General features: G+C 52.7%; 3 protein-coding genes across 3 annotated transcripts; 2 read left to right on the top strand and 1 right to left on the bottom strand.

Moving 5' to 3' along the window:
• Positions 1 to 18,336: 18,336 nt before the first annotated feature.
• LOC112995516 (olfactory receptor 14C36-like) lies at positions 18,337 to 19,272 on the bottom strand. The gene is made up of 2 exons (XM_064504288.1): positions 19,158 to 19,272; positions 18,337 to 18,950 (listed from the first exon to the last, which is right to left on the bottom strand). The coding sequence occupies exons 1-2, from the start codon at positions 19,270 to 19,272 to the stop codon at positions 18,337 to 18,339; spliced, it is 729 nt and encodes a 242-aa protein (XP_064360358.1).
• A 22,241-nt stretch (positions 19,273 to 41,513) lies between these two features.
• On the top strand, positions 41,514 to 93,141 carry LOC135326403 (olfactory receptor 14A16-like). Its single transcript, XM_064504289.1, has 2 exons — positions 41,514 to 42,404; positions 93,031 to 93,141. Exons 1-2 carry the CDS (start codon positions 41,514 to 41,516, stop codon positions 93,139 to 93,141), a joined length of 1,002 nt encoding a protein of 333 aa, XP_064360359.1.
• Positions 93,142 to 103,423: 10,282 nt separating this feature from the next.
• LOC135326404 (olfactory receptor 14A16-like) lies at positions 103,424 to 104,416 on the top strand (the record flags this gene model as incomplete). The annotated part of the gene is made up of 1 exon (XM_064504290.1): positions 103,424 to 104,416. A coding segment is annotated over one exon (993 nt), but the record flags the coding sequence as incomplete, so codon positions are not given.
• Positions 104,417 to 141,726: the final 37,310 nt, after the last annotated feature.

Consider the following 141,726-nt stretch of genomic DNA (forward strand, 5'->3'; position numbering starts at 1 on the left):
CCCCCTTGAAGACTTTCTGAGATGGGGTTTTCTGAGTCACTGCAAAAGGAAGGACTTGTTTCCTTCTTTGGGTTGCTTATTAAGGCACTGCCTCTGTGATGCTGTGAGCCCCAGCTCTGCACCCTGGTTCACTGCCCTTTCTCTCCCGTCTCCTGTGTGTCTGCCCAAAGTCTTCTCTACACACTGGGACATGTCTTCAAATGACAGAAGTGATGCTTTAGAGAGCTCACTTGAAGCTGTGACATGTTGTGGAGCTGAAGGTGTTAAGGAGACTAGTCTGGGACATCGCTGTGGCCCCATACTCCCTCTTGTTCCATGCCCAAGCACCCGGGAAGGTCCCAGGAAGGAGAGCAGCAGGTTTGGTACTGGTGGGACGGGTTTTTCCCTCAACATGTCCTGAGTCCTGCATGGGTGTCTCTGAGTGCCCATGAAAAGTCCCTCTTCTCTAGCGGCTTGCATAAAGTGTTTTCCGGGCTTTTGTACAGGAACACAGCCCAGTCCAGGATCTCCAAGAGCAGCACGGCCCATGGCACAGCCTGGGACCCCCAGGAGCTGTATGCCTCTCTCTTGTATTTCCACATGCCCTGATTAAATTGACAACTTCTAACGTCACCTTTACAGCCCACTAGCTGGACATTGTCGCATTGTCCCTCCTTTCACTACTCTTTCTTTATTCCCATACCAAGCTGCTGGTTAACACTTCAGGGAGTTTAAAGCTTGCTCTGTCTTTCAGTAGTCTGTCCCTTTAGCCAAGTCTTTGTGTTTCTCTCTACTGTTTCCTGTCTATCCGAAAGGTTTCTAGTAAGGCTATCCCTTGTGGAAAGTGGACCTCATTGGAGGCAGCTTGTACATGGCATATCGTCGAGGAGTGTCATTATTTTTTATGCAGCTGTATCATGCTTTATTTTTATTTGATTGCAATTAAATGAAGAACTTTCTGTGTCTATTTGCAGCTAGTTGTCTAAAGAAAGCAGGTGGGAATTGGGGCATATGAGCTGTAACATCCAGTTGCAGACTTGAGTGGAATGAGGTTAGCTGTTAACAGGAGTGATGCAAGTCCCAGGTGGCTGATGAGAGCAATGGCAGGGTTGGGGAGATGGGGAGGAAGATTGTCCATGCAGTGTCTGACCTCCGGGAGACCTTTTTTCCTACATGTCCTGACTTCCTTAGGAGACACTCTGGATCAATATCAACTAGAGAACTGGAAAGCTGAAGAATAATAATCCCAAAAAACACTTGAAAAGCAGAAATGCCTGTATATTACTGAAGTCTCCATCTTTCAGCTACACCCCTGAAACTTCTCCCACTAGCCATACAAGCCTTGAAGATAATTATAGGGAGAGATGTGGTTCATCAGGGCTTTTTGCCTTTTAATGAGTCCCATGATGTATTTGGTGCTGAGTCCATGAACTACAGCTAGTGAAAGGTGATTGAAGAAAATGTTCAAGAAGTCAAAGTCAGAAGCAGAGTCCAAAGTTCCATATAGCATTAATGGGTCCCACTGAGGACAATTAGCCACAAAGACTCCCTGGAGGCTGATTAGAGGAGAAAGTTGGAAGCACTGATTACAGTAGGCGAAGGCAATGTGCAGGTGCCTCTGATGCCAAGTCAACCCTTCATGTGTTTTATGGAGCAAAATGGCCGAGCACAGAAACCCAGCTCCTGAGAAGGGAGATCCTTTCCCTCACACATTGCCCAGTACTATTCCTGGGGGCAGTGTCGGGGTGGGGGTGTGCAATGCCGAGTGCAGGACACCATGACACCTCTTGGAGTGCCCTGGTGGGCAAGGGGACAGTGAGGCCCCAGTGTCTCCTGGCAGGCCTCAGTGACAGAGACAACAGCCATAGGACAAAGACCTCAGTTCTTTTGGGCCCTACAGTATGCCAATGCCCTTGGCTGTCTCCACCACAGACTGTCCTACACTGTCCTGTGCCTGCTGCTGGGTGCCTGCAGACTGTTGACACCCATCCTGCTTCCCCACCTTGCTCTTACCTCGAGATCTCTCTCCCTTTACTGGTGTCTCTCCATCCTCACTGGCTGTTCCTTGAAACACAGAGCCAGGGGCTGATCACAGACTCCCTCTGGTGACCTTTTGCACCACAGCACTACTCTTGAAGTGACTTTGATTCATGTTGATGTCCAATCTGAATCTCCCAAGCTGCAGCCTGTGACCGTTTCCCCTTCTTGTGCTGCTTCCCACTACCAAGAAAAGCTCCTGGGAGCTCCACCCTGGGACACACTGCTCTAGCTATGGCCGCGCCAGTGCTGAGTCAAGGGGGATAATGGCTCCCCTTGTGTGGGTGGCCACACTCCTCCTAATGCAGCCCATAGTCTTTTGGCCTTATTCGCAATGAGCATACCCCACTGGCTCATATGGCATTTCTCATGACGCCCAGACCCTTCTCCTCAGCATCACTCCTCAGCCGATAAGGTCCCAACCTGCCCTGACGCATGGAGTTATCATTCCCAGGTGCAGGACTTGCCCTTCTCCTTGTAAAACTTCCCAAGGTTTCTGTTGGCCAAATCCCCAAGTTTCTCAAGGTCCTCCAGACTGGAGCTCTCTTGTGTCAGCTGTGAATGTGTGGGTGCAGATGGCTCCCCCTGACTTGTGGTGCCTTTAAGAAGATAACAGCATGCGGAACTGCAGGACACCACAAGTAATAAAAGGAGGTTCTGGTTTAATGGAATTCTGGGCTGAAATAGGAATTGCCAAGGCAATAATCTCAGAAATACTGAGTGAGGATACAAAGCAAGCAAAACCAGGGCCCATGGGGAAAGAATAAACACAGATGAGCTGTTTGTATGGGAAGGTATTGTCTCTTGTCCTCCCGGCATGGACCATGATAAAGAGCCTTGCTTTGTCTTCTTGATGGCCTCCTCATAGGTATTGGAAGGCTGCTCTTAGGCCCCCCCAAAGCCATCTCTTCTTCAGGCTGAAGAAGCCCTGCTCGCTCACAAAGCTAGTGCTCCAGCTCTGCAACTGTGTTGGGGACCCTCTGCTGAACTCGCTCTCAGTTATCACCATCTTCCTTGTACCAGGGAGCCCCAAACGGGATGCAGTAGTGTGCATTTGGTCTAAGGAGTGGGTCGTAGAGGGAGGTCATCACTTCCATCGATCTCCTGGCTGTGGTCCTGTTCACACAGCCCAGGCTGCTGTTGGCCTTCCTTGCTGCCTGGGCACACGGCTGTCTCTTATTTTGCCTCTGCCCACCAGGACCCTCAGGTCCTTCTCAGCAGAGCTGCTCCATGGCAACCCAGTCCCCGACCTGTATCTTTGCAGCATGTTGGTCTGTCCCAGGTGCAAGAATCTGGCATTTGTCTTTGCTGAATTTCATGAGATTCCTGACAGCCCTTTCCTCCGGCCTGTCTAGGGCCCTCTCAATGGCAGCCCTCAAGCATAAGACTGGTGCTCCTTTCCCACTTTGGAGTCATCTACAAACATGATGAAAGTTACCTCCTCCAGGTCACTGGTGGTGCTCCCTTTCTCTTCTAGCCTCCAGGAAGAGAACTACCCTATACACCTCAACCCTCTGAGCCCAGACGTGTGATCGTAGAAAACTTGCTCCATGACACACTCCCACTCCAAGTGAAGCTGAACTGCCTGTAGTTCCCCAGGTTGTCCTTTTGGCCTTTTTTTGAAGCTGAATACAACATTTGCCTTTCTCCTGTCATTGGGACCTCCCCCATTCGCCACAGCCTTCCAAAGACAATGAAGAGTGACCTTGTGAGATAGCAGCCAGCGCTCAGCATCCTCGGCTGTAGCCCATGCAATCCCATACACTTGCACGGGCTGAGTTCTCCCATGTAAAACCTGACTCAACCCTCACGCCCTGCTGTTTTTTTTTTTTTTTTTTCTACTCAGGAGTCCTGATTCTAGGACAATGGCCTGAGAGACCTTGTTGGTGGGGACTGAAGCAAAGGCTTTGAGTTCCCCAGACCTATCTGTAGCTGCTGTTCCTGAAGCAACAGCAGTTCATCTCTGTGCCTTTGTCATCCCTTGCAAGTGTCAATCCTAGAGGGGCTTTGGCTTTCCTAACCGCTTCCCAACTTCCCTGGACAATATTTCTAAATTCTTCCTCTGCAGCCTCTCCATGCTTCCCATTCCCTCCTGTTGTTCAGTTGTGAGTTGCCTGTTTAGCCAAGCCTGTTTCCTGAGACATCTACTTGTTTTCCTGAGTATCAGTATGGGCCATTCTTGAGCTTGGAGGATGCTGTCCTTAAAGACGTGCCAGCTTTCCTGAGCTCCCCTGCCCTTCAGAGCTGCCTCCCATGGGATCCCTCTACCAGGCCCCCCCGGAGGCCCAAGTCTGCTCCTCTAACGCCCTCGGCTTCATAGTGAGCAGAGCTCTTGCAGTACTAGGCATCAAATGTCATTTCAGCTGGCCAAGGAAATTCCCCACCTGGTTCCCAGCTGATGCTCTAGAAGGATGTGGGTCTCACAGCTGCTCCATCAGAGCCAGCAGACGCTTGCACGTGTCTTGGACCACCTCTGGCACTTCAAATGTCCAAAGGGGTGTGCGTGTGTGTGTGTGTGTGTGCGTGTGTGTGTGCAGCTGACTTGCTCCCTCCATCTCCACTGATTACAGTGGGGGCTTAGATGAGGAGCTCCCATGCAGACAGGCATTTTGTGCACACTACAACTTGGGCAAGGGGAATCCCATGTCCTTTGAGTTTGTGGAGTGCATGGGAGGGAGCCTAATCCCACTCCATCCCAGGGGCTTCTCAATGGGCATTAGATGTATTGATTAATGCTGCTAAATCAGTCCCTGAAGCACCAATAAACAAACTCCCTTCTTGTCCTTGTGCAGCTGTCCTGTCTCCTTATGAGATGGGAGCAGGGCTTTCTGGAGTGGGATGTTTCCACCTCTCTTAGAAAACTGTCCTGTGATGAGACAAACTGCAGTGCTGGACTCTGTCTCTCTCCATGATTTAGAGAGGGACCATTGGTGATTATTTCGGTGTCCTTCAGTGGACATTTCCTTTGGGTGACCCTGCTGCCTTTCAGGAACTGTCAGCCCTGGAGCCCCAGGAATATCTCAAGGGTGCGCAGGGGACAGAGAAAGTCACGTCTTCAGCTGAGCTTCTGCTCCTGAGCTGGGCCTGGCTCCTGGGACCACGGGAGCCCATGGCAACCTGGCAAGCACTGCAGAGACAGCTCTTTCCAGGAGCAGCTCCTCTTAAAGGAGTGGCAAGACTCAGGGCACTGCCTGCAGGGGCCAGGATGAGATGAGTGACTCAGAAGCTAAGGACAGTTGGGAAGGGGAGGATGGCTGAGAGCTCCCTGCAGGGAGAAATCTTCACCGCCCTTGACACAGTAAGTCTCTGGCTGCAGGACAACGCTGCTGTGGTTCCTGGAGGGCTCTTCTGCAGCTGGCACCTTCCAGAGCTGAAAGGGTCAGTCAGGGTGGCTCTGCCAGCTTCTCCTGTTTGGATCAGTTGGTGCTTTAGAGCAGGGATTTGCTGGCACACGGTCAGAGGGACAGGGCATCATGGGACACTGCTGGGCTGTGAAGCCAGGGAGTGCACCCAGGTCTGCCCAGGCCTGTAATTCAGGGCAGTGTCCCTGCACCCCAGGGTGCTGTGTGCCCAGGGCAGTGACTCTGCTGCCTGTGAGGGTCAGCACTCAGCCTGCCCAGGGAGCTCCCCACAGCGCTGCAGGGAAAAGATCTGAGTGGGAGGAGTGACCCCCGGCAGGGCAGGTTCCTCCTTCTGCTGAGAGGGTGCTGCGTGGGTCAGGGCTGCTCTCAGCTCCAGCTCACCCCCAGGATATTCCCGACAGGCCTTTTCTAGAGGACAGTCAAGGCAGGGACAGGGGTTAACATAGATAAGGGCGCTCCTGAGTCCATGCTTACATTTTCCTACTGTTTGCGGAGTGCTGGCAGGGAAAAGACAAGGGAGAGAGCAACAGCTCCCAGGAGGAAAAGCTCCGAGCAGTGAAGATATGATCAGTGAATGAGAGGAAATTAGAACTATATATGCTGTGTGTTGGGGGGTGGGGCATTTGCAGACCTCCCTGTCATCCCCTTCAGTGTAGATCTCTTCCTCTAAGCAAGCCCCATGTCTCCTCTCCCACCCAGCAGAGCCTCTGCCCTCAAGGCCAGGGGGTCCAGGGCATGAGCCCCCTCCTCAGCAGCCTGAGCTCCAGCAGAGGTTAGGGGCATCTCTCTGACAACATGCCCATTTCCCACTGTGACAAAGGGGCTGAGAGTGACTGTCCTGTGATGTTGCCATGTGGGAGGTGGTGTGCAGAGCCGGGTGAGGGGAAGGCTTTCCTGAGCACCTGTCTCTTGCTCCTTGCTTTCCCTGTGGCAGGAGCGTCACAGTGTTGCTCCTTGTTTCCTCACCTCTCTGTGCTGGGCTGGTTCTTGCTCTCCTGCTCTCTGGGGTGAAGGACAGGGTTCAGCTGCAGTTAAGGCAGTAACTTCCCACTCCCACTCCAGTGTCTGGAGACACAATGAAGATGGTAAACTGATGTGAGGGCAGGGTCCATCTCAGTTGGAAAGACATGTCTAGGAAGGGTTGGGTCAGCCCATGCCTTCACTGCACTGTTCCTCTCCCTTGGCAGAGTGGGAGCTGGTGCGACTCATCCAGATACAGACAGCCCTGTTGAAGAGAGCAAGGTTGGGGGATATGAATCCCCCACAGGGACCTTCTCTTCCAGATACAGCTGCCATGAGGGCTGCATTTGTCCCTCTCAGTGATAAAAAGAGAATATTCCTGCTGGGTCACCAGACCAAATCCCCTTTACTGAGCTCAGGGCACCTGTCCCCAGCTATCCCCACTGAACACACAGGGCACTCTGACACCTCCATTTACCCACCCCAGCAGAGCAGGACTGTCTTCTCTGGAGCCCACAGGCAGAGGCCCCCGTGCTGCACAGCACCCTGAGCAAAAACCAGAGGTGAGGAAAGGGAGCTGAACAAGGTAGAGAGAGGCAGTGTGCGGGATCAGAATTTGCTCAGAGAAGCCTGTTCTAACTTCTCAATGCCTTTTCCTCCTTGGACAGTGCCCTGAAGCAAGGCAGAGCAAATGTCCAACAGCAGCTCCCTGAATGAGTTCCTCCTCCTGGCATTCACAGCCACGCGGGAGCTGCAGCTCTTGCACGTCTTGATGATCTTGGCTATCTACCTGGCTGCCCTCCTGGGCAACGGCCTCATCATCACAGCCATGGCCTGTGACCACCACCTCCACACCCCCATGTACTTCTTCCTCCTCAACCTCTCCATCCTCGACCTCGGCTCCATCTCCACCACTGTCCCCAAATCCATGGCCAATTCCCTGTGGGACACCAGGGCCATTTCCTACTTAGGGTGTGCTGCCCAAATATTTTTATTTTCCTTTTTCATGTCAGCTGAGTATTCTCTCCTCACTGTCATGGCCTATGACCGCTACGTTGCCATCTGCAGACCCCTGCATTACGGGACCATCATGGGCAGCAGAGCCTGCATGAAAATTGCAGCAGCTGCCTGGGCCAGTGGTTTTATCAATGCTCTCCTGCACACGGCTAATATATTTTCAATGCCACTCTGCCAAGGCAACACAGTGGAGCAGTTCTTCTGTGAAATCCCCCAGATCCTCAAGCTCTCCTGTGCAGACTCCTACCTCAGGGAAGCTGGGCTTCTTGTGGTTAGTGCCTGTTTATTCTTTGGGTGTTTTGTTTTCATTGTGCTGTCCTACGTGCAGATCTTCACCGTTGTGCTGAGGATCCCCTCTGAGCAGGGCAGGCACAAAGCCTTTTCCATGTGCCTCCCGCACCTGGCCGTGGTCTCCCTGTGTGTCAGCACTGGCATGTTTGCCTACCTGAAGCCCCCCTCCATCTCCTCCCCAGCTGTGGATCTGGTGGTGGCTGCTCTGTATGCGGTGGTGCCTCCAACTCTGAACCCCCTCATCTACAGCATGAGGAACAAGGAGCTCAAGGATGCACTGAGGAAACTGATTCAGCTGATACTAGTTCAGCGGCAATGAGCTGCCCATTTCTCCTCACAAGCAATTCCCAGTTTATCTCAGACAGCTCTTGTGCTTTGGGAGTTCTGTCTGTGATAGACATGTTTGTACACAGATATCTGAATTCCTTCCACTTCTCCAGGAGCTCAAACACAGTCTGTCTGACCCAGAGGTCTTCTGAGAATATGTCTATCACTGTGTCAGATATGGTCTCTTTAATAAAAGAAGATGTATTCAGTTCAGTGCTTAAAGTTTGAAGGGCTCTTCTTCCAAAGCTGGAGTCAAAAATGTGCTCTAGGACTTTCACCCTGAAAGACAGTGTTGCTTTTCCGGGGCACTCCTTGGGCTCAAGGCGATGAGCTGAAGTGCTGATTTGTTAGGGAACGAAGGCTGGATTCACTTCACACTTGTGGGTGCCCAGTGCTCCTGGAGGTGGTGAATGGTCAAGTGGTATCTCCCATATGACAGGACTGGAGGCTGATACCCATCCTTCTCAAAGGGAGTATGGATCCCCCAGGAGAGCCCAGGGCCTCTGCAAGAGCACCATGTGCTTCGGGGTGGGCAGTGAATGGAGCTTCTCAATATCAGGCACAGTCACCCAAAGGTGAAGGGCTAAACCAATGAATGTCCAGGCTAGTGAGAGCTCTGCAATCCAACGAGAGGCAGTGGGGACCCTGCAGGCACAGGAAGGGAGCCTGGAGAGTGGTTCATGTCACCTTCAATCCAAAACCAGGGGCTATATTTAATGACACACTGGAACACAGCCTGAGGCATTTGAAATGCCCTGCGATTGCGCAGAGCATCATCCCTGGCCACAGGCCCCTTGGTAGGTGGGGGCTGTCAGGTGCAATGGTGCCCATGCAGCTGGGTCTGCTTCCCACCCTGACCACCACCAGTGTGGAGTCACCCCGTGGCACTACAGCCCCACAGCCACTTGCTCTGCAGAGCAGCACCGCCAGCTCGGGGCCCCGCGGGGAGGATGGGGGAGGCCCAGGAATGGTCGGGCAGGCCAGCACTGATGCACTTACCTGGGAAAGGCTCTCCAGAGAGTAGGGATATGGCAGAGTGCCCTCCTTATATGTCCCCATCCTGCTGGGAGGATGGCACGGGCACCAGGGAAATGGCCTGATTCTGCCTGGAGTCACTGCAGGACTTCTGCATGTGAGATGAACGTAACAGCTTCTGCGCTGCAGAAACACCGGCCATGACCCCTCGCTGCAGCCCCCACTGCTCCCTGCCGCTGCCCTGCTGATCTGCTGCCACCCCCACGCTGCCCCATCTCTCATCCCCTCTCTCCACACTTCAGGGACCAGCAGTGCAGCAGGAACTGGCACAGCCCCACAGCCGCTGCCTGGCCCTGGCCCTCCCCACCTCCCCCACCAAACATGACATCCGTCTTCAAGAAGGACAAGAAAGAGGATCCGGGGAAGGACCTGGGGCTTGTGGTGGACATCAAGTTGACAAGAAGTCAGCAGGGTGCTCTTGTAGCAAGGACGGCCACCTTTTTTCTGGGTTGTATTAGCAAGAGTGCAGGCAGCAGGGTGAGTGCAGTGGAGCACACAAAATAGCCTGGCAGCTTCAACCAAAGAGGAGCAAAATAAAGAAAGGGCAGAACTCACAGACTACCCGTGCTGGAGAGCATGGTATGCTCAGCAAGTGCCCAGGTACTGCAAACATTTTAAAACAACCAAAAAATGGCATTTCTGCCAGTGGCCAAATGGCTGGAGCCAGATGTGCCCAGACTTGCTCACGGGGGACTTCTGGTTTACTCTACCTCTAATAGCATGGCCAGGATTATGATTTTGTAGTCATAGAACATGCCTTTGCTAATCTAACTTAACCCAAGAGTAAAGCCTTAGGACTCATGCTCAAGCACACCAATGGGGGGAAAGAAGCCAAAAAACCCTTTCCATTGCCTTCAGTGGCTGCAAGATGGAGCCTGATTCTGGTCTGAAAGAGAAAACATTAGGACTGAATGTCCTGAGGGGGGCTATAAAATACTTGCTGCCTTTTGTGCTCTTCAGTGATGTTTCCTCTGGTCCCACCTCAGTCTACACTGAACTCTGTTTTTCCCCTTGCCTAATAGATCAGGACTGTGAAGAAATAGATGAGAAGAAAGAGGCCACTGCCACGCTGATGAGCTGGGCAGCCTGGGGAGCCCATTGAGAAAGCAAATGTGTGCACGACACCTCATGGCCTGGAAAAAGCAAGCGGCAGTGACCCTCACGAGGTGTCAAGGATCCCAACCCTGAGCCATGAGGCTGGATATGGCTTCCTCTACTCATGCCGTGGGCTCAGGACCCACCTCACAGAGTCAGATAAATTTCTGTGGGAGAGGTGGAGGAAGAAAGTAGAAATGGGCCAAAAGAGGGGGAATGCAGGCCAGGAGTCCCAGCAGTAAACACCTCCAAATGTGGGTGGATTTACCCCCTCTCTGGCAAGTCCATTTCTTGCATGACCAGCAGCACCTGGGGGAAAGAGGGTTTTTTCCTGACCCTCCTCATGGGATGGAGAGCAGCAGGATTTGAGAGACCCCTTCCAGGCAAGGGGGAGTTGCTGGGCACTCAGGCAAAGATATCAGCCTGGGACCTTAAAGTGCAGGGTGGCTGAAGACTACGAGATGCCTCCAGTGTGTGGCTTACAAGGGACCTGAGTCACATCACAGCCACCACTGAAACACCCTCAGAAGCAGATCCTGTAACATGTGGCCTGAACAAGACCTGCAGTATTTCCCCACCTTTTTCTGTGCACCTAAAGCTTTCTTTTTAGCCCCTCAGCATTGGGGAGCAGTCTCAGCTCCTGGAGTGGTGGGGTAGGCACCAGTGACTGCCAGCCCTGCCGCTACACTCAGAATTTCACTGTGTTGAACTAAACCCAGTCCCCCAGGTACTCCCTGCAGCCAGCTGGATGGGCGCAGATGGGACCTGTTCCTCGCAAGCATGTTGCTTGAGGAAGTGCTGGAAGAACAGGCCTGGCAGGATCCTCATGGCACTGCAATGCCTGTGGCTGTCATAACACCCCTGCAAGCAGTTCCTGGGCCAGGTGCCTGGGGACAAGCAGCCAGCAGTGCTTATGGGAGTCCAGCAGGAGCATGCCCTCCGGATGGGCAAGGAGAGCTCAGGTTCTTGTCACCCTGTTGGAGAGGAGCTGGCCACTCAGAGGACTGAGGGGAGGAGGGACAGGTCCCATTGCTCGTGAGGTGAAGGTGCTGACACATGCCTGGGGCCAGGGCACTGCTACCTCCTAGGCCCTCTCCCAGCTCCTGGGAAGCCCCTGCAGAAGCAAGCAAATCCTGGAGAACAACCCTCCCCACATTTTGGGGACCAATGACAGGGTCACTTCTGTGTGAGAGCATGACATGTGGCAGCAGGGATATGGCTGGCGTTTGTACTTCTGAGGTCAATTCTGCATGAGTACCTGATAGGTCAGCAGCAGGGACATGGCTTAGATACATATTGTGAGGTCACTTCCCCCCTCTGAAGCTGATTGTCCTACAGCAGACTCTTGGTTCATGAAGATTATTTTTGGGTCTGCTCTGTGTCTGCTGCTCAGGGGCCAGGAACGGGCTTATGGCGTCGATGCTAATTGTGCGATTGTCTTTGCAACAGCACCTGCTATGCCAGAAGCAGACAGAAGTTTGTGCTTGGGAGGTCCCTTCTGCCTGAGTACCTGATAGGCCAGCAGTGGGCACAGCTTCCATTCTGACTGAGAGGTCACTTATTTCTCTGGAGCTGTTAGGCCAACTGGAGGCTCTGGTCTCATGTAGGTAGTTGTGATGTCACCTCAGTCTCTGGTGGTGATAGGCCAGAAATAGACTTATGGCTTGGATGTTGATTGTGATGCCACTTCTGCCTCAGTACCCAAAAGGCCAGCAGCAGGCGCATGGCGTGGACCTTGATTGTGAGGTCACTGCTGCCTGAGTACCCGATAGGCCAAAAAGGGGGATACAGCTCTGATGCTGACTGTGAGGTCACTTCCTTCTCTCTACATGGGAGAAGTAAGCATGAAGATGAAACTCGGTCCTAGAGTTCCAATGAAGTACATTGTTTTTACTGATCACATGGAAGGACCGAGCCTCCACTAGAAAGATCCACAGACTCTTAGGTCATGTTGATTTAAAACACAGTACTCCTTAAATGACTCAAAACCAAAGAAATGTGTTGTCTATCCTTTTAGGTTAAAAAAAAAAAAAGAAAAGAAAAAGCTATAAGGGTTTGTGCAGCCATCTTTGCCCTTCTAGCTTCCAGGATTGTTAAAACAGCAGTGAATTGTGTAGTGGGAATAAAATTGAGAAAGGTTTTGTTAAAACAGCATAGGAAAAAGTTTGAAACAATGCCTATGTTTGTCATCTTTAAGGCCCTAAGCTTATGTTAATCTTTTGATAGTTCAATGTGGAAGTCATTAAAACCCACAGCTGAAAAGTGAGGTTAGGCTGTCCCAGTTGTCCCACTTGTTTTTCCCAATTTCTCTTACTGTGCTGGTCAGGAAATCCGCTGACCTATTGATCTCAGTTATGTCTCTAGGATCTTTGGTTCCTTGAGCCAGCAAAGGTCTCGCAGTGCTGTGCTGGCAAAAAGAAATGCTGTCCACAGATGTATTTCATAACACTACAGCGAGATGACTAGAAAGCTTATTTGCGATCTGGATTAGAAGACAGCACACAGGGAAAGATGAAACCATTGGAATGGCTGAAATAACAAAAATAAATATCATATATGTATCGGTGATAATGCTGTAACTTTACCTATCCAACACAGCTCCTGGGTTTCAATGCCCATATTGATTTTTTTTCTAAAAATGCTGTTCTGCTTCTTCCTCCCTTCTCACCTTCTTTTCTAACTGTTGACCAGTCTCAGCTGAGCATGCCAAATTTGGATACCTCGATGTTTTTGAACTCTAGGCATCAGGAAAATGAATGTCTGGGTGAGGAAGAGATCCCGACAGGTGTGTGATGAGGGAGAAGGTTGTAATTCTCCCCCATATCGCCTAACTGACCCCTTGCCCTGGGCGCATTTGACTGACAAATGCCCAGGTGTGATGTGAGAACCATCACCTGCCCAGCCAGCATGGTGAGGACCAGCAGACATGGTGGGGATGGGCAGGATTGCTTAGGGGAAGTGTGGTACGAGTCAGCAAGAAAATGGGCTTTGGTAGTCTTCCTGATCACAGAACAGCTTACTACTTGTTGGAGCATGGAGCGCATTAACAACAAAAATAAAAGTGAGGGGAAGGGCGAAAGAAAGAAGAAAATCATCAGCACCTCCATCTTCCTTGGTAACTTCATTTTCAAACTTCTTGTTTTATGATTATCGTTCTAGAAATTGTGATTGCCACCCAGCATGGTACAGGCCAGGGCTCTAAATGGCTGGAGAGCCAGGATACAGGCAAAGGACTCCTCTGGAGCCTGCAGGAATCCGTGCTCTGGAGAAGTTGGCAGCTCTGGCAACCCTGGGCCTGTCAGCTCTGTTTGTTCGCACCACATCCCCTGAAGAAAGATGCACACAGGGAACTTTTCCCTTCTTTAATCTCATGGGATTTGTTGACTCAAGTCAGAGAGATAGGTGGAACTCATGGTAAGGAGGTGGCCTAGCTTTGATATGCTTGCTATTATGTCTGAACATCCACATTTGTTTCAGATTGGATGACATCAAATGATGCTGTTGTGCATGCCCATAGCTTCCATTCCAAATTAAACAGTCAGGAGGTTGCTGGCAGCTCAGGGAGATGAAGACGCTGCTCATAAACCTCTCTTCATGGCAAGAGCTCCTACTGCTCTCAGTGGGATTCGGACTGTGATTTTCATCTCCTCCTAAGACTCTGTAGCTCCCAGGAGCTGGCTTTGCATCAGCCTGACTGCAGGTTGTGCCCTTCTTCTCACCTCCTTTCTTTTTATATAATAATATAATGCAACCGATTTTTTTGGTTATTTTTTGTGGAAAAAAATGTGTTGAGGGTTGTGTCTTCCAGGTTACTGATGAACATGTTAAACAGGACAGATCCCAGCAGAGACCCCTGTGTACTCCACTTGTCACCAGCTTCCAGGCACAGCACAACCCATTCACAAAAACCCTCTGAGTGTGATCATCCAACCAGCATTTTACCCACCCAGTTGTCTACCCAGTGTATTGTAACGCTTGCTTGTATACAAGAAAACAGTGTGAGACAGTATCAAACACCTTGCTAAAATCGTGGCGAATAACATCCACTACTCTCCTCTCCTCCGCAAGTACAGGTCCTTTATCAGACAAGGCAATCAGGTGGGTCAGGAATGATTTGTCTTCAGGAAATCCATGCTGACTGCTCCCAGGCACCTCCTTCTCCTTCATGTGCCCAGAAACATGATGTGAGAGGACTGACTCCATGACACACTGCTCACCAGAGTGAGGCTGAATGGCCTGCAGCTCCCCAGGTTGTCCCTGTGGCTTCTTTTGAAGATGGGCACAACATACTCCTTTTTCTGGTCATTGGGACCTCCCCTGATCTCCATAACCTTTCAAAGATGGTAGAGACTGGCCTTGTTGTGATAGCAACCAGCCCTCTCAATGTCCTCAGATGCAGCCCATCCCGTCCCATAGACTTATATGGTTGAGTCCTTGCAAGTCATCCCTCACTCAACCCTCTTCCACCTTTTGTTGTTGTTGTTGTTGTTGTTGTTTTTCTTTGGAGTCCTGACTCTTGGCACAATGGCCTGGGAGACCTTGTTGCTGAAGACTGAAGCCAAGAAGGCCCTGAGCTCCTCAGACCTACCTGCACCTGCTGTTACTAGATTCCCTGCCCAATCCAACAGTAAGCCAACATTTTCCTTTTTATTCTTTTACTGCAGCTGAAGCAGTACCAGTTTTTCTTCATGCCCTTGACATCCCTGCAAGTGTCAGTCCTAGGCATGCTTTGGCTTCCCTAACACCATCCCTGATTCACTGGACAGTATTTCTGAATTCCTGCTTTGCTGCCTCTCCCTCCATTCGCTTCCTGCATGCTGCCTGCTATATATATATAGCCTGAGAGCTGAGGTATGAAAGGAGGTTGCCACTAAGAGGGAAAAGCCTGCAGTGCCCAAGGCCAAGAAGAAACAGAGCTGGGCCATGCAGGAATGCCAGGAGAGGGGTTTGCCACCTGAGCTGACTCTGCAGCACCTTGGGGCCTGTGGCAGAGGAGAACTGATCTCCAGGCAGGACAAGGTGCCACTGAAGAAATCCTTGGGCCTGGGCAGCCTGTGATCCAGCCACCCTGAGGTCATCATTAGCCCATTCCCTGTTTATATTGTCCAGGGGTTAGAAGAGGTTCAGAGGGAGAAGAGCAAGAAGGGTTTGAGAGTGCAGAGAGTAGAGTGGAGACTTTGGTGTGCTGTGCCTCCCATTTACACAGCACGCTTGGATGTGGACAGTACAGACTGTGCCTGAAGGCAGAGGAAGGATTCATTTGTTTGGGCACAGGTAGGAAACCGGAGATGGCCTGGGGCACTTGCCCAGCACCAGTCCAAAAAGCCGTGACATTCCTGTGGTTCCCATGCTGTATCTGCTAGAAAAATGCAGTTGTGCTGGACATCCCAGGCATCCGACATGGCCCTGCCAACGTATTTCTATGTCATTAAATCAAGGGTCTGCACTGAATTACATTAGGATTTTGCACTTCAGGGATCCCCGTGTGTCTCGACTTCATAGTGAGTGGTGGTCTAGCAGTAATAGGCATCTGGGGTCATTACAGATGGCCAAGGAAATTCCCCACCTGGTGCTCTAGGAGGATCTTGCACATAGTTGCTCCATCAGAGCAAGCAGACACTGGCACATGCCTTGGACCACCTCTGTCTTTTCAAATGTCCCCAGGTGCTTGTTTATGGGCAACTGACTCCCACCCTCCATCTCCAGCAATTACAGTGGGAGCTTAGACAAGGAGCTCCCATGCAGACACCTCTGTTGTGCTCACTTCAGCTTGGGCAAGGGAAATCCCATCTCCAGTGTACTTGTGGAGTTCAAAGGAGTTTGCTGAACCCCAGTCCAGCCCAGGGGCTTCTAAACTGGCATAAGATGCCTAGACTGACTCATCTGAATCAATACCTGAACCATGTGTCAGTGAGCTCCCTTCTTGTCCCCATCTAGGTGTCCTGCCTAGTTAAGAGATGGGAATAGGGCCTTCCAGAGTGGGACGTTTCCACCTCTCACAGATAACCATCCTCTGATGAGACAAATTGCAATGCTGGAATGGGTTTCTGTCCTCTGTTTAGAGAGGTACCATAGGTGAATATTTTGGCATGGGGCTTTTCTGCCCCATCATGTACACCTTGCCACTTCTCCTTGCACATCTTCAGCAGGTCTCTATTTTCCAAACCCCTGAGCTCCTCTGCCCTTCAGAGCTGCCTCCCTTTGTCCATTCCATGGAAGAGATCCATACAGCTGAGCTTCCCCTTCACACAAAGGGCATCCTCCCTGCTTGCCTTCCCTCCTGGTTTCCCCTGAAGAACTTGGAGCCATCAGTTGCAGCTCTGTCATCCTGTGAGCTGTCCCACCATGTCTCAGCTATTACCCCAACAATGCTGTATTTCTGTGACAGAACACGGGGCTCCGGCTCCTCTTGCCTGTGCCCCAAGCTGAGGGCATTTGTACACGTTGGAGCTGCAGCATCTCAGCTCTGGTACCAGGGCCAAGTGCAGCCTTATGATGGGGAAAGCTCTTATGGAGTGCCTAGGACATCACGTATGCAAAGGCTTTGCTTCATAGCAGAGACATGCTGGAGTGGATGGCACATGGCAGTGGAATGCCGAAATAAGGTGCTGATGAAGAGAGCAAACCCTGCAGTCCCCAAAGCCAGAGAGAAACCCAGCTGGACCATGCAGCCCTAGTAGGAGAGGGGTTTGCTGCCCCAGGTGAAGCTGAAGCACTTTGGGGCCTGTGACAGAAGTAAAGAGGATGTCTGAGAAAGACAAGCTGCTGCTAAAAAGGTCCCTGGCATAGCATAGTCTTTGATCTAGCCGTGCTGTGGACATCATTAGCATGTTCACTGTTCATACCGTCTGCGGGAGAGAAGGTTCAGGAAAAGGAGAACCATCAGGGTTTGAAAGCATAGGCACATGAGTGGAGACTCTGGTGTGATGGGTCTCCCAGTCCTGCAGCACCCTGGAGGTAGCCAGGATGGACCTTCTCTCCATGCTGTGGTGGTGGTGTTCAGCTGCTGGCACACAGGCCCCAAACCCCTTTGAGAGACCCTGTGGTGTCTGCCCCGTACCCCTTGCAGCAGCACATGGCTTTCCTGGAGGTCGTGTGCGGTATGTGCCAGCCACATGCAGTTGTCTCGGCACCCCAGGCACCTGGCACAGCACTAGAGGCCTTTTTGGATCCCTTAAAATGAGAGCCTTGAATTAACTGGAGTGTCTGCAATGCCGAGATGTGCATGTGTCTTAGCTCTGTAGTGACTTGAGCTGTAGCATACACAGTTGACAGAGCCTAGAAAGCAATCAGGCTCTCCTTACGGTGAACTCCTCCTTTCGGTCAGCTGAAAAGCTCTGCAGGCCCCTCTGGCCCACAACTGATGCTCAGGCAGGATGTGGGTCTCTCAGCATTGCTGCATCAGAGGTGGCAGACGCACACAGACTTGGACCAAGCCTGGAACCTCAGCCATCACCAGGGGTTTGGGTGCGAGCTGCTGACTCCCCACCCCATCTCTATTGATTATCCTGGGAGCTCAGACAAGGGGCTTGCATGCAGGTGCCTCTTCTGTGCACACCTGAACTGAGGCAAGAGGAATCCCACCTCCTATGGGTTTGTGGCATGCCTGGGAGAGAGCTGAATCCCCCTCTGCCCAGGGCTTTCTAAGCTGAGATTAATCGCCTGCATTCCCTCCTCTGAATCACTGCCCTATGCAGGGGGAATGCAGCCCTCCCTGCCACTGTCTAGGTCTTCTGCCTAGTAATGGCACATGAATAGGGCTTGACAGAGGGGAACGTTTCCACAGTCCCAGGCAGATACTGCTTGACCATTCAGCACCTCCAGGAGCACTGGGCACCCACAAGTGAGAGCTGAATGCAGCCCTCATTCCCTAACACAGCACCCCATGGGCTCATCATCTCGAATCCATAGAGAGCCCTGGAAAAGCAAAAGGCCCTTTCACAGTGAAAGTCCTTGAGCACATTCTTGTCTCCAGCTGTGGAAGAAGAAACCAACTTTCAAGCATAACACTGAGGAAATTCCCTTTTATTAGAGACAGGTGAGCTCTGACACAGTGATTTCAGCTCTGACACATTTACAGAAGGCCTCTGGGTCAGACACAAAGGGTTTGGCCTCTGGAGAAGTGGGATGAATTCAAATACTCTGTACAAGCATGATTATCACAGGGAGAATGGCCAAAGCACAGGACTTGTCTGAGATAAATTCAAGGCACTTACAAAGAAGGATGGGCAGCTTATAGCTGCTGAACTAGTCCCAGTTGAACCATTTTCCTCAGTGCCTCCTTGAGTTCCTTGTTCCTCAGGCTGTAGATGAGGGGGTTCACTGCTGGAGGCACCACTGAGTACAGAACAGCCACCACCAGATCCACAGCTGGGCAGGAGAGGGAGGGAGGCTTCAGGTGGGCAAACATGATAGTGCTGACATACAGGGAGACCACGGCCAGGTGCGGGAGGTACGTGGAAAAGGTTTTGTGCCGGCCCTGCTCAGAGGGGATCCTCAGCACAACTGTGAAGATCTGCATGTAGGACAGCACAATGAAAACGAAACACCCTGAAGATAAACAGGCACCAACCACAAGAACCACAGCTTCCCCAGGATAGGAGTCTGAGCACGAGAGTCTGAGGATCTGGGGAATCTCACAGAAGAACTGATCCACGATATTGCCTTGGCAGAGTGGTATTGAAAATGTGTTAGCAGTGTGCAGCACAGAACAGAGAAAACCGCTGCCCAAGACAGCTGCTGCCATTTGGACACAAGCTCTGCTGTCCATGAGGGTCTTGTAGTACAGGGGTTTGCAGATGGCAATGTAGCGGTCATAGGCCATGACTGTGATAAGAGAATACTCTGCTGATATAAAGAAGACAAAGAAAAAAACCTGGGCAGCACATCCTGGGTAGGAAATGGCCCTGGTGTCCCACAGGGAATTGGCCATGGATTTGGGGACAGTGGTGGAGATGGAGCCAAGGTCAAGGAGGGAGAGATGGAGGAGGAAGAAGTACATGGGGGTGTGGAGGCGATGCTCGCAGGCTACGGCTGTGATGATGAGGCCGTTGCCCAGGAGGGCAGCCAGGTAGATGCCCAGGAAGAGCGAGAAGTGCAAGAGCTCCAGCTCCCGCGTGTCCGCAAAAGCCAGGAGGAGGAACTCGTTGAGGGAGCTGCTGTTGGACATATGATCCTTTGGGGCACAGGAGGCCTGACCAAGGAAGAAAAGAAAATAAAGTTAGAGCAGCCTTCTCTCAGCCAAACCCATTCTGTTTCTCATAGAAACCCCCACATTTCCTCTGTCTTTCACCTTATTTCAGCTCCCTTTCTGGGACTCTGGTTTGCGCTGGCTGAGTGTGTCCTGTGCAACAGGGGCCTCTGCCCGTAGCTCCAGAGGAGTCAGTTCTGCTTTGCCGCAGGTGTAAATGGACGTGTCAAACAGTCCCAGGTATTTGGGGGAATACCTGGGAACGGGCTGCATCAGCTGAGTGGAGGGGGCTTGGTCCTGTGACCCAGGGGAAATATTCTCTATTTACCACAATGAGAGCTGACTACAGCTGTGTCTGAAAGAGAAGACCCTTGTGAAGGATTCATCGCACCCAATCTTGCCCTCGTGAACAGAGGTGTCTGTATCTGAATCAGTCACACCAGCTCCCACCCTAGCAAGGGAGAGAAAGTCAAGCGTAGGCAGGGGCTGACCTGACTTTTTCTAGATGTCCCCGTTCCAGTGAGATAAACCAGCTCCTCACATCAATTTACATCCGTGCTCTTTCTCCCAGCGCTGTAGTGGGAGTGGCAAGGGGCTGGTTCTGATGTGCACATCCTGCAGCAAATTATGTCCACCCCTTATGTGGAAGGGCTGTTCAATATTTTGAAACCTATTATCTCCAGAAAATAACCTGCAGCAGAGGAGTCTGATTATATATTGGTTTAGATTTTAGATGCCTCCATTACACCGTGGGAGCATTACTCCATGAGACCATTCTTGGACGGGCTAGAAATCTTTGGCATTTCAGTTGCTCTTAGCATGAGCAGTTATGCACCCGAAGAGGAAAAAAGGGCTCTCTGTGACTCTGTACAGAGTCCTGGGATCTGGTCTGTCGATGAGTTTTGTCCCTTACTGCCCTGCACTTCCGCCTCACTCAGATAAAGGACAACCACACTCACACATTCCTCTAAGAAAGAAACTGGACTGAGCTGGGAGCAGACGACTTCAGTTAGAAAGGGAAGATTTCCAAATTCTTCTCTCTCAGCCCAGAGATGGAGGGAGTGATGAGTGTGACAAGGTTTCTGACTCACAGGAGCAGACCAAGGATGCTCAGATATCACAGAAATGCTCCAGGGAAGCTGTGCTCTTCTGCAGGGCAGCTTGCAGCTTGGTAGGACACTCCAGAGAAACAGTCTAGGGTCCTAAAGATGGGTTCTCCTTAAGAGGGAAACAGCTCAGTAAGAGTCATCTCTCTCTCTTGAGAGAGAGACAGATCAAAAAGTCTGTGAGAAACCTCAGCAAGTCCCTTCATCCCCACCTCAGCCTGCAGACAGCACCAGCATCACCTCCATGGCCTCATCAGGGTTTTTCTGACCTGCTTCTTAGGACCTGCAAGCACAGAGATGGCCCTGGCCAGGGCCCTGACCCAGGAGGGTTCTGTACATCACAGAACACAGAGTGGGGGATGGGGTCTGTGAACACCAACTGGGAAAAGACCTTGGAACAGAAAAAAAGCTCTTGGCAGAAACAGCTCCGGGCAGCAGGGATGGGCAGGGAAAGGTAGAGAATTGCTAACAGAAACATCACGGGAGGAAAGGGATGAGCCAGTCATGGTCAGTCATGCAATGCCAAAGCCTTCCCCAGGGTGCTCTGGTGTGTCCTGCAAAAACCTCCCAGCAGCAGGGCACTGTCCAGGGGCATCCCTCTGTGTGCAGGTGAGTTAATGAGTCTCAGCCGTGTGTCCAAACCTGACAGCTCTACTTCCATCTTCCCCTTGCCAGGTGGAAGGAAACTTAAAGCACTATCTCAGGGAATTGCCTTTTCTTTCACTAAACACTTGCCTTCGCCTTCCTTTTGCAAAGTCCCCTCAGAAATGTCCTGTGCATGAGTTGGAGCTGTGAGCAGCCCCGACCTATGCACCACCCTCTCAATGGGAGAATGAACCTGCCCTTCGATCCTCCCACCCAGAGCTTCTCCCTGCAGTGTCTTGAGGAGTTCCCTGGGCAGGCTGAGTGCTGACCCTCGCAGGCAGCAGAGTCACTGCCCCAGGCACACAGCACCCTGGGTTGCAGGGACACTGCTCTGAATTACAGCCCTGGGCAGACCTAGGTGCACACCCCAGCTTCACACCCCTGCACCATCCCCTCAAGAAGGTAGCCATGATGTCCTGTCAATCTGACAGCTGGGAATCCCTGCTCTAAAGCATCACCTACCTTCAACAGGAGAACCTGGTAGAGCCACCCTGACAGACCCTATCAGCTGTGGAAGGTGCCAGCTGCAGAAGAACCCTCTGGCAACCACAGCAGCGTTGCCTGCAGCCAGAGACTTACTGTGTCAAGGGCGGTGAAGATTTCTCCTCACAGTGAGTTTTTAGCTGTCCTCCTCTTGCTGACTGTCTTTAACTTCTGAGTCGCTCATCTCATCCTGGCCCCTGCCGACAGCACCTTGAGTCTTGCTGCTCCTTTAAGAGGAGCTGCGCCAGGACAGAGCTGTGTCTCTGCAGCACCTGCCAGGTTGCCATGGGCTCCCGGGGTCCCAGGAGCCAGGCCCAGCTCAGGAGCAGAGGCCCAGCTGAAGACATGACTTCCTCTGTACCGTGTGCACCCTCGAGATGTTCCCGGGGCTCCAGGGCTGACAGCTCCTGAAAGGCAGCAGGGTCACCCGAGGGAAATGTCCACTGAAGTGGACTAAAATAATCACCAATGGTCTCTCCCTAAACAGCGGAGAGAGACTGATTGCAGGATTGCAGTTGCTCTCACCAGAGGCTAGTTATCTGAGAGAGGTGGAAATGTCTCACTCTAGAAGGCCCTGCTCCTGTCTCATAAGAAGACAGGACACCTGCAAAAGACAAGAAGCCAGTTCACTGACTTGTGCTTCAGGGACTGATTTAGAGGAAGAAATCAATACATCCAATGCCCATTGAGAAGCCCCTTGGGATGGACTGGCATTCAGCCTCCTGTGCACTGAACAAACTCTCAGGAGGTGGGATTCCCCTTGCCCAAGTTTTGAGGTGCATAAAAGAGGTGTCTGCAGGCAATCTCTTTTTCCAAGCTCCCACTGCGATCAATGGAGATGACGGGTTGGTGCCAGTTGTTTACACACACACACACACACACACACACACACACACACACACACACTTTTGGACATTTGAGGTGCACAGCTGAGCACAGCTAAGCCAGATAGGTCACCAAGGAGGACACTCTCCTGGAGCTGGAACTGGTAAACAAGGAAGAACTGACCAGGGATGTGATAATCAGTGTCAGCCTTGCCTGCAGTGGCCACGAGGTAGTGGAGCTCCTGCTCCTGAGGGGAGTGAGGAAGAAGAGTATTAGAGTCCAGACTCTGGATGTCAGAAGAGCAGACTTGGGCCTACTGGGGAGACTGGTTGAGGAATCCCTTGGGAGGCAGCTCTGAAGGGCAAAGCAGCTCAGGAAAGCTGGCAGCTCTTTAAGGCAGCATCCTCCAAGCTCAAGAATGGCCCATTCTGATACCCAGGAGCACAAGTAGACACCTTAGGAGACAGGCTGCAAAATGCACAACAGTACAAAAAGGCAGCACACAGAATGGGCAGCAGGGAGAGGCTGCAAAGCAACAATTCAGAAATATTGTCCAGGGAAGTAAGGAAGTGGTTGGGAAAGCCACAGCTCCTCTAGGATTGATCCTTGCAAGAGATGTCAGGGGCAGGAAGATGATCTGCTATTGCTTCACTGACAGTAAAAGCATAAAAACAAAATGTAGGCCCATGGCTGAATGTGGCAAGGAATCTGGTAACAGCAGATGCACAGAGGTGTGGGGAACTCAATCCCTTGGCTTCAGGCTCCACCAAGAAGGTCTCCCAAGCCATTGTGCCTACACTAAGGACTCCCAAGGAGAAAAGCAACCCACAATGAAGGAGGGTTGAGTCAGGAATTATTTGCAAGAGCACAAATCTATGGGATTGGATGGGTTGCAGCCAAGGATGCTGAGAGAGCTGGCTTCTATCTAGCAAGGCCTCTCTCTATCATCTTGGAAAGCTGTGGAGGCTCAGGAAGGTCCCAATGACTGGAGAAAGGCAAATATTGCATCCATGTTCAAAAAAGGCCAAAAGGACAATGTGGGGAACTACAGGCTGTTCAGCCTCACTTTGATCATGAAAATGTCATGGAGCAAGTCATCTCTGGCCCCGTTTCTGGGTAAATGAAGGAGAAGGTGACGAGGAACAGTCAGCATAGATTTACTGAGGCTAGATCATGCCTCACCAACGTGATGGCCTTCTGTTTTAAAAAGACTGTATTTGTGGATGAACTGAGAACAGTGAACATCAGTCACCTTGACTTTGGGAAGGCTTTTGACACTTTCTCCCGCAGCATACTTGCACACCAATTAGGACTTTCTGATCTGAATGGGTAGACAACCAATTGGACAAATAACTGGTTGGATGATGAGGCTCAGAGGGTGGTGGTGAATGGGAAGTACTCTTCCTCGAGGCCAGATGAGAAATGGAGCACCACAGGGTCTCCACTGGGGCCTGTCCTGCTTATCACCTTTATGAATGACCTGGAGGGGGCAACTTTCATCCTGTTTGTAGATGACCTCAAACTGCTTTGGGACTAATCTTAAGCTTGAGGGCTGCCATTGAGAGGGACCTAGACAGGCAGGAGGAAAGAGCTGTCAGGAATCTCATGACATTCAGCAAGGACAAAATGCCAGGTTGCTGCACCTGGGACAGACCAACACCCTGCAGAGAGACAGGCTGGGGACTGAGTGGCCATGCAGCAGCTCTGCTGAGATGGGCAGACATATTTTGGCATACAGAAGGCAAAATGTGAGACAGCAGTGTGCCCGGGCAGCAAAGAAGGCCAACAGCATCCTGCGCTGTATGAATAGGAGCATGGCCAGAAGGTCAAGGGAAGTGATCAGCCCCTTCTTCTCGGCACTTGTTAGGCCACATGTACAACACTGCATCCAGGTTTTGGCCCACCAGTACAAGGGCCCCGACCCCATACAAGGAGGTCCTCAGGAAGACAAAGCCAGGCTCTCCATAATGGTGCATGGCAGAAGGATGAGAGACAACAGCCACAGGTTGAAACCAGAGAGGAACAGGCTGGAGAGCAGGACAAACTTTTCCACTGAGAGGATGGTCAAGCCTTGGAACATGTTGCCGAGAGAAGCTGTGCCATCTCCATCCCTGGAGGTTCTCAAGACTGGATCAAGGCCTCAGCAACCTGGTCTGACCCCAAAGCTGACCCTGCAGTGAGCACAAGGTTGGGCTGGAGGCCTCCTGAGGTCCTGTCCAGCCTGAAAGACTGTGATTCCTTCCCTTCTGGGTCAATTCTTGTCAGTGTTAGGGAAAGCACTCAGTTCTCATTGACCATGTGTCAGACACAAGCATGACCAGTTCAACTGGCTTTCCTGTCCTGCTCCAGTCAGAGATGGGCAGAGGCAGGGCTGCTTCACAGATACCCCTGAACAGCCCTGATCACTCCTTTGCTTCACCTGTTATTGTGTCTGTGTGTCCTTTACTCCCTCCAAGTTCTACCCTCTCCCCAGCCTCATAACCTCCCGTACAAACTGCCCACCTCTCTTTACCCTCTCCCCACAGACCCTCAGTGTGCTTGCTTTGTGCCCTCACTAGACATTCCTGGGATGGTTGCCAAGGTAATTCCTACCTAGGTCAGCAATTCCATTAAACCAGTACCTCCTTCTAGTACTTGAAGTGTCCTGCAATTCCTTCTGCTGCTGTCTTATTAGAGGCATCCCAACTCAAGGTGAGCCATCTGCATTCACACGTTAACAGCTGCTGCACTGAGCTGCAGTCTGGGGCACCTTGAGAACCTTGGGGATTCAGCCAACAGAAACCTCATGACATTTTACAAAGAGAAGGGGCAAGTCCTGCACATGGGGAAGAATAACCCCGTGTATCAGGGCAGTTTGGGATGTGAGCAGCTGAGGAGTGGCCTGAGGAGAAGGCCTGGGTATTGCAAGGGATGCCATAGGGGCCAGTGGTGCATGCTCACTGTGAATAAGGCCAGTCATCAACAGGGCTGCATTAGGAGCATGGCTTCCCAGACAACAGCAGTTATTATCCCCCTCATCTCAGCACTGGTGTGTCCGATTCCCAGGCTCCCTGGAACTTTTCTTGGTAGTGGGAAACAGCATGGGAAGGGGAAACAACCTCAGACCTGCAGCTTGGGAAGTTCAGACTGGCCAGTAACATAAAAATAAATTACCTGAAGGGCGGTGCTGTGGTGCAACAGGTCACCCAGAGGGAGTGTGTGATCAGCCCATGGCTTTGTGTTCCAAGGAACAGCCAGTGAGGATGAAAGACATCAATGAAGGGAGAGAGAACCCAGGGTGAGAGCCAGGTGGGGAAGCAGGCTGGGTGTCTACAGTCTGCAGGGACACAGGAGCAGGAGTGGGACAGTGTAGGTCGGCCTGTGGTGGAGATGGCCGAGGGTGCTGCAAAGGCTGAAGGGCCCTGACAGAACTGAAGTCTTTGTCCTATAGCTGTTGTCTTTGCTACCAAGGCCTACCAGGAGACACTGGGTCCTCGTTGTCCCCTTGTCCCCCCAGGGACCCCAGGAGATGTCTTGTCATTGTCCTGCACTCAGCATTGCACACCCCCACCCGCACACTGCCCCAGGAGGAGATCTGGGCAATGCATGAGGGAAAGCATCTCCCTTCCCAGGGTCTCAGTGTCCATGCTTGGCTGTTCTGTTTGAAAAACACACCAAGGGTTAACATGGTGTCAGAGCCACCTGCACATTTCCTTTGCCTACCTGTAATCAGTGATTACAATGTTCTGCTCTCATCAGCACCCAGTGAGTCTTTGCTGGTAATGGCCCTCAGTGGGGTCTATTAACGCTCTACAAAAGTTTGGGATTTGCTTCTGACTTTGAAGTGAACATTTTGCTCCATCTCCTCGCAACAGCTGAGTTTCATGGACTCAGCACCAAATACACCATGGGGATCATTACAACGCAAAAAGCCAGGATGAACCACGTCTCTCCCTGTAATTTTCTTCAAGTAATGTATGGCTAATTGGCTTCAGCAGTGTAGTGGAATGATAGTGACTTCAGTTAGAACGTAGTGTAAAGGTATTTCTGCTTTTTAAGGTTTTTAGGATTAGTATTCTTATTCAGCTTTCACAATAAGTGACAGCAACATTCTCCAAATGACATAGATCCAGAGTGTTTCCTAAGGAAATGCGGACATGCAGGAAAAGCAGCGTCCCAGAGGTCAGATGCTGTATGGGCAATCTTCCTCCCCATCTCCTTAAACCTGCCTTTTCCCACATCAGCCACCTGGGACTTGCATCACTCCTGTTAAAGTCTAACCTTTTTCCATTGAAGTCTACAACTGAATGTTGCAGCTCATATGCCCCACTTCTCACCTGTTTCCTTAGAGAATGAGCTGCAAACAGACACAGAATAATTTTTCTTAACTGCAAGCCAGAGAGAAAAAAAAAGGCATGATGCAGTTTCCTAAAAATAATTACACTCCTCAACTGTATGCTAAGTCTGAGCTGCCTCCAATGAGGTCCCCTTTCCACAAGGGATAGCCTGGCTAGAAATGTTTTGGATAGATAGGAAATGCTAGATAGAAACAGAATGAAGGACTTGCCCAGAGGAACAAACTACTGAAAGATGGAGCAAGCTTTAGACTCCCCAAAGCGCAAATCAGCAGTGTGGTATGGGAATGAACAAAGAGTAATGGAAGGAGTTGCAATGTTACAGTATCCAGACAGCGTGCTGTAAAGGGGATGTTAGAAATTGTTAATGTAATCAGGACATGTGGAAACAGAGGAGAGAGCCATACAGCTCCTGGGGGTCCTGCACCATGCTGGGGGCTGTGCTGCTCTTGGGCATCTTGGACCAGGTTGTGTTTCTGCACAAAAGTCTGGAAAAGCCTTGAGGCAAGCCCCTGGAGAAGAGGGATTTTCCTGAGTGTGAAAAGCAACCCAGGCAGGACTCAGGCATGTCAAGGGAAACCCATCCCACCCACACCAAACCCATTGCTCTCCCCAGACACCTTCCCAACACTTCGGGCCAGGAGCAGGAGGCAGTGTGGGGCATGGCCACGTCCCAGACTAGCCTCCATGAGGCATGCAGCTCCGCAACATGTCCCAGCTTCAAGTGAGCTCTCTCAAGCCACACTTCCCATGGCCCTGGTGCACTGGCAAGACTTTGGGCAGACACCCAGGAGACAGGGCAGAGAAAGGGCATAGACCTCAGGGTGCACAGCTGGGCTCACAGCATCACAGAGGCAGTGCCACACACTGAATAAGCAACCCAAAGAAGTAAACGAGTCCTTCCTTTTGCAGTGACTTGGAAAGCCCCATCTCTGACAGCATTCAAGGGGGATGGAGTCTCCCTTCTGCAAGAGTCACCCCGGGATTGTGCAAAGACTAGGAAGAGCAGGAAGGTTGGTTGTAGGGCTGTTCTCAAGCTTCAGCAGCTGCAGAGGTGGGAGCTGGTCACCTCACAAACTTCTGAATGATCCCAAATGCAGGTCCTGAGGCATTGCACTGCCTTACAGGCTCTGCACTGGAGCCTGGACAGCAGTACTGCAGTGTGTGGGCATGTCCTGAGAATACCATGGTCAAAACTGTGGGAGCTGCAGGGTGCCAGGGCTGTAAAGCCCCTCAGGAGAGCTTGAGTGGCAGCTGGGTATGTCCAGGGTGCCAGCGGCTTTAGTGACCCCCAGACAAGAAGCACTGCATTGAGGGGACACTGAAAAGCCCAAGGCCCAAAAGAGAACCAGGGAGGAGAAATGGCTTTCCCTAGGCTCAGGTTAGGCTCAGCCAGAAGGAAAGCTGGGCAAAATGCATGGGAAATGGGAAAACTTCCCCAGATTTGCTCCCTGGCCTGATCCTCCAGGTGATGTGTGTTAAGGGCACATTTGCTCTTCTCTGGTGTATCATCATCTTAAGCACCACAGATGGAGAAACCTTGCTGAGGACTTTTAAAATGAAAGAGCCGGCTTTGGTGCCTCAGGGAGGAAGGCTCTGTCCTCTCCCATATTGTCCTACATCCTACTTCGACAAAAAGAGTGACCCACAGCAGAAAGCAGTTTTGAGGCTCACCAAAGCCTCTCAGCCTGTGGCCACACTTTGTGCTGTTTGATCTCGTATGACTTTGATCCCGGCTTTGAAAAATGCCAAACCTTAAACCCCAGCTTCCTGCACAGGTCTGCCCAGGGCAGAGACATGTCAGTGCAGGGGTGCAGAAGTGACTTCTCCAGTGCCCCATTTGAGATATTTCACAGCCTTTGGCACCATCTGGAGACATTCCTGAAGGATTTATCAGCAAGTTCTGGAAAATAACTGGGGCGAGGGGAGGGGACGGCTTTCCAGGACATGAGGGGAAATCTGTCTGCTCTCGCCCTGGCTGTGCCATCTCCATGGCAGTGACCTCCTGAGCCCCCTGATGACACCAGCTGAGGTCACAGTGGGATGTGCCACCTCACACAGAGGTCTCCCTGATGGCACAGCGGTGCAGTCACTTCCCTGAGAGGCCCAACCGCTGCTGGGCACCACTTGTGCACTCTCCACCACTGCCCTTTGGAGCAACTCCAGGGCAAGGAAAGGGGATGACAGCCATGCTGGGGCCCCTCCCCAACAGGCAGAGGGACACGTTGGAGAGGAGTTTTGGGTGATGAGACGGGAAGAGCGTCCTTCCTCCTTGGCTGGAGAGGTGAGCCAAGGGCAAGGGGGCAAGTGAGATGCGGGACTGCTGGACCAACACCATCAGCCCAGACCACAGCTCCTTGTTCCCAGCGCTACTGCGGCTCTGCACTGAGGGTAAGGGCTTTGGGAGCTCCTTCCTGAGGAGTCACACAGAGACTGTTAACTGCGAAAAGGGCTGTTGATCCCAGGCTATGGGGGTGGCTGCACAGGGTGGGGGCTGCTGTGACAGCCCTGTTGTAGGGTCCTGATGGTGCCGAAGGGGTTAGAGGACGTGGCCTGGCCTGGCACCAGCACCGGCCCTGGGGCTGCTCCCCCCCGCCCAGCACGGCCCCTGGGCACAGGGTAGCCAGGAGCCCCGCGGGGCCCCTGCAGCACAGCCCAGACCCTGCGGGACAGCGGCTGGGCCCCGGGGCCCCGCACTGCCCGGGCCACAGGGTGCCAGGCTGCCCCCAGGCCCTGCCACGCCCCGCTGCACCCCGCGCTGCCGCCCACAACATGGCGCCTCACTGCGTGGGGGGGGAGGAGAGAAGAGGGGAGAGGAGGGCAGAGCTGGTCGCCGGGGCAGGAGGCTGCAATGTTGCCCCGGCAATGCCCCAGTGCTGCCTCCTATTGGTGGATGTGAGGAGGAGGGCGGGATGGGTTTGACTGATGGCTCTTTCAGCCAATCGGATTGCAGCATGCAAAAGAACCCAGCCCTGGAAGCAGGGAAGGAGCAAAGCGGGTGCGAGCGGGGCTGGCGGGGCTGCGGGCATGTCCTGATGGTGGCAGGTGCCCTCCCGCCGGGGTGGGGGCAGCGGTGCTGCCCCGGGGCTGCTTTCCTCCCGGAGCTGCAGCAGGGGCTGGTGGGGCCGGGAGCACGGGACAAAGCGCCCTGGCCCCGGGGCAGCTGCCCTGCGAGCCAGACGTGCCGGCTGCCCCCGAGCAGCTGGTCTGGGGCGGCTGGGGGGTTTGGGGGCAGGAAGCTTTGCCCCTGCCCTGGGTCACAGACCCCTTGTCCAGCCTTTCCCAGAGCTGCTGCTTTGGGGGCAGTAACTGCTCCGTAGCGGGTGTTTCGCTGCCCGATGAGCGTTGCGAGGCCCCGGGGTGAGTCCGGGCGGCCGCTCAGGAGCTGGCTGAGCCTTGGGGGAGGCAGGACAGCTGCAGACGGCAATAGCCGCGTGGCCGGGCTGTGGGCAGGGAGGTCACGGCTGTCTGCGAGAGCTGGGCCAGGAGATCCGCAGTGTCACATCAGCTCTTGGTCAGTAGCTGCCAGGCCAGCAGGAGGCCCGTGGCTCGGCTGTTGGTGATGAGGTCACTTCTGTCTGAGTCCCTGATAGACCAGCAGCAACGGGAGCATGGCTTGGATGTTGGTGGTGAGGTCATTTGTGATTGCTGAACTGATTGAACAGCAGCAGCCATGTGGCTGGAAAGGTGCTTGTGAGGTCACTTGCAGCTGAGCAGTTGATGGGCCAGCAGCAGGTCCATGGCTGGGACATGTGCTTTGGAGCTCACTTCTGCCTGAGCAGCTGATAAGCCAGGATTTGGCTCATGGCTGGGGAAGTTATCGTGAGGTAGCTGCTGTCTCAGAGTCTCGTAGGCCAGTGACAGGCACAGGGCTGTGAAGGGGACTGTGAGGTCATCTCCTTCTGAGTCCCTGATAGGCCAGCAGCAGGCCCTGCCTGGGAAGTCCCTTGTGAGGTCACTGCAGACAGAGCAGCTGGCAGGCCAGCAGCTGGCACCTGGCTGGGAACTGACTCGGAGGTCCCTCCTGTCCCAGCAGCCTCCAGGGCTGCAGCAGGCGCCTGGCTGTAAAGGTGCCTGTGAGGTGCCTTCTGGGTGAGAAGCTGATAGGCCAGCAGCAGGCTGTGAAGTGGGGGATGTGCTGGTGAGATCAGCTGTGTCTTGGTATGTGATAGGCCAGCAGCAGGCCCATTGCTGGGAATGGACTTTGAGGTCATTTCCTCCAGAGCAGCAGGGAGGCCAGCAGCAGGCATGTGGCGGAAAAATGTTTGTGAGCTCACCCCTGTCTCAGTGCCTGGTAGACTGTGTGGAGGCACATTGCTGGGAGAGTCGCTGTGAGGTCACTTGTCTCTGCAAGGCTAGCACTTGGCTGATGGCTTGGGCATTTGCTTGTGAGGTCACTTGTGCCTGAGTCCCTGATAGGCCAGCAGCTGGCAGATGGGTGTGGAAGGAGATTGTGAGGTCTCCTGGGTCAGAGTAGCTGGTAGGGCAGCAGCATGTTCATGGCTGGGGAAGGTATTTTGAGGCAACTTCTGTCTCTGAAGGCCTTAGACCATCAGCAGGCACCTGGTGGGGGTATGGACTTGTGAGGTCACTTCAGTCTGAGCAGTTGATAGGCCAGGAGAAGGCCCATGGCTTGGATGTTGGTGGTGAGGTCACTTCTGGGTTTGGTGAGTGTGCCAGGAGGAGGGATTGACACCTGCAGAGCCCTACAACAGTACAGAGGTGCAACTAATAAATCAAGGAGAAGTAGACAATAATGTTCCATACCATCTGTCACAATTTTTTTTCCATTCCATCATCATGAAATAGTAGTGCTACATTTAAAATGAGGATGATGTTCTCTGGTAAATGTAGACATGGAGTCTGACTTTTTGCTTCTTGCTAAGTATAGGCTTACAGCCTGCTACTGGTGGGTGAAGGAGTCCAGCTAGAATTTTTCCGCTGCTAAATGAGTAAAGTGCTGGTGTGAGCAGTGAGCTCAGTAATCAGATTTCCAGCATCTGTGTGCTGCAGAATATTCTTCCACATCCAAACACCAGGGCGCTTCTGAGATTTTTCTCCCATATCTGAAGGATATCTCTTTCCTTTGATTCCTGGAGGTGGGAAGTGAGCAGGTGCCGGGCTGTGCCTGGTTGTTGAGAGGAAGGGCCTGTTGCAAGGCCTTGGAGGACTGGAAGGGAATGGCAGGGCTGGAGAGTTGGTCTGTGTGTGTTTTGGGGCCCTGGGGATGCCCTGGCTGCTGCCATGTGTGGTGCTGTGTCCGGTGTGTCCCTGCTGCAGAGGCACGTGTTGGCTGGCTCCCTCTGTGAGGGGAGGGGCAGGTGCTGCGGTGTGTCACAGTGGTGGGGTGGCCTGTGGTGGGGACAGGTGGTGGCCCCAGTGTCTTGGTGCTGCTCTGCGTGGGAGGAGGTGTCTGGAGAGAGCAGTGGTGTGCCTGGGGAGTGCCGCCAGGCTGGGGAGCTGGGGAGCCCTTGGAGGTGAGGAGGTGACTTGGCTCGCAGGGCCCAGGCTGCCCTGGTGGCCAGAGCCAGGGATGCTGGCAGCCTGCTGCCTTCTGTGCGCTGAGGTTCAGGCCATGGGAGTTTCCTCAGCTCTTGCCAGGATCTGCAGCCAGGTATGCCACATAGACTGTGAAATACATAGAAATATGCAGCTTAGAGTATTTGGAGTACAAGAGGTCATCTTTCTGAAAGGCTTTCTTATTGGAGATTCTTGAAGTTAACACTTCTGGGATCTGTCCAACCACAAGGGTTTTTAGGATAGAGGCACAGTAGTTGCCTCTCTCTTCTATTAGCAAAGGCTATGGGGAGATACTGCCCGTATACCTAATTGGTGGAGACACTCTTTTCTTCTCATGTGGCAGGACCCTAGAAACTCTTTGCTTATAATGCAGTAGTATACCCCAATTAGCCATTACTTCACGCTCCGATTAAACCCCCTTCAATCCAGTGAAATATAGCTGGGAGAGAGGGTCTTGAGCTCTTCCTGCTAAAGGCCTCCCTGCTTCGGGGCTCCCTGCTGCTCCCTGCACCCTGCGCACTGCCCTGGGCTCTGACACCGGACATCCAGGGCCTGGCATCTAGCAGGAGGCCTCAGAGGGAGCAGGAGGCCACTGAGAGCAGTTTAGATCATGTGGGACTTTTTTCACCCACACAGTTAACAGGAAATGGTCTTGCCACAGTGGAGCACTCAGAGGCACCCTTTCAAGCGGCAGTGCCACAGTCATTAGATTTTAAAATGCGCAAAATAAGGAAATCTTCCACTGACAAAGTATTTCTTCAGAAAATAATTGGCCTTTAAAAACACTTCTCACAGATGCGCAGTGACTACAGTGAGTCGTGATGCTCAAGCCCTTGCCTGCAAGTCAGCAGGAAATACTTCAGGGGTCATAGCTGAGAATCAGCTTGCAAAGCTGAAGTTGTTTTGTGCAGATAACTTGCAAGGCCCCTCAGAATTAGGTTCCTCACCTTTCCATGTGCTCCTGTCTGCTCTAAGGGAGTCATTTATAACCTGGCAGTTCAGGTGTCCAACTCAGCTGAGCACGTTTTGCAGTGTGTCACTGAGCTGGTTGAGGCCTGCAGGTTCTGAAGCTCCTGCCTGATTAGCTCAGGCACAGCCTGGGTCTTAGCTCACTTGTGGAGAGGAGATTCCTGGAGAGTGCTGAAAACAATTTCTTGGCACAGGCAATCAGTGAGCAAACAACAGCTGGACTGTCAGTCACAAGCAAGGCAGAAGCAGATGGAGATGTAACGGTTGAGGGCAGCCATGGCTGCAATGATCATGAGATGGTGGAGAAGTAAGACAAGAAGCAGAATCACAACCCAGGACTGCAGGAGAGCTGACTTCATCTTGAATCCTGCTTGGAAGGGTCCCACAGGAGACTACCCTGGGGGGCAGAAGGGCCATGAGGCCTCTGTAAAGACAGACTAGGCAGAGGAAGAGAGGACAGAGAGGCAGAGGAAGAGAGAGGAGACATGTCAATGTGAATACAGTAGTTTCTCAGAACAAAGTTTCTCCAATCAGAGTGTTGCAGGAAGTGTATCATGAAGAATAACATACACATATATATAAACATGTAATCTCACATAGAGTAATTACTGTAGTGCTCAAATATGGCCAGAAAGAAATAAATAAATTATCAAAAATGGGGAAAAAAAAGTTTTGCTACACTTTTCAACTTTTTAAACTTCATTGTGTTGTTATTGCCCTTTTTTGTTTGGTTCTTTTTTGATACACTGGTCTTTTGGGGAGATTCTTTCCCTCTCTCTCTTTTTTTTTTTTTTTTGGAAAGGAAAAGTGATTTTCAGGGCTGGGCTGGGATGCAGTCCCAGGGTCCTGGACATATGGTGCCATTGCAGGTGCCCTGATCCCCTCTGCCCAGTCTCCATCTGCAGCTCCGAGGGGCTCCGGTCTCCCGCAGGTCCCCTGTGAGAGCTGCCAGGCCCAGGCAGGACCCTCAGAGACATGAGGGACACTCTCCCATGAGATACTGGAAATTTTGAGGAAGGGTATGAATCTCAGGAGAAGAAACGTTGATCTGCCTGTTAACTCACATTACCACTGCTCTATCTTATGCTGTGAGTATAATCTCAGTAACCTTTCACATATTTCCACATGTCCTGATTAAACTGAGCATTTCTAAAGGCATCTTTGCATCAGACGATCTGGACATATGCACTTTCCATAGTTTCCCAATTTTCCTCCTGCCCTTGCTCTTTATCATTCAGATAGCTCTCAACTCTCCAGTTGCTGCCCCGAGCTTCTGGGAGTCTGAAGCTTGCCTCGTCTTTCAGCATGCTCATTGTCTCTTAAACAAACTCCTTCACTGTGTGTCTATCCAGCCTTTCCTACCTATTTGTCAAGAACATTTCCTTGTAGACTCTAGACCTCACTACAGGCAACATGGAGTTGACATAAAGTTGAGGATGGTATTTTATTTCTTATGAAACCGGATAATGTTAATTTTAGTTTGATCACAATTAAGACAAATCCTTCTGAGCCTGTTTGCAGCTAGTTCTCTAAGGAAAGCAGGTGGGAATTGGTGCATGTGAGCTGTAACATTCAGCTACAGACCTGAGAGGAAAAACCTCAGATTTTTAACCAGAGTGCTTTAGGTCCCCAGTGGCTGATGAGGGAACTGGCAGGGCTGGGGAGCTGGGGAGGAAGGTTGTCCATACATGTCTCCTATCAAAAATACTGCTTGTCCTACATGTCCAGACTTCATTCAGAGACCCAGTGGGTCAGTCTGTATTGGAGAATGTGGGTATCACTTATTCTGAAAGCTGAAGAATAAAGAAAGCTTCAGAAGCAGACATCTTTCTTTTTCAGGTGTTCATTGAAATCTGCCTAACTTCAATACTCTCCTGAAAGCTTCCCAATTAGCCACACAAGAATTGACAAAATGAGGAAAATTATGGAAAGATGCATGGTTCCTTAGGGTTTTTTGCATTTTAATGACCCCTCAGGTGTATTTGGTGCTCAGCCTGCAAACCGCAGATGCTGAGAGGAGATTGAACAAACCTCTCAAGAAATTAAAGTCATAAGCAAATCCCAAGTTTCTTGGAGTGTTAACAGGTCCCACTGAGGGCCATTACCAACAAAGTCTCCCCAGGGCCTGATTAGAGTGGAAAGTTGGAGGCCCTGATTGCAGGTAGGCAAAGGCAACGTGCAGGTGGCTCTGATGCCAAGTCAACCTGGATGTGTGTTATCAAGCAGAGCAGCCAGGCACTGACAGCCAGCCCCTGGGCAGGGTGATCCTTTCCATCATGCATTGCTCAGGGCTCTTCCTGGAGGCAGTGTGTGGGTGGGCGTGTTCAGTGCCGAGTGCAGGACCGTGATATGGCACCTCCTGGACTCCCAAGGGACAAGCAGGCAGCAAGGCCACAGTGCTGTAAGGAATGGTGTCTTCTCGTGGGCCTCAGTGGCAGAGACAGCAGCCACAGCCAAGAGGACAAAGATCTAGCTGTGTTGGGAGCTTTCAGCCTTGGCAGTGCACACAGCCATCTCCACCACAGGCTGCCTTATGCTTTCCCATTCCTCTGCCTGTTTCCCTGCAGACTCTAGACACCCAGCCTGCTTCCTAACCTTGCACTCACCCTGGGATCTCCCGACCTCTCCTAATATCTTCTTGTCCTTACTTGCTTTTCCTTGAAACACAAAGCCAGGGGCTGAACACAGACTCCCTCTGGGTATCCTATGGCACCACAGCATTGCCCTACGAGTGACATTTTCTTTTCCTAATGTCACATCTAAACCCCACAAGCTGCTGTTTGTGGCTTTTTCTCCTTCTCATGCTGTTTTGCACTACCAAGAAAAGCTCCATCATCTCTGATACCACCCTTGAAGCACTCACAGGCTCCTACTCTACTACCTCCACTTTAGCAGGCTAAAGAAGCTGAGGTCCCTCAACCCCGCCTCATGCACAGGTTTATTCCCACCTAGGCACAGGACTTGACACTTTTCTTGTAAATATTCATAAGGTATCTGTTGTCCGAATCACCCAAGTTCCTCAAGATCCTGCTGGACTGTAGCTCCTCCTGCGTCAAAACAAAAACAGAACAAAAAAAAAAAAAAAAAACAAGCCAAAACAAAAAAAGAAGCCAAAGCAGCACCAAAGAGTTAAGGGGAAGCAGGAGTGGGCTGACTGTAGGGGAAGGGACCAGGATGGTAATAGAGACAAGATTAAAAGGGGAAGAAAGAAAAAAAAAAGCAAGGAAATTAAAAGCAAAGTAAAGGATTGATGAGGGCTGTCTTGGGGATTCCTGCCAAGAAGCCCTGCATCTGAGTAATTCTGCCTGGAGAAGGGCAAGAAAGCTGGCCTACTTCCACTGTCACAGGGAACCTGCATCCTTTCCCAGGCACCAACAAGAGAATATCGAGAGTAGGAAGAATCATGGACTCCTTCAGGGTGGAAGGCACCTCAGGAGGTCTCTAGCCCAATCTTCTTGCCTCTTCCTCCTGATTAGATGTTCATCTACAAACATGATGAGAGTTGCATGCTGCAGGTCACTGATGAACCTGTCAGAATAGACAGGTCCAGTGTAGACCCTGCATACTCCACCTTTACCTGGCTTCCTGGTAAAGAATGACCCATTCAAAAAAAAACCCTCTGAGCTCGATCATCCAACCAGCTTTTTAGCCACCTGGTTGTCTACCCATCTTATCGTAAAGCCTTACTTGTATTCAAGAATATTCGTGGAGAGAGTGTCCAACACCTTACTAAAATCATGGTAAGTGACATCCAGTACTTTCTGCTCCTGCACAGTCATAGGTCTTTGATCACAGAAGGCAATTAGGTGGGTCAGGAATGATTTACCTTCAGTAAATCCATGCTGACTGCTCCCAGGCACATTCTTCACGTGCCCAGAAATGTGATCCAGGAGGATTTGCTGTATGACACACTCCACACCAAAGTGAGGCTGAAGGGCCTGCAGCTCCCTGGGTTGTCCTTGTGGTCTTTTTTGAAGATGGACACAATACATTCCTTCTTCTGGTCGTTGGGACCTCCCCTGGTCTATGCAACCTTTAAAAAGGTGGTAGAGACTGGCCTTGTTATTATATAGGCCAGCCCTCTCAGTGACCTTGGATGCAGCCCATCCAGTCCTAGAGACTTGTATGGGTTGAGTTCCTGCAAGTCATCGCTAACTCAACCCTCATCTACTGCAGGCTGTTTTTCTCCTCTGGAGCCCTTATCCATCCCATACAAGAGCTCCGTACATCTGAACTGTCCCTTCACACAAATAGCATCACCTGTGCTCATCTTCCCTAACCATCTTGTCTGCAGAGCTTGTACCCTGTCATCACAGCCCTCCAGTCATGCGAGCAGTCCCACCACATCTTAGTTATTCCAACCATGTTTCAGTCCTGTGACAGCTTGTGCATCTCCATCTGTTCCTCTCTGTGCCCCTGGCTGCATGCACTTGTGTATATTTGGGTTGCAGAGCCTCAGCTATGCCACAGAGAACAGATTTGCAATGGTGAAAGCTGTTATCATGAGCCAAGGACACCATGTGTGCAATGGCCCCACTTCAGAGCAGAGACATGCTGGCATCGATAGCAGGTGGCAATGTAGTGGTGAAAGGAGGTTCCCACTAAGAGAGCAAACCCTGCAGTGCCCAAGGCCAGGGAGAAACAGAGCTGGGCTGTGCAGGAATGGCAGGAGAGGGGTTTGCTGCCTGAGCTGATTCACAGCACCTTGGGTCCTGTGACAGAGGTGAACTGATCTGCAGGAAGGACAAGGTGCAACTGAAAAAGCCCCTGGACAGCCTGTGATCCAGCCGTGCGGAGGTCATCATTAGCCCATTCCCTGTTCATATCATCTGGAGGTGAGAAGAGGTTTAGGGGGAGGAAAGCTAGAAGGTTTGAAGGGTGCAGAGACTAGAGCAGAGACCTTGGTGTGAGGTGCCTCTCCCATTTATGCAGCACACTTGGCTGTAGATGGATGGACTTGGCCTGAAGGCAGTGGTAGGATCCAGGTGTTTGGGCACAGGTAGGAAACCCGAGATGCCCTGGGGCACTTGCCCAGCAACCACTCCAAAGGGGCATGGTTTCCTACAGGTCCCATGCTGTATCTGCTAGAGACCTGTAGTTGTGCTGGACGCCCCAGGCATCTGACATGGCCCTGCAGGCCTATTGCTGTGTCACTGAAACAAGTGCCTGCACTGGATGACATCAACTGTTTGCAATGTTGAGATCTGCCTGTGTCTCAGCTTCCTAGTGAGTGGAGCTCTGGTAGCAGTGGGCATCGAGTATCATTTCAGGTGGTCGGTTCCCTACCTGGCCCCCAACTCATGCTCTAGAACGATGTAGGTGTCACACTTGCTCCATCAGAGCAAGCAGACATTGGCACATGCCTTGAACCACCTCTGTCTCTTCATGTGTCACCAGGTGTTTGTGTGTGAGCACCTGACTCCCACCCTCCTTCTCCAGGGATTATAATGGGAGCATAGACCAAGATCTCACATGCAGACATCCATGCTGTGCTCACTTCTGCCTTGGCAACGGGAATCCCACCTTCTGTGTGTTTTTTGTGGAGCTCACAGGAAGGATTTGAATCCTATGCCAGCCCAGGGCCTTCTAAAGCAGCCTGAGAAGCCCAAACTGACTCATCCGAATGAATACCTGAGCAATGGGAGAACAAACTCTATCCTTGTCCCCATTTAGGTGTACTAAGGTGGGAATAGGGGCTTCCAGAATGGGATGTTTCCATCTTTCATAGATAACCATCCTCTGAGGAGACAAATTGCAATGCTGCAATCAGTTTTCCTTCAGTGCTTAGAGAGGGACTATCAGTGATTATTTTAGTTTATTGCAGTGAACATTTCCCAGGAGGAGGGAGCACAAGGGACAGAGACATTCATGTCATTAACTGGGCCTTTGCTCCTAAAATTGGCCAGGCTCCTGGGATGGAGGGAGCTCATGGCAACCTGGCAGCACTGCCCAGACACAGCTGTGTGCAGGAGCAGCTCCTCTGCCAAGAGCAGCAGGGCTGCGGGCACTGCCTGCTGCTGCTGACATGAGCTGAGAGAAGGCAGAGAGAAGTGCAAGGCAGTGTGGAGTGGGAGGACAGAGGAGAGCTGCTTGTGGGGGAAATCTTCACAGCCCTTGACACGGTAAGTCTCTGGCTGCAGGATAGTGCTAGTGAGGTTCCTGGCAAGGTCTTCCAAACCCATCCAGTCACACGATTAGGTTTTTAAGGATCACTCTCCCGGTTTCTCCATTGCAGGGGAGGGAGAGATGTTTCAGAGCAGGGATTCCCTGTCACACCATCACAGGGAAAGGGCAGCCTGGTATCTTTTCACAGGGATGCTGCAGGGTTGTGAGGCTAGGGTGTGCCCAGAGGTCTGCATGGGCTGTAATTCACAGCAGTGTCCCTGCACCCCAGGGTGCTGTGTGCCTGGAGCAGTGAGTCTGATGCCTGCAAGGGTCAGCACTCAGCCTGCCTGGGGAGCTCCCCACGGCACTGTGTGGAGAAGCTGTGGGTGGGAGGAGAGACCCCCAGCAGGGCAGGTCCTGTCAAGAGGAAGCTACATGAGTGAGGGCTGCTCTCAGCTCCAGTTCACTCCCAGGACATTTCTGGAGGGGCCTTTTCAAAAGGAAGGTCAAGGCAGGGGATACATGAAAGAGAAGGAGCTGTCATGAGTCTGTGCTTTCAGTTTGATTCTCTTTGGGTGGGGTGAAATTGGATTGGACCTGTCAGGTTTAGACAGCGGTCAGAGGCTCCAAAACAGTGACACAGAGAGGAGCAGTTGTGGGAGGCACTCAGCAAATGCTTTCATCCACCCTGAAGAATACAGACAGAGCCAGCAGCACCTTTCCAGCCTCACCAAGGTTTGTCTCCCCTGCTCCGGAGCACCTGCAACCACGGAGGTGCCCTGGGCAGTGTCCTGCCCCCGGGAGGTTTCTGCAGGGCAGAGCTGAGCACCCAGCGGGTGGGATGTGGTCTGTGAGCACTGGCAGGGGAGAGACGTGGGGACAGAGAAACAGCTGCCCGCAGGGACGGCTCCAGGCAGCAGAGTCATGCTCAAGGTGTGAGAGGAAACTCTCAGCTCCAGCACCTCCTCTCCTCTGCCAGCCAGCACAGCCCTCTGCTCTCAAGGCTGTGGGGTCCAGGGCAGGAGTCGTTTCCTTGGCAGCTGGACATGCAGGAGAGGAGACACTCCTGTGTGCCCCTCTGTGCCTGCCTGTCCCTGCCTCCCTGGCCACAAATGTCATGGTATTGCTCCATGTTTCCCACCTGCCCATGCTGCCCTTGTCCTTCCCCTTGGACTCTCTGGGCAGGGGGGTTTCTGATGCAGTTCAGACAACACTGACCCTGCAGGTCCTGCCATGCAGATGTGTCCTTGACAGTGAGGTGCCCAAGTGCCCCTCTAGCCTGTGGGGCTCTGGGCAGGGCAGCTGGGAATGAGCCAACTCTCTCGTCAGGACACCCCATCCTTAGGACATTGGGCCATTTCCCTGGGGTGTCTGGCTGGGCTGCAGCTGCCCTCCAGAAGGGCCCAGCTCTCCCATTGCAGCTGTGTGTTAGCTAGGTGCCCCAGGGAGAAGCCACTTAGACACTGAGGCCATGGAAATGCTGCTGGGAGTCTGGATGTGGGCAGCTGGAAGGAGCCCGAGGTGTTGCTGGCGAGAAGGGGAGGGCTGAGACCTCTTTCACACACGCTCAGGAAGAGTGCTGATGATTCCTCTGCTCTCCATAGTGTCGTTTCTTTTTCAGGTAACACAAGTGCAACTGTCCTCCGCCTCTGAGGTGGGAGCACAGGGCAGCTGGGAACAAGGCAGATGGACAGGCCAGCTCTCCTGCCTCTGCACTAAAGCCAGAGGGAATCCTTTTGCCTCTCCAAAATCACAGCTAGTCCCTCTGAGTGCAGCAGCAATGCTGAGGATTTCTACCTCCAGGAATCCTCCTCCCGTGTGACAGGGTCCGCTGAAGGAAAACCAAAAAAGCCTTAAAACTATTAATGAACCCACACTGTTTAGAAGTGGTAGTGAAGATGCTGAAAATGCCTTCAACATTATGAATGGATTAAAGCTGACTGGAACTGGGAATATAAATTTTAGTCACCCCTGTTCCCACGTACGCAGTGCTGTGGGTCAGGGCTGACTCCTCTGGAGCCCATGGGCAGAGGCTGCTGCTCCTCAGGGCAAACCCTGCCAGCACAAACCTGAGCTCAAGCCATGCAACTCAGTGACAGTGCTACTAAGATGGGGAGAGGTAACGAGTGTGTGTTTGTGAGAGGTTATGAGAAAGTTTTGCTTGGAGAAGTCTGTCCTAACTTGTCAATGTCTCTTCTTCCTTAGAGAATCCCCCTCTGCCCAGGGGAAGCAAATGTCCAACAGCAGCTCCCTCAACGAGTTCCTCCTCCTGGTTTTTGCAGAAAAGCGGGAGCTGCAGCTCTTGCACTTCTCGCTCTTCCTGGGCATCTACCTGGCTGCCCTCCTGGGAAATGGCCTCATCATCACAGCCATAGCCTGCGACCACCACCTCCACACCCCCATGTACTTCTTCCTCCTCAACCTCTCCCTCCTTGACCTCAGCTCCATCTCCACCACTGTCCCCAAATCCATGGCCAATTCCCTGTGGGACACCAGCACTATTTCCTACTTGGGATGTGCTGCCCAGCTCTTCCTGTTTTTCTTTTCGGTTGGAGCTGAGTATTCTCTCCTCACAGTCATGGCCTATGACCGCTATGTTGCCATCTGCAAACCCCTGCACTACGAGGCCATCATGGACAGCAGAGCCTGTGTCAAAATGGCAGCAGCTGCCTGGGCCAGTGGTTTTCTCTATTCTGTGCTGCACACTGGGAACACATTTTCAATACCACTCTGCCAAGGCAACACAGTGGAACAGTTCTTCTGTGAAGTTCCCCAAATCCTCAAGCTCTCCTGCTCAGATTCCTACCTCAGGGAGGCTGGCCTTCTTGTGGTTAGTATGTGTTTAGGCTTTGGGTGTTTCATTTTCATTGTGGTGTCCTACGTGCAGATCTTCACTGCTGTGCTGAGGATCCCCTCTGAGCAGGGCTGGCACAAAGTCTTTTCCATGTGCCTCCCGCACCTGGCTGTGGTCTCCCTGTTTGTCAGCACTGGCATGTTTGCATACCTGAAGCCGCCCTCCCTCTCCTCGCCAGCTCTGGATCTGGTGCTGGCTGTTCTGTACTCAGTGGTGCCTCCAGCAGTGAACCCCCTCATCTACAGCATGAGGAACAAGGAGCTCAAGGAGGCACTGAGGAAAATGATTCAACTGGTACTATTTCAGCAGCAATAAGCTGCCCACCTCTCTTTACAAGTCATTTCCAGTTTATCTCAGGCAGCTCTTTTGTTTTGCACATTCTATCTGTGTTACTCATGTTTGTGCACAAATATTTGAATGCATCCCACTTCTCCAGAGACACAAACCCCATCTGTCTGACTGAGAGGCCTTCTGTAAATCTGCCCCTCACTGTGTCAGAGCTGACCACTCACGTAGCATCTCTGTAATAAAAGGGGACTTTCTCAGTACTCTGCCTGAATGATGGGCTCTTCTTCCCATCTGGAGCCAAGAATGCTCTCAGGGAATTGCACCTGAAAAGGCCCTGTTGCTGTGCCTGGGTTTTGCATGGGCTAAGGGGCATCAGCTCGTAGAGTGATGTGTTAGGGAAGGAGGGCTGGATTGAGCTGTCCCTTGCGGGTGGCCGGTGCCCCTGGAGAGGGTGAGTGGTCAAGAGGTCTCTGCCGGGGACTGTCCCATATATTACAGGGCTGGTGACAGATGCCATTCCTGCTGGAAGGGTATATGAAGCCACCCAGGGAGCACAGAGGATCTCCAGGGTGTAGGGAACGGCGATCGGAAGATCTCGCGATGGCACGGAAAGAGGAAGGAAGAGGAAGGATATGACGTAGAGATAGCAGTATGCTTGTAGGTATATAAGCGAATACATGCGTACAATAAACGCCATTTGCAGCATCCTCATATTGGTGTCAGTGCTCATTGGCCCGGAGGCTGGGGGAGCCTCCGTGCCGTCTGAGGCGGACGGGAGATTGTCGCATCAGAAGGCGACAAGTGGTGACCCCGACGTGATAGCTGAGACGGCGGACCGCAGGCGGTCGAGAGGATCCGGATCATGGACGCGGTACTTAAGGTTGTACGCGTGGGTGCCCGGGAATGGGGGCTCTCTATGAGAGCGGATGCAGTTGCGAACTGTGTCGGGCGGCTCCTGAAAGATGGAGCGATAGTTAGACCAGGGGACATTTTTTCCCCTTCTAACTGGGAGAAGTGCACTCGAGCACTTGCTCAGAGAGCTAAGGCCACTAAGAGGGCCGCAGAGCTTAAGACGTGGGGAGATATAACGATCATTTTAGAAAGGACTAGGGAGGAGCTTGAGACCTGGCAGGCTGCCCGCGCGGCGCTGCACATGTCCGCGGAAATGGCGACACAGACAGCAGCGAACGCAGAGGAGCGAACGGAGGAGATAGAGGGAGAGGCGATAGTAGTGGGTGAAGTGAGAACGGAGAGTGTGGAAACAGACATAAAGGAGGAGGCGGTTAATCAAGAACCAGAGCGGGGAGAGGGGGAGGCAGAAACTCCAGAGGCTTACCCAATAATGCCCTCTTCTCCGCCACCGCCGCGGTATCCGTGGAAAGAGATGAGGGCGATGGAAGGGGGAGAACCAGGAGACCTTTGTGGAGACCAAGATATGAAAAAGCCAGAGGCGGGTAGAGGAAAAGAAAGCAAGGTGAAAGTGGAGGAGGCAGAAGAAAAGGAAAGACCGCTTATAGTGGATGATCCCCGAGACTGGCTACCGGGGGCCATGATTCGGGTGCAGTGGGAGGACGAAAGAAGAGAAGAAGCAGGGGAAAGACCAGAAGCAGGGGAAAGACCGAGGGTGCCGCACCCGGGGAAAGATGGCGCTGGCCGAGAGAGGAGTGGGCGTCGACCAGCATTGCGGGAGGAGGAGACTGAAGACTCAGGCACAGACTCTGACTCCTTAGAAGGAATAACAACGAAGATGCAGCAACTAGGGCGGAGTTCCCCGCCGCAGTCAGAGGCGGGAGGAAAAAAGGGGAGGAAAGTCACAAGAGATATGGAGCAGATGTTTATGCTGCTTACAGCTCTGGAAGAAGAAACAGCTAAACAAAGAGGGCTATTAGAGGCAACAGCTAAACAAAGAGGGCTATCAGAGGCAACAGCTAAACAAAGAGGGCTATCAGAGACAGCAGGTTCCGCCCAAGCGGGAGGGGGAAAAGAAATTCCCCTAACAGACTGGAAACTGATAGCGACGGAATGTGCCCTGAGTGGCCTCAAGTTTCGTGGGCCAATAGGGGCCTTCCCAGTACGAGTTGCCCCGGGGGGGGGGGGGGCAGTGGAATGGATGCCCCTCGACCCAAAGACGGTACAACAGCTATTGAAAGCAGTGCAAGAACAGGGCCTGCGACACCCGGTGACACAGATGTTGCTGGACGCGGTGCACGCAGGAGGCCTAATACCGTGGGATTGTCGCGCCCTCGCGCGACTGGTTTTATCGCCCACGATGGTCCTTATGTGGAAAGAAGCGTGGACCTCGCGCTTACAGCAGGCGTTGATGGCCGCACAGGCAGACCCGCAGAACCCACTGGGCCAATCCACCCTACCGCGGTTAAGAGGAAATGATGCGGCCATGGCTACACCCCAGCAGCAGGCAGCGGGCCTGAGACCTCGGGAGATACTGGTGGCAACAGAAGCATCTCGAAAGGCCTTTGATGATATTGGGCCACTGGTGCAGCAGGCAGACCCATGGACGACTGTGAAGCAGAGAGTGGGAGAGCCGTTTGACAAGTTTTGTGACAGGCTACAGGCAGCAGAAGAACTTGCATCTTTACCAGACGCTGCAAAAGGAGCGGTGATGTTGGAATGTATCAAACAACAGGGCAACGAGTTGACAAAAGAAATCCTAAGAACAGCGCCTAAGGGAGCAAGTTTAGGGCAGACGATCAAGTACGTATTAGAACACCGGGACAAGACCACAGCCCTACAGATTGCTGCAGCAGTTATGGCAATGCCGGAGGTTAGAGCTAGAGGAGGTCCAAAAGGAGGCCCATGCTTTGGCTGCGGGCGAATGGGCCATTTGAGAGCACAGTGCACGAATAAGGGAAGTTACGCGCGCCCAACAAGGGGTATGGGGAGCCTTACATGCTGGGCCTGTGGAAAACCAGGACACAGAGCACGAGATTGTCGGCGGTCGGGAAACGAGAAGCGGGGAGGGCAAGTAGGGGGCCACCCCTCCCCGGTGAGCCAGCCTCAAGTAGCCCCTGTCAACAACAACACACTGCTGATGGACAGCTCCAGCGACCAAACTCCGAAGGGAAACCCCGCATGGCCCTGGTCTTAGGGTGTGAGAAGAGACCCCGAGTGAAAGCGCATCTGATAGGCCCACCAGGGGCGGGTCCTCCTAGCATCCCCTTAATAATGATGCTAGATACGGGGGCAGATGTTACATGTGTGCCCTCGTGGTTGTGGCCATCGAGTTGGCCAGCAAAAGTGGCAAGCTCGTTAGATGGAGTGGGAGGCAGGGCGGAGGCTATGATTTCTGAAACCGATATCACAATTGTATTGGAGGACCCGGATAGGCCTGCTCAGATCATCCGTGTGCGGCCGTACATAACTGCCATAGGGGAACCATTGTTAGGGCGAGATGCCTTATCGCAAAGTGGCTTTCACCTGACAAATTTAGGGTAAGGGCCACTGCCTACCTCCTCGGGGCTCATTTCGCTGTCCCGCTGACATGGTGCTCCAATGAGCCTGTGTGGGTAGAGCAGTGGCCATTGACAGGGGACAAATTGGCGGCTGCCCGACAAATAGTAAGTAGAGAACTAGAGCAGGGACACCTGGAGGAAAGCCACAGTCCCTGGAACACTCCTATATTTGTGATACACAAAAAGGACAAGTCTAAATTTCGATTACTGCACGACCTACGAGCGGTAAATCAGCAGATGGAAGCGATGGGTGCCCTCCAGCCAGGGTTGCCACTACCATCAGCAATACCAAAGAATTGGCCAGTGGTGGTGATGGATATCCAAGATTGCTTTTTCTCTATACCATTAGCCCCTCAGGACAAAGCTCGATTTGCCTTCACACTGCCGTCAGAGAATCTGCAGGAGCCAGCAGCGCGATATCAATGGACAGTCCTCCTGCAGGGCATAAAAAATTCACCTACGATTTGTCAGGCGGCAGTAGCTAAGGTATTGCAGCCGGTAAGGGCGCAGCTCCTGCGCGCGCTTATCATCCATTACATGGACGACCTCCTAGTAGCTGCAGAGACCCAGCAAGAAACCGATCAGGCAGAACAGGCAGTAATTAACTGCCTAAATGAAGCGGGATTGTACGTCCAGAAAGCGAAGACACAAAGGGGAGAATCTGTCAACTATCTGGGAACCACCATCCTCCCCAGAGCTGTGGTCCCACAGCCGATAAAGCTCAATAGAGAGATACGGACGTTGCATGATGTACAGCAATTGGTTGGAGCTCTCCAATGGCTGCGAGGGCTGATAGGTATTCCGAAGGAGTGGATGGAGCCACTGTTCGAGTTGCTCAAGGGCCACAAACCATGGGAACCGAGGCAGATGACACCGAACGCGTTAGAAGCCCTCCGAAAAATAGAAGATCTCATGGCAAAGGGCGGAGTAACGAGATACGACCCGGCCAGACCTATCAATCTGTACGTGGCAGTTACAAGAACAGGAGCCATAGGTGTTCTAGGACAAGGGACACCGGAGCGTCCGGAAGTCGTATGGTGGATAGTGTCGAACCAAATAAGTACGGCATACGTCACAATCGTAACAGCGTTGCCACAGATGATACAGAAGGGACGAACCGCCACCGTTCGGCACTTCGCGAAGGAGCCTGAGTCCATTTACCTGCCGGTAAAAAGGAGTCAATGGGACAGCGTGGTCCAGAAACAAGATAGTATAGCAATAGCTTTAGAAGGATTCCCAGGAACAATCAGATTATCGCCTGTGCTGGAGATGTATACCCACCTCACCGTCCTTCGGCCCCATCTGAAAGCCCGAGTGCTACAGCGACCTGCACCAGGGCGCACAGTGTTCACCGACGCGTCATCGGTGACCAGGGCAGCGGTTGTTGTGTGGCAAGATCAAAAGGCCCAATGGCACCGAGTGAAGATCAGCGAGCCGGACAGTAGCGTACAGCATCTAGAGGCCCGAGCTGTGGCGCAGGCATTACAAATGTGGCCAGAAGAGCATTTGAATGTAGTGACAGACTCCATGTTCGTCTTTAAATTGTTACACAACATGTCGTATCCCGGATGGGCCGGATCGCCCATTGCGCTAATGCTAGAAGAAGCCCTACAACAACGGCGGGCCACTGCCTCCATTATTCATGTTCGGAGTCATGAGGCAATCCAAGGAGTGTACCAAGAAGGCAACAATAAAGCCGATCAAGCGGCCAAAGGTGTGTGGACAGTCGCAGAAGCAAGGCAGGTGCACGACCTTCTCCATGTTGGTGCAAAAGCACTGGCAAAAAGCTGCAACATCCCCCTCACCACGGCTCATGAAGTGGTTGCGGCTTGCCCGTATTGCCAAAAAAAACCCCTGTGGGGCGCCGGCATCAACCCCAGGGGGCTGAAAGGAAACCAAATATGGCAAACGGACTTCACAATATGCCAGCGACTTCGACCACGGCCCTGGCTGGCTGTTACAGTGGACACACACAGCGGTATCATCGTGGCGACCCAACATAAACGAGTCACAGCGCGGGCGGCACAGTTGCATTGGCACACGGCAATGGCCTGGCTGGGTGCCCCAGAAACTATTAAAACAGACAACGGCACGTGTTTCACAGCGCAAAGCACGAGAGAATGGGCCGTACGGTGGGGAATTAAGCTAGTGCACGGTATTGCCTATAATAGCACAGGTCAGGCCATTGTCGAGCAAGCAAACCGCACTTTAAAGCAAAGGATCGAGATTCTTGGGGAGGGGGAAGGATATACACAAAGAATCCCCGCGCACAAACAATCAGAAATAATTATGCGCGCCTTATTCGGTCTGAATCAGTTCATCAGGGGGGAGGAGAACAAGACGCCAGCGGAAAAGCATTGGGCAGTCCAAGCCATGCACGAGGGACCAGACGTAAAGGTCCGAATCCCGGAAAAAGGGGAATGGGAAGAGGGGTGGCAGCTGGTAACCCAAGGACGAGGGTATGCAGCGGTCAGGCAGGGAGAAGTGGTAAGATGGGTCCCTGTGAAGTGGGTGCGCCCAGACCTCAGGGCAAGGACAAGACAGGAAGCAGAGAGTCAGGTGAATTAATGAATGTCTGAGTTTTATTGCAGGGGAGGACCACCCTGAAAAGCTGATGATCCCTTCTAGCAGCAAAGACAGCAGACAGGAGAAGAAGAACAGATGAGAAAAGGCGCGTGAAACCACAAGAAGAACGCGTAACCAGAAAACCCGAGAAGATGGCAGGGGGAGCAACCCAAGTAGCTCTCCTCGTAGCGATGCTGGGACTGGGACTCCAAGGGGTGAAAGGCGAACCAATGTTAGCGAAATGGGGTAGTAACAATCTATGGCTCACCTGGCAAACCGGACAGGAAATAAGCAATTTTGCCTGACGTTGGCGGGTGCGGGGCAGCCCTTTTAAGACATGCTTAATAGGGGTCCCATTGAATTTGACCGTAGACCTACCAAAGCTGAGAGAGCATTGACACGCTGAATGCGTCATTGCCCTGGGACCCGCAAGAGCTTGACCTTCTGGGTTCAGTAGTGGTAATTGGCTTGGGCTAGGACCATGGGCCAGGCAATTACTAATAGAAGAGTTGCACCTGTTACTGATGCTTGTGCTAGGCATATTAGCATGTAGACTAGTGTTTAGATGCTTGGTAAGACAACTGCTAGAAAAGGGGTGGTCCCACCCACACCTACACTATGAACGCTTAACCCGCGACACGGCAATTTAAAGCAAATAGCATAGTCAAAGCATGGGGAGGGGGAGATGTAGGGAACGGCGATCGGAAGATCTCGCGATGGCACGGAAAGAGGAAGGAAGAAGAAGGATATGACGTAGAGATAGCAGTATGCTTGTAGGTATATAAGCAAATACATGCGTACAATAAACGCCATTTGCAGCATCCTCATATTGGTGTCAGTGCTCATTGGCCCGGAGGCTGGGGGAGCCTCCGTGCCGTCTCAGGCGAATGGGAGATTGTCGCATCAGAAGGCGACAGTGAGCCACACATTGGAGGCATCTCATAGTCTTCAGTCACCCAGGACTTTAAGGGCCCCGGTTGAAATCTTTGGGTTCCAAGAAACTCCCCCTTGGTTGGGAGGGGTGTCTCAAATCCTGATGTCCTCTATCGCACAAGGGTGGCCAGGAAAAGACTCTCCTTCCCCCAGGTGCCACTGGAAGGAACGGCCTTGCCAGAGAAGGGGTAAAATCCACCTGTATTTGGAGATGTGTGCCAGTGGGACTCCTGGCCGCCATTCCCCCTCTTTTGATTTGTCTCCACTTTCTTCCACCACTTCCCCCATACAGATTTATTTGACTCTGTGAGGTGTGTCCTGGGCACATCATGCCCATGTCATGGGCAATCCGAGGAGGCTGTATCCATGGCTCAGGGATCGGGATCCTTGGCACCTCGGGATGGTCTATCTCTAGATAGGTTAGACTAGCAAAGATGGATTCTATCTCTAAAAAGTCATAATCCTGTCCATGCATCTAGAGGTAGAGTAAATAACAGGTCCCCCTGGAGCTGCCTCCCTTAAGCAAGTCTGGGCACATGTGGCTGCAGCCACTTGGCAACTGGCAGAAATGCTTAAATCCACCCCGCCTTTTTTTTTTTTAAAGTTGTTTTAAAAGGTTTCCAGTACTGGGACCATTGATCATACCGTTGTCTCAAAGATCAGTAGTCTGCCAGTTCTGCTCTTTTTTTTAAATCCTGCTTCTTTTTGGATGAGGCTGCCAGGATATTTCATCTGTCCTGCTGCACTTGCCCTGCTGCCTGCACTCTTGCTAATACAACCCAGGATAAGGGTGGCTGTCTGTGCTACAAGGACAGCCTGAGGACTCCTTGTCAACTTGCTGTCCACCAGGCCCCCCCCACATTCTTTCCTGCAAAGCTGCTTTCCAGCCAGTCAGCCCCAGCTTGTCCTGCTACATGATGTTATCTCACCCCAGGGACAGGACATGGTTGAACTCCCATATCACCAGCCTGTCGCCGCCCCTCTGCTTAGCAGTCCTGCCCTCCAGCAGGTCAACCACTCATAGCAATTTGGTATCATCCATGAACTGGCTGAGTGCACTCCATCCCACCCTCTGAATCATTCATAGTGACAGAAAGCATTGCCTCCAGTATTGACCGCTGAAGAACATCCCTGGTACCCATTAGTCAGCTGGATCTTGCATCACTCCACTCATTAAGCCAGGTGGCCTCCAGCTCATTTCCCACACCCTCCATTGCTTACTCCTCCATCCCACATCTCCCCAGGTTGGCTACAAAGAAGTTATAGAAGACCATGTCAAAGGCCTTCCTAAATTCAGGGTGTACAGCATGCACCGCACTCCCCTTGTCCACACAGCCAGTCATCCCATCACAGAAGGCAGTCAGATTGACCAGGCACAATTTGCCCTCGATGACTTCGTGCTGGCTGTTCCTGACCCCTTCATGTGCCTGGAACTAGCTCCAGGAAGATTTGCTCCCCAGGGACTGAGGTGACACTGACCAGCCCATCACTCCCCAGATCCTCTTTCCTGTCCTTCTTGAAGATGGACGTGATGTTTGGCAGGCAGGAGGGGAGGGCCAGGGGCCGGGCAGCGGCTGTGGGGCTGTGCCAGCTCCTGCTGCATGACTGGTCCCTGCGGTGTGGAGAAGAGGGACAGAGGACGAGGCAGCACGGGCGTGGTGGCAGGTTGGCAGGGGCAGGTGGGCAGGGGCCAGTGGTGGCTGCAGCGAGGGGTTGTGCCCGTGCCACCCTCCCAGCAGGACAGGGACATACAAGGAGGGTGCTCTGCCTGTTGTGGTGCTCAGGGCAGCTCCCCAAGGAGCACAGCTTTGCCTGAGGGACCTCTTGGTCCTTGGCGTCTGTTCCAACACAGCTGGAGCAAGAACAAGAGCTGGTGGGCCAGGCCAACATCCCCCCTGCACAGTCCCTGCGACAGCCGTCGGTGCCCCATCCCCCACAGCCCTCCTGCTTTGGCAGCCTCCACAGTTTCTGCACCTTGCCCAGCCCTGGCCATGTCCCACGCAGGGGTTAGCACACAGCCGTGCCCAGGGCCTGCTGGGGTCTGGGCCAGCAGAGAGGCTGGCTAGGCCTGGCTCTTCCCCTCCATACAGGCGCTGAGCCCGGCAGGAACGAGCTGGCCGCACAGCAAGACTCGCCCATAAACCTGGGGTGTGCAGCCAGGGCTGCAAATGGCCTCCACTCTCCTGCACCCGGCATGTCTCGATTCCCCTCCACGAGACCTGGCTCTGCCCCACAATCCCACCGGTGTGTGTCCTCACCCCAGGGAGGGCATCAGTGCTGGCCTGCCTGGCCACTCCTGGAGCCTCCCCTGTGCTCCCCGCAGGGCCCCGAGCTGGCGGTGCTGCTCTGCAGAACGAGCGGGTTGTGGTGCCCCAGGGCCATGGGGTGACTCTGCACTGGCCGTGGTGGTTGGGGTGAGAAGCAGACCCAGCTGGACGGGCATCATTGCACCTGACAACCCCCTACCAAAGGGGTCTGTGGCTGCAGATGATGCTCTGAGGAATCACAGGGCATTTCAAATGGCTCAGGCTGTGCTCAGGTGTGTCCCTAGAAGCAGCCCAGGGTTTTCCATTGAAGGTGACATGAACCACTCTCCAGGCTCCCTTCCCTCTGCCTGCAGGGTCCCCACTGTGGGCATCTGTCACCAGCCCTGTCATAGGGCAGACAGTCCCAGGCAAATACCGCTTGACCATTCAGCACCTCCAGGAGCACTGGGCACCCACAAGTGAGAGCTGAATGCAGCCCTCATTCCCTAACACAGCACCCCATGAGCTCATCACCTTGAGCCCATGGAGACCCTCCAGAAAGCAACAGTCCTTTTCATGGTGAAAGCCCGTGAGTGAATTATTGGCTCCAGCTTTGGATGGAGAAATCAACTTCCAAGCACAGCACTGAGGAAATTCCCTTTTATTAGAGACCGGCCAGCTCTGACACAGTGAGGGGCAGATTTACAGAAGGCCTCTGGGTCAGACGGACTGGGTTTGTGCCTCTGAAGGAGTGGGATGATTTCAAATACTTCCGTACAAACATGGCTATCACAGATACAATGCCCAAAGCACAAGAGTTGTCTGAGATAAATTCAAGTCCCTTACAAAGAGGGATGGGCAAATTATTGCTGCTGAACTATTACCAGTTGAACTAGTTTCCTTAGTGCGTCCTTGATCTCCTTGTTCCTCATGCTGTAGATGAGGGGGTTCACTGCTGGAGGCACCACCGAGTACAGAACAGCCACCACCAGATCCAGAGCTGTGGCAGAGAGGGAGGGGGGCTTCAGGTAGGCAAACATGTCAGTGCTGACATACAGGGAGACCACAGCCAGGTGCGGGAGGCACATGGAAAAGGCTTTGTGCCGGCCCTGCGCAGAGGGGATCCTCAGCACAGCAGTGAAGATCTGCACGTAGGACACCACAATGAAAATGAAACACCCAAAGAATAAACATGCACTAACCACAAGAAGCCCAAGTTCCCTGAGGTAGGATTCTGAGCAGGAGAGCTTGAGGATCTGGGGGATTTCACAGAAGAATTGTTCCACGACATTGCCTTGGCAGAGTGGTATTGAAAATGTGTTAGCAGTGTGCAGTACAGCATTGAGAAAACCACCGCCCCAAGCAGCTGCTGCCATTTTGACACAAGCTCTGTTGCCCATGAGGGTCCCGTAGTGCAGGGGTCTGCAGATGGCAACGTAGCAGTCATAGGCCATGACTGTGAGGAGAGAATACTCTGCCAATATGAAAAAGACAAAGAAAAAGACCTGGGCAGCACATCCCGAGTAGGAAATGGCCCTGGTGTCCCTCAGGGAATTGGCCATGGATTTGGGGACAGTGGTGGAGATGGAGCCAAGGTCGAGGAGGGAGAGGTTGAGGAGGAAGAAGTACATGGGGGTGTGGAAGTGGTGGTCGCAGGCTACGGCTGTGATGATGAGGCCGTTGCCCAGGAGGGCAGCCAGGTAGATGCCCAGGAAGAGCAAGAAGTGCAAGAGCCGCACATTCCATGTGTTGGCAAATGCCAGGAGGAGGAACTCATTCAGGGAACTGCTGTTGGACATTTGCTCTTTTGGGGCACAGGGGGATTGTTGGAGGCAGAAGAGATGTTGACAAGTTAGGACAGACTTCTCTGAGCAAAACTTTCTTATAACCTCCCCCAAACATACACTCATTACCTCTCCCCATCTCAGCAGCACCGTCACTGAGCTCCATCACTTGAGCTCTAGTTTGTGCTGGCTGAGTTTGCCATGATCTATCCATGGGCTCCGGAGGAGTCAGCCCTGACCTACAGCACGGCGTACATGGGAACAGGGCTGACTAAAATGTTATTCCCGGTTCCAGTCAGCTTTAATCATTCATAATGCTGAAGGGATTTTCAGCTTCTTCACTACCACTTCTAAATAATGTGGGTTCATTAACAGATTTAAGGCTTGTTTTGTCTTCTTTAGCTGACCCTGTCACATCTGAGGAGGATTCCTGGAGGTAGAACTCCTCAGCATTGCTGCTGCACTCAGAGGGGACCAGCTGTGATTCCAGAGAGGCAAAATAATTCCCTCCAGCTTTAATGCAGAGGCAGGAGAGCTGGCCTGTCCATCCGGCCTGTTCCCATCTGCCCTGTGCTCCCACCTCGGAGGTGGAGGACAGATGCACTTGTGTCACCCAACAAAGAAACACACCACAGAGAGCAGAGGAAAGCACTTCCAAAGTGCCCATCAGCACTCTTCCTGAGGGTGTGTGAGGCAGGTCTCAGCCCTCCCCTTCTAGCCAGAAACACCTCGGGCTCCTTCCAGCTGCCCACATCCAGACTCCCAGCAGCACTTCCAAGGCCTCAGTATCAAGGTGGCTTCTCCCTGGGGCACCTAGATAACACCCAGCAGCAATGGGAGAGCTGGGCCCTTCTGGAGGGCAGCTGCAGCCCAGCCAGACACCCCAGGGAAATGGTGGAATGTCCTAAGGATGGGGTGTCCTGACGAGAGAGCTGGCTCATTCCCAGCCCCCCACACTGCATTGCCCAGAGCCCCACAGGCTAGAGGGGCACTTGGGCACCTCACTGTCAAGGACACGTCTGCATGGCAGGACCTGCAGGGCCAGTGTTGTCTGAACTGCATCAGAAACCCCCTGCCCAGAGAGTCCAAGGGGAAGGACAAGGGCAGCATGGGCAGGTGGGAAACATGGAGCAATACCATGACATTTGTGGCCAGGGAGGCAGGGACAGGCAGGCACAGAGGGGCACTCAGCAGTGTCTCCTCTCCTGCATGTCCAGCTGCCAAGGAAACGACTCCTGCCCTGGACCCCACAGCCTTGAGAGCAGAGGGCTGTGCTGGCTGGCAGAGGAGAGGAGGTGCTGGAGCTGAGGGTTTCCTCTCACACTCTGACCATGACTCTGCTGCCTGGAGCCGTCCCTGCGGGCAGCTGTTTCTCTGTCCCCACGTCTCTCCCCTGCCAGTGCTCACAGACCACATCCCACCCGCTGGGTGCTCAGCTCTGCCCTGCAGAAACCTCCCGGGGGCAGGACACTGCCCAGGGCACCTCCGTGGTTGCAGGTGCTCCGGAGCAGGGGAGACAAACCTTGGTGAGGCTGGAAAGGTGCTGCTGGCTCTGTCTGTAGGCTTCAGGGTGGATGAAGGGATTTGCTGAGTGCCTCCCACACCTGCTCCTCTCTCAGTGTCACTGTCTCAGTTCTCTCTCTAAACCTGACAAATCCAGTGCTATTTCACCCCACTCAAACAGAAAATAACTAAAAGCACAGAGTCATGAAAAATCCCTCTCTTTCAGGTATCCCCTGCCTTGGCATTCCTGTTCAAAAGTCACCTCCGGAAATGTCCCCCAGCCCTGACCCACACAGCAGCCTCTCAAAGGGAGAAAGTAGCTGCCCTGACAAAGGTCACTCCTCCCACCCACAGCTTCTCCCCACAGTGCTGTGGGGAGCTGCCCGGGCAGGCTGAGTGCTGACCCTGGCAGGTGGCAGAGTCACTGCTGCAGGCACACAGAACCCTGGGGCGCAGGGACACTGCTCTGAACCACAGCCCTGGGCAGACCTGTGTGCACACCGAGGCTTCAGACCCCTGCAGCCATCCCAGGGAGAAGGTGGCAGGATGCCCTGTCCCTGTGACCGTGTGGCTGGGAAACCCTGCTCTGAAGCATCTCCCCCTCCTCTGCAAACGACAAGCCAGGAGAGCAATCCTTAAAAATCTAATAGTTTGACTGGATGAGTTTCAAGACATTTCGAGAAACCTCAGTAGCATGGCCCTGCAGGCAGAGACTTACCATGTCAAGGGCTGTGAAGATTCCTCCCACAAGGAGCTCTCCTCTGTCCTCCCACTCCACACTGCCTTGCACTTCTCTCTGCCTTCTCTCAGCTCATGTCAGCAGCAGCAGGCAGTGCCCGCAGCCCTGCTGCTCTTGGCAGAGGAGCTGCTCCTGCACACAGCTGTGTCTGGGCAGTGCTGCCAGGTTGCCATGAGCTCCCTCCATCCCAGGAGCCTGGCCCCACTCAGGAGCAGAGGCCCAGCTGGTGGCATGACTTTCTCTGTCCCCTGTGCTCCTTCCTCCTGGGAAATGTTCACTGAGGTAAACCAAAATAATCACTGATGCTCCCTCTCTACACACTGAGGGAAGACTGATTGCAGCCTTGCAATTTGTTTCATCAGAGGATGGTTATCTATGGAAGATGGAAACGTCTCATTCTGGTAGCCCCTATTCCCATTTAGTACACCTAAATGGGGACAAGGATAGGGTTTGTTTTCCCATTGTTCAGGTATTCATTCGGATGAGTCAGTTTGGGCTTCTCAGGCTGCTTTAGAAGGCCCTGGGCTGGCATAGGATTCAAATCCTTCCTGTGAGCTCCAGAAAGAACACACAGAAGGTGGGATTCCCATTGCCAAGGCAGAAGTGAGCACAGCATGGATGTCTGCATGTGAGATCTTGGTCTAAGCTCCCATTATAATCCCTGGAGAAGGAGGGTGGGAGTCAGCTGCTCACACACAATCACCTGGTGACATTGGAAGAGACAGAGGTGGTGCAAGGCATGTGCCAGTGTCTGCTTGCTCTGGTGGAGCAACTGTGAGACCTACATCGTTCTAGAGTATGACTTGGGGGCCAGGTAGGGAACTGACCACCTGAAATGATACTCGATGCCCACTGCTAGCAGAGCTCCACTCACTAGGAAGCTGAGACACAGGCAGATCCTGACATTGCAAACAGCTGATGTCATCCAGTGCAGGCACATGATTCAGTGACAGAGAAATAGGCCTGCAGGGCCATGTTGGATGCCTGGGGCATCCAGCACAACTACAGGTGTCTAGCAGAAATAGCACGGGAGCTATAGGAAAACCCTGGAGTGGTTGCTGGGCAAGTGCCCCAGGGCATCTCAGGTCTCCTAACAGTGCCCAAACAACTGGATCCCACCACTGCCTTTAGGCCAAGTCCATCCCATCTACAGCCAAGCATACTTCATAAATGAGAGAGACACATCACACCAAGGTCTCTGCCCCTTCAAACCTTCTATCTTTCCTCCTCCTGAACCTCTTCTCACCTGCAGATGATATGAACAGGGACTGAGCTAATGATGACCTCAGGCTGACAAATCACGGGCTGCCCAGGGCCAGGCACTTCTTCAGTGGCACCTTGTCCTGTCTGGAGATCAGTCCACCTCTGTCACAAGCCCAATGGTGCCACAGAGTCAGCTTGAGCAGCCAACTCCTCTCCTGCCAGGGCTGCACAGCCTAGCTCTGTTTCTCCCTGGCCTTGGGCACTGCAGAGTTTGCTCTCTTAGTGGGAACCTCCTTTCACCATCACATTGCCACCTGCTATCTATGCCAGCACAGCTCTGCTCTGAAGTGGGACGATGGCACACACACTCTGTCTTTGGCTCGTGGTAACAGGTTTCACCATGACCAATCTGTTCTCTGTGCCACAGCTAAGACTCTGCAACCCAAATATACACAAGTGCGTGCAGCCAGGGGCATGGAGAGGAGCAGATGGAGATGCACAAGCTGTCACAGGACTGAAACTTGGTTGGAACAATTGAGATGTGGTGGAACTGCTTGCATGATTGAAGGGCTGTGATGGCAGGGCACAAGCTCTGCAGGCAAGATGGTTAGGGAAGATGAACAGGGGGGATGCCCTTGGTGTGAAGGGACAGCTCAGATGTATGGACCTCTTGCATGGACAAGGGTTTGGGTGAGAGCTTCTGTGTGAGCATCAGAGTAAAGGTGATGTGATGACAGTTACAGACCACTCGATGAGGATGAGGAGGTGGATGCAGTCTCCTTTAAGCAACCTGAGGAAGTCCGTGGGTCACAGGGCCTGGTTCTTATGGGGGGTGGGGGGGGACTTTAATCTCGCTGATATTCATTGGAAGGGCAAACAGCAGGGTGCAAGCAGTCCAGGAGATTTCTAGAGGGTGTTAGGGACAGATTCTAAGCACAGGTCCCTGATGGGCCAAGAAGGGTGATGGTCACCTGGGTTCGGTACTCACACACAAGGAAGCACTCATCAGGCTTGTGACAATCTGTGGAAACCTTGGCTGCAGTGACTATGGAATAGTGGAGTTCTAGATCGTGAGGGCAGTGAGGAAGGACAATAGCAGCGTACAGACTCCGGCCTTCAGAGGAGCAGTCTGAGGCCTCTCCAGGGGACTGGTGGGGGATCCCATTGGAAGCAGCCATGAAGGGCAATGGAGCTCAGGAAAGCCTGCAGGTCTTCAAGGACAGCAGCCACCAAGCACAATGATGGTCCCTACTGATACTCAGTAAAACAAGCAGACATCTTGGGAGATCGACTCGGCTAAACAGGATGCTATTGTCCACAGAAGTAGGGATGATGTTAGGGAAACCAAAACTCCCAGAGGATAGACACTTGCAGGGGACGTCAAGGGCATGAAGAAGAGCTGCTCCACTAATGGAGAAAGAATAAGCAAGGAATACCTGGGCTCACTGCTGAATGGTGCAGGGGCTCCAGTAATAGCAGGTGCAGAAAGATCTGAGGAGCTCAGTGCCTTCTTGGCTTCAGTCTGCACCAGCAAGGTCTCCTGGGCTATTGTGCCTCAAGTCAGGGCTCCAGAGGAGAAAAACAGCCAGCAGTAGATGAGTGTGGAGTGAAGGATTGCTTGCAAGAGCTAAACCCATACAGTTCTATGGGTTTGGACAGGCGGCATCAGAGGACTTTGAGAGAGCTGTCTGCTGTCTCCACAAGGCCACTGTCTATCACCTCTGAAAGGCTGTGGAGATCAGAGGAGGTCCCAATGAGCAGAAAAAGGAATATGTTGTGCCCATCTTCAAAAAAGGCCACAAGAACAACCCAGGGAGCTGCAGGCCATTCAGTCTCACATTGGTGAGGCGTGTGTCGTGGAGCGCATCCTCTCCGATCACATTTCTGAGCACACGAAAAAGGTGCCTGCGAACAGTCAACATGGATTTACTGAAGGCAAATCATTCCTGCACAACCTGATTGCCTTCTGTGATCAAAGACCTGTGATTGTGGAGGAGCAGTAAGTACTGGATGTCGTTTACCATGATTTTAGCAAGGTGTTGGTCACTGTCTCCACAAATATTCTTGAATACAAGTAAGGTACAAGTAAGATGGGTAGAGATCCCAGTGGGTAAAAAGCTGGTTGGATGATTGAGCACAGAGGGGTTTTATTGAATGGGTCATGCTTGACCAGGAAGCCAGGTAAAGGTGGAGTATGCAGGGTTCCATACTATGACCTGTGCTGTCTAACAGGTTCATCAGTGACCTGGAGCATGCAAGTCTCATCACGAGTGTAGATGACACCTAATCAGGAGGAAGAGTTGTATGTTTGAGGGCTGCCATTCAGAGGGACCTCAGGAGGCAGGAAGGAGGAACGGGCCGTCAGGAACTTTGTGACATTCGGCAAGGACAAATGCAGGTCCTGCACCTGGGGCAGACCAACACCCTGCAGTGATACAAGTTAGGGAGTCTTGGGGGCAGAGAGCTGAACATCAGCCAGCAGCCTGCCCTGGCAGCAAAGGAGGCCACAGTGTCCTGGGCTGCATGAACAGGAGCACAGCCAGGAGATCAAGGGAAGTGATTATCCCCCTCTACTCAACACTCGTCAGAGCACATCTAAATACTGCATCCAGCTGGGGCTCCCTGTAAAAGAACGCTGTAGATCACATGGAGTGAGTTCAGTGGCAGGCCCCCAAGGTGGTTGGGGGCTGGAGCACTTGCCCTGTGAGGAGAGGCTGAGAGAATGGGTTTGTCCAGTGCAGAGAAGGGAAGGTTTCTGGGGGGACTTATAGAAGCTTCTCAACTCAAGGTTGCCACTGATAAGGAATGAGGTTTTTACAGGAATTCACGGCAGGAGAATGAGAGGAAACATTTAAAAGCTGACACAAGTGCAGTCAAAATTGTATATAAGGGAGAAAAAGCAATGAGGATCATGAAGTATTTGAAATGAGTTCCAGAGGGATTATGGACTCTCTGTTCTTGGAGGCTTTCAGGACACAGCTGGACAAAGCCCTGAGGAACTTGGTGTGAATTCAGTGTTGATCTCCATGTGAGCAGGAGGTTGGACCAGAGTCCTCCCAAGGTCCCTTTCGACCTGAATGGTCCTGTGATTGCATCATCTCTGGCAATAGCTACTGCAATTCTTGCAGGCAGGAATTCCTTTGCTGCAGGTGGGTTAGCACCAGATTTGGCCTCCCCAGAGCCAGGCCCTCCTAGTGGTGTGAGGTTTCCTCTTGGGCCTGAAAGGTTTTCAGTTCAAGGGTCAATTAGGAGTGACTGCTTGTCCAGAATGGGCTGTCCTCACAGCCTGCAACACCCGCATATTACAACATGATGCCAAATAAGTATGACGCAAACAAAAAGTCATGGCATGAGGGTGATGGCACTCTAATGTGCCTAAGGTCTTTAGAGAGTGCAAAAAAGTCTGGAAGGATTGGAAGGGCCTTAAACCTTCAGCACTATGGGAGGCTGAGGCAGCTGGGTTTGTTCAACCTGGAGAAGGGACGGCTTTGGGGAGACCTAATAACAGCTTCCCCATACCCACCAGGACGTCATCAAGAAGATGGAGCCAGGCTCTTCACTGTTGTGCATGATGGTAGGATGAGGCCCAATGGGCATTAGCTGAAACAGGAGATGTCAGGCTGGGGGTCAGGAAAAACATTAGACCCATCAAGACAGCCAAGCACTGGGGCAGGTTGCCCAGAGAGGCTGTGCCATCTCCGTTCTCAGAGGTTTTCAAGTCCTAAATGAGTAAGGCCCTGAGAAGTCTGGAGCTGATAGATGACCCTGCTGTGGGAAGGAGATAGGGTTCGGGATATCCTGGGGTCCCTTCTAGTCTGAAAGATTCTGCATTTACTTCCACACTGCGTCTTCTCTTTTTCACCTTAGGGAAAGCCTTCAGCTTTCTCGTGACCACGGAAGTAGGTCTCCCAAAAGTATGACAAGATCAACTGCATATTCCTTGTCCTGCTCCAGTCAGAGTCATTCAGGTGCAGGACTGCTTGGCAGGCACCCACAAATAGCCTTGATTTTTCTTTTGCTTCACCTTGTATTGCATTTTCCCCTCTTTTCCACTTTCCAAGTTCTTCTCCTTTAACGTCCTGATACCCTCCCATGCAGGCAGCTGACCCCTGTTTGCCCTTTCCCCATTGACCCTGGATTTGCTTTCTTTGTACATTCACTTGGCTTTTCTGAGATGGTTGCCATGGGGATTCCTACCACTGCCAGCAGTCCCTTTAAATGACTACCTCCTTTTATTATGTGTAGTGTCCTGCAGTTCCTCCTGCTGTTATGCTGTCAGAGGCACCGCAAGACAGGATGAGGCATCTGCACACACTCCTTAACAGCTGACACAAAGGAGCTTCAGTCCAGAGGGGCCTGGAGAAACTTGGGGATTTGGCCAACAGAAGCCTCATGATGTTGTGCAAGGAGCAGTGGCAGGTCCTGCACAGAGTGGCAGAACAGCCTATGGATCAGGACAGGCTGGGATATGACCGTCAGAGGAGTGACCCTGCGGAGAAGGGCTTGGACGTTATGAGGGATGCTGTATGAGCCAGGGGTGCATGCTCACTGCAAATGAGGCCAGCTCCATACGAGGCTGCTTCAGGGAGAGTGTGAACACCCAGACAAGTGGAATTATTATGTCCCTCGACTCAGCACTGGTGTGGCTGCATCTGGAATAGTGTGTCCCAGGGTGGGCTGCCCAGTCCTGGAGGAATGGGAAGGAAGCAGAGAGGGTCCAGAGGAGTTATTGTCCTGAAGCACATGGCTTGTATGGAGAGGCTGAGGGACATCGGCTTCTTCAGCCTGCTGAAATGGAGGCAGAGGGCAGTAGTGTAAACGGCACGAGAAGGGGAAACCAGGCTAAAACGGGAACTCACAATTCAGCTCCAGGGCAATAAGGCAGCATACAATAATTGGAAGGCAGGAGAGGCTGAAAAGGAGGAAGTCAAAAACATTGTCCACCAAAGTAGGGATGGTGTTAGGGAAGCCAAAGCTCTCAGAGGGTAGACACTTGCAAGGGACATCAAAGGCCTGAAGAAGAGCTGCTACTGCTTCAGTAAGGGTAAAGGATAAAAAGGAAAATGTTGGCTCTTTGCTGAAGGGGGCAGAGAATCTCATAACAGCAGATGTAGGGAGGTCTGAGGAGCTCAGTGCCTTTTTGGCTTCAGTCTTCACCAACAAGGTCTCCCGTGCTGTTGTGCCTAGAGTCTGGTCTCCAGATGGGAAAAGCAACCAACAGTGCATGAGGGCTGGGTGAGGGACCTGCAAGAACTCAACCCCTACAAGTCAGTGGCATTGGAATGACTGCATCCAAGGACATTGAGAGAGCTGACAGCTGTCACAGCAAGGCTGCCCTCTATCACCTTTGAAAGATGGTGGAGATGGGGTGAGGTCCCAATAGCTGCAGAAAGACAAACGTTACATCCATCTTCAAAAAAGGCCCAGAGGGCAAGCCGGGGAAAACAGGCCTTTCAGCCACAATTGGTTGAGGAGTGTGTCATGGAGTGAGTCCACCCCTTTTTGGGCACATGAGGGAGAAGAAGGTGACAGCGAAGAGTCAGCATGGATTTACCCAGGGTAAATTGTGCCTCACCAACCTGATTGCCTTCTATGATTAAATAACTCTATTTGTGGTTGGAGAGTAGAAAGTGTCTTTCAACTTGACTTTTGCAAGGTGTATGAAACTGTCTTCCACAATATTCTGGAGGAACAGATTTTGGAAATTCACCGTCTAGATGGATGGACAACCAGATGTCTAAAGAACTTGTTGGATGATCAGGCTCCAAGGGCAGTGGTGAATGCATAGTACTCTTCTTGGAGGCCAGGGAGAAGTGGAGCACGCAGGTGCCCTGTGACAGTGGAAGTAGACCAGCTTTCTTGTCCTCCTCCAGGCAGAATTATTCAGATGCAGGGCTTCTTGTCAGGAATCCCCAAGACCAGCCTGATTAATCTTTTACTTCACTTTTAATATCCGTGGTTGTTTCCCCCCCCCCCCCCCCGCCAAGTATGTCTCTTTTACCATCCTGATCCCTTGCCCTACAATCGGTCCATTCCTGCTTACCCTTAACCCATTGGGGCTGTTTTGGATTGTGGGGTTTTTTTTGTTTTGTTTTTTTTTTTTTGACACAGAGGAGCTTCAGTCCCGAAGGTTCTTGAGAAACTGAGGTGATTTGGATAACAGATACCTTATGGAGATTTACAAGAGAAGTGTCAAGTCCTGCGCCTAGGCGGGAAAGACCCTGTCCATGAGGAGAGGTTCAGGGACTTGGGCTTCTTCAGCCTGCTGAAGTGGAAGCAAAGGGCAGTAGAGTAGGAGCCTGTGACTGCTTGAAGGGTGGTTTCAGAGATGATGGAGCTTTTCTTGGTAGTGGGAAACAGCATAAGAAGGAGAAAAAGCCACAAACAGCAGCTTGAGGGGTTTAGATGTGACATTAGGAAAAGGAAATGTCACTCGTAGGGTAGTGCTGTGGCACAACAGGTCACCCAGAGGCAGTCTGAGTTCAGCCCCTGGCTTTGTGTTTCAAGGAAAAGCAAGTGAGGACAAGAAGACATCAGGAGAGGTCAGGAGATCCTGGGGTGAGAGCAAGGTGGAGAAGCAGGTTGGGTGTCTACAGTACACAGGGAAACAGGCACAGGTTGGGGAAGGCATAGGACAGCCTGTGGTGCAGGTGGCTGAGGGCACTGACAAATCTGAAAGCTCCCAACACAGTGAGGTTTTTGTCCTCCTGGCTATGGCTGGAGTTTCTGCCACCAAGGCCCATGAGAAGACACCATTCCTTAAAGCACTGTGGCCTTGCTGCCTCCTTGTCCCTTGGGAGCCCAGCAGGTGCCGTATCACGGTCCTGCACTCAGCATTGCACACCCACCTGCACACTGCCCCCAGGAAGAGCCCTGAGCAATGCAGGATGGAAAGGATCACCCTAGCTAGGGTCTGGCTGTCAGTGCCTGGCTGCTCTGCTTGATAACACACATCCAGGTTGACTTGGCATCAGAGCCACCTGCGCATTGCCTTTGCTTGCCTGCAATCACGGCCTCCAACTTTCTTCCCTAATCAGCCCTCAGGGAGACTTTGTTGGTAATTGCCCTCAGTGGGACCTGTTAACGCTCCAAGAAACTTGGGATTTGCTTCTGACTTTAACTTCTTGAGAGGTTTGTTCAGTCTCCTCTCAGCATCTGTGGTTCATGGGCTCAGCACCAAATACAGCCAAAGGGGCATTAAAGTGCCAAAACCCCTAAGGAGCCATGCCTCTCTCCATAATTATCTTCAGTTCTTCAAGTCTTGTGTGGCTAGCTGGGAAGCCTTCAGGAGAGTATTGAAATTAGGCAGATTTCAAAGAGCACCTGAAAACGAAAAATGTCTGCTTTTTAAGCTTGTTTTATTCTTCAGTTTTCAGAATAAATGATACCCACATTCTCCAACTGATACTGATCCAGAGTGTCTTCTAATGAAGTCTGGGCATGTAGGAAAAGCAGTATTTTTGATAAGAGAAATGTATGGACAACCTTCCTCCCCAGCTCCACAGCCCTGCCAGTTCCCTCATCAGCCACTGGGGACTTAGATCACTCTGGTTAAAATCTAACCTTCTTCCACTCAAGGCTGTAGCTGAATGTTACAGCTCATGTGCACCAATTCCCACCTGCTTTCCTTAGAGAAGTAGCTGCAAGCAGGCACAGAAGGAATTGTCTTAATTGCGATGAAACCAAAATAAAGTTTGAAACAGTTTAATAAAAGATAAAAGACACTCCTCAACTCTATGCCAAGTCCGAGGTGCCTGCAATGAGCTCCACTGCCCACAAGACATAACCTTCCTTGAAATGTTTTCAACAGATAGATAGGAAAGGATAGACAAGAAGCAGAGCAAAGGAGGTGGCTAAAGAGACAATGAAACTGCTGAAAGACGAGGCAAGCTTCAGACTCCCAGAGGCTCAGAGTAGCAACTGGAGAGTTGAGAGGTATCTGAATGATAAAGAGCAAGGGGAGGAGGACAACTGGAAAACTATGGAAAGTGCATATGCCCAGAGATTCTGATGCAAAGATGCCTTTAGAAATGACCAATTTAATCAGGACATGTGGAAGTATGTGAGAGATCACTGAGGTTACATCCACAGCCTAATAGACAGAGCAGTGGACACACAAGGTCGGGGCAGATCAATATTTCTTTTCCCGAGATTAAGACCCTTGCTGAAGATTTCCACTCTTTCATCATAGCAAAACATTGACATTAAAGTTAATCCTTTGAGCTGATGAAAGTGGGCTCATATCTTTGAAATGTTGAAAAAGAGTTCTTCACGTTTCCAGGCAGAGCTCAGGTGTCCAACCACAAGCACCCAGTGGCACTTGGGGAGGCCCAGGTGTCTTTGAGGTGCCTGCCTGGACCTGGCAGCTGTTGCGGGGGACCTGCGGGAGACTGGAGCCCCTGGGAGCTGCAGATGGAGGCTGGGCAGAGGGGAGCAGGGCACCTGCCATGGCACCAGCTGTCCATTACCCAGTGACTGCATCCCACCTCAGCTCTGAAAATCTCTTTCCTTTTTTTTTTTTAAAAAAAAGAAAGGAAAAAATACAACATCCCCCTAAAGGACCATTATATTAAAAAAAAAAAAAAAAAGAAAAAAAATCAAGAAAGATAATAAGGACACACAAAAAATTAAAGATGACAAGTATAACAGAACATTTATTTGCTTTAAGTCTTTTTCTTAATTAATAGGAAACACTGTTTTTTTGGATGGCCAAATTTGCAAAAACCTCAACATACATGAGTTAGAGTGCTGTCTTATAGATGTCCCACTGAATCTAGCCACTCTCCCTTTTCATTCCCTGCACCATCAATTGTTATAGAAGGTTCGGCTCACTGGCCACCATAACAGGGCCTGACACTAGGTTCCTGCTGAAAAAGTCTGGAGCCAAATGAAAGCAAATTAAATAATTAAATTTTAATGATGCACATGCCATAATTACAGCTCAAGCTGGGTGCCTTTGAAGAGGGACCCTGAACAAAGAAATCCTTGGGCAATTATAACTTTTCAACTTAAGTTTCCCACCCCTTACGCGGTAGTTTGGACCAATAGCAGTATTCAGGTCTGGGGTCTCCCGTTCCTTATTGGGTCTCATTGTTGTCCCTAGGCAGGCTGTTTTTTTCCTTATTTTCACTGTTGCAGTTTCTGCTGATGGATTTCTTTCGGCTGCCTTTGTTCCTTGTTGGGTCCTGCCGTTGTCTCTCAAGGTCCTGACAAGGAGGAGGTAATTCCAGACCACGATTAACACTGCCCCAGCAGTGAGAGCAGGCTTTGTTTCTCAAGGTCCTGATGCCCTGCACAGGCCTTATTTCAAAGCCTTGACATCCTCCCTTTCGGAGTGTGAGACAAAGAAACACAGACTGCTTGTAACTCCCTTGTCTTTCCAGCCTGAACCAGCTCTGGGGCCCTTCCTTACTGAAGTAGGTGAAAGTTCCTCATGTTCTCTGAGTGCAGCCTAAGGCTTCAGGAAATTTAGCTGCTCATGCTAAGCATGTTTTATAGACGTTGTGCTAAGTGGCTACCTCTAACTTCCTTACCACAGTTTGATGATGGGTGGGTGAGCTGAACTGTGCAAGGCCTCCTGGGACAGCCCTGCACCACTCTAGAAGGAACTGACCCTCACTTGCGTTTATCCACACCTCACTGCCAAGAGGGCACCTTTGTCCAAATCAGCCTCTGATCCACACGTGGGATTTCATCTCACAGGGGGTTGGTTCACTTGCAAAGAAGAGTCCATGAATGAGCTAAGACCCAGGCTGTGCCCAAGCTGATCAGGCAGGAGCTTCAGAACCTGCAGGCCTCAACCAGCTCAGGGACACATTGCAAAACGTGCTCAGCTGAGTTGGACACCTTATCTGTCAGGTAAGAAATGACTCCCTTAGAGAAGAGAGGAGCACATGGAAAAGTGAGGAACCTAATTCTGAGGGGCCTTGCAACTTATCTGCACAAAACAACTTCAGCTTTGCAAGCTGTTTCTCAGCTGTGACCCCTGAAGTATTTCCTGCTGACTTGCAGGCAAGTGCTTGAGCATCACAACTCACTGTAATCACTGCACATCTGGGAGAAGTATTTTTAAAGATCAGTTGATTTCTGGAGAAATACTTTGTCTTTGGAAGTTTTCCTTATTTTGCCCACTTTAAAAGCTAATGACTGTGGCACTGCTGCTTGAAAGGGCACCTCTGAGTTCTGCACTGTGGCAAGACCATTTCCCTGTTAACTGTGTGGCTGAAAAAAGTCCCAGGTGATCTAAACTGCTCTCTGAGGTCTCCTGCTAGATGTCAGCCCCTGGATGTCTGGTTTCAGGGCCCAGGGCAGTGCGCAGGGTGCAAGGAGCAGCACAGAGCCCTGAAGTAGGGAGGCCTTCAGCAGGAAGAGCTCAAGATCCCCTCTATAATTCAATGGATTGGAGGAGGGTTAATCGGATGGTTAAGTAAGGGCTAATTGGGGGATACTACTGCATTATAAGCAAAGAGTTTCTAGGGTCCTGCCACATGAGAAGAAAAGAGTGTCTGCACCAATTACGTATACGGGCAGTATCCCCCCCTTAGCCTTTGCTAATAGGAGAGAGAGGCAACTCCTACGCCTCTAGCCTAAAAAAACACCTGTTGTTGGACAGATCTCAGAAGTGCTAACTTCAAGAATCTCCAGCAGGGAACCCTTTCTGAAAGATGACCTCTTGTACTCTAAGCTGCATATTTCTATGTATTTCACAGTCTATGTGGCATATCTGGCTGCAGATCCTGGCAAGAGCTGAGGAAACTCAAGGCCTGAACCTCAGTGCACAGAAGGCAGCAGGCTGCCAGCATCCCTGGCTCTGGCCACCAGGGCAGCCTGGGCCCTGCGAGCCAAGTCACCTCCTCACCTCCAAGGGCTCCCCAGCTCCCCAGCCTGGCAGCACTCCCCACGCACAGCACTGCTCTCTCCAGACATATCCTACCATGACAAGTACCAAGACACTGGGGCCACCACCTGTCCCCACCACAGGGCACCCCACCACTGTGACACCCCCACCCCCCACCCCTCCCCTCACAGAGGGAGCCAGCCAACACGTGCCTCTGCAGCAGGGACACACAGGGCACAGCACCACACATGGCAGCAGCCAAGTGACCTGCAAAGGCCCCAAAACACACACACACCAACTCTCCAGCCCTTCCATTCCCTTCCAGTCCTCCAAGAGCTTCCAACATGGACTTCCTCTGAACAGTCCCTCACAGCCCTGCACTGCTCACTTCACACCTCCAGGAATCAAAGGACAGAGATGTCCTTCAGCTCTTGGAGAAAAATCTCAGAAGCCCCCTGGTATTTTCATTGGACAGAATTTTATGCAGCACACCAACACATAAAATCAGAGATTACTAACGTCACTCCTCACATCAGCACTCAACTCTTTTCTCAGCATAAAAATTCTAGCTGGACTCCCTCATCCATCGGCAGCAGGCTGTTATCCTATACTTAGCAAGAAGTGCACAGTTAAAGTCCATGTCTGCATTCACCAGTGAACGTCATCCACATTTTACATGTAGCACTACTAATTCATGATGAGGCAGCGGAATAACATTTGTGACAGATGGTGTGGAATATTGTTATCTACTTCTGCTTGATTTATTAGTTGCATCTCTATACTGCTATAGAGCTCTACAGGTGTCAATCCCTCCTCCCAGCACACTCACCAAACCCAGGAGTGACCTCACCACCAACATCCAAGCCATGGGCCTTCTCCTGGCCTATCAACTGCTCAGACTGAAGTGACCTCACAAGTCCATACCCCCACCAGGTGCCTGCTGATGGCCTATGGGCTTCAGAGACACAAGTTGCCTCAAAATAACATGCCCTGCCATGAACATACTGCTGCCCTACCAGGTACTCTGACCCAGGAGACCTCACAATCTGCTTCCACACCCATCTGCCTGCTGCTGGCCTATCAGGGACTCAGGCACAAGCAACTTCATCATGAACAGCTGAGCCACGGGCCTCCTGCTGGCTTATCGGCTACTGACAAAGAACTGATTTGACATGGGTGATTTTCTGGCCCAGCTCTCGCAGACAGCCATGACCTCCCTGCCCACAGCCCGGCCACGCAGCTATTGCCGCCCGCAGCTGCCCCTGCCTCCCCCAAGGCTCAGCCAGCTCCTGAGCGGCCGCCCGGACTCACCCCGGGGGCTCACAATGATCACAGTGCAGCAAAACACCCACTATGCACCAGTTACTGCCCCAAGAGAACATCAGCTCCTGCCTAGGTAGCACCTCCACCTGGCCCGTGAACATTAGCAATTGCAGAAAGGCCTGCAAGTGATTCTGGGCAACATCTCCTAACAGGAGGATTGCATGGGAGCAGCGACCATGGAGCTGGAGACAGCAGGGCTTCATGGCCCAGGCAGAGGGAGAAGCCTTCCCGCAACTCCCAAGTCTGGCTCCTGCCCCAGTGCTGAACACACCCAGCAAATCCTCCACACCCCCAGGACAACAAGCACTCTCCTGCTTGGGGCCCTGACACTCTGAGACACGGGGAAGGACTGCGGCCAGGGCATCTCAGCGGGGGAAACCAGCAGAGCCGGGATTCAGCAGCTCTGCAGCCCGGCCTGGGAGCAGGGCTAATGGCACCGGCCAGGGCAGCACTGGCCGCCCAGCAGCTGCCCAGGCCCTGCAGGAGCCCAGCAGCTCCCAGCACAGAGCTGCTCTGCAAACACCCTCCCGGCTGCTGCCAGGGCCGCAGGGCTGCAGCCCAGCAAGAGGCCCGGAGCAGCCGCAGCGGCTGGGGCCCGGCGGGACCCGTGGGGACAGCTTCTCTGCGAGCCCTGGAAACGCCCTGTTCAGGACAAAAGCGAGCCTGGGGCAGGGCCCTGGCGAGGCCCCCAGCAGCCTGCTGCACTCCCATTGGCTGACGGAGCCATCAGTCCAGCCCAGCCTGCCCTCCTCCCCTTGCCGGCCAATCAGAGGGCAGCACATGGGGCGATGCCATGGCAACGCTGCAGCCCTGTGTGACCCGGTGGGCAGCCCCTCCCCTCCCCTCCCTTCCCACCTCCCCACGGTGGGGCACCATGTTGGGGGCAGCAGCCCCAGCGCTCGGCAGCCCTCACGCTGTGCCCGGCAGGGCTGGGCCGCAGCCAGGCAGGGGCTGCTCTCTGCGGGGCTGGGCTGGGCCCCGGCGCATCGCTCCACAGGGCTGAGGAGCCCCGGGGGCATGGGGCAGCCAGGCCCACAGCAGCTCTGGGCCTGCCGGTGCTGGGCAGTGGAGGTGTGGGACTGGGAGGGGGCGGGGGAGATGGCCCTGCTGGGCTCCCCCCAGCACTGCCCCCCACGGCTCAGAGAAACAGGCTTGGGGTCAGCAGGGACTTGTGGGGTGGTGATGGCACCCCCACCTCTTCCCAAGCTGCTCCCCCAAACAGGCTGTCTTTTGGGTGCAGAGGTTTGACCCCATTTGCAGGAGTACAAGGGCTGTGGCCATCGGAGGACACGATCTCTGAGCCCAAAACATGCTGTGCCAAGTTGGAAGGTATCCACAGGGAAGGAGGAGAAGTTCTCCCAAATAAGTAGGCACCTTGGGATTATTACAATTTGAAGGTTTCTTTTTTCATTTTGGCATTTCCAGCAGGCTCTTGAGAGCCCCATGAGAGGTGCAAGACACCCCAGCCTCCTGGTCGCAGGACCCCTCTTGTGCGTGAGCCAGATCCTAAAGGGCCACCCACTCTCAGGGAAGCGTGTCTATGGATTGCCCCCTGCCATGAGGGGGTGGAGCCAGCCCTAGAGGAGCCTTGGGGCTCAGGGCAGCCCCAGCCCCAGGACCCAGAACTCCTGGCTGCCACATTGTCCCCTGAAGCAGACTCAAGCAGGGCTCTTGTGGCAGCCCCCCACACTCACAGCCCAGGACCCACAGCCGTTTTTTCAGCTAACAGTATCAGTGCAACACCTCGGAAAGGCTCTCCCAAAGCCCTTACCCTTGGTGGAGAGCTGCAGGAGTGTTGGGAACAAGGAACTGCAGTGCAGGCTGATGGTCTTGGTCCAGCAGTTCTCCATCTCACTTCCCCCCTTGCCCTCATCTCTTACAGCCATCCAGGGAAAAAGGATGCTCTTCGCATCTCTTCACCCAAAACTCCTCTTCAACCTGCTCCTCTGCCTTTCAGCGAGGGGCCCCAAGGCGGCCTGCTACCTCCTGTCCCAATGCCTTGCCATGGAGCAACTCCAACGGGCAGCGGAGGGGAGCGTGTGAGCAGTGCCCAGCAGCTCCTGGGCCTCACAGGGAAGTGAGGACACTGCTGCGGCACCGGGCAGACCTCCCTGTGATGCAGCACATCCCACTGTGACCTCAGCTCGTGTCATCAGGGGGCTCAGGAGGTCACCGCCATGGAGATGGCAGAGCCAGGGAGAGAGCAGAGAGATTTCCCCTCACCTCACCTTCCTTCACCCCAGGTGTTTTCCAAAAACATGCTGACAAATTCTTCAAGAACATCTCCAGATGGTGCCAAAGGCTGTGAAATATCTAAAAGGGGGCCCTGGAGAGGTCACTTCTGCACCCCTGCACTGTCAGGTCTCTGCACTGGGCAGACGTGTGCGGGAAGGTGGGGTTTGGGGGTTGGTTTGGGGTTTGGCATTTTCTAAAGACAAGATCACAGTCATGTGGAATGAAACAGCATAAAGTGTGGCCACAGGCTGAGCTGCTTTGGTGAGCTTCAAAATTGATTTCTACTGTGAGTTGCTCTTTTTGTAGAAGCAGGATGTAGGACCATATGGGGAGAGGACGCAGCCTTCCTCCTTGAGGCACCAAAGCAGGCTCTTTTTTAACAGTCCGCATCAAGGTTTCTCAGTCTGCAGTGCTTCAGATAGCGATGATATGCCAGAAAAGAGTAAATGTGCTGTGACTGCAAGGTGGGCACGAGAGGGTCAGACACCGGAAGAGAGAGATGCTCAGAGTTCATGGGGGGTTAAATAGGATATTAAACAGGAGTTTTAATGAAGGACTTACACTCCAGACTGCACAGGGAGCCCTGGGAACTGCAAGGAGGGGTCATCGGCAGCAAGGTTTCTCGGTCTGCGGTGCTTAAGGCAGAGATGACACACCAGAAAAGAGCAAATGTGCCCTGAACACACATCATCCTGAGAGCTTTATCTGAGATACTGGTCCCTGCCATGCTTCATAGCCATGGTTACTGGAGTGCCTGAACATGATGCTGCCAATTAATAAGAAAGGAAAAAAAATATTCAGCAATGGTAAAACTGTGTGAATTTTTTGAAGAGGATTTTTTGTCAGTTATCACATTGAGTAATTTTTTGAGAAGGTTTCAACTTACGACTAGAATCTCCTTTTGAGGGTTAATTCATTTGACCACATAGAGAGGCTGTTGCTGCCTGAGATGCCCTGAGATAGCTGTGTTCCCACATGGTGATGGAGATTTTGGAGGCAACTCCTATGGGACCTTTGCTTGTCATTAAGAAAAGTATCTCAAAACTACTCAGTTGAGAAAACCTATTTCCCTCCATTGACTGGAAAGGGAAGTCCCGACAGCTGGGTTAGACAGAGACATCTGCACTGACGGGGTCTGGCATGGGGTGAGATCAGCCTCCTCCCTGTTGTCCCCTAAAATGAAGTTGCACTTCCTTGACCATGCAGGGAATGAAAAGGACATGTGGCTAGATGCTTTAGGGACTCCTTTAAAAGGTCACAGTAACACAGGTATGTTGAGATTTGTGCAAATTTGGCCATCCAAAAATAGACGAAGGTAGATACTAAGACAAAGATTTAAAGAAAAGAAATGTTTTGTTATACTTTCCAACTTTTCATTTTTTTGTGTTCTTATTGTCTGTCTTAATTTGTATCAGTATACTAGTCTTTGGGGAGATTATGCATTATCTTTTTTTCTGAAAAGGAAAGTGATTTTCAGAACTGGGGTGTGATGCAGTCACAGGGTCATGGATTTCTGGTGCCACTTCAGGTGCCCTGGTCCCCTCTGCCCAGCCTCCTCTGCAGCTCCAAGGGGCTCCGGTCTCCCGCAGGTCCCCTGTGAGAGCTGCCAGGCCCAGGCAGGTGCCTCAGAGACACCGGGGCTTCTCCAAGTGCCACTGGATGCTTGTGGTTGGACACCTGAGCTCTGCCTGGAAAGATGAAGAACTGTTCTCAACATTAAAAAAAAAACAAAAAGAAGAGAGAGACAGAGAGAACATTTTCATCAGCTGAAAGGACTGAATAATTCTAATTAAATATCTGTTTTTTCCCATGATGACGTAATGGAAATTTTGAGGAAGGGTGTGAATCTCAGGAGAAGAAATGTTGATCTGCCCCTTGACTTGCATTACCACTGCTCTGTCTGTCATGCTGTGACTTTAACTTCCCTAATGTTTCACCTATTTCCACGTGACCTGATTAATTTGATCATTTCGGAAGTCAATTTTGCCTCAGACAATCCCGGCATATGCACTCTCCATAGTTGTCCAGTCTTCCTCCTCCCCTTGCTCTTTATCATTCAGATGCCTCTCAACTCTCCAGTTGCTGCTTTAAGCTTCTGGGCGTCTAAAGCTTGCCTCATCTTTTAAAAGTCTAATTGTGTTTTCAACCACCTCCTTCACTGTGTGTCTATCCACCCGTTCCTATCTATTTGTGAAGAACATTTCAAGGAAAGTTATTCCTGGCAGACTGTGGACCTCACTGAAGACAACTTGGACTTGAAAAACAGTTGAGGAGTGTATTTTATTTCTTATAATACTGGATCAAGTTTATTTTTCTTTGATCACAATTAAGACAAATCCTTCTGTGTCTTTTTGTAGCTAGCTCTCTACAGAAAGCAGGTGGGAATTGGTGCACATGAGCTGTAACATTCAGCTACAGCCTTGAGTGGAAAAAGGTTAGATTTTACCAAGAGTGCTCTAAGTCCCCAGTGGCTGATGAGAGAAATGGCAGGGCTGGGGAGGTGGGGAGGAATCTTTTCCATGGATGTCTGACCTCAAGGATGCTGCTTTTCCTAGATGTGCAGACTTCATTAGGAGACACTCTGGATCAGTATCAGTTGGAGAATGTGGATATCACTCTATTTTGTAAGCTGAAAAATAAGGAAAAATTTAAAAGCTGAAATCCTTTCTTTTCTTTCTTTCTTTTTTTTTTTTTTTTTTTTTTTTGATGCTCATTGAACTCTTCCTCTTGTAAATACACTCCTGAAACCTCTCCAATTAGCCACACAAGAATTGAAGAGCTGAAGAAAATTATGGAAAGAAGCATGGCTTCTGAGGGGTTTTTGCATTTTAATGAGCCCCATGGTGTTTTTGATGCTCAGCCCATGAACCTCCGATGCTGAGACTGAACAGACTTCTCAAGAATTAAAGTCATAAGCCAAGTTTCCAAGTTTCTTGGGGCGTTAACGGGTCCCACTGAGGGCCATTACCAAGAAAGCCTCCCCAGGGGCTGATTAGAGCACAAAGTTGGAGGCCCTGATTGCAGGGAGGCAAAGGCAATGTGGAGGTGCCTCTGATGCCAAGTCAACCTGGATGCGTGTTATCAAGCAGAATGGCCAAGCCCCACAGCCAGCCCCGTGGTAGGGTGATCCTTTCCCTCCCATGTTGCTCAAGGCTCTTGCTGAGGGCAGTGTGCGGGTAGGGGAGGTGCGCAATGCCTAGTACAGGACACGATACAGCTCCGTGGAGGCGAGGAGGCAGCGAGGCCACAGTGCTGTAAGGAAACGTCATCTTCTCATAGGCCTCAGTGGCAGAGACACTAGCCGTAGCCAAGAGGACAAAGACCTGAGTTCTCTTGGAGGCTTTCAGCCTTGGCATTGCCCTCGGTCATCTCCACCACAGGCTGTCCTAAGCTGTCCAAAAGCTGCACCTCTTTCCCTGCAGCCTGTAGACACTCAAAATTCTTCCCCACCTTGCTTTCACTGCAGGATCTCCCCACCTTTACTGACGTCCCTCTGTCCTTGCTGGCTGCTCCTTGAAACACAAAGCCGGGGCTGATCACAGAGTCCCCCTGGGTGTGCTGGTGCACCACAGCACTACCCTACGAGTGACGTTCTTGTTACCTGAAGTGCGGTCTGAACCTCTCCAGATGCAAGTTGTGGCTCTTATGCTGCCTCCCAGTACCAAGAAAAGCTCCATCATCTGTGAAACCACTCTGTCACAGGAAGTCACAGGCAACTACCATGTTGGCCTTATCCTCCACTTCAGCAGCCCAGGTCCCTCAACTTCTCCAGACAGGCCATGTGTGCTTCGGGCTCCCAACCCCATCTTGACAGACCTCCTCTGGACCCTCTCCAGTTGCTCCCCATTCCTCCAGCACTGGGCAGCCCACACTGGGACACACTGTTCCAGATGTGGCCACAGCAGTGCAGGGTCGAGGGGGATAAGAAGTGCCCTTGCCTGGGTGGCCATGCTCTTCCTAATGCAGTCCTGTATGCAGCTGGATTCATTTGTGGTGAGCATGCATCACTGGCTCATATGGCATTGTTTGTAACATCCATAGCCTTCTCCTCGGGGTCACTCTTCTGCTGGTCAGGTCTCTGCTTATCCTGATGCACGTATTGTTCTGCCCCACTGATGAGCCTTTCAAACAGGACAGGATGTGGACTATACTCCTGCATAACCCACCTTTATCTGGCTTTCTTTTTCTGCTCACTGGGACCTCCCCTGATCTCCACAACCTTTCAAAGATGACAGAGAGCAGCCTTGCTCTCATAGCAGCCAGCTCTCTCAGCGTCCATGGATGCCAGCCTTCCAATCCCAGAGACTTCTATGGGTTGAGTTCTAGAGACTTTGGCACTGTGCATTCGTATTCTCCTCAGGACTCCTGACTCGAGGCACAACAGCTCAGGAGACCCTGTGGGTGAAGGCTGAAGCCAGGAAGGACTTGACTTCCCCACACCTATCTACATCCACTTTTGCTAGAATCCCTGCCCCTTTCAGCAGGGAGCCCACATCTCCTTGTTTATTCTTTTACTGTCACTGAAGCAGTAGCAGCTCTTCTTCCTGCTCTTCACACCCCCTGCAAATGTCCCTGTCCAGGGGAGCTTTGGCTTCCTGAACACCATCCCTACTTTGCTGGACAATGTTTCCAAGTTCCTCCTTTGCAGCCTCTCCCTTCTTCCCCTTTCCATATGTTGCCTTATTGCCCTGGAGCTGCCGTGGGAGCTCCCTGTTTAGCCACGCTGAGGTCCAGAGATGTTTGCTGATTTTACAAACTGTTCATTATGGAGCATTCTTGTGCTTGAAGGGTGCTGTCCTTAATGACCTGCTGGCTTTCCTGAGCTCTGCTGCCCTTCAGAGCTGCCTCCCTTGGTCCATTCCATGGAGGAGCTCCATACATCCAAGATGCTCCTTCACACATAGGCCATCTCCCTCCTGATCTTCCCTGGTGATTTCTCCTGAAGAACTTGCACCCTGCCATTGAAGGAGTCCAATCATGCAAGTGATCCCACCACATCTCAGCTATTCCAACTATGTGGCACTCCTGGGACAGCTTGTGCATCTCCATTTACTCCTGGCTGCACCCCAGGCTGCATGTGTTTGCATCTGTGTTGGCTTCAGCACGTCAGCTGTGGTGCCGACTGAAGATTTGCTACAGATAAACAGGTTACCAAGGACCTTGCGTATGCAGAGGCTTTGATTGGAAGTGGTGACACGCTGGCATGGATAGCAGGTGGCAATGTAATGGTGAAAGGAGGTTCCCCCTAAGAAAGCAAACTCTGCAGTGCCCAAGGCCAGGGCAATAAACAGAGCTGGGCTGTGCAGGAATGCCAGGAGAGGTGTTTGCTGCCTGAGCTGACTCTGCAGCACCATTGGACCTGTGACAGACTTCTTCAACTAATCTCCAGGAAGGACAAGGTGCCACTGAAGAAGTCCCTCAGCCTGGACATCCTTTGATCCAGTGACCCTGAGGCCATCATTAGCCCAGTCCCTGCTCATATCATCTGGCACAGTGAGGAGAGGTTCAGGGGAGGACAGCTAGAAGGGTTTGAGAGTGCAGAGGCTAGAGTGGAGACCTTGGTGTGATGTGCCTCTCCCATTTACGAAATACACTTGGATGCAGACAGTAGAGACTGTGCCCGAAGACAGTATTGGAGATTCATTTGTCTGGGGACAGATAAGAAACCCAAGATGCCCTGGGGCACTTGCCCAGCAGCAACTCCAAAGGGACATGGTTTTCCTGAATGTGCCATTCTGTATGTGCTAGAGATGTGTGGTTTGCTGGAGTCCTTGGGCATCCGACATGGCCCTACTGGCCTATTGCTATGTCATTAAATTAAGCGTCTGCACAGAATTAGATTACCTGCTTGTAACATTGGAATCTGCTTGTGTCTCAGCTTCCTAGTGAGTGGGGCTCTAGTTGTAGTAGGCATCTGGGGTCATTTCAGATGGCCAAGGAAATTCCCCACCTGGCCCCCACCTGGTGCTCCGGAAGGATGCGGGTCTCCCAGTTGTTCTATCACAGCAAGCAGACACTGCACATGCCTTAGACCACCTCTGTTGTTTCAAATGTCACCAGGTGTCACCAGCTAACTGACTCCCACCCTCCATCTCCAGTGATTGCAATGGGAGTGTAGACAAGGAGCTCCCGTGCAGACCTCTCTCTTGTGCACACTTCAACTTGGGAAAGGGAATCTCAGCTCCTGTGTGTTTGTGGAGTTCATGGGAGCTATCTGAATCCCACTGCAGCCCAGGGGCTTTTAAACAGGCATGAATGCCCAGACTCATCTGAATGAAAACCTGAACCATGTGTCCATGAGCTCCCTCCTTGTCCCTATCTAGGTGTCCTGCCTAGTTAAGAGATGGGAATAGGGGCTTCCAGAGTGGGACATTTCCACCTATCATAGATAGTCAGCCTCTGATGAAATAAGTTGCAATGCTGGAATCAGTTTCTCTCCACTCTTTAGCAAAGGACAATAGGTGATTATTTTAGTCTACCTGAGTGAACATTTCCCAGGAGGAGGCAGCACAAGGGACAGAGAGGGTCAGGCTCCTGGGATGGAGGGAGCTCATGGCAACCTGGCAGCACTGCCCAGACACAGCTGTGTGCAGGAGCAGCTCCTCTGCCAAGAGCAGCAGGGCTGCGGGCACTGCCTGCTGCTGCTGACGACATGAGATGAGAGAAGACAGGGAGAAGTGCAAGGCAGTGTGGAGTGGGAGGACAGAGGAGAGCTGCTTGTGCAAGAAATCTTCACAGCCCTTGACACGGTAAGTCTCTGAGTGTAGAACAATATTATTGAGGTTCCTGGAGGGGTCTTCTAAACCCAATCCATCCCCTGAATTGCTCTCCCAGTTCCTCCAGTGCATAGGAGGAGGGGGGGGTGCTGCAGAGCAGGAATTCCCTACCACACTGTCACAGGGACAGGGGATCCTGCTACCTTCTTCCAGGGGTGGCTGCAGGGCTGTGAAGCCTGGGTGTGCACCCAGGTCTGCCCTGGGCTGTAATTCAGAGCAGTGTCCTCTGCCCCTGGGTGCTGTGTGGCCAAGGCAGTGACTCTGCCGCCTGCGAGGGTCAGCACTCAGCCTATCCGGGGAGCAGCTGACAGTGCTGTGGGGAGAAGCTCTGGGTTGGAGGAGAGACCCCCGGCAGGGCAGGTTCCTTCTCCTGCTGAGAGGGTGCTGCGTGGGTCAGGGCTGCTCACAGCTCTAGCTTACCTCGAGCACATTCCTGAGGGGACTTTTCAAGAGGGGGCTCTGGGCAAGGGCTCCTTGAAAGGGAAGCAGCTTCCCTTTCAGGGTGTGTGCTTTCAGTTCCCTCATTTTTGCAAGGAGACAAAAGGAAAGAGTTTTCTGCTTTGACAAAGAACTGGGACCCCTAAACCTTCACTCTCAGAGATCAGTAGGTCTGTGAAAAACCGGGAAAAGCCCCTTCATCCTCACCCAGCCTACAGACAGCATCGTCATCACCTTTATGGCATTATAAGGGTTTATGTGACATGCTCCTTAGGACATTTGAGCACAGCAATGCCCCTGGCCAATGCCCTGTCCCGGGAGGTTTCTGTAGAGCAGACCTGAGCACACAGAGGGTGGAACAGGGTCTGGGAGCACTGCCTGGGAAAAGATGATAGGACAGAGAAAGCTGCCAGGAGGGACAGCTCCAGGCAGCAGAGATGGGCAGGCTGTGAGAGGGAACTGCTAGCAGAATCATGATGGGAGGATGGATTTGGGCAAGTCATGGTGAGTCCCTCTGCTGCAGATACCTTCCTCAGAGCAAGCTCCCTCTGTCTCCTCTCCCACCCAGCAGAGCCTCTGCCCTGACAGTCATGGGGTCCAGGGCATGAGCTGCCTCCTCTGCAGCCAGACCTCTGGCAGAGGAGAGGAGCCTCTCTCCTGCCACAGGCCCATGTTGTCCTGCCCAACAAATGCGGCCATTTGCAAGGGGGCATGCCCAGCCGGGCAGGTGAAGGCTTTCCCGCGTACCCATCTGTCTCTGTCTCCTTGCCTGCCTTGGCAGCAGGATCGTGGTGTTGCTCCTCATTTCCCCAGCTGTCCATGCTGCTCCCATTCCTCTCTCGGGCTCTCTGGGGTTGCGGGGCTTTCAGCTGCAGTTCAGACACCGACACTGCAAGTTGGGGAACAGCAGGGTCTGCAGGGGAGTGAGCTGTCCCCAGACTCCTTGAAACCTGTGAGACTACAGAAAAGGGACCCTGTGGGGCTGGGGAATGAGCTGACCTTACCATGCCCTTCATCACTGTCTGCACGTCTGGTCTGAGAGAGAAGAAATTGGAACTCTTCCCTGAAAACCTGAAATCCTCCAGTCTCAGCTCAGTGTGTTTTCTTTCTGAGAGGAACGTCTGAGTGAGATTGTCCTTCGGCTGAGAGAGGTGCAAGCACAGGTGAGTGAGGGGCGAGACTCCTTGACAGACCACATCCCGGGACTCTGTACAAAGTCATAGCGAGCCCTGTTTTCCCCTTGCGATGCACAAGTGCTCATGCTGAGAGCAATCAAAATGCCAAAGATTTCTGCCTGTCAAAGAATGCTCCCACGGTGAGATGGAGGCATCTAAAAACTAAATCCATCTGTGACTAGATCTCTGCTGCAGGTCATTTTTTTTTTTTTTTTTTTTTGTAAAAATAGGTGTCTAAAAGTGGAACAGCCCTTCCACATAAGGGGTAGACATTGTCTGCTGCAGGATGTGTGCATCAGAGCTAGTCACTTCCCACTCCCACTACAGAGCCTGGAGCACAGATGGTAAATAGACCTGAGGAGAGGGTCCATCTCACTGGGACAGAGGCATCTAGAAAGGGTCAGCTCAGCCCCTCCACTTTCCTCTTTCTCTCCCTTGCTCGAGTGGGATCTGGTGTGACTCATTCAGATATAGACACCTCTGTTCATGAGGGCAAGGTTGGGAGAGATGAATCCTTCTCAAGGGTCTTCTCTTTCAGAGGCAGCTGGCATGAGAACTGTATTCATCTCTCATTCTGGTAAATAGAGAATATTCCCACTGTGTCCCTGGACCAAGTCCCCTTTCTGTATGTCATGGCAATCATTTTCTGGTATCCCACCAAATATGTGGGGCTGACTGACATCTCCATTTCCATCCTCTAGCAGAGCAGAACTGAATCCTCTGGAGACCATGGGCAGAGGCCGCCACACTGCATGTCATGTTCAGTCAGCATGAACCACAGCTCCAGACAGAACGCTGAATGAATGTAAGGTACAGAGAAAATGTGGGGATTTCTGTTACAAATGGAATGGATTTGGCTCAGAGAAGACTGCTGTAACTTGTCTCTGCCTTTTCCCCCAGAGCCGAGTGGGAGCAAATGTCCAACAACACCTCCTTCAATTAATTCCTCCTCCTGGCATTTGCAGACACACGGGAGCTGCAGCTCTTGCACTTCTCGCTCTTCCTGGGCATCTACCTGGCTGCCCTCCTGGGCAACGGCCTCATCATCACAGCCATAGCCTGCGACCACCACCTCCACACCCCCATGTACTTCTTCCTCCTCAACCTCTCCCTCCTCGACCTCGGCTCCATCTCCACCACTGTGCCCAAATCCATGGCCAATTCCCTGTGGGACACCAGGGCCATTTCCTACTCAGGATGTGCTGCCCAGGTCTTCCTATTTGTCTTCGCGTTAGGAGGAGAGTATTCTCTTCTCACTGTCATGGCCTATGACCGCTTTGTTGCCATCTGCAGACCGCTGCACTATGGGACCATCATGGGCAGCAGATCTTGTGTCAAAATGGCAGCAGCTGCCTGGGCCAGTGGTTTTATCAATGCTCTCCTGCACACTGCTAACACATTTTCCATACCACTCTGCCAAGGCAATGCTGTAGAGCAGTTCTTCTGTGAGATTCCTCAGCTTTTCAAGCTCTCCTGCTCAGACTCCTACTTCAGGGAAGCTGGGGTTCTTGTGGTCAGTGCCTGTTTAGCCTTTGGGTGTTGTGTTTTCATTGTGGTGTCCTACGTGCAGATCTTCACTGCTGTGCTGAGGATCCCCTCTGAGCAGGGACGACACAAAGCCTTTTCCATGTGCCTCCCGCACCTGGCCGTGGTCTCCCTGTTTGTCAGCACCTCATTTTTTGCCTACCTGAAGCCCCCCTCCCTCTCCTCCCCAGCTCTGGATCTGGTGGTGGCTGTTCTGTATGCAGTGGTGCCTCCAGCAGTGAACCCCCTCATCTACAGCATGAGGAACAAGGAGCTCAAGGAGGCACTGAAGAAACTGATTCAGCTGGTATTAGTTCAGCAGCAGTAAGCTGCCCATCCCTCTTCACAGGTGATTTCTAATTTTCTCGGACAACTTTTGTACTTTCGGCATTCTCCCTGTGATAATCACGTTTGTACATTAGTGTTTGAATTCATCCCACTTCTCCAGAGGCGCAAACCCCGTCTGTCTGCCTGAGAGGCCTTCTGTAAATGTGTCTCTCACTGTGTCGGAGCTGGGCGGTCTTGAATAAAAGGGGATTTCCACAGTGCTGTGCTTGGAAGTTGTTTTTTCCTTCCAAAGCTGGAGCAAAGAATGCGCTCAAGGACTTTAACCATGAAATGGCATGTTGCGTTTCTACGGCTCTCCATGGGCCCAAGGCGATGAGCTCATGGGGTGCAGTGTTAGGGAATGAGGGCTGCATTCAGCTCTCACTTGTGGGTGCCCAGTGCTCCTGGAGGTGCTGAATGGTCAAGCGATATTTGCCTGGGGCTGTCTGCCCTGTGACAGGGCTGGTGACAGATGCCCACAGTGGGGACCCTGCAGGCAGAGGGAAGGGAGCCTGCAGAGTGGTTCATGTCACCTTCAATGGAAAACCCTGGGCTGCTTCTAGGGACACACCTGAACACAGCCTGAGCCATCTGAAATGCCCTGTGATTGCTCAGAGCATCATCCACAGCCACAGACCCCTTGGTAGGGGGTTGTCAGGTGCAATGATGCCCGTCCAGCTGGGTCTGCTTCTCACCCCAACCACCACGGCCAGTGCAGAGTCACCCCATGGCCCTGGGGCACCACAGCCCGCTCGCTCTGCAGAGCAGAACCGCCAGCTCGGGGCCCTGCGGGGAGCACAGGGGAGGCTCCAGGAATGGCCAGGCAGGCCAGCACTGATGCCCTCCCTGGGGTGAGGACACACAGCGGTGGGTATGTGGGGCAGAGCCAGGTCTCGTGGAGGGGAAGCAAGACATGCCGGGCGCAGGAGAGTGGAGGCCATTTGCAGCCCTGGCTGCACACCCCAGGTTTATGGGTGAGTTCTGCTGTGCAGCCAGCTCGTTCCTGCTGGGCTCAGTGCCTGTATCGAGGGCAAGAGCCAGGCCTAGGCAGCCTCTGTCCTGGCCCAGACCCCAGCAGGCCCTGGGGATGGCTGTGTGCTAACCCCTGCGTGGGGCATGGCCAGGGCTGGGCAAGGTGCAGGAACTGTGGAGGCTGCCAAAGCAGGAGGGCTGTGGGGGGACGGGGCACCGAAGGCTGTCGCAGGGACTGTGCCAGGGGGACGTTGGCCTGGCCCACGAGCTCTTGTTCTTGCTCCAGCTGTGCTGGAGCTGAGGCCAAGGACCACGAGGTCCCTCAGGCAAAGCTGTGCTCCTTGGGGAGCTGCCCTGAGCACCACAACAGGCAGAGCACGCTCCTTGTGTGTCCCCGTCCTGCTGGGAGGGTGGCATGGGCACCAGGGAAATGGCCTGTTTCTGCCTGGGGTCAGTGCAGCAGTTTTGCATGTGAAGTGAGTGTGATAGCCACTGCTGCTGAAACACCGGCCACGACCCCTCGCTGCAGCCCCCACTGGCCCCTGCCCCTGCTGACCTGCCCCTGCCAACCTGCCACCACCTCCGTGCTGCCTCGTCCTCTGTCCCTCTTCTCCACACCGCAGGGACCAGTGATGCAGCAGGAGCTGGCACAGCCCCACAGCCGCTGCCCGGCCCCTGGCCCTCCCCTCCTGCCTGCCAAACATCACATCCATCTTCAAGAAGGACAGGAAAGAGGGTCTGGGCAGTGATGGGCTGGTCAGCGTCACCTCAGGCCCTGGGAAGCAAATCTTCCTGGAGCTGGTTCCAGCCACATGAAGGGGTCGGGAACAGCCAGCACGAAGTCATCGAGGGCAAATTGTGCCTGGTCAGTCTGACTGCCTTCTGTGATGGGACGACTGGCTGTGTGGACAAGGGGAGTGCAGTGCATGTGCTCCTTGAATGTAGGAAGGCCTCTGACATGCTCTTCCATAACATCTTTGTAACCAATCTGGGGAGATGTGGGATGGAGGAGTAAGCAATGGAGGGTGTGGGGAATGAGCTGGATGCCGCCTGGCTCAAAGGGTGGAGAACGGTGTACAAAGCTGAGGAGCCTTGAAAGACTTGGGGATTTGGCTGACAGAAACTTCATGACATTGTACAAGGAGAAATGTGAGTGCTGTATTGGGGGGCAGCCTGATTAGGCTGGCACTTGACCAGTAGAGGAGTGACCCTGAGGAGAAGGACCTGGACATTGCAAGAGATGCCACATGAGCCAGTGCTGTGTGCTCACCATAAATCAGGCCAGCTGCATACGGGGCTGCATTAGGAAGTGAGCGGCCACCCAGACAACGTGAATTATTATCCCCCTCCTCTCAGCACTGGTGAGGCCACATCTAGAACAGGGTGTCCCAGTGTGGGCTGCCCTGTGCTGGAGGAATGGGGAGCAACTGGAGAGGGTCCAGAGGAGGTCTGCAAAGATAAGGTTGGAGTCTAAAGGACAAGGCCTTTATGGAGAGGCTGAAGGACCTGGGCTTCTTCAGCCTGGTGAAGGGAAGGCTGAGGGCAGTAGAGTAGGAGCCTGTGCCTGCTTGAAGGGTGGTTTCAGAGATGATGGAGCTTTTCTTGGTAGTGGGAAACAGCCTGAGAAGGGGAAAGAGCCACAAGCTGCAGCTTGTGGGGTTCAGCTGTGACATCAGGAAAAGGAAATGTCACTTGAAGGGCAGTGCTGTGGTGCCACAGGTCACCCGGAGGGAGCCTGTGATCAGCCTCTGGCTTTGTGTTTCAACAAAAAGCAAGAGAGGACAAAGGGACATCAGTAGAGATGGAGACATCCTGGGGTGAAAGCAAGGTGGGGAAGCAGGTTGGGTATCTACCATCTGCAAGGAAACAGGCGCAGGCGTGGAACAGTGTAGGACAGGCTGTGATGGAGGTGGCCCAGGCCACTGCCAGGGCTAAAAGCTCCCAACAGAACTGAGGTCTGACGCTAGCAAGGTGTCTGAGAAGACACCATTTCCTGAAAGCACTGTGGTCTTGCTGCTTCCTCATCCCCAGGGAGCCCAGGAGGTTTCGCATCATTCTCCTGCACTCGGCGTTGCACACCCCAACCCTCACCCTGCCCCCAGGACGAGCCCTGAGCAACGCCTGAGGGAAAGGATCACCCTTCCTTGGGGCTGGCTGTCAGTGCCTGGCTGTTCTGCTTGATAACACACATCAAGCCTGACTTGGCATCACAGCCACCTGCACATTGCCTTTGCCTGCCTGCAATCAGGGCCTCCAGCTTTCTGCTCTAATCAGCCCCCAGGAGCCTTCTCTGGTAATGGCCCTCAGTGGGACCCATTAATGCTCCAAGAAACTTGGGGATTTGCTTCTGACTTTAACTTCTTGAGAGGTTTGTTCAGCCTCCTCTCAACATGTGAAGTGCATGGGCTTTGACCCAGATACACCAGAGCAGTCATTAAAATGCATCTAGCCCCTGGGGAGCCATGCCTCTTTCCATAATTTTCCATAATTGCCCATAATTTTCTTCAGTTCTTCAATTCATGTGTGGATAATTGGAGAGGTTTCAGGAGTGCATTTACAAGAGCAAGGTTTCAGTGAGCACCTGCAAGAGAAAGATGTCTGCTTTTTAAGCTCTCTTTATTCTTCACATTGCAGAATAAGTGATCTCCACATTCTCCAATTGATATTGATCCAGAGTGTCTGCTAATGAGGTCTGGACATGGAGGAAAAGCAGTAGTTTTGATAGGAGACCTGCATGGACAACCTTCCTCCCACCTCCCCAGCCCTGCAGTTTCTCTCTTCAGCCACTGGGGACTTGCATCACTCTTGTTAACATCTAACCTTTTTCCACTGAAGGCTCTGGCTGAACGTTACAGCTCCTCTGCACCAATTCCCACTTGCTTGCCTTAGAGAGCTAGCTGCAGACATGGGAGGATTTTTCTTAAACGCAAACAAAGAAAAATAAAATATGATCAGGTTTACTAAAAAGTAAAATATACTCCCATAGTGTATGTTAAGTCCAAGCTGCCTCCACTGAAGTCCACTTTCCACAAGCAACAACCTTCCTTGAAATGTTTTAGGTAGGAGAAATACAGCTAGATAGAAATACAGCTAAAGAGCTGGGTAAAGAGACAGTGAGACTCCTGAAAGACGAGGCAAGCTTCAGACCCCCTGAAGCCCAGAGCAGAGCTAGAGAGCTGAGTATTTGAATGAATAAAGAATAAGGGGAGGAGGAAACCTGGAGAACTGTGGAAAGTGCCTATGTCCAGAGAGTCTGATGCAAAGGGGACTTTAGAAATGATCCCTTTAATCAGGACGTGGGGGAATAAGTGAAAGATTCCTGAGATGCCATCCACAGCATGATAGAGCAGTAACGCAAGTTGTCAGGGACAGATCAATTCTTTTCTCCTGAGATTAACACCCTTCCTCAAAATTTCCACTCTTTCATCATGGGAAAACATTGACCTTCAGATTAGTCAATCATTTGAGCTGTTGACAGTGTGTTCATATTTTGTAAATCTTGAAAACAGTTCTTCCCCTTTCCAGGCAGAGCTCAGGTGTCCAACCACAAGCACCCAGTGGCACTTGGAGAGGCCCCGGTGTCTCTGAGGGACCTGCCTGGGCCTGGCAGCTCTCACAAAGGACCTGCACGAGACCAGAGCCCCTCAGAACTGCAGAGGGAGGCTGGGCAGAGGGGACCAGGGCACCTACAACGGCACCAGCTGTCTGTGATGCTGTGATTGCATCCCACCCCAGCTCTGAATATGACTTTCCTTCTGAAAACCAAAAAAACAAAACAGAGAAAAACCACAAAATCCCCATAAAAGACCACTATATTAAAGAAAAGAAAACAAAGCAAAGAAAGAGCATAGAAACAGAAAGAAGCTTTAAACCTGGAAACTGTAACCAAACATTCCATTGCTTTGGATCATTTCCTTCATTTCTTCCTCATTTCATTTTGTATTGACTTTTTCTAGACTCTTCTGTTATAATCAGGCCTGCACCATTAACACAGATATATTTGTGTCTCGCACAGAGTCCAGTGCACCAAAACCACCCCCAGCCCAGGGCTGTCCAAGCCACTCCTCACTCTTTGCGCAGAGCGAGTCACACTCTGAGGTGTCGTGCTCTCTCAACTGATAGAGGAAAGCAGGGTGACCAGCCTCAGTGAAACGCTGTATCTCTGCATGGCCAAATCTGCACAAACCTCAACATAGCTGTGTTAGAGTGATGTCTGAAAGGAGTCCCTAATCATCTAGCCACACTCCCGTTTCCTTCCCTGCACGGTAAATGACGTGCTACTCCACCTGAGGTGACAGCAGAGATGAGGCTGATCTCCCCCAGTGTCAGGCCATTTTAGTGCACATGTCTATGTCTAACGCAAGTGTCTGGACTTCCCTTTCTAGTCAAGGGAGAGAAATAAGTTGTCTCACTGAGAGGCCTGGAGACACTTCTCCTGGTGACCACCTAATGCTGCAGAAAGGTTCCCATAGGTCCTGGGTCACATTTCCCAGCTCCATATGGGAACACAGCCACCCCAGGGCACCGCAGGTAGCAATTGCTTCTGCATGTGGGCAAATGAATAAAGGCCAGAATGCCAACTTTTAGTCATAGGGTGAAACCTATTCGAAAAATAACTCTAAGCAAGAGCTGAAAAAAATCCTCATCTCCACAATTCAGGTTTTTTATCAATTGGAATGGATTTTTTATTTCTTTTTTTATTATATATATTTATTATATACATATATATACACTTCACAGTTATTCATTCCTGATACATTTCCTCCCAGCACTCTGCATGGAGAAACTTTGTTCTGAGGAACTACTGTATTCAAATAGACGTTATTTCCTACTTCTCCTTCTGCCTCTCTGTCCTTTCTTCTGCATCTGCAGAGCATGGGGAGAGGCAGGCAAAGGGGACATGGCTACAGTGTTGACTGTGAGGTCACCTCCACTGCAGCAGCCTGATTGGCCCTCAGCAGATGTGCTCACCAGCAGGTTTGGTGATGTCACCCAGCACCTCAGAGAGCCCACCCAGCAGCAGTGACAGCCCTGGGGAGGGGAGGGGGTGACGCAGGTGACAGGGACCCATCTGGGTGCTGATTGTGAGGGCACCTCTGCTGCAGCCACCCCACCAGCCCGCGGCCGGCAGGCAGGCAGGCACGGCTCACGGCCACCCTGCTCAGGACTCGCCCCTCTGCAGCGGACCTGCCACCGAGCAGCGCACAGCTCCTCGCCTAGATCTCCTCCGAGCCCAGGGTGCCGCCCCTGCAGCCCAGGGACAGCACAGGCAGGATCTGGAAGGCTCAGCTCAGTGGCAGCTCAGTGTGCCCAAAGTTTTGCATCATGTATTATTACCAGCCACAGGGGTTTTATATAGTGTGATACCAAGAAGGAGTCACACTGCGTGCTCTAATGTACAGTTTGATGATGGGTGGGTGAGTTTAACTGTGCAAGGCCTGCTGGGACAGCCCTGGACCACTCTAGAAGGAACTGAACCTCACTTGTTTTTTTCCACACCTCAATGCCAAGAGGGGACCTTTCTCCAAAGTAGCTTCAGATCCACACTTGGAATATCATCTCAGAGGGGGTTCACCTCTAGAGAAGAGTCCAGGAGTGAACTAATAGCCAGGCTGTGCCTGGGTTGATCAGGCTCCCAGAGGCCGAGAGGATGGAGGAGCCAGGTAAGTTCATGGTGTTGCAAGGATGAATCACCCTGGATGAGGGTTGAGACCCTCTGTCAGCTGTAAGAGAAGCCTGTATGAGCAAGAGTGGACGGACCTGCCAATGGCGGCTGTCCATAACAAGGGGAGACAAATCCCAGCTGAAGAGCCCCTGTGGCATGGGAGCAAGCCAACAGGAGAAAACCCTCCCTGCTGTCCTCTGGATGAACACAGGGCACGGGTTTAACAGTCATGGGTGGGATTCTGCTCCCCTGATTGCAAAACGTACATGTCTGAGCTTCAGGAAAGAAAGACTGGAGAGGATGGAACCACCTACTTCGAGCTGCAAACCACCCAGGTAGAAAAATCACACCCCAGGTACTGAGACACAAGTCACCTTACAGACTGCTGCTCCTTGCCCATCACTGGCAGAGACAGAAGTGACCTCACCATCAACTTCGTGGCCATGTGCCTCAGATTGGCCTTTGAGCTTTGGAGCCTATCAACCCCTCAGAAACCAGTACTGTCATCATCATCTTCCAACCCTAATTGCCTGCTGCTGGCAGGTCAGCTTCTCAGAGGGACATGACCAGCTATGTGCCTGCTGCTATCCAGTCAGGTACTCATGCAGAAGTGACCTCACAATCACAATGCAACCCATGTGCCTGCTGCTGGCCTATCAGGCACTCAGGCACAAGTGACCTCACAGACAGTTTCCAACTCCTGTGCTTGCTCCTGGCCCATCACCTGCAGACACAGAAGTCACCTCACAGTCACCTGCTGGGTCATGTGCCTCCTAAGGGCCTACAAGCTTCTGAGACACAATCTTCTCCTAAAATACAGCCATGATACAAGAGATGTTTGTGCTGCCACTCAGAGGGACCTTGGCAGGCTGGAGAAATGGGCACAGAGGAACCTCGTGAAGCTCCACAAAGGGAAATGCAACGTCTTGCACTTGAGAAAGAGTAACCCAGGACATGCTGGGTGCTGACCATCTGGAAAGCAGCTTTGGAGAGAAGGACGTGGGGGTGCTGGTAGACAACATGAAGCAGCATGAGGCAGCAACATGTCCTCATGTCAAAAGAAAGCCAATGGCTTCCTGGGCTGCACTGGGAGGAGTGTTGCCAGCAGGGCGAGGGCTCTGTGCCTGCAGGCTCTGCGTCAGCAGCCTCTGTGCCTGCTGTCTAATCAGAGCCTCAGGCACAAGTGACCTCAGAAGCACATGCCATGCTGTGAACCTGCTGCTTGCCTATCACATTCTCCAGCACAAGTGACCTCACAAACAATTACCTTCAGCATGAGCCAAAGGCTGACCTGTCAGCTGCTCAGAAAGAAGTCACCTCACAATCATCTGTCAAGCCCAGGCGCCTGCTGCAGGCCCTTCTGCTTCTCTGATGGACATGACCCAGCTATTTGCCTGCTGCTGTCCAGTCAGGTACTACGGCAGAGGTGACTTCACAATCAACATCCAAGCCATGTGCCTCCTGCTGGCCTATCAAGAGCTGATACTGCAGTGACCTCACAGTCACCTTCACTGCCATGTAGTTGGTACTGGCCTATCAGCTGCTCCATTTTAAGGAACTGCACAATGAACATCCAAGCTGGACACTTGCTGCTGGCCTCTAAGCTGCACAGACAGAGGTGACCTCACCGGCACTTCCACACCCCAGTGCCTGCTGCCGGACCATCATCTTCAGAGACAGAAGTGACATCACTGTCATCTTCACAGCCAGGGTCCTCCTAGTGGTTTAGGAACTTCCGAGACACAATTCACCTCATCATAACTTTGCCACCCATCAGCCTCTTAGTGGCCCATCAGCTGATCAGGTACAAAGAACCTCACAAACAACATCCAAGCCCACGCACCAGCTGCCGGCCTTTCAGCTTCCTGATGGACGTGACCCAGCTATGTGCCTGCTGTTATCCAGTCAGGTACTTGGGCAGAAGGGACCTCACAATCAACATCCAAGTCATGTGCCTGCTGCTGGCCAATCACCTGCAGAGACAAGAGTGACCCCAAAACCTACATGCTAGCCCTGTGCCTGCTGGTGGCCTATCAGGTACTCAGGCAGACATGACCTCACAGCCACTAACACCACACAGGAGTCAAGTGCTGGCCTATCAGCTACGCACATACTTGCATTTCTGTACTGCTGTAGAGTGCTGTAGAGTGACATCGTGACAGCAGAGATTCACATCATCCCCTCACAGTGCTCACAGGGCAGCCAAACACCCCTCAGGTACCAGGTACTACACCAAAAACTCAGCACCTCCACCTAGCCTATCGCGTATTGGTGCAATGGTTACCTCACAGTCCAGTTCCAAGCCGTATGCCTGGAGCTGCCCTAAAAGTGTCCGAGTCACAAATGACCTCACAAGCGCAAATGGCAGCAATATGCCCTCTGCTTGGCACAAGTGACCTCACTACCAGCCTTGAAGCCGTCAGCTAGCTGCTCACCTGTAACACACTCAGGAAAACGTGACCTCACAAGCACAGAGAGCAGCTGTGTCCCTGCTGCTGGCCTCTAAGGTTCTCAGGAAGAAGTGACCTCACAGTGTGCCCCAAAGCCATGGTCCTACTGTTGGCCTATTACGTCCTGAGGCAGAAGGGAGCTCAGAAGGACAACTTCGCAGTATTCCTGCAGCCTGCCTCTCTGGCAGCATGGAGACACGAGGGACCTCACCAGCATCACCAAAGCTGTGTGTTCCTCAGAAGCACAACTTACCTCACAAGCACAAACGGCATCGACGTGCCTGCTGCTGGCCTAGTTGGTACTGAGTCAAAAGTGACTGGAGAAGTGCAAACCTTTAAAGAGGAGAAGCTCACCTGGGCCACTCGCATGGCCCTTGAGTACGCTGTGATCACTCCGTACAGAACAGTCTTCTGCAAACGGCTTTCATCTCCTGGCAGGATTCTCTCCAGCTCATGGGACATCTCCACTCTGTCACCCTGGGCACAAATCACAAAAGGCAACGATTGGTCTTGCTTTTCCTTTAGTACCATCAAGTCCGAGCTGTGAGCCTTTGCACTGGAGGACCTACACAATGACAGCAGGAGGCCACTGCCATTTCTAGTGCCGAGGTACAGAGATCAGCTGAGGGAGCAGCTGCACTGGAAAGGGTCCCTGACACTGTCAGACCAACTCAGCACTGCACCAGCCATCACCCTGATGCCAGACCTCTGCTGTGCCAGCTAGTCTGCAAACACACTGTCCCTGCCACACAGAGCTGGCCCTTCTGCTAGATACAACCAAGTGCCAGCAAGAAGAGATGGATGCAGGACCCTCACTGCTTGCACACTCCCCAGGCACTGCCCTGCTCACTGCCTTCCCCTGGCTCCTCAACCAACACACACAGAGAAGCCCTTGTGGTAACACCAGGAGGTGGCCAAGGCACTCCAGGCTCACAAGGCAGGTGCAATGATCAGCACAAGCTCAGTGACAGAGCTGGCTCCTTGGGTGATGCTGCTCTTTTCAGAGGGAAGCAGCCTGCTTTCTTTGGGCAGAGCAGGCTGCTGCTTTCCACCCCCATCCCCTCGGGATCCTCCAGCTAGGGATGGGACATTTTGTTTAGTAATACAAAAGTTACAGATCACTGTAGAAACCTTTGAGAGTGCTGAAGGCCTCCTGAGTCCAAAGTAACCTTGGTTCCCTGCCTTTAGTTCCTTGGACAAGGAGCCCCTGTGAAGGGAAAAAGGGTGCAGAGGCTTTGACATGAGGCCCAAGCAAGGAGACAGCCCCAGACTGGAGCTCTGCTCAAATGCCAGCTCTCCTGGCTGCCACGGGCAACCTGGCCCTGGGCACAGCTTCACCCCTCACAGAGCCAAAAGCCCAAGATCTGTGAGACTTCCTCACTTCAAGCTGAGCAGGCTTTGGAGCATGCAGACAAAGGCACTCAAGAGATGCTGACATTTAATTATAAGGATCTTGGACTCATCTTATGTGGCACCACAACCTTCTAGGAAAAGGAGGGGGCACAATGGCATTTGCTGAGCAGGCTGGCAGTAACAGCATTTGTGGGACATGGAATTAGCAGCACAGCAGAGGTAGCAGGAGGTGAACCCACACCCCAAGTCACCCATGGAAGCCAGGTGCATTTATGGAAGCCTTCGCATCCATGCATAGCCTCATCTCATTCACTTGCAGCTGCTTTCACAGAGGGCTCAAGACATTGGCAAAGGTGTTGACAGGTACAGGGACACACCCTGGCATCCTGCCTGCATCCTCAGGGGCTCTAGGCCTGCACCGGGAACCTACCTGAGTGGAGCAACCTAGAAAGAAAGAAAGAATCCGAGTGTTACTGTCAGTTCTGCTGGCCTTGCAGAGTTGCAACAGTCAGGGGCAAATGTCTCCCCTCTCTGCTGGGGCTGTATTTGTGAGAGCACAGCCAGTAGGGCAACCGAGATGTTCTAGCCCTCTTTTTGGCACAGGGGAGACCATGTCTGTATACCGGCTCCCATTTGGGCTCTCCCATTCTGCAAAGGCACTAACACACGGGAGGGAATCCAGCACAGGGACACCAAGATGGTCCGGCCTGGAGCATGGGGCATACAAGGAGAGGCTGGGAGAGCTGGGTTTGTTCAGCCTAGACAAGAGAAGGCCAAGGGGCATCTTCATGCTGTGGACAGCTACCTTATGGAGGTCATGGAGAAGATTTTCTTGGAGGTGCACGCTAATAGCAGGAGAGGCAACAGGGACAAATTGGACAACAGGACATTCTTCTTAGATGTTAAGAACAACCCTTTTTCTCCATGAGGGTGGCAAAACTGTGGCACAGGGATCCAGAGAGGTTCTCAGATCTCCATCCCCAGAGAAGATCAAAACTTCACTGGAAAAGGCCCAAAGATACCTCCTCTCCTGGGACCTGCCTTGAGCAGAGCACTGGATCCCTATCTCCAGATGTCTCCCCCATTGCAGGCTCAAGGATTTTCCTATTCTGAGACTCTTGCCAAAGGGACCAGAGGCTTTGGAGATGTCGCCTCCACCGCCGACCAGAGACAGGTGTCTCAGAGCCACCCATCGCCCTGAGAGGCCTGACTTCTGGTGAGGTGGCATCTGCCCTGTCTGCAAGGGTCTGGGGAGGCACAAAGGGGAGAAACGGCTGTGACTGCTTTGATTAACTACCCATCTCTCGGATGGGTCGGAATGAATTAGGGTCTGAGATGGGAAGATGCAATGAGGGTCCAGATTCAACAGAAAGCCATTAAGGAACGAGAAGAGAACTTTCTCCAGCAGAGTCAGTAAAATCCCAAAGAGTCACAGAAGCATCAAGACCTTCAGAAACTGCAAGCCTGGACCTCAGCTGACAGAAGCCAGCAAACCAAGAGCAACTGTGGCTGGCACCCGGATTTTCCAAGGAGGGAACACGGTCACCAGCAATCCTCCCCCATGTCTCCCACAAGGACTCCATGATGGCAGGCTGGGCCCTGGGAGCAGAGCACTGCTCTCTCCAGCCACCTCCTCCCATGCTCAGCAGCAAAACACTGGGGCCAACACCTGGCTCCACCACAGGGCACCCCGCCCTGGGACACACCGCTACCCCCGCACCTCACAGAGGGTTGGTAGCCAACACGTGCTTGTGCATCAGTGACACACAGGGCACAGCACCACACATGGCAGCAGACAGGGCACCCACAAGCACCCCAAAACACAGAAAGCCCAACTCCCCATCCCCTCAGTTCCCTTCCAGTCCTCCAAGGCCTTGCAACAGGCACTGCCTCTGAACAGCCACTCACAGCCCGGGGCCTGCTCACTTCCCACCTCCAGGAAGCAGAGGAGAAGTGCTCTCACAGGGGCTGCTCAGGCAGCTCTTGCCTCTCGCTTGTGCCTCAACTTCTCTGAAAGCCTCTCTCAAAGCAACTTGGAAATGCCATTTTCAGAACAGAAGAGACCCCTGGGAAGGGCCCCTCGCGAGGACATCAGCAGTCTGCTCAGACTTTGCCCAGCAGCTCCCAAACACAGCTCTGAGCAGCACCTGGGGGCTGTGGTGGCAGCAGCAGCTCAGGGAAAGGCTGGAGAAGGGGTCTGCGACCCAGGGCAGGGGCAAAGCTTCCTGCCCCCAAACCCCCCCAGCCGCCCCAGCCCAGCTGCTCAGGGGCAGCCGGCACATCTGGCTCACAGGGCAGCTCCCCCGGGGCCAGGGCGCTTTGTCCCGTGCTCCCGGCCCCACCAGCCCCTGCTGCAGCTCCGGGAGGAAAGCAGCCCTGGGGCAGCACCGCTGCCCCTGCCCCGGCGGGAGGGCACCTGCCACCATCGGGACGCACCCATAGCCCCACCAGCCCCACTCGTGCCATCTTTGATCCCGCCCTGCTTCCGGGTCTGGGTTTTTCCACATGCTGCAGTCTGATTGGCTGACAGAGCCATCAGTCAAACCCATCCTGCCCTCCTCCTCACACCAGCCAATAGGAGGCATCACTGGGGCGTTGCCGGGGAAACATTGCAGCCTCCTGCTCTGGCGGCCAGCTCTGCCCCTCCCCTTCCTTCCAACCCCCCCCCTTAGTGAGGCACCATGTTGTGGGCGGCAGCGCGGGGCATGGCGGGGTGTGGTGGGGCCTGGGGGCCTCCCGGTGCCGTGTGCCTGGGCAGTGCGGGGCCCCGGGGTGCGGCCACTGCCCCACACGGGCTGGGCTCTGCTGCAGGGGCCCCATGGGGCTCCTGGCTGCCGTGTGCCCAGGGGCTGTGCTGGGTGCAGCGGAGCAGCCCCGGGGCCGGTCCTGGTGCTGGTCCTGGTGCTGGCGCGGGGATCCTGGGCATGGCCAGGGCGCTGGAGCCCGTGGGGAGCATTCTGCTGCCCTCCGGGCACGGCAGGGCAGGGCCCTCTGGCCTCTGTGGCCCCGGCCCCCTGCCTGTGGCAGCCCCGGGGCTCGGCAGCCCTCGCGCTGCGCCTGGCAGGGCTGGGCCATGGCCAGGCAGGGGCTGCTCTCTGCGGGGCCGGGCTGGGCCCCAGCGCGTCGCTCTGCAGGGCTGAGGAGCCCCGGGGCCCCGGGGCAGCCAGGGCCAGAGCAGCTCTGGGCCTGCCAGTGCTGGGCAGCGGAGGTGTGGGGCTGGGAGGGGGCGGGGGAGATGGCCCTGCTGGGCTCCCCCCAGCACTGCCCCCCACAGCTCAGAGAAACAGGCTGGGGGTCAGCAGGGACTTGTGGGGTGGCGATGGCACCTCTACCTGTTCCCAAGCTGCTCCCTCAAACAGGCTGTCTTTTGGGTGCAGAGGTCTGACCCTATTTGCAGGAGGACAGGGGCTGTGGCCTTTGGAGGACAACATCTCTGAGCCCAAAACATGCTCTGCCAAGCTGCAAGCATAAAAGGATCCAGCGAGGAGGAAGAGAGGTTCTCCCGAACAAGTAGATGGTTTGTGGTTATTACAAGGTGAAGGTTTCATTTCCTATATGGGCATTTCCAGCAGGCTCTTGAGAGCCCCCCGGGAGCTGCAGGAGACCCCAGCCTCCAGGACACAGAACCCCTTTCCTGCCAGAGCCAGGTCCCAAGGGGGGACCCACTCCCAGGGAAGCCTGGCCATGTATTGCCCCCCTACCCTCCACAAGGGGATGGAGCCAGCCCCACAGGAGCCTTGGGGCTCAGGGCAGCCCCAGCCCCAGGCCTCAGGAGTCCTGGCTGCCACATGGTCCCCGGAGCCAGGTGGGACCCTCAGGCAGGGTTCTTGTGGCAGCCCCAAGCACTTTCCAGCCACTCCCAGAGCCCAGGACCCACAGCCATTTTTGCAGTTAACGGTCTCTGCGCCACACCTAAGCAAGGAGTTTCTGAAGCCCTTACCCTTGGTGAGGAGCCATAGGAGTGCTGGGAAGAAGGAACTGCGGTGCAGGCTGATGGTCTTGGTCCAGCAGCCCTCCATCTCGCTGGCCCCCCTTGCCCGCTTGCCCTCAGATTGCCTCTCCAGCTGGGGAGGAGGGACAGTCTTCCCATCTTGTCACCCAAACTCCTCTCCAATGTGCCCCTTCTCCTCTGCCTGTTGACAAGGGGCCCCAACGTGGTCCTGCTGCCTCCTGTCCCCTTTCCTTGCCATGGAGCAGCTCTGAAGAGCAGCTGTGGGGAGCACGTGAGCAGTGCTCAGCAGCTCCTGGGCCTCCCAGGGAAGTGAGGACACTGCTGCGGCACTGGGGAGACCTCCCTGTGATGTGGCACATCCCACTGTGACCTCAGCTCGTGTCATCTCTGGCCTCAGTAGGTCACCGCCATGGAGGTGGCAGAGCCAGGGAGAGAGCAGACAGATTTCCCCTCCCCTCACCTTCCTTCACCCCAGGTATTTTCCAAAACCTTGCTGCTAAATTTTTCAGGAACATCTCCAGAGAGTGCCACACGCTGTAATATATCTAAAAGGGACCCTGGAGAGGTCACTTGTGCACCCCTGCACTGTCAGGTCTCTGCACTGGGCAGACCTGTGTGGGAAGTGGGGTTTGGGGGTTGGTTTGGGGGTTGGCATTTTTTCAAGATGAGATCAAAGTCCTGTGGAATGAAATAGCACAAAGCATAGTGTGGCCACAGGCTGAGATGCTTTGGAGAGCCTCAAAACTGATTTCTACTGTGGGTTGTGCTTTTTGTAGAAGCAGGATGTAGGACCTTATGGGGAGAGGACACAGCCTTCTTCCTTGAGGCACCAAAGCAGCCTTTTTGTTCTTGAAAGTCCTCAGCAAGGTTTCTCAGTGTGCAGTGCTTAGATGATACACCAGAAAAGAGCAAATATGCCCTGAACACACATCATCCTGAGAGCTTTATCTGGGACCCTCATCCCTGCCATGCTTCATAGCCATGGTTACTGGAGTGCATGAACATGATGCTGCCCATTAATAAGAAAGAAAAAAAATATATAGAAATAGTAAAAATGTGTGAAGTTTTGAAAAGAGGATTTTTTTTGTCAATGATCACATTGAGTTATTTTTTGAGATGATTTCAGCTTATGACCGGAATCTCCTTTTGGGGCTTGATTCATCTGACCACACAGAGAGGCTGTTGCTGCCTGAGATGCCCTGGGATAGCTGTTGTGTTCCCACGTGGGGCTGGAGATTTTGGAGGCGGCTCCTACGGGACCTTAGCTTGTCATTAGGAAAAGTATCTCCAAACACCTCAGTTGAGAAACCTATTTCCCTCCATTGACTAGAAAGGGAAGTCCCGACAGCTGGCTTAGACAGAACAGCTGGCTTAGACAGAGACATCTGCACTGACGGGGTCTGGCATGGGGTGAGATCAGCCGCCTCCCTGTTGTCCCCTAAGATGAAGTAGCACTTCACTGACTTCCTGCAGGGAATGTCAAGGGCGTGTGGCTAGATGTTTTAGGGACTCCTTTCAAACATCACTTTAAGACTGGTATGCTGAGATTTGTGCAAATTTGGCCATGCAAAAATAGACCAAGCGGGTCCCCCTGCTTTCCTCATCAGTTGAGAGAGCCGGATGCCTCCGAGTGCGACATGCTCTGTGCAAAGAGTGAGGAGTGGCATGGACAGCCGTGGGCAGGGGGTGGTTTTCTGAGTACCAGGCTCTGTGTGAGACCAAAACAAACATCATGTGCATGAACATGGTGCTGCCGATTAATAAGAAAGAAAAAATATTTGGCAATGTTAAAAAATGTGTGAAGTTTTGAAGAGGATTTTTTTTTGTCAGTTATCACATTGAGTTATTTTTTGAGAAGATTTCAGCTTATGTCCTTTCAGGGCTTTATTGATTCGACCACACAGAGAGGCTGCTGCTGCCTAAGATGCCCTGGGATAGCTTTGTTCCAATGTGGTGCTGGAGATTTTGGAGGTGGCTCCTACGGGACCTTAGCTTGTCATTAGGAAATGTATCTCAAAACACCTCAGCTGAGAAACCTATTTCCCTCCATTGACTGGAAAGGGAAGTGCAGACAACTGGTTTAGACAGAGACATCTGCACTGATAGGGTCTGGCAGGGGGTGAGATCAGCCTCCTCCCTGTGGTCCCCTAAAATGAAGTAGCACTTCCTTGACCGTGCAGGGAATGTCAAGGGAGTGTGGCTAGATGTTTTAGGGACTCCTTTCAAAAGGTCACGGTAACACAGCTCTGTTGAGATTTGGGCAAATTTGGCCATCCAAAAATAGATGAAACCGGTCCCCCTGCTTTCCTCATCAGTCAAGAGAGCCCGACACCTCAGAGTGCGACGTGCTCTGTGCAAAGCGTGAGGAGTGGCATGGACGGCTGTGGGCAGTGGGTGGTTTTCTGAGCACTGGGCTCTGTGTGAGACACAAAAATATCTTGTTTAACAGTGCAGGCCTGATTATAGCAGAACTGTTTAGAAAATGACATTAAAAATGAAACAAGAAAGAAACTGAAAAAAAGAGATTTAAAGCAAAGAAATGCATGGTTATACTGTCCAGCTTTTCATTTCTTTGTTCTTATTGTCTTTCTTGATTTGTTCTGTTTCAGTATACTTGTCTTCTGGGGTGATTATGCATTATCTTTTTGTCTGAAAAGGAAAGTGATTTTGGAACTGGGCTGGGATGCAGTCACAGGGTCATGGATTTTAGGTACCCTGGTGCCCTTGGCCCAGCCTCCATCTGCAGCTCCCAGGGGCTCCGGTCTCCTGCAAGTCTCCTGTGACAGCTGCTTTTCCTGCTCATTGGGACCTCCCCTGATCTCCACAACCTTTCCAAGATGACAGAGAGGAGCCTTGCTGTCATAGCAGCCAGCTCTCTCCATGTCCATGGATGCCAGCCATCCAATTCCATAGACTTGTAGGGGTTGATTTCTAGAAACTTAGGCACTGTGGGTTGGTTTTCTCCTCAGGACTCCTGACTCAAGGCCCAACAGCTCAGGAGATGTTGTTGGTTAAGACAGAGGCCAGGAAGGACTTGACTTTCCCAGACCTATCTACATATACCTTTACTAGAATCCCTGCCCCATTCAGCAGTGAGCCCACATCTCCTTGTTTATTCTCCTACTGTCACTGAAGCAGTAGCAGCTCTTCTTCCTGTCCTTCACATCCCCTGCAAGTGTCCCTGCCTCAGGGGAACTTTGGCTTCCTTAACACCATGCCTACTTTGCTGCACAATATTTCTAAACTCCCCCTTTTGCAGCTCTGCCTTCTTCCCTTTTCCATAGGCTGCCTTATTGCCCTGGAGCTCCCGTGGGAGCTCCCTATTTAGCCATGTTGGGGTCCAGGGATGTCTACTAATTTTACAAACTGTTTGTATGGAGCATTCTTGTGCCTGATGGGTGCTTGATGACCTGCCAGCTTTCCTGAGCTCCTCAGCCCTTCAGAGCTGCCTCCCTTGGTCCGTCCCATGCAAGAGCTCCATACATCCAAGCTACACCTCCTGATCTTCCCTGGTGGTCTCTCGTGAAGAACTTGCACCCTGCCATTGAAGAACTCCAGTCATGCAAGTGATCCCACCACATCTCAGCTATTCCAACCATGTGGCACTCCTGTGACAGCTTGTGCATCTCCATTTGCTCCTGGCTGCATCCCAGGCTGCATGTCTTTGCATATATGTTTTCTTCAGCACCTCAGCTGTGGTGCCCATGGAAGATCTATTGCAGGAAAACATGTTACTGAGGACCTTACTTATGAAAAGGCTTTGATTAGAAGTGGTGACCTGCTGGCATGGATAGCAGGTGGCAATGTAATGGTGAAAGGCGGTTCCCACTAAGAGAGCAAACCCTGCAGGGCCCAAGGCCAGGGCGATAAACAGAGCTGGGCTGTGCAGGAATGCCAGGAGAGGGGTTGGCTGCCTGAGCTGACTCTGCAGCACCATTGGACCTGTGACAGACTTCTTCAACTAATCTCCAGGAAGGACAAGGTGCCACTGAAGAAGTCCCTCAGCCTGGACATCCTTTGATCCAGTGACCCTGAGGTCATCATTAGCCCAGTCCCTGCTCATATCATCTGGCAGAGTGAGAAGAGGTTCAGGGGAGGACAGCTAGAAGGGTTTGAGAGTGCAGAGGCTAGAGTGGAGACCTTGGTGTGATGGGCCTCTCCCATTTACGAAATACACTTGGATGCAGACAGTAGAGACTGTGCCCGAAGACAGTATTGGAGATTCATTTGTCTGGGGACAGATAAGAAACCCAAGATGCCCTGGGGCACTTGCCCAGCAGCAACTCCAAAGGGACATGGTTTTCCTGAATGTGCCATGCTGTATGTGCTAGAGATGTGTGGTTTGCTGGAGTCCTTGGGCATCCGACATGGCCCTACTGGCCTATTGCTATGTCATTAAATTAAGCGTCTGCACAGAATTACATTACCTGCTTGTAACATTGGAATCTGCTTGTGTCTCAGCTTCCTAGTGAGTGGGGTTCTAGTTGTAGTAGGCATCTGGGGTCATTTCAGATGGCCAAGGAAATTCCCCACCTGGCCCCCACCTGGTGCTCCGGAAGGATGAGGGTCTCCCAGTTGTTCTATCACAGCAAGCAGACACTGCACATGCCTCGGACCACCTCTGTCATTTCAAATGTCACCAGGTGTCACCAGCTAAATGACTCCCAGCCTCCCCCTCTTGTGATTGCAATGGGAGTGTAGACAAGGAGCTCACGTGCAGACCCTTCTGTTGTGCACACTTCGACTTGGGAAGGAGAATCTCAGCACCTGTGTGTTTGTGGAGTTCATGGGAGGGATCTGAATCCCACTGCAGCCCAGGGGCTTCGAAACAAGCCTGAATGCCCAGATTGATTCATATGAATGAAAACCTGAACCATGTGTCCACAAGCTCCCTCCTTGTCCCTATCGAGGTGTCCTGCCTAATTATGAGATGGGAATAGGGGCTTCCAGAGTTGGACATTTCCACCTGTCATAGATACTCAGCCTCTGATGAAATAAGTTGCAATGCTGGAATCAGTTTCTCTCCACTCTTTACAGAAGGACAATAGGTGATTATTTTAGTCTACCTGAGTGAACATTTCCCAGGAGGAGGGAGCACAAGGGACAGAGAGGGCCAGGCTTCTGGGATGGAGGGAGCTCATGGCAACCTGGCAGCACTGCCCAGACACAGCTGTGTGCAGGAGCAGCTCCTCTGCACAGAGCAGCAGGGCTGCGGGCACTGCCTGCTGCTGCTGACATGAGCTGAGAGAAGGCAGAGAGAAGTGCAAGGCAGTGTGGAGTGGGAGGACAGAGGAGAGCTGCTTGTGGGAGAAATCTTCACAGCCCTTGACACGGTAAGTCTCTGAGTGTAGAACAATATTATTGAGGTTCCTGGAGGGGTCTTCTAAAACCAGCCCATCCCCTGAATTGCTCTCCCAGTTCCTCCAGTGCATAGGAGGAGGGGGGGTGCTGCAGAGCAGGAATTCCCTGCTGCACTGTCACAGGGACAGGGGATCCTGCTACCTTCTTCCAGGGGTGGCTGCAGGGGTGTGAAGCCTGGGTGTGCACCCAGGTCTGCCCTGGGCTGTAATTCAGAGCAGTGTGCCTGTGCCCCAGCTTGCTGTGTGGCCAAGGCAGTGACTCTGCTGCCTGCGAGGGTCAGCTCTCAGCCTTCCCAGAGAGCTCCCCATGGCACTGCGGGGAGAACCTCTGTGTGGAAGGAGCAACCCCTGGCAGGACAGGTTCCTGCTCCTGCTGAGAGCATGCTGCATGGGTCCTGGTTGCTCACAGCTCTAGCTCACTCTAAGCACATTCCTGAGGGGACTTTTCAAGAGGGGGCTCTGGGCAAGGGCTCCTTGAAAGGGAAGCAGCTTCCCTTTCAGGGTGCATGTTTTCAGTTCCCTCATTTTGGCAGGGAGAATGAAGGAAAGAGTTTTCTAGTTTGACAAAGAACTGGGACCCCTAAACCTTCACTCTCAGAGATCAGTAGGTCTATGAAAAACCGTGAAAAGCCCCTTCATCTTCACCCAGCCTACAGACAGCATCGTCATCACCTTTATGGCATTATCAGGGTTTATGTGACGTGCTCCTTAGGACATTTGAGCACAGCAATGCCCCCAGCCAGTGCCCTGTCCCGGGAGGTTTCTGTAGAGCAGAACTGAGTACACAGAGGGTGGAACAGGGTCTGGGAAAAGACGTTAGGACAGAGAAAAAGCTGCCAGCAGGGACAGCTCCAGGCAGCAGAGTTGGGCAGGGAATGAGAGGGAGCTGCTAACAGAATCATCCTGGGAGAATGGATTTGGGCAAGTCATGGTGTGTCCCTCCACTGCAGATAGCTTCCTCGGAGCAAGCTCCCCATGTTTCCTCTCCCACCCAGCAGAGCCTCTGCCCTGACAGTCATGGGGTCCAGGGCATGAGCTGCCTCCTCTGCAGCCAGACCTCTGGCAGAGGAGAGGAGCCTCTCTCCTGCCACAGGCCCATGCTGTCCTGCCCAACAAATGCGGCCATTTGCAAGGGGGCATGTCCAGCCGGGCAGGTGAAGGCTTTCCCGCGTACCCGTCTGTCTCTGTCTCCTTGCCTGCCTTGGCAGCAGGATCGTGGTGTTGCTCCTCATTTCCCCAGCTGTCCATGCTGCTCCCTTTCCTCTCTCGGGCTCTCTGGGGTTGCGGGGCTTTCAGCTGCAGTTCAGACACCAACACTGCAAGTTGGGGAACAGCAGGGTCTGCATGGGAGTGAGCTGTCCCCAGCCTCCTTGAAACCTGTGAGACTACAGAAAAGGGACCCTGTGGGGCTGGGGAATGAGCTGACCTTACCATGCTCTTCATCACTGTCTGCACGTCTGGCCAGAGAGAGAAGAAATTGGAACTCTTCCCTTAAAACCTGAAATCCTCCAGTCTCAGCTCAGTCCAGTTTCTTTCTGAGAGGAACGTCTGAGTGTGATTGTCCTTTGGCTGAGAGAGGTGCAAGCACAGGTGAGTGAGGGGCGAGACTCATTGACAGACCACATCCCGGGACTCTGTACAAAGTCATAGCGAGCCCTGTTTTCCCCTTGTGATGCACAAGTGGGATCTGGTGTGACTGATTCAGACACAGACACCTCTGTTCATGAGGGAAAGGCTGGGAGAGATGAATCCTTCTCAAGGGTCTTCTCTTTCAGAGGCAGCTGGCATGAGAACTGTATTCATCTCTGATTCTGGTAAATAGAGAATATTCCCACTGTGTCACGGGACCAAGTCCCCTTTCTGTATGTCATGGCAATCATTTTCTGGTATCCCACCAAATATGTGGGGCTGACTGACACCTCCATTTCCATCCTCTAGCAGAGCAGAACTGACTCCTCTGGAGACCATGGGCAGAGGGCCCTGCATTGCATGTCACGTTCAGTCAGCATGAACCAGAGCTCCAGACAGAGCGCTGAATGAATGTAAGGTACAGAGAAAATGTGGGGATTTTTATTAAAAATGGAATGGTTTTGGTTCAGAGAAGACTGCTGTAACTTGTCTCTGTCTTTTCCCCCAGAGCCAAATGGGAGCAAATGTCCAACAACACCTCCTTCAATGAGTTCCTCCTCCTGGCATTTGCAGACACACGGGAGCTGCAGCTCTTGCACTTCTCGCTCTTCCTGGGCATCTACCTGGCTGCCCTCCTGGGCAACGGCCTCATCATCACAGCCATAGCCTGCGACCACCACCTCCACACCCCCATGTATTTCTTCCTCCTCAACCTCTCCCTCCTCGACCTTGGCTCCATCTCTGTCACTGTCCCCAAATCCATGGCCAATTCCCTGTGGGACACCAGGGCCATTTCCTACTTGGGATGTGCTGCCCAGGTCTTCCTATTTGTCTTCTCGTTAGGAGGAGAGTATTCTCTTCTCACTGTCATGGCCTATGACCGCTACGTTGCCATCTGCAAACCCCTGCACTATGGGACCATCATGGGCAGCAGAGCTTGTGTCAAAATGGCAGCAGCTGCCTGGGCCAGTGGTTTTCTCAATGCTCTCCTGCAGACTGCTAACACATTTTCGATACCACTCTGCCAAGGCAGCACAGTGGACCAGTTCTTCTGTGAGATTCCTCAGCTTCTCAAGCTCTCCTGCTCAGACTCCTACCTCAGGGAAGTTGGGATTACTGTGATTAGTGGCTGTTTAGCCTTTGGGTGTTTCATTTTCATTGTGGTGTCCTACGTGCAGATCTTCACAGTCGTGCTGAGGATCCCCTCTGAGCAGGGCCAGCACAAAGCCTTTTCCATGTGCCTCCCGCACTTGGCTGTGGTCTCCCTGTTTCTCAGCACCTCATTTTTTGCTTACCTGAAGCCCCCCTCCTTCTCCTCCCCAGCTCTGGATCTGGTGGTGTCCATTCTGTACATGGTAGTGCCTCCAGCAGTGAACCCCCTCATCTACAGCATGAGGAACAAGGAACTCAAGGAGGCACTGAAAAAAACTGATTCAACTGATATCAGTTCAGCAGCTATAAGCTGCCAATCCCTCTTTGTAAGTGACTTGAATTCATCTCAGGCAACTCTTGTGCTTTGGGCACTCTCCCTGTGATAACCAAGTTTGTACAGGAGTGTTTGAATCCATCCCAGTTCTCCAGAGGCACAAGCCCTGTCTGTCTGTCTGCCTGAGAGGCCTTCTGTGAATGTGTCTGTCACTGTGTCAGAGCTGGCCTGTTTCTAATAAAAGGGGATTTCCTCAGTGCTGTGCTTGAAAGCTGGTTTCTTCTTCCAAAGCTGGAGACAAGAATTCACTCCAGGACTTTCACCCTGAAAAGGACTGTTGCTTTTCCAGGGCTCTCCATGGGCCCAAGGCGATGAGCTCATGGGGTGCTGTGTTAGGGAATGAGGGCTGCATTCAGCTCTCACTTGTGGGTGCCCAGTGCTCCTGGAGGTGCTGAGTGGTCAAGCGGTGTCTGCCTGGGACTGTCTGCCCTGTGACAGGGCTGGTGACAGATGCCCACAGTGGGGACCCTGCAGGCAGAGGGAAGGGAGCCTTGGAGAGTGGTTCATGTCACCTTCAATGACCAACCCTGGGCTGCTTCTAGGGATACACCTGAACACAGCCTGAGCCATTTGAAATGTCCTGTGATTGCTCAGAACATCATCCATGGTCACAGAGCCCTTGGTAGGGGGTTGTCAGGTGCAATGATGCCCGTCCAGCTGGGTCTGCTTCTCACCCCAACCACCACGGCCAGTGCAGAGTCACCCCATGGCCCTGGGGCACCACAACCCGCTCGCTCTGCAGAGCAGCACCGCCAGCTCGGGGCCCTGCGGGGAGCACAGGGGAGGCTCCAGGAGTGGCCAGGCAGGCCAGCACTGATGCCCTCCCTGGGTGAGGACACACACCGGTGGGTTTATGGGGCAGAGCCAGGTCTCGTGGAGGGGAAGCAAGACATGCCGGGCGCAGGAGAGTGGAGGCCTTTTGCAGCCCTGGCTGCACAGCCCAGGTTTATGGGTGAGTTTTGCTGTGCGGCCAGCTCGTTCCTGCTGGACTCAGTGCCTGTATGGAGGGGAAGAGCCAGGCCTAGCCAGCCTCTCTCCTGGCCCAGACCCCAGCAGGCCCTGGGGACGGCTGTGTGCTGACCCCTGCGTGGGAAATGGCCAGGGCTGGGCAAGGTGCAGGAACTGTGGAGGCTGCCAAAGCAGGAGGGCTGTGGGGGACGGGGCACCGAAGGCTGTCGCAGGGCCTGTGCCAGGGGGATGTTGGCCTGGCCCACGAGCTCTTGTTCTTGCTGGAGCCGAGGCCCACGACCAAGAGGTCCCTCAGGCAAAGCTGTGCTCCTTGGGGAGCTGCCCTGAGCACCACAACAGGCAGAGCACCCTCCTTGTATGTCCCTGTCCTGCTGGGAGGGTGGCACGGGCACCACCCCTCGCTGCAGCCCCCACTGGCCCCTGCCCCTGCCGACCTGCCCCTGCCAACCTGCCACCACCCCCGTGCTGCCTCGTCCTCGGTCCCTCTTCTCCACACCGCAGGGACCAGTGATGCAGCAGGAGCTGGCACAGCCCCACAGCCGCTGCCCGGCCCCTGGCCCTCCCCTCCTGCCTGCCAAACATCACATCCATCTTCAAGAAGGACAGGAAAGAGGATCTGGGGAGTGATGGGCTGGTCAGCGTCACCTCAGGCCCTGGGAAGCAAATCTTCCTGGAGCTAGTTCCAGCCACATGAAGGGGTTGGGAACAGCCAGCACGAAGTCATCGAGGACAAATTGTGCCTGGTCAATCTGGCTGCCTTCTGTGATGGGATGACTGGCTGTGTGGACAAGGGGAGTGCAGTGCATGCGCTCCTTGAATGTAGGAAGGCCTTTGACATGGTCTTCCATATCATCTTTGTAGCCAAACTGGGGAGAGGTGGGGTGGAGGAGTAAGCACTGGAGGGTGTGGGAAATGAGCTGGAGGCCGCCTGGCTCAAAGGGTGGAGAACAGTGGTACAAAGCCGAGGAGTCTTGAAAGACTTGGGGATTTGGCTGACAGAAACTTCATGACATTGTACAAGGAGAAATGGACAGTCATGTATTGGGGGTGGGGGGTGGGGCAGAATAGCCTGTGCATCAGCTCTCACAGGGGACCTGCGGGAGACTGGAGTCCCTCAGAGGTGCAGATGGAGGCTGGGCAGTGGGGAGCAGGGCATCTGCAATGGCACCAGATGTCTGTGACCCTGCTACTGCATCGCACCCCAGGTCTGAAAATCACTTTCTTTCTGAAAAAAAAAAAAAAACAAAAAAAAAAAACACAAAATCCCCATAAAAGACCACTATATTAAAGAAAGGAAAACAAAGCACAGAAGGACCATAAGAATACAAAGAAGGTTAAAACCTGGAAACTGTAACCAAACATTCCTTTGCTTTGGATCATCCTCTTAATTTCTTCCTTGTTTCTTTTTTTTATTGACTTTTTCTAGACTTTTCTGTTATAATCAGGCCCGCACCATTAAAACAGATGTTTTTGTGCCTCGCACAGAGTCCAGTGCACCAAAACCACCCCCTGCCCAGGACTGTCCATGCCACCCCTCACTCTTTGCACAGAGCGAGTCACACTCTGAGGTGCCGTGCTTTCTCAACAGATAGAGGAAAGTAGGGTGAGCAGCTTCAGTGAAATGCTGTATCTTTGGATGGCCAAATCTGCACAAACCTCAACATAGCTGTGTTAGAGTGATGTCTGAAAGGAGTCCCTAATCATCTAGCCACACTCCCGTTTCCTTCCCTGCACAGTAAATGAAGTGCTACTGCATTGAGGTGACAACAGGGATGAGGCTGATCTCACCCCATGCCAGGCCATTTTGGTGCACATGTCTATGTCTAACGCAAGTGCCTGGACTTCCCTTTCTAGTCAAGGGAGAGAAATAAGTTGTCTCACTGAGGGGTCTGGAGATGCTTCTCCGGGTGACCACCTAATGCTCCAGAAAGGTTCCCATAGGTCCTGGGTCACATTTCCCAGCTCCCCATGGTCACACAGCCACCCCAGGGCATCTCAGGCAGCAATCACCTCTGTATGTGGGCAAATTAATAAAGGCCTCAACACCGACTTTTAGTCATAGGGTGAAATCTATTCGAAAAATAACTCTATGCAAGAGCTGAAAAAAATCCTCATTTCCACAACTTCAAAATTTTTTTATCAATTGGAATGGAATTTTATTTCTTTTTTATTGTATATCTTTATTATATACATATATATACTTACAGTTATTCCTTCCCGATACATTTCCTACCAGCACTCTGCATGGAGAAACTTTGTTCTGAGGAACAACTGCATTCAAACACACATATTTCCTATGTTTTCTTCTGCCCCTCTGTCCTTTCTTCTGCGTCTGCAGAGCATGGGGAGAGGCAGACAAAGGGGACATGGCTGCAGTGTTGACTGTGAGGTCACTGCCACTGCAGCAGCCTGATTGGCCCTCAGCAGATGTGCTGGCCAGCAGGCTTTGTGATGTCACCCAGCACCTCAGAGAGCCCACCCAGCAGCAGTGACAGCCCTGGGGAGGGGAGGGGGTGACACAGGTGACAGGGACCCATCTGGGTGCTGATTGTGAGGGCACCTCTGCTGCAGCCACCCCACCAGCCCGCGGCCGGCAGGCAGGCAGGCACGGCTCACGGCCACCCTGCTCAGGACTCGCCCCTCTGCAGTGGACCTGCCACCGAGCAGCGCACAGCTCCTCGCCTAGATCTCCTCCGAGCCCAGGGTGCTGCTCCTGCAGCCCAGGGACAGCACAGGCAGGATCTGGAAGGTTCAGCTCAGTGGCAGCTCAGTGTGCCCAGAGTTTTGCATGATGATTCCTACCAGCTACAGGGGTTTTTATATAGTGTGATACCAAGAAGGAGTCACACTGCGTGCTCTAAGGTACAGTTTGATGATGGGTGGGTGACTTTAACTGTGCAAGGCCTGCTGGGACAGCCCTGGACCACTCCAGAAGGAACTGAACCTCACTTGTTTTCTTCCACACCTCACTGCCAAGAGGGGACCTTTGTCCAAAGTAGCTTCAGATCCACACTTGGGATTTCACCTCAGAGGGGGTTCACCTCTAAAGAGGACTCCAGGAGTGAGCTAATAGCCAGGCTGTGCCTGCGCTGATCAGGCTCCCAGAGGCCGAGAGGATGGAGGAGCCAGGTGAGTTCATGGTGCTGCAAGGATGAATCACCCCGAATGAGGGTTGAGACCCTCTGTCAGCTGTAAGAGAAGCCTGTATGAGCAAGAGTGGACGGACCTGCCAATGGCGGCTGTCCATAACAAGGGGAGACAAATCCCAGCTGAAGAGCCCCTGTGGCATGGGAGCAAGCCAACAGGAGAAAACCCTCCCTGCTGTCCTCTGGATGAACACAGGGCACGGGTTTAACAGTCATGGGTGGGATTCAGCTCCCCTGATTGCAAAACGTACATGTCTGAGCTTCAGGAAAGAAAGACTGGAGAGGATGGAACCACCTACTTCGAGCTGCAAACCACCCAGGTAGAAAAATCACACCCCAGGTACTGAGACACAAGTCACCTTACAGACTGCTGCTCCTTGCCCATCACTGGCAGAGACAGAAGTGACCTCACCATCAACTTCGTGGCCATGTGCCTCAGATTGGCCTTTGAGCTTTGGAGCCTATCAACCCCTCAGAAACCAGTACTGTCATCATCATCTTCCAACCCTAATTGCCTGCTGCTGGCAGGTCAGCGTCTCAGAGGGACATGACCAGCTATGTGCCTGCTGCTATCCAGTCAGGTACTCAGGCAGAAGTGACCCCACAATCACAATCCAACCCATGTTGCCTGCTGCTGGCCTATCAGGCACTCAGGCACAAGTGACCTCACAGACAGTTTCCAACTCCTGTGCTTGCTCCTGGCCCATCACCTGCAGACACAGAAGTCACCTCACAGTCACCTGCTGGGTCATGTGCCTCCTAAGGGCCTACAAGCTTCTGAGACACAATCTTCTCCTAAAATACAGCCATGATACAAGAGATGTTTGTGCTGCCACTCAGAGGGACCTTGGCAGGCTGGAGAAATGGGCACAGAGGAACCTCGTGAAGCTCCACAAAGGGAAATGCAACGTCTTGCACTTGAGAAAGAGTAACCCAGGACATGCTGGGTGCTGACCATCTGGAAAGCAGCTTTGGAGAGAAGGACGTGGGGGTGCTGGTAGACAACATGAAGCAGCATGAGGCAGCAACATGTCCTCATGTCAAAAGAAAGCCAATGGCTTCCTGGGCTGCACTGGGAGGAGTGTTGCCAGCAGGGCGAGGGCTCTGTGCCTGCAGGCTCTGCGTCAGCAGGCTCTGTGCCTGCTGTCTAATCAGAGCCTCAGGCACAAGTGACCTCAGAAGCACATGCCATGCTGTGAACCTGCTGCTTGCCTATCACATACTCCAAAACAAGTGACCTCAAAAACAATTACCTTCAGCATGAGCCAAAGGCTGACCTGTCAGCTGCTCAGCAAGAAGTCACCTCACAATCATCTGTCAAGCCCAGGCGCCTGCTGCAGGCCCTTCTGCTTCTCTGATGAACACGACCCAGGTATTTGCCTGCTGCTGTCCAGTCAGGTACTACGGCAGAGGTGACTTCACAGTCAACATCCAAGCCATGTGCCTCCTGCTGGCCTATCAAGAGCTGATACTGCAGTGACCTCACAGTCACCTTCACTGCCATGTACTTGGTACTGGCCTATCAGCTGCTCCATTTTAAGGAACTGCACAATGAACATCCAAGCTGGACACTTGCTGCTGGCCTCTAAGCTGCACAGACAGAGGTGACCTCACCGGCACTTTCACACCCCGGTGCCTGCTGCTCGACCATCATCTTCAGAGACAGAAGTGACATCACTGTCATCTTCACAGCCAGGGTCCTCCTAGTGGTTTAGGAACTTCCGAGACACAATTCACCTCATCATAACTTTGCCACCCATCAGCCTCTTAGTGGCCCATCAGCTGATCAGGTACAAAGAACCTCACAAACAACATCCAAGCCCACGCACCAGCTGCCGGCCTTTCAGCTTCCTGATGGACGTGACCCAGCTCTGTGCCTGCTGTTATCCAGTCAGGTACTTGGGCAGAAGGCACCTCACAATCAACATCCAAGTCATGTGCCTGCTGCTGGCCAATCACCTGCAGAGACAAGAGTGACCCCAAAACCTACATGCTAGCCCTGTGCCTGCTGGTGGCCTATCAGGTACTCAGGCAGACATGACCTCACAGCCACTAACACCACACAGGAGTCAAGTGCTGGCCTATCAGCTACGCACATACTTGCATTTCTGTACTGCTGTAGAGTGCTGTAGAGTGACATCGTGACAGCAGAGATTCACATCATCCCCTCACCATGCTCACAGGGCAGCCAAACACCCCTCAGGTACCAGGTACTACACCAAAAACTCAGCACCTCCACCTAGCCTATCGCGTATTGGTGCAATGGTTACCTCACAGTCCAGTTCCAAGCCATATGCCTGGAGCTGCCCTAAAAGTGTCCGAGTCACAAATGACCTCACAAGCGCAAATGGCAGCAATATGCCCTCTGCTTGGCACAAGTGACCTCACTACCAGCCTTGAAGCCGTCAGCTAGCTGCTCACCTGTAACACACTCAGGAAAACGTGACCTCACAAGCACAGAGAGCAGCTGTGTCCCTGCTGCTGGCCTCTAAGGTTCTCAGGAAGAAGTGACCTCACAGTGTGCCCCAAAGCCATGGTCCTACTGTTGGCCTATTACGTCCTGAGGCAGAAGGGAGCTCAGAAGGACAACATCGCAGTATTCCTGCAGCCTGCCTCTCTGGCAGCATGGAGACACGACGGACCTCACCAGCATCACCAAAGCTGTGTGTTCCTCAGAAGCACAACTTACCTCACAAGCACAAACGGCATCGATGTGCCTGCTGCTGGCCTAGTTGGTACTGAGTCAAAAGTGACTGGAGAAGTGCAAACCTTTAAAGAGGAGAAGCTCACCTGGGCCACTCGCATGGCCCTTGAGTACGCTGTGATCACTCCGTACAGAACAGTCTTCTGCAAACGGCTTTCATCTCCTGGCAGGATTCTCTCCAGCTCATGGGACATCTCCACTCTGTCACCCTGGGCACAAATCACAAAAGGCAACGATTGGTCTTGCTTTTCCTTTAGTACCATCAAGTCCGAGCTGTGAGCCTTTGCACTGGAGGACCTACACAATGACAGCAGGACGCCACTTCCATTTCTAGTGCCGAGGTACAGAGATCAGCTGAGGGAGCAGCTGCACTGGAAAGGGTCCCTGACACTGTCAGACCAACTCAGCACTGCACCAGCCATCACCCTGATGCCAGACCTCGTCTGTGCCAGCTAGTCTGCAAACACACTGTCCCTGCCACACAGAGCTGGCCCTTCTGCTAGATACAACCAAGTGCCAGCAAGAAGAGATGGATGCAGGACCCTCACTGCTTGCACACTCCCCAGGCACTGCCCTGCTCACTGCCTTCCCCTGGCTCCTCAACCAACACACACAGAGAAGCCCTTGTGGTAACACCAGGAGGTGGCCAAGGCACTCCAGGCTCACAAGGCAGGTGCAATGATCAGCACAAGCTCAGTGACAGAGCTGGCTCCTTGGGTGATGCTGCTCTTTTCAGAGGGAAGGAGCCTGCTTTCTTTGGGCAGAGCAGGCTGCTGCTTTCCACCCCCATCCCCTCGGGATCCTCCAGCTAGGGATGGGACATTTTGTTTAGTAATACAAAAGTTACAGATCACTGTAGAAACCTTTGAGAGTGCTGAAGGCCTCCTGAGTCCAAAGTAACCTTGGTTCCCTGCCTTTAGTTCCTTGGACAAGGAGCCCCTGTGAAGGGAAAAAGGGTGCAGAGGCTTTGACATGAGGCCCAAGCAAGGAGACAGCCCCAGACTGGAGCTCTGCTCAAATGCCAGCTCTCCTGGCTGCCACGGGCAACCTGGCCCTGGGCACAGCTTCACCCCTCACAGAGCCAAAAGCCCAAGATCTGTGAGACTTCCTCACTTCAAGCTGAGCAGGCTTTGGAGCATGCAGACAAAGGCACTCAAGAGATGCTGACATTTAATTATAAGGATCTTGGACTCATCTTATGTGGCACCACAACCTTCTAGGAAAAGGAGGGGGCACAATGGCATTTGCTGAGCAGGCTGGCAGTAACAGCATTTGTGGGACATGGAATTAGCAGCACAGCAGAGGTAGCAGGAGGTGAACCCACACCCCAAGTCACCCATGGAAGCCAGGTGCATTTATGGAAGCCTTCGCATCCATGCATAGCCTCATCTCATTCACTTGCAGCTGCTTTCACAGAGGGCTCAAGACATTGGCAAAGGTGTTGACAGGTACAGGGACACACCCTGGCATCCTGCCTGCATCCTCAGGGGCTCTAGGCCTGCACCGGGAACCTACCTGAGTGGAGCAACCTAGAAAGAAAGAAAGAATCCGAGTGTTACTGTCAGTTCTGCTGGCCTTGCAGAGTTGCAACAGTCAGGGGAAAATGTCTCCCCTCTCTGCTGGGGCTGTATTTGTGAGAGCACAGCCAGTAGGGCAACCGAGATGTTCTAGCCCTCTTTTTGGCACAGGGGAGACCATGTCTGTATACCGGCTCCCATTTGGGCTCTCCCATTCTGCAAAGGCACTAACACACGGGAGGGAATCCAGCACAGGGACACCAAGATGGTCCGGCCTGGAGCATGGGGCATACAAGGAGAGGCTGGGAGAGCTGGGTTTGTTCAGCCTAGACAAGAGAAGGCCAAGGGGCATCTTCATGCTGTGGACAGCTACCTTATGGAGGTCATGGAGAAGATTTTCTTGGAGGTGCACACTAATAGCATGAGAGGCAACAGGGACAAATTGGACAACAGGACATTCTTCTTAGATGTTAAGAACAACCCTTTTTCTCCATGAGGGTGGCCAAACTGTGGCACAGGGATCCAGAGAGGTTCTCAGATCTCCATCCCCAGAGAAGATCAAAACTTCACTGGAAAAGGCCCAAAGATACCTCCTCTCCTGGGACCTGCCTTGAGCAGAGCACTGGATCCCTATCTCCAGATGTCTCCCCCATTGCAGGCTCAAGGATTTTCCTATTCTGAGACTCTTGCCACAGGGACCAGAGGCTTTGGAGATGTCGCCTCCACCGCCGACCAGAGACAGGTGTCTCAGAGCCACCCATTGCCCTGAGAGGCCTGACTTCTGGTGAGGTGGCATCTGCCCTGTCTGCAAGGGTCTGGGGAGGCACAAAGGGGAGAAACGGCTGTGACTGCTTTGATTAACTACCCATCTCTCGGATGGGTCGGAATGAATTAGGGTCTGAGATGGGAAGATGCAATGAGGGTCCAGATTCAACAGAAAGCCATTAAGGAACGAGAAGAGAACTTTCTCCAGCAGAGTCAGTAAAATCCCAAAGAGTCACAGAAGCATCAAGACCTTCAGAAACTGCAAGCCTGAACCTCAGCTGACAGAAGCCAGCAAACCAAGAGCAACTGTGGCTGGCACCCGGATTTTCCAAGGAGGGAACACGGTCACCAGCAATCCTCCCCCATGTCTCCCACAAGGACTCCATGATGGCAGGCTGGGCCCTGGGAGCAGAGCACTGCTCTCTCCAGCCACCTCCTCCCATGCTCAGCAGCAAAACACTGGGGCCACCACCCAACTCCACCACAGGGCACCCCGCCCTGGGACACACCGCTACCCCCGCACCTCACAGAGGGTTGGTAGCCAACACGTGCTTGTGCATCAGCGACACACAGGGCACAGCACCACACATGGCAGCAGACAGGGCACCCACAAGCACCCCAAAACACAGACAGCCCAACTCCCCATCCCCTCAGTTCCCTTCCAGTCCTCCAAGGCCTTGCAACAGGCACTGCCTCTGAACAGCCACTCACAGCCCGGGGCCTGCTCACTTCCCACCTCCAGGAAGCAGAGGAGAAGGGCTCTCACAGGGGCTGCTCAGGCAGCTCTTGCCTCTCGCTTGTGCCTCAACTTCTCTGAAAGCCTCTCAGAGCAACTTGGAAATGCCATTTTCAGAACAGAAGAGACCCCTGGGAAGGGCCCCTCGTGAGGACACCAGCAGCCTGGTCAGACTTTGCCCAGCAGCTCCCAAACGCAGCTCTGAGCAGCACCTGGGGGCTGTGGTGGCAGCAGCAGCTCTGGGAAAGGCTGGACAAGGGGTCTCAGGCCCAGGGCAGGGGCAAAGCTTCCTGCCCCCAAACCCCCCCAGCCGCCCCGGGTAGTGTACAAATGTGGTGCTGCCAGTTATTAAGAATGAAAAAAAGATTTGGCAATGTTAAAAAAATGTGTGAAGTTTTGAAAAGAGGATTTTTTTTTGGGGGGTCAATTATTGCATTGACTTATTTCTTGAGAAGATTTCAGCTTATGACTAGATTCTCCTTTTGGGGCTTGATTCATTTGACCACACAGAGAGGCTGCTGCTGCCTGAGATGCCCTGGGATAGCTGTTGTGTTCCCACGTGGTGCTGGAGATTTTGGAGGCGGCTCCTACGGGACCTCAGCTTGTCATTAGGAAAAAGTATCTCCAAACACCTCAGTTGAGAAACCTATTTCCCTCCATTGACTAGAGAGGGAAGTCCCGACAGCTGGCTTAGACAGAGACATCTGCACTGACGGGGTCTGGCATGGGGTGAGATCAGCCTCCTCCCTGTTGTCCCCTAAAATGAAGTAGCACTTCACTGACTGTGCAGGGAATGTAAAGGGAGTGTGGCTAGATGTTTTAGGGACTCCTTTAAAAGGTCACAGAAACACAGGTATGTTGAGATTTGTGCCAATTTGGCCATCCAAAAATAGACGGAGCTGATCACTCTGCTTTCCTCACCAGTCAAGAGAGACCGACACCTCAGAGTGCGATGTGCTCTGTGCAAAGCTTGAGGAGTGGCATGGACAGCCGTGGGCAGGGGTGATTTTCTGAATACCAGGTTCTATGTGAGACACAAAAATATCTTGTTTAACAGTGCAGGCCTGATTATAGCAGAACTGTTTAGAAAATGACATTAAAAATGAAACAAGAAAGAGACTGAAAAAAAGAGATTTAAAGGAAAGAAATGTATTGTTATACTTTCCAGCTTTTCTTTCTTTCTTTCTTTCTTTTTGTGCTCTTATTGTCTTTCTTGATTTGTTCTGTTTCAGTATACTAATCTTCTGGGGGCGATTATGCATTATCTTTTTGTCTGAAAAAGAAAGTGATTTTTCAGAACTGCGCTGGGATGCAGTCACAGGGTCATGGATGGCTGGGGCCATTGCAGGTGCCCTAGTGCCCTCTACCCAGCCTCCCTCTGCAGCTCCAAGGGGCTCCGGTCTCCCACAGGTCCCCTGTGAGAGCTGCCAGGCCCAGGCAGGTGCCTCAGAGACACCGGGGCCTCTCCAAGTGCCACTGGGTGCTTGTGGTTGGACACCTGAGCTCTGCCTGGAAAGGGGAAGAGTTGTTTTCAACATTAAATAAAACCATATGAGACCATTTTTGTCAGCTGAAAGGACTGAATAATTCTAATTAAACGTCTGTGTTTTCCCATGATGACATGATTCAGGAGTCTAGTTGTGTCCTCAACCAAATTCTTCACTGTGTGCCTATCCACCCATTCCTATCTATTTGGGAAAACATTTCAAGGAAGGTTATTCCTTGTAGTCTGTGGACCTCCCTGGAGGCAACTTGGACTTGACATACAGTTGAGGAGTGCATTTTATTTCTTATGTCACTGGATCACGTTCATTTTTCTTTGATCACAACTAAGACAAATCCTTCTGAGTCTGTTTGTAGCTAGTTCTCTAAGGAAAGCAGGTGGGAATTGGTGCAGAGGAGCTGTAACATTTAGCTACAGCCTTGAGTGGAAAAAGGTTAGATTTTTACCAAGAGTGCTCTAAGTCCCCAGTGGCTGATGAGAGAAATGACAGGGCCGGGGCAGAATCTTTTCCCTGGATGTCTGACCGCAAGGATGGTACTTTCCCTACATGTCCAGACTTCATTAGGAGACACTCTGGATCAGTATCAGTTGGAGAATGTGGATATCACTCTAGCTTGTAAGCTGAAAATAAGGAAAGCTATAAAAGCAGAAATCCTTTTTTTTTTCTTTTTTTGATGCTCATTGAACTCTTCCTCTTGTAAATACACTCCTGAAACCTCTCCAATTAGCCACAGAAGAATTGAAGAGCTGAAGAAAATTATGGGAAGAGGCATGGCTCCTTAGGGGTTTGTGCATTTTAATGAGCCCCATGAGGTATTTGGTGCTGAGCCCATGAACCACAGATGCTGAGACTGAACAGACTTCTCAAGAATTACAGTGATAAGTTTCTTGGAGTGTTAATGGGTCCCACTGAGGGCCATTACCAAGAAAGCCTCCCCAGGGGCTGATTAGAGCACAAAGCTGGAGGCCCTGATTGCAGGTAGGCAAAGGCAATGTGCAGGTGGCTGTGATGCCAGGTCAACCTGGATGTGTGCTACCAAGCAGAATGGCCAAGCCCCACGGCCAGACCCTGGGTAGGGTGATGCTTTCCCTCCCATATTGCTCAGGGCTCTTGCTGGGGGCAGTGTCAGGGTAGGGGAGGTGCACAATGCCTAGTACAGGACACGGTACAGCTCCGTGGAGGCGAGGAGGCAGCAAGGCCACAGTGCTGTAAGGAAACGTCATCTTCTCATAGGCCTCTGTGGCAGAGACACTAGCCATAGCCAAGAGGACAAAGACCTCAGTTCTTTTGGAGGCTTTCAGCCTTGGCATTGCCCTTGGTCATCTCCACCACAGGCTGTCCTAAGCTGTCCCAAAGCTGCACCTCTTTCCCTGCAGCCTGTAGACACTCAAAATTCTTCCCCACCTTGCTTTCACTGCAGGATCTCCCCACCTTTTCACACCCCTCTGTCCTTGCTGGCTGCTGCTTGAAACACAAAGCCAGGGGCTGATCACAGAGTCCCTCTGGGTGTGCTGGTGCACCACAGCACTACCCTTCAAGTGACATTCTTGTTACCTGAAGTGCGGTCTGAACCTCTCCAGATGCAACTTGTGGCTCTTATGCTGCCTCCCACTACCAAGTAAAGCTCCATCATCTCTGAAACCACTCTGTCACAGGCAGTCACAGGTCACTACCATGTTGGCCTTATCCTCTACGTCAGCAGCCCAGGTCTCTCAACCTCTCCAGACAGGCCATGTGCTTAAGGCCCCCATCCCCATCTTGGCAGACCTCCTCTGGACCCTCTCCAGTTGCTCCCCATTCCTCCAGCACTGGGCAGCCCACACTGGGACACACTGTTCCAGACGTGGCCACAGCAGTGCTGAGTCGAGGGGGATAAGAAGTGCCCTTGCCTGGGTGGCCATGCTCTTCCTAATGCAGTCCTGTATGCAGCTGGCCTCATTTGTTGTGAGCACACATCACTGGCTCATATGGCATCGCTCGTAATGTCCACGGCCTTCTCCTCAGGGTCACTCCTCTGCTGGTCAGGTCTCTGCCTGTCCTGATGCACGTGTTGTTCTGCCCCACTGATGAGCCTTTCCAACAGGACGGGATGTGGAGTATACCCCTGCATACCCCACCTTTACCTGGCTTCCTTTTTCTGCTCACTGGGACCTCCCCTGATCTCCACAACCTTTCCAAGATGATAAAAAGCAGCCTTGCTGTCATACCAGCCAGCTCTGTCCATGTCCATGGATGCCAGCCATCCAATCCCATAGACTTGTATGGGTTGAGTTCTAGAGACTTAGGCACTGTGCGTTCGTATTCTCCTCAGGACTCCTGACTCAAGGCACAACAACTCAGGAGACTCTGTGGGTGAAGGCTGAAGCCAGGAAGGACTTGACTTCCCCACACCTATCTACATCTGCTTTTACAAGAATCCCTGCCCCTTTCAGCAGTGAGCCCACATCTCCTTGTTTATTCTTTTACTGTCACTGAAGCAGTAGCAGCTCTTCTTCCTGTCCTTCACATCCCCTGCAAGTGTCTCTGTCCCAGAGGAGCTTTGGCTTCCTTAACACCATCCCTACTTTGCTGGACAGTGTTTCTAAATGCCTCCTTTGCAGCCTCTGCCTGCTTCCCTTTTCTGTAGGCTGCCTTATTGCCCTGGAGATCACGTGGGAGCTCCCTGTTTAGCCAAGCTGGGCCGCAGAGATGTCTACCAGCTTTACAGACTGTTCGTGTGGAGCATTCTTGTGCCTGATGGATGCTGTCCTTAGTGACCTGCTGGCTTTCCTGAGCTCCTCTGCCCTTCAGAGCTGCCTCCTTTGGTCCATCCCATGGAAGAGCTCCATACATCCAAGATGCCTCTTCGCACATAGGGCATGCCCTTCCTGATGATCCCTGGTGGTCTCTCCTGAAGAACTTGCACCCTGCCATTGAAGGACTCCAGTCATGCGAGTGATCCCACTACATCTCCGGTATTCCAATCATGTGGCAGTCCTGTGACAGCTTGTCCATCTCCATTTGCTGCTGCCTGCACCCCAGGCTGCATGTGTTTGCATATGTGTTGGCTTCAGCACGTCAGCTGTGGTGCTGACTGAAGATTTGTTACAGATAAACAGGTTACCAAGGACCTCATGTACGCAAGGTCTTTGATTGCAAGTGGTGACATGCTGGCATGGCTAGCAGGTGGCAATGTAATGGTGAAAGGAGGTTCCCATTAAGAGAGCAAACCCTGCAGTGCCCAAGGCCAGGGGGATAAACAGAGCTGGGCTGTGCAGGAATGCCAGGAGAGGTGTTTGCTGCCTGAGCTGACTCTGCAGCACCATTGGACCTGTGACAGACTTCTTGAACTAATCTCCAGGAAGGACAAGGTGCCACTGAAGAAGTCCCTCAGCCTGGACATCCTATGATCCAGTGACCCTGAGGCCATCATTAGCCCAGTCCCTGCTCATATCTTCTGGCAGGGTGAGAAGAGGTTCAGGGCAGGACAGCTAGAAGGGTTTGAGAGTGCAGAGGCTAGAGTAGAGACCTTGGTGTGATGTGCCTCTCCCATTTACGAAATACACTTGGATGCAGACAGTAGAGACTGTGCCTGAAGACAGTGTTGGAGATTCATTTGTCTGGGGACAGATAAGAAACCCAAGATGCCCTGGGGCACTTGCCCAGCAGCAACTCCAAAGGGACATGGTTTTCCTGAATGTGCCATGCTGTATGTGCTAGAGACGTGGTTGTGCTGGACTCCTCCAGCATCCCACATGGCCCTGCAGGCCTCTTTCCATGTCATTAAATTAAGCGTCTGCACTGAATTACGTTACCTGCTTGTAACACTGGAATCTGCTTGTGTCTCAGCTTCCTAGTGAGTGGGGCTCTAGTTGTAGTAGGCATCTGGGGTCATTTCAGATGGCCAGGGCAATTCCCCACCTGGCCCCCAGCTGATGCTCCAGAAGGATGCGGATCTCCCAGTTGTTCTATCAGAGCAAGCAGACACTGCACATGCCTCGGACCACCTCTGTCGTTTCAAATGTCACCAGGTGTCACCAGCTAACTGACTCCCAGCCTCCATCTCCAGTGATTGCAATGGGAGTGTAGACACGGAGCTCACATGCAGACCCTTCTGTTGTGCACACTTCAACTTGGGAAGGAGAATCTCAGCTCCTGTGTGTTTGTGGAGTTCATGGGAGCGATCTGAATCCCACTGCAGCCCAGGGGCTTCTAAACAAGCCTGAATGCCCAGATTGATTCATATGAATGAAAACCTGAACCATGTGTCCACAAGCTCCCTCCTTGTCCCTATCTAGGTGTCCTGCCTAATTATGAGATGGGAATAGGGGCTTCCAGAGTTGGACATTTCCACCTATCATAGATAGTCAGCCTCTGATGAAATAAATTGCAATGCTGGAATCAGTTTCTCTCCACTCTTTAGAAAAGGACAATAGGTGATTATTTTAGTTTATTCCAATGAACATTTCCCAGGAGGAGGGAGCACAAGGGACAGAGAGGGTCAGGCTCCCGGGGATGGAGGGAGCTCATGGCAACCTGGCAGCACTGCCCAGAGACAGCTGTGTGCAGGAGCAGCTCCTCTGCCAAGAGCAGCAGGGCTGCGGGCACTGCCTGCTGCTGCTGACATGAGCTGAGAGAAGGCAGAGAGAAGTGCAAGGCAGTGTGGAGTGGGAGGACAGAGGAGAGCTGCTTGTGGGAGAAATCTTCACAGCCCTTGACACAGTAAGTCTCTGGCTGTAGAGCAACACTACTGAGGTTCCTGGAGGGGTCTTCTAAACCCAGCCCATCCCCTGAATTGCTCTCCGGGTTCCTCTAGTGCACAGGAGGAGGGGGAGATGCTTCAGAACAGGGATTCCCTGCCACACCGTGACTGGAACAGGGTGCCTTGCCACCTCCTCCCAGGGATGGCTGCAGGGGTGTGAAGCCTGGGTGTGCACACATGTCTGACCAGGGCTTTGATTCAGGGCAGTGTGCCTGTGCCCCAGCTTGCTGTGTGCCTGGGGCAGTGACTCTGCTGCCTGCGAGGGTCAGCACTCAGCCTTCCCAGAGAGCTCCCCATGGCACTGCGGGGAGAACCTCTGTGTGGAAGGAGCAACCCCTGGCAGGACAGGTTCCTTCTCCTGCTGAGAGCATGCTGCATGGGTCCTGGTTGCTCACAGCTCTAGCTCACTCTAAGCACATTCCTGAGGGGACTTTTCAAGAGGGAGCTCAGGGCAAGGGCTCCTTGAAAGGGAAGCAGCTTCCCTTTCAGGGTGCATATTTTCAGTTCCCTCATTTTGGCAGGGAGAATGAAGGAAAGAGTTTTCTGCTTTGACAAAGAACTGGGACCCCTAAACCTTCACTCTCAGAGATCAGTAGGTCTATGAAAAACCGGGAAAAGCCCCTTCATCCTCACCCAGCCTACAGACAGCATCGTCATCACCTTTATGGCATTATCAGGGTTTATGTGACGTGCTCCTTAGGACATTTGAGCACAGCAATGCCCCTGGCCAGTGCCCTGTCCCGGGAGGTTTCTGTAGGGCAGAACTGAGCACACAGAGGGTGGAACAGGCTCTGGGAAAAGATGATAGGACAGAGAAAAAGCTGCCAGGAGGGACAGCTCCAGGCAGCAGAGATGGGCAGGGAATGAGAGGGAGCTGCTAACAGAATCATCCTGGGAGAATGGATTTGGGCAAGTCATGGTGTGTCCCTCCACTGCAGATAGCTTCCTCGGAGCAAGCTCCCTGTGTTTCCTCTCCCACCCAGCAGAGCCTCTGCCCTGACAGTCATGGGGTCCAGGGCATGAGCCCCCTCCTCTGCAGCCAGACCTCTGGCAGAGGAGAGGAGCCTCTCTCCTGCCACAGGCCCATGTTGTCCTGCCCAACAAATGTGGCCATCTGCAAGGGGGCATGTCCAGCGGGGCAAGGTTAAAGCTTTCCCAAGTGCCTGTCTGTCTGTGTCTCCTTGTCTGCCTTGGCAGCAGCATCATGGTGTTGCTCTTTGTTTCCCCTCCTGTCCATGCTGCTCCCGTTTCTCTCTTGGGCCCTCTGGGGTTGTGGGGGTTTCGGCTGCAGTTCAGACACCGACACTGCAAGTTGGGGAACAGCAGGGTCTGCATGGGAGTGAGCTGTCCCCAGCCTCCTTGAAACCTGTGAGACTACAGAAAAGGGACCCTGTGGGGCTGGGGAATGAGCTGACCTTACCATGCTCTTCATCACTGTCTCCATGTCTGGCCGGAGAGAGAAGAAACTGGAACTCTTCTCTTAAAACCTGAAGCCCTCCCCTCTCAGCTCAGTCCAGTTGCTTTCTGAGAGGAACGTCTGAGTGTGATTGTCCTTTGGTTGAGAGAGGTGCAAGCACAGGTGAGTAAGGGGCAAGACTCATTGAAAGACCACATCCCGGGACTCTGTACAAAGTCATAGCAAGCCCTTTTTCCCCCCTTGTGATGCACAAGGGCTCATGCTGAGAGCAATCAAAATGCCAAAGATTTCTGCCCTCTCAAAGAATGCTTCCATGGTGAGAGGGAGGCATCTAAAAACTAAATCCATCTATGACTAGATCTCTGCTGCAGGTCACTTTTTGTAAAAAAAGAGGTGTCTAGAAGTGGAACAGCTCTTCCACATAAGAGGTGGACATAATCAGCTGCAGGATGTGTGCATCAGAGCTAGTCACTTCCCATTCCCACTGCAGTGCCTGGAGCACAGATGGTAAATAGACCTGAGGAGAGGATCTATCTCATTGGGACAGAGGCATCTAGAAAGGGTCAGGTCAGCCCCCCCTTCACTCACCTCTTTCTCTCCATTGCTTGAGCAGGATTTGGTGTGACTCATTCAGATATAGACACCTCTGTTCATGAGGGCAAGGTTGGGAGAGATGAATCCCTCTCAAGGGTCTTCTCTTTCACAGAGAGCTGGCATGAGAACTGTATCCATCTCTCATTCTGGTAAAGAGAGAATATTCCCAATGTGTCCCTGGACCAAGTCCCCTTTCTGTATGTCATGGCAATCATTTTCTGGTATCCCACCAAATATGTGGGGCTGACTGACATCTCCATTTCCATCCTCTAGCAGAGCAAAACTGACTCCTCTGGAGAACATGGGTAGAGGCCGCCACGCTGCATGTCATGTTCAGTCAGCATGAACCACAGCTCCAGACAGAGCGCTGAATGAATGTAAGGTACAGAGAAAATGTGAGGATTTCTGTTACAAATGGAATGGATTTGGCTTGGAGAAGACTGCTGTAACTTGTCTCTGTCTTTTCCCCCAGAGCCAAGTGGGAGCAAATGCCCAACAGCAGCTCCTTCAACGAGTTCCTCCTCTTGGGGTTTGCAGACACACGGGAGCTGCAGCTCTTGCACTTCTCATTTTTCCTGGGCATCTACCTGGCTGCTTTCGTGGGCAACAGCCTCATCATCACAGCTATAGCCTGCAACCACCGCCTCCACACCCCCATGTACTTCTTCCTCCTCAACCTCTCCCTCCTCGACCTTGGCTGCATCTCCACCACTGTCCCCAAATCCATGGCCAATTCCCTGTGGGACACCAGGGCCATTTCCTACTCAGGATGTGCTGCACAGGTCTTTTCCTTCTTTTTCTTATGTTCAGCAGAGTGTTCTCTCCTCACAGTCATGGCCTACGACCGCTACGTTGCCATCTGCAAACCCCTGCACTATGGGACTATCATGGACAGCAGAGCTTGTGTCCAAATGGCAGCAGCTGCCTGGGGCAGTGGTTTTCTCAGTGCTCTCCTGCACACTGCTAACACATTTTCAATACCACTCTGCCAAGGCAACACAGTGGACCAGTTCTTCTGTGAAGTGCCCCAGATCCTCAAGCTCTCCTGCTCAGATGCCTACCTCAGGGAACTTGGGCTTATAGTGGTTAGTCTTTGTTTAGTCTTTGAATGTTTCGTTTTCATTGTGGTGTCCTACGTGCAGATCTTCACTGCTGTGCTGAGGATCCCCTCTGAGCAGGGCCGGCACAAAGCCTTTTCCATGTGCCTCCCGCACCTGGCCGTGGTCTCCCTGTTTGTCAGCACTGCAATGTTTGCCTCCCTGAAGCCCCGCTCCCTCTCCTGCCCAGCTCTGGATCTGGTGGTGGCTGTTCTGTACGCGGTGGTGCCTCCAGCAGTGAACCCCCTCATCTACAGCTTGAGGAACAAGGAGCTCAAGGATGCCTTGAGGAAACTGGTTCAATGGGTCCAATGTCAGTGCCAATAACCATCCCATGTGCATCCACTCATCATTCCCAGAGCATTTGGCATCAAGGCTCTGTGTTATGCATTTATTTCTCTCTTACTCTTCTCTGATACATTCTTGTAAACAAAAAAAGTTTTGCTTCATGTCACTTCTCAGGCATCTCTCATTTGAACCCGACCCAGAGATCATGTTGAAGCAGGAAGCCAGGATTCCACCTTCATCAGTAGAGATGGGGGAACCTCAGAGCCTGCTAGTGTGAGCTCCATCAGGGCAATGAGGAGAGTTTCCCTTTGTGGCGTCTCTTTCGGCACTGAAACCAAGGGAGCTCAGCAGGACAGAGTCAGGCTCAGACGAGTACAGGAGGGAGGAGACCATGGGTCCTGTGTCCGTTAGGAGAGCTCAGCTCCCCTGGCCAGAGTCAGGGTGTGATCTCACACTCCTCTCCTGTGAGGGTGGCAGCCAGGTGTCACCGTGGGCTGGTCCCTTCCCTCTACGGAGCTCCAACACTCACAGAACAGTGGGAGTGGAGGGGAGGAGAGTCTGGATGCAGCCTGTGGGGACAGACCCTCTGCTCCTCAAGACCATCTGCCCACCGCCACAGCCTGCATTTCCTCACTGCAGCCTTCATGGGAGGGGGCTGCAGCTTTCTGGGAGACATATCCACCACTTTCTCATTTCAGGGCTGCTCTTCTCACTTCCACACTGTCCTGCTGTGCTCCCACGTGTGTATATGGCCTCAGTGCTCTTGTAACGTGGTTCTTCCTTCTGCATTTGTGTAAGCTCAGGCAGGATCAGGCGCTGGGAACCCTTATGCCAGACCTGGATTCCAGAATAACATTTCCATAATTAAAGGGGTTCTCCTCTGTGACCTGCCTGAATCTGGCCTTTCTTCACAAGATGGAGTCCAAAAAATGCTCGAAGGGCTGGATCACTAAGGGGTCTGGTGTTCTACTTGGGTACTCCATGGGCTCCAGGGGATGAGCTCAGAGTCCTGGCTGATCTGTTAGGGACTGAGGGCTGCACTCAGAGCTCATTTCTCAGTGACCAGTGCCGGTGAATATGGTGAATGGTCTTTGAATTGCCTGCCTGGGACTGTCCCACAGGTGACAGCGCTGATGAGAGATGCCCATCCTTCTGGAGGGGAATCTGAGCACCAGGAGAGCTCGGGGGATCTCCAGAGACAGCATGTGCGTGGGGTGGGCGGTGAGTGGAGCCTCACAAAATGAGAGGTGATTCACAGTGGAGTAAGCAGAAGGTAGAGCACTAAATCCAGGTATGAATGGGGAAATGAGGGCTCTGCAATTGCAGGAGAGGCAGTGGGGACCCAGGAGTCCCAGAGCAGGGGCCCTGGAGAGTGATTCCTGCACCCTCAGTGAAACAGCACAGGCTGGAGCTAGTGCCCACCCAAACATATCTCCTGCCACTGCAAACGCCCTGGGGTCACTCTGAGCACTGTCCATGAGCACAGAGAGGTGCCAGCAGTATCAGTGGTGGTGATCCCTGTCCAGCTGGGTCTGCTTCCTGCCCCGATCAGCATGGCCTGTGGCCCCACAGCAGGGCAGCTCTGTATGGGAAGTGGAATCGGGAGCCAAGGGTGCTGGTGAGGCAGACGGCAGGGACCCACTGATGAGAGGTGCCATCTTGCAGAGCCTGGACGCGGAGCAGAGCAGGACTGGGGAGGGTACCCGGGGTCAGCCACAGTCCAGTGATGGCCAGATGGGACTGGAGGGCTCCAACCAGCCCTGCTTTGCGTGGGAGATTGGACTGGAGACCTCCGGAGGTCCCTTCCCACCAAAACTCCTCTGTGATTCCATGAATTCTCAGCCTCCGCTCTGGCTTGGTGGCATGGTGGACAAGAGCACCTGGGGCAGAGCAGAATGAGCCCAGCTGGGAGAGCCTCAGGGGGAATACCCAAAGGTCCCTGGCTCAGCCCTGGGCTTTGGAAAACTCCCTCACACACCCCGAGAGGCTCCATCTGCCTCTTCCACCCTCCCTGTGCTCCCCTTCAGTCGGTGAAAGTGGAGTCCAGCATCGCCTGGGGACTCTTCCATGAGGAGGAGAGGGAGGGCCTTCACCAGCCCCACACTGACTTTTCCACCCCCAACCCTTGTTATTGTTTGTGCCTAGGTTTGCCCACTTGCCTTCACCATGGTCATGGCTGCACTGAAGCCCATGAAAATCCCAGTGCTCCTATCCTTGAATGGGCATCCACCCTGAACCTGGAGCCTGGCTGGCTATAGAGGCATCACCCATCCAGTGTCCCGGCCATGCAGCCAAGGGTAGGGGTCTTTTCTCTAATTTCCCTGCTCCTCCCATGTTCCTGGCACTGCTGTTGCTGTGCCCATGTCAAACCCTCCTGCCGGCAGACTTCCCTGGGCCTGAGGCAGCTCCAGCTCCCTCCAGGGCTTCTCTGGAGCCTTTCAGGAATGGGCTGAGGTGGAGCTGGCACCAGAGATCTCTGACATGAAAAGGGCTGGGTTATTATTAAATGACTATTAAATGATCCCCCAGAGTCTGGGGGATCTGAGCACCTGGCCTCTGCCCAGCCCGTGCTGTGCCCCACTCGGGGGTCAGCAGACACCCTGCTCCGGGATCTGCCAGGCTCTGGTGCAGAAGAGAGGCGACACAAGGCTGGTCTTTTCCCTTCTGTTGGGATACGGAGACCTGCAGGAGGATGGAGCTGGCCATGGACCACCCCACAGCTGGGTGAGCAGCCAGAAAGGGGTGATGTGAGGGGCTGGCCTGGGACGATGGCCCTGCAGCAGCTTCCCCAGTGTGTCCGTGCAATGCTCTCCTCTCCTGCACCTGCCATGTCCTGCTGCCTTTCCCAGCAGACCTGCATTTGCCCTGCAAGTACATGGCTGTCTACTCCCACAGTGCTGTTCACACACAGGAGCTGCCTGCTGGCTTTTTCCTCTCCTGGACCCTTTCCAGCCGAGCCCAGCGCAGCCCAGACCCTCCCCACCTCTCCCCACCTCCCCTGCCCTCTCCCCAGCCCACCCAGCAGAGCAGCCCAGGCTGCGGTGGCCCCACAGCAGTGCCCAATGCAGGGGGCTGCAGAGCTCTGGGCACTCACCCCACAGCCCCAGCCCCTCTGCAGGCCACAGCAGCTGCTGGGGGGCAGAGAGGGGTGTCAGCCTCCCCATCAGCCCCCGGGCTGGGGGCCAGCAGTGGCACAAGGCAATGGAGGCCAGGCACTGCAGGTCTCCACTGCTCTCATGACCAGAGATCCTTCACCCTGGCTGCCTGCAGCCCCTCCGGCACCTCCTGCGGCCCCAGGGACTGAGCAGCCTGCCCACTCCAGGCACATGCTGGCCCTGGAGATCCTCTGTGCTCCCTGGGTGGCTTCATATCCCCTTCCAGCAGGAATGGCATCTGTCACCAGCCCTGTAATATGTGGGACAGTCCCCGGCAGACACCTCTTGACCACTCACCCCCTCCAGGGGCACTGGCCACCCGCAAGGGACAACTCAATCCAGCCCTCCTTCCCTAACACATCACTCTACGAGCTGATGCCCCTTAGCCCATGCAAAACCCAGGCACAGCAACAGGGCCTTTTCGGGTGCAATTCCCTGAGCGCATTCTTGGCACCAGATGGGAAGAAGAGCCCAGCCTTCAGGCAGAGTACTGAGAAAATCCCCTTTTATTACGGAGATCCTACATGAGTGGTCAGCTCTGACACAGTGAGGGGCAGATTTACAGAAGGCCTCTCAGTCAGACAGATGGGGTTTGTATCTCTGGAGAAGTGGGATGCATTCAAACATTTGTGCACAAACATGAGTAACACAGATAGAATGTGCAAAACAAAAGAGCTGCCAGAGATAAACTGGAAATGACTTGTGAAGAGAGGTGGGCAGCTCATTGCTGCTGAACTAGTACCAGTTGAATCATTTTCCTCAGTGCCTCCTTGAGCTCCTTGTTCCTCATGCTGTAGATGAGGGGGTTCACTGCTGGAGGCACCACCGCGTACAGAACAGCCAGCACCAGATCCAGAGCTGGGCAGGAGAGGGAGCGGGGCTTCAGGTAGGCAAACATGCCAGTGCTGATGAACAGGGAGGCCACGGCCAGGTGCGGGAGGCACATGGAAAAGGCTTTGTGTCGTCCCTGCTCAGAGGGGATCCTCAGCACAGCAGTGAAGATCTGCACGTAGGACAGCACAATGAAAATGAAACACCCAAAGAATAAGCAGGCACTAACCAGAAGAAGCCCAAGTTCCCTGAGGTAGGAGTCTGAGCAGGAGAGCTTGAGGATTTGGGGAACTTCACAGAAGAACTGGTCCACTGTGTTGCCTTGGCAGAGTGGTACTGAAAATGTGTTAGCAGTGTGTAGGAGAGCATAGAGAAAACCACTGGCCCAGGCAGCTGCTGCCATTTTGACACAAGCTCTGCTGTCCATGAGGGTCCCACAGTGCAGGGGTCTGCAGATGGCAACAAAGCGGTCATAGGCCATGACAGTGAGGAGATAAAACTCTCCTCCAAAGAAGAAGAAAAACAGGAAGAGCTGGGCAGCACATCCTGAGTAGGAAATGGCTGTTGTGTCCCTCAGGGAACTGGCCATGGATTTGGGGACAGTGGTGGAGATGGTGCCAAGGTCGAGGAGGGAGAGGTTGAGGAGGAAGAAGTACATGGGGGTGTGGAGGTGGTGGTCGCAGGCTACAGCTGTGATGATGAGGCCATTGCCCAGGAGGGCAGCCAGGTAGATGCCCAGGAAGAGGGAGAAGTGCAAGAGCTGCAGCTCCCGTGTGTCCGCAGACCCCAGGAGGAGGAACTCACTGAAGGAGCTGCTGTTGGACATTTGCTCCTTTGGGGCACAGGTGGACTGTTCATGGAGGAAAAGACAGGGACAAATTAGTACAGTTTTATCTCTGAGAAAAGCTTTCCATTTTTCATAGAAATACTTGCTCTACCAACCCCTCCTCTTCCCTCCCCTCCCCCAAAACCGACAGATTTCTTCTCAGGAAGACCTTTGTTCAGCTCTTCAGATTCAGTTCCAGCTGAGTGTGCTGGGAAGAGCAGGGGCCTGTCCCAATCTACCCCAGTGGGTATATGGGACTGGTTTGCGACAGCTCTGGTTTTCACAGTTGATGTCAAAGGTTGTCCACCTTTAATGGAAAAGGTCTGTTAATATCCTCACACACAATTCTAAAGAGTTTGGGCTGCAGCAGAGAGGATTAGCATTTTTTTACTATTATTTTCTTTGGAGATTTTTAGATTCTGCCATCACATCTGGTGAGTGTTCTTTGTAGGGAGAGATGTTTTTGTTGCTGCCATCATGAACTTTAGAAAGACCAGAGAGGAAAGCAGGCTCTCTGCTGCTTAGTGTACAGTCAGGAGTGTTGCTGAGTCCATCCATGTTGTTCCCAACTGCCCTGTGCTCACACCTGTGTTACCTGGAGGATGATTTCACACACGAGTTACTCTAAAAATGACACTGGACTATGATGAGAGCAGGGAAAGCTGGTTTCAAAGCACAGATCTAACTCTGCTCCCTTTCTCAGCCTGACATGGAGATGTGATGGGGAGAACAGGACATTGCTCCTGACACAGTCAGTCACTCCAAGGACTCTGTGAGCTGAGTGCAGATAGCCAAGGAAACTCTCAACACTCCCATTCTAGCCAAGGAAATGACAGGACCACTTCAGCTGCACACATACAAAACCACTCAGGAGCATTCCATGGCATGAGCATCTCCTGAGCTTCTTGAAATGGCTTTGCAGTGCTGCTAAGATCCTATGGGAGAGCTGTGCCCTTCTGGAGGGCAGCTTGCAAACCCAGCAGGACACCCGAAGGCGACAGTCACGTGTCCTGAAAACGGAGTCTCCTAAAGGGAGAGTCAGCTCCTTCCCCAGCCCCTCCGACTGCATTGCCCAGCACCCTGTGCTGAGAACAGGGCTTGGGCACCTTGCCCCTATGCAGACACCTCCATGGCAGGACCTCAGGGTGGGTGTCTGAATTTGTAGCTGAACCCCCAGCTGACAGCAAGTACAAGAGCAGAAAGGAGAGGTAGGGAAACAAGGAGCAACACTGTGACCCTGCTGCCAGGGGAGGAGAGAGACAGAGGGGCACCTTCCCCAGACTGCACCTCCTAGACAGTGCGTCCTCCCAGGGCAGTTGCTCACAGCCCCTTTGCCTTGCAGTGGGAAATGGGCACGTGGCAGGAGAGAGGCAGCTCTGCTTTCTGGAAATCTGACTGCCAAGGAGGTGAAAGATGCCCTAGACCCCTTCACTGTCAGAGCAGAGGGAGGGCTCTGTCGGGTGGGAGAGGAGAAAAGGGTGGCTTGCTCAGAGGAAGACATCTACAGTGAAGGACCACAAGAGAGTTGCCTGAATCCAGCCTACCACAGTGTTTCTGTGGGCACCTTCCTAGCATTTCCTCAGCATCTCCCAGCTGCCTGGAGCTGTCCCCACTGGGAGCTCTGTCTCTGTCCCCACATCTCTCCCCTGTCAGTGCTCACAGACCCCATCCCTCCCACTGGACATTTGGCTCTGCCCTACGGAAACCTTCCAGCAAAAGGGCACTGCCCAGGGGCATCTCTGTGTTTGCAGGACCTAAGGAGCACGTGAGACTAAGCATGATGAGAGTGATATTGCTGCTGCCTGCAGGTAAAAAGGCGGTTGAAGGAACTTTCTGGGATCCTTGCAGACCTGTTGATCCCTCACAGTAACACTGCAGAACTCTCCTTCAGGCATCTAAAGCTAAAACTTTCTCTTCAGTTTGTGCTTTGCCAAACATACAAAACAAAATCAGAGCCTCAGCAGAGTGCCTCCCCTTTCAGGTAAGCTTGCCATGAGTGTCCTCTTGAAAAGTCCCCTCCAGACATGTTCTGAGGGTGAGGTGGAGCTGTGAGCAGCCCTGACCCACGCAGCACCCTCTCAGCAGGAGAATGAACCTGCCCTGCTGGGGGTCTCGCCTCCCACCCAGATCTTCTCCCCACAGTGCTGTGGGGAGCTTCCCAGGCAGGCTGAGTGCTGACCCTCGCAGGTGGCAGAATCACTGCCCCGGGCACACAGCACCCTGGGTCACAGGGACACTGCTCTGAATTACAGCCCTGGGCAGATGTGCACACACCCAGGCTTCACAGCCCAGCACCAGTCCTGGAAGAGAGTAGCCGTGATGCCCTGTCCTTGTGACAGTGTGGTAGAGAATTTGTGCTCTAAAGCATCTCCTCTTCCTCTGCAGAGGAGAAGCTGGGAGAACAACCCTTGAAAAGTCTATCCTATGGGGTGGAATGGGTCTAGAAGACCCTTTCTGGAACCCCAGTAGTATTGCTCTGCAGCCAGATACTTACCACGTCAAGGGCTGTGAAGATTTCTCCCACAAGCAGCTCTCCTCTGTCCTCCCACTCCACACTGCCTTGCACTTCTCTCTGCCTTCTCTCAGCTCATGTCAGCAGCAGCAGGCAGTGCCCGCAGCCCTGCTGCTCTTGGCAGAGGAGCTGCTCCTGCGCACAGCTGTGTCTGGGCAGTGCTGCCAGGTTGCCCTGAGCTCCCTCCATCCCAGGAGCCTGGCCCCACTCAGGAGCAGAGGCCCAGGTGAAGGCCTGAATTTCTCTGTCCCTTGTGCTCCCTCCTCCTGGGAAATGTTCACTGCAATAAACTAAAATAATCACCTATAGTCCTTTTCTAAAGAGTGGAGAGAGACTGATACCAACATTGCAGTTTATTTCATCAGAGGATGGCTATCTATGATAGGTGGAAATGTCCCACACTGGAAGCCTCGATTCACATCTCTTCACTAGGCAGGACACCTACACAGGGACAAGAAGGGAGCTCATTGACACATGGTTCAGGTGTTGATTCAGATGAGTCAATCTGGACATCAGATGCTGGTTTAGAAGCCCCCGGGATGCAGTGGGATTCAGATTCTTCCCATGAACTCCATACACAGGAGGTGGGATTCCCCTTGCCAAAACTGAAGTGAGCACAACATAGAGGTCTGCATGGGAGCTCCCTGTCTAAGCTCCCGTTCTAATCACTGGAGATGGAGGGTGGGAGTCATTTGCTCACACACAAACACCTAGTGACAGTTGAAGAGACAGTGGTGGTCCCAGGCATGTGCCAGTGTCTGCTTGCTCTCATGGAACAGCTGTGAGACCTGCATCCTCCTAGAGCATCAGGTGGGGGCCAGGTGGGGAATTGCTTTGGCCATCTGAAATGACACTAGATGCCTACTGCAACTAGAGCCCTGCTCACTATGAAGCTGAGACATATGAAAATTCCAATGTTACAAACACAAACAGCTATTGTAATTCAGTGCAGACACTTGATTTAATGACATAGAAATGGGCCTGCAGGGCCATGTTGGATGCCTGGGCTGTCCAGCACAACCACATGTCTCTAGCGGATACAGCATGGGGCCTAAAGGAAAACCATGCCCCTTTGGAGTTGCTGCTGGGCAAGCACCCCAGGACATCTTGGGTTCCCTACCTGTGCCCAAACAAATGAATCTCCAACACTGCCTTTAGGCAAAGTCTGTACTGTCTGCATCCAAGTGTGCTGCATAAATGGGAGGCCCATCACACCAACGTCTCTATTCTAGTCTCAGTACTCTCAAACCCTTCCAGCTGTCCTCCCCCTGAACATCTTTTTACCCCACCAGACAATTTAACCAGGGACAAGGCAAATGATGACCTCAGGGTGTCTGGATCACAGGCTGCCCAGGCCCAGGGATTTTTTCAATTGCACTTTGTCCTTCCTGGAGATTGGTTCAAGAAGTTTGTCAGAGGCCCAATGATGCTGCAGAGTCAGCTCAGAGAGCAAATCTCTCTCCTGCCATTCCTGCATGGCCCAGCTCTGTTTCTCCCTGGCCTTGGGCACTGCAGGGTTTACTTTCTCAGTGGCAACCTCCTTTCACCATTACATTGCCACCTGCTAGCCATGCCAGCATGACACCACTTGCAGTCAAAGTCTTCGCATACATGAGGTCCTTGGTACCATGTTTCCCTGTAACAAATCTTCAATCGGCACCACAGCTGAAGTGCTGAGCCAACATATATGCAAACACATGCAGCCTGGGGTGCAGCCAGGAGTAAATGGAGATGCACAAGCTGTCACAGGAGTGCCACATGGTTGGAATACCAGAGATGTGGTGGGATCACTCGCATGATGGAGTCCTTCAATGGCAGGGTGCAAGTTCTTCAGGAGAGACCACCAGGGAACATCAGGAGGGAGATGCCCTATGTGTGAAGAGGCAGCTTGGATGTATGGAGCTCTTGCATGGGATGGACCAAGGGAGGCAGCTCTGAAGGGCAGAGGAGCTCAGGAAAGCCAGCAGGTAATTAGGGACAGCACCTGTCAGCCACAAGAATGCTCCAAATGAACAGTTTGTAAAATTAGTAGACATCTCTGGAGCCCAGCTTGGCTAAACAGGGAGCTCACACATGAGCTCCAAGGCAGTAAGGCAGCATACACAAAGGGGAAGAAGGGAGAGGCTGCAAAGGAGGAATTTAGAAACATTGTCCAGCAAAGTAGAGATGGTGTTCAGGAAGCCAAAGGTCCCCTGGATAGAGACACATGCAGGGGATGTGAAGGACAGGAAGAAGAGCTGCTACTGCTTCAGTAGCAGTAAAAGAATAAACAAGGAGATGTGGGCTCCCTGCTGAAAGGGGCAGGGATTCTTGTAAAAGAGGATATAGATAGGTCTGGGGAAGTCAAGTCCTTCCTGGCTTCCATCTTCACCAACAAGGTCTCCTGAGCTGTTGTGCCTAGAATTCGGAGACCTGAGGAGAAAACCAACACACAGTGCCTAAGTCTCTAGAACTCAGCCCATAGAAATCTATGGGACTGGATGGCCGGCATCCATGGACGCTGACAGAGCAAGGCTGCTCTTTACCATCTTTGAAAGGTTGTGGCGATCAGGGGATGTCCCAATCAGCAGAAGAAGGAATACGCTGTGCCCATCTTGAAAAAAGGCCAGAAGGACAACCTGGGGAGCTGCAGGCCATTCAGCCTCACTCAGATGAGGAGTGTGTCATGGAGCCAGTGCTCTCTGACCACATTTCTTGGCACATGAAGAAGGTGCATGGGAACAGTCAGCATGGATTTACAGAAGGTAAATCACTCCTAAACCACCTGATTTCCTTCTCTGGTAGAAGACCTGCTCTTGTGGAGGAGAGGACAGTAGTGGATTTGCAGTAGACGTCCAGATGGGCAAAAAGCTGGTTGGATGATGGAGCTCAGAGGGTTTTCATGACTGGGTCATGCTTTACCAGGAAGCCAGGTAAAGGTGGGGTATGCAGGGGAATGCCCTGCATCCTGTCCTGTTTGAAAGGCTCATCAGCAGGGTGGAACAACATGTACAGAGACCTGACCGGCAGAGGAGTGACCCTGAGGAGAAGGGCCTGGACATTACAAGCACTGCCATATGAGCCAGTGATGTGTGCTCACCACAAGCAAGGCCAGCTGCATAGGGGACTGCATTAGGAAGAGCATGGCCACCCAGGCAAGGGCACTTCTTATCCCCCTTAATTCAGCACTGCTGTGGCCACGTCTGGAACAGTGTGTCCCAGTGTGGGCTGCCCAGTGCTGGAGGAATGGGGAGCAACTGGAGAGGGTCCAGAGGAGGTCTGCCAAGATGGGGTTGGGGGCATGAAGCACATGGCCTGTATGGAGAGGCTGAGGGACCTGGGCTGCTTTAGCCTGCTGAAGGGGAGGATAAGGCTAGTACAGTAGTCACGTGTGACTGGTTGTGACAAGGTGGTTTCAGAGCTGATGGAGCTTTTCTTGGTAGTGGGAAACAGCATGAGAAGGGGAAAGAGCCACAAACTGCATCTTGAGAGGTTCAGACTGCACTTCAGGTAACAAGAACGTCACTCGTAGGGTAGTGCTGTGGTGCAACAGGACACCCAGAGGGACTCTGTGATCAGCCCCTGGCTTTGTGTTTCAAGGAGCAATCAGCAAGGACAGAGAGACATCAGTAGAGGTGGGGAGATCCTGCAGTGAGAGCGAGGTGGGGAAGCAGGCTGGGTGTCTACAGGCTGCAGGGAAACAGGTGCAGCTTTGGGACAGGCTGGAACAGCCTGTGGTGGAGATGACAGAGAGGAATGCCAAGGCTGAAAGCCTCCAACAGAACTCAGGTCGTTGTCCTCTTTGCTATGGTGAGCATTTCTGCCATTGAGGCCTATGAGAAGCTGACGTTTCCTTACAGCACTGTGGCCTTGCTGCCTCCTCCCCTCCACAGAGCCCAGGAGGTGCCCAACTGTTGTCCTGCCCTTGGCACTGCACACCCCCACCTGTACACTGCCCCCAGGAAGAGCCCTGAGCAATGCAGGATGGAAAGGATCACCCTACCCAGGGGCTGGCTGTCAGTGCCTGGCTGCTCTGCTTGATAACACACCTCCAGGTTGACTTGGCATCACAGCCACCTGCACATTGCCTTTGCCTGCCTGCAATCAGGGCCTCCAACTTTGTGCTCTAATCAGCCCCTGGGGAGACTTTCTTGGAAGTTGCCCTCCGTGGGACCTGTTAGCACTCCAAGAAACTTGGGATTTGCTTCTGACTTTAACTTCTGGAGAGGTTTGTTCAGTCTCTTCTCAGCATCTGTGTTTCATGGGCTCAGCACCAAATACACCCAAGGGGTCATTAAAATGCAAAACCCCCTAAGGAGACATGCCTCTTTCCATAATTCCCTTCAGTTTTTCAAGTCTCGTGTGGCTAATTGGGAAGCTTTCAGGAGAGTATTGAAATTAGGCAGATTTCAATGAGCACCTAAAAATGAAAAGATGTCTGCTTCTGAAGCTTTCTTTATTCTTCAGTTTTCAGAATAAGCGATACCCACATTCTCCAATTCATACTGACCCACTAGGTCTCCTAATGAAGTCTGGGCATACAGGAAAAGCAGTATTTTTCATAGGAGACACGTATGGACAACCTTCCTCCCCAGCTCTCCAGCCCTGACAGTTCCCTCATCAGCCACTGGGGACTTAGAGCACTCTGGTTAAAATCTAAGCTTTTTCCTCTCAAGTCTCTAGCTGAAGGTTACAGCTCATGTGCACCAATTCCCACCTGCTTTCCTTAGAGAACTAGCTGCAAACAGACACAGAAGGATCTGTCTTAATAGCAAGCAAACAAAAACGAAATTTGAAACAGCTTAATAAAAGAGACTGTCCTCAAGTGTATGTTAAGTGCAAGCTGCCTCTAGTGAGCTCCACTGCCCACAAGAAATAACCTTCCTTGAAATGTTTTCAACAGATAGGTAGGAAAAAAAAAAAGAACAAAGGAGCTGGCTAAAGAGACAATGAGACTGCTGAAAGACGAGGCAAGCTTCAGACTCCCAGAAGCTCAGAGCAGCAACTGGAGAGTTGAGAGGTATCTGAATGATAAAGAGCAAGGGGAGGAGGAAAACTGGGAAACGATGGAAAGTGCATACACAGAGAGAGTCTGATGCAAAGATGCCTTTAGAAATGACCAAGTTAATCAGGACACATGCAGATATGTGAGAGATCACTGAGATTACATCCACCGCCTAATAGACAGAGCAGTGGAAACACAAGGTCAAGGACAGATGAATATTTCTTCTCCCCAGATTAAGACCCTTCCTGAAGATTTCCACTATTTCATCATAGCAAAACATTGACATTAAAATTAATCATTTGAGCTGATGAAAGTGGGCTCACACCTTTGAAACGCTGAAAAGCAGCTCTTCAGCTTTCCAAGCAGAATTCAGGTGTCCAGCCACAAGCACCCAGTGGCACTTGGGGAGGCCCTGGTGTCTCTGAGGTGCCTGCCTGGGCCTGGCAGCTGTTGCGGGGGACCTGCGGGAGACAGGAGCCCCTCAGAGCTGCAGATGGAGGCTGGGCAGAGGGGACCAGGGCACCTGCAATGGCACTACATGTCCATGACCCTGTGACTGCATCCCAGCCCAGCTCTGAAAATCTCTTTCCTTTTTTTTAAAAAAAAAAAGAAAAGAAAAAACACAACATCCCCCTAAAGGACCATTATATTAAAAAAAAAAAGAAAAAAGATCAAGAAAGATAATAAGGACACACAGAAAATAAAAGATGAAAAGTATTACAGAACATTTATTTGCTTTAAGTCTTTTTCTTAATTTCTTTCCTGTTTCATTTTCAATGTCATTTTCTGAACACTTCTGTTATAATCAGGCCTACACCATTAAACAAGGTATTTTTGTGTCTCGCACAGATCCCAGTGCCCCAACACCACCCCCTGCCCACGGCTGTCCGTGCCACCTCTCACTCTTTGCACAGAGCATGTCACACACTGAGGTATCAACCGAGAGAGGAAAGGAGGGGGAACAGCTTCAAGGAAACACTGTTTTTTTGGATGGCCAAATGTGCACAAATCTCAACATACCTGTGTTAGAGCGATGTCTTATAGATGTCCCACTGAATCTAGCCACTCTCCCTTTTCATTTCCTGCACTGTCAATTGTTATAGCAGGTTCGGCTCGCTGGCCACCATAACAGGGCCCGACACTAGGTTCCTGCTGAAAAAGTCTGGAGCCAAATGAAAGCAAATTAAATAACTAAATTTTAATGATGCACATGCCATAATTACAGCTCGAGCTGGGTGCCTTTGAAGAGGGACCCTGAACAAAGAAATCCTTGGGCAATTATAACTTTTCAACTTACGTTTCCCACCCCTTACACGGTAGTTTGGACCAATAGCAGTATTCAGGTCTGGGGTCTCCCGTTCCTTATTGGGTCTCATTGTTGTCCCTAGGCAGGCTGTTTTCTTCCTTATTTTTACTGTTGTGCTTTCTGCTGATGGATTTCCTTCTGCTGCCTTCGTTCCTTGTTGGGTCCTGCTGTTGTCTCTCAAGGTCCTGACGAGGAGGAGGTAATTCCAGACCATGATTAACACTGCCCCAGCAGTGAGAGCAGGCTTTGTTTCTCAAGGTCCTGATGCCCTGCACAGGCCTTATTTCAAAGTCTTGACATCCTCCCTTTCAGAGTGTGAGACACAGGAACACAGACTGCTTGTAACTCCCTTCTCTTTCCAGCTTGAACCAGCTCTGGGGCCCTTCCTTACTGAAGTAGGTGAAAGCTCCTCATGTTCTCTGAGTGCGGCCTAAGGCTTCAGCAAATTTAGCTCCTCATGCTAAGCAAGTTTTATAGACGTTGTGCTAAGCAGCTATCTCTAATTTCCTTAACACAGTTTGATGATGGGTGGGTGAGCTGAACTGTGCAAGGCCTCCTGGGACAGCCTTGCACCACTCTAGAAGGAACTGACCCTCACTTGCTGTTATCCACACCTCACTGCCAAGAGGGCACCTTTGTCCAAATCAGCCTCTGATCCACACGTGGGATTTCATCTCACAGGGGTTCACTTGCAAAGAAGAGTCCACAAGTGAGCTAAGACCCAGGCTGTGCCCAAGCTGATCAGGCAGGAGCTTCAGAACCTGCAGGCCTCAACCAGCTCAGTGACACATTGCAAAACGTGCTCAGCTGAGTTGGACACCTGATCTGTCAGGTCAGAAATGACTCCCCTAGAGCAGAGAGGAGCATGTGGAAAGGTGAGGAACATAATTCTGAGGGGCCTTGCAAGTTATCTGCACAAAACAACTTCAGCTGTGCAAGCTGGTTCTCAGCTATGACCCCTGAAGTATTTCCTGCTGACTTGCAGGCAAGTGCTTGAGCATCACAACTCACTGTAATCACTGCACATCTGGGAGAAGTATTTTTAAAGATCAGTTGTTTTCTGAAGAAATACTTTGTCTTTGGGAGTTTTCCTTATTTTGCCCACTTTAAAAGCTAATGACTGTGGCACTGCCGCTTGAAAGGGCACCTCTGAGTTCTGCACCGTGGCAAGACCATTTCCCTGTTAACTGTGTGGCTGAAAAAAGTCCCACGTGATCTAAACTGCTCTCTGAGGTCTCCTGCTAGATGTCAGCCCCTGGATGTCCTGTGTCAGAGCCCAGGGCAGCGCGCAGGGTGCAGGGAGCAGCACAGAGCCCTGAAGTAGGGAGGCCTTCAGCAGGAAGAGCTCAAGATCCCCTCTATAATTCACTGGATTGAAGGGGGGTTAATCGGATGGTTAAGTAAGGGCTAATTGGGGGATACTACTGCATTATAAGCAAAGAGTTTCTAGGGTCCTGCCACATGAGAAGAAAAGAGTGTCTGCACCTATTAGGTATATGGGTAGTATGCTCCCTTAACCTTTGCTAATAGGAGAGGGAGGCAACTCCTACGCCTCTAGCCTAAAAAAACACCTGTTGTTGGACAGATCTCAGAAGTGCTAACTTCAAGAATCTCCAGCAGGGAACCCTTTCAGAAAGATGACCTCTTGTACTCTAAGCTGCATATTTCTATGTATTTCACAGTCTATGTGGCATATCTGGCTGCAGATCCTGGCAGGAGCTGAGGAAACTCCAGGCCTGAACCTCAGTGCACAGAAGGCAGCAGGCTGCCAGCATCCCTGGCTCTCGCCACCAGGGCAGCCTGGGCCCTGCGAGCCAAGTCACCTCCTCACCTCCAAGGGCTCCCCAGCTCCCCAGCCTGGCAGCACTCCCCATGCACGCACAGCACTGCTCTCTCCAGACACCTCCTACCATGACAAGTACCTAGACACTGAAGCCACCACCTGTCCCCACCACAGGGCACCCCACCACTGTGACACCCCCACCCCCCACCCCTCCCCTCACAGAGGGAGCCAGCCAACACGTGCCTCTGCAGCAGGGACACACAGGGCACAGCACCACACATGGCAGCAGCCAAGTGACCTGCAAAGGCCCCAAAACACACACACACCAACTCTCCAGCCCTTCCATTCCCTTCCAGTCCTCCAAGAGCTTCCAAAATGGACTTCCTCTGAACAGTCCCTCACAGCCCTGCACTGCTCACTTCCCACCTCCAGGAATCAAAGGACAGAGATGTCCTTCAGCTCTTGGAGAAAAATCTCAGAAGCCCCCTGGTATTTTCATGGGACAGAATTTTATGCAGCACACCAACACATAAAATCAGAGATTACTAACATCACTCCTCACATCAGCACTCAACTCTTTTCTCAGCATAAAAATTCTAGCTGGACTCCCTCATCCATCGGCAGCAGGCTGTGATCCTATACTTAGCAAGACCTGCACAGTTAAAGTCCACGTCTGCATTCACCAGTGAACGTCATCCACATTTTACATGTAGCACTACTAATTCATGATGAGGCAGCGGAATAACATTTGTGACAGATGGTGTGGAATATTGTTATCTACTTCTGCTTGATTTATTAGTTGCATCTCTATACTACTGTAGAGCTCTACAGGTGTCAATCCCTCCTCCCAGCACACTCACCAAACCCAGGAGTGACCTCACCACCACCATCCAAGCCATGGGCCTTCTCCTGGCCTATCAACTGCTCAGATAGAAGTGACCTCACAAGTCCATACCCCCACCAGGTGCCTGCTGATGGTCTATGGGCTTCAGAGACACAAGTTGCCTCAAAATAACATCCCCTGCCATGAACATGCTGCTGCCCTACCAGGTCCTCTGACCCAGGAGACCTCACAATCTGCTTCCACACCCATCTGCCTGCTGCTGGCCTATCAGGGACTCAGGCACAAGCAACTTCATCATGAACAGCTGAGCCACGGGCCTCCTGCTGGCTTATTGGCTACTGACAAAGAACTGATTTGACATGGGTGATTTTCTGGCCCAGCTCTCGCAGACAGCCGTGACCTCCCTGCCCACAGCCCGGCCACGCGGCTATTGCCGCCTGCAGCTGCCCCTGCCTCCCCCAAGGCTCAGCCAGCTCCTGAATGGCCTCCCTGATTCACCCTGTGGCCTCCCAGTGATCACAGTGCAGCAAAACACCCATTACACACCAGTTACTGCCCCAAGAGAACATCAGCTTCTGCCTAGGTAGCACCTCCACCTGGCCCCTGAAACTTAGCAATTGCAGAAAGGCCTGCAAGTAATTCAAGCAACATCTCCTAACAGGAGGATTGCAGGGGAGCAGCGACCATGGAGCTGGAGACAGCAGGGCCTCATGGCCCAGGCAGAGGGAGAAGCCTTCCCACAACTCCCCAGTCTGGTTCCTGGCCCAGTGCTGAACACACCCAGCAAATCCTCCACACCCCCAGGACAACAAGCACTCTCCTACTTGGGGCCCTGACACTCTGAGACACGGGGAAGGACTGCAGCCAGGGCATCTCAGCGGGTGGAACCAGCAGAGCCGGGATTCAGCAGCTCTGCAGCCCGGCCTGGGAGCAGGGCTAATGGCACCGGCCAGGGCAGCACTGGCCGCCCAGCAGCTGCCCAGGCCCTGCAGGAGCCCAGCAGCTCCCAGCACAGAGCTGCTCTGCAAACACCCTCCCGGCTGCTGCCAGGGCCGCAGGCCTGTGGCCCAGCAAGAGGCCCGGAGCAGCCGCAGCGGCTGGGGCCCGGTGGGACCCGCGGGGACAGCCTCTCTGCGAGCCCTGGAAATGCGCTGTTCAGGACCAAAGCGAGCATGGGGCAGGGCCCTGGTGAGGCCCCCAGCAGCCTGCTGCACTCCCATTGGCTGACGGAGCCATCAGTCCAGCCCAGCCCGCCCTCCTCCCCTTGCTGGCCAATCGGAGGGCAGCACTGGGGGCAATGCCATGGCAACGCCATGGCAACGCTGCAACCCTGTGTGACCCACGGGCAACCCCTCCTTCACCCCGCAGTGGGGCGCCATGTTGTGGGTGGCAGCGCGGGGCGTGGTGGGGTGTGGCAGGGCCTGGGGGCAGCCCGGCGCTGTGTGCCCAGGCAGTGCGGAGCCCCGGGGCCCAGCCACTCCCCCGCAGGGGCTGGGCTCTGCCGCAGAGGCCCCGCGGGGCTCCTGGCTGCCCTGTGCCTGGGGGCTGTGCTGGGCACAGGGGAGCAGCCCTGGGCCAGTGCTGGTACCAGCCCTGGCACTGGCGCAGGGGCCCTGGGCATGGCCGGTGTGCCGGAACC

The sequence above is a fragment of the Dromaius novaehollandiae genome, unplaced genomic scaffold, assembly GCF_036370855.1.
Source record: "Dromaius novaehollandiae isolate bDroNov1 unplaced genomic scaffold, bDroNov1.hap1 HAP1_SCAFFOLD_27, whole genome shotgun sequence".
NCBI lineage: Eukaryota > Metazoa > Chordata > Aves > Casuariiformes > Dromaiidae > Dromaius > Dromaius novaehollandiae.

What these genes read in the sequence shown, in the direction of transcription:
- LOC135326403 (XM_064504289.1), top strand. Translation starts at nt 41,514, where the DNA reads ATGTCCAACAGCAGCTCCCTCAACGAGTTCCTCCTCCTGGTTTTTGCA. An exon ending in GGAACAAGGAGCTCAAGGAG is followed by an intron (nt 42,405 to 93,030) that starts GCACTGAGGAAA and finishes CCCCCATTGCAG; the next exon opens with GCTCAAGGATTTTCCTATTC.
- LOC112995516 (XM_064504288.1), bottom strand. Translation starts at nt 19,272, where the DNA reads ATGTCCAACAGCAGCTCCCTCAACGAGTTCCTCCTCCTGGCTTTTGCG. An exon ending in CTACCTGGCTGCCCTCCTGG is followed by an intron (nt 18,951 to 19,157) that starts GCAACGGCCTCA and finishes TCTTTATATCAG; the next exon opens with CAGAGTATTCTCTTATCACA.